This window comes from Stenella coeruleoalba (genome assembly GCF_951394435.1).
Source record: "Stenella coeruleoalba genome assembly, chromosome: 8".
NCBI lineage: Eukaryota > Metazoa > Chordata > Mammalia > Artiodactyla > Delphinidae > Stenella > Stenella coeruleoalba.
Window position 1 is genome coordinate 3,312,291 of NC_137154.1, and position 129,032 is coordinate 3,441,322.

The following is a 129,032-nucleotide window of genomic DNA, read 5'->3' on the forward strand; positions in this document are numbered from 1 at the left end:
GGAAAGGTCTTGCCACATGGGAACTGAAGGAAGTTCAGTGCAGCAGAAGTGTGGTGATGAAGCAGGGTAGTGGGGCAAGATGGGGCCAGGTCATGTAGAGATTGGGAGGGCAGAGCAAGGACCTTAGTCTTTATTCTAGAAGAAACAGGAAGTCCTTGGAGGAGATTAAGCAGAGGGGAGACATCATACAGTTTGAACTGTAATGAAATCCCTCTGGCTGCTGGGTGGAGAGTGGGTGAGAAGATGGCCAGGGAGGATCCTAATATCCTGCTTGCTACCACCAGTTCAGGCAGACTGTTGGTAGCAAGTAAGATGGAGAGAAGTGAGTAGGTACAAGATACATTTAGGAAGCTAAATTGTCAGGTTTGAGGATGGACTGGGGGTACGGGGTGGGGAAGGAGATGTCAGGGGTCAAAGGATAATTTTTTAAAGATAAAATCATGATTTTCATACACATGTAAAATGAACACATGTCAAAGATCTTATTTCACTTAATAATAAATGAAGCAACAATGTGTCACAACTTGCTCAGAGGAGAAGTCAAAGGCATGCTGAAATGAATTTGCAAACACCGGTCTATCCATAGGGCAACGTCAGTTGTATTTCATTGGACACAGGTAATTTGCCTTTCTGTGGGTGCAAATTATTTGCATCTGTTTTCTCCAGGTTAACTTCTACCTCCACAGAGGTACGGAATAATCTAGGCAAAAACAACAAAGGCACACACCCTGTAGAATCGTGTTTATCAGAGGCTCCAGCATTCTGTTAAAAGAATACCTAAGAATCATTTTTGCCCGTTCTAAAGTCTGGAATTTTTCCTTCCAAAAGGATGACTCCTAGTATCTGAGTAGGTGCTCAGACAGGGCAGATGGGCAGGGTGGGGAATGAGGGTTGGGGGAGAAGATACACCAAGATTGCGATGGAAGAGTGAGGATACGTTTGTGGACTTGGTACCTTTGAGGGGCCTGTTGCATGTCAAAACGAGGTCCACGAAGTGATGCTGGAGAGATGGCTTTTGAGCAGGAGCTTTAAGACTAAGCAGGATAAGGACGTAAAAAGGTAGGAAAGGCCATCCCGGGAAGAGGGAGGGATTGCAGCAAAGGCACAGAGGTGGCAAAGAACGGGGTCCGCATAGAAAACCTTGAGGTCAGATGGATAGAATCGAAGTGCTTTCGCTTCCATCATTACCACGGACGGTGCAGTGCTGTGTGCAGTCAGGCATCAAGCTAATTGCTTGGTGGACTAAGGGAAGGCTCCCTTTTGATATAGGATTTTAGGCTCTGGACGCAGAGGATCTGACAATAGATCCCAACTCCAAGGCCTACTAGCTTTGTGACCGTGGGCAGTCACTCTGTCTTTCTGAGCCCCGGTCTCCCCATTTGTGCAGCTAGCTGTTGTCTCCTGGAGATTGTAATATGCAGGTCCCACGTTGCTTGGTTAGCCCAGGGCCCGGCATACAGTTAGTGCCCAGTAAGTGTTGGCCCTGTGGACTGAAAAAGGATGCACAATGTGAGAGTCGTGAGTTAAGTTTTATTTGGGGCAAAGTGAGGACTACAGTCTGAGAGACAGCCTTTCAGATGGCTCTGAGGAACTGCTCCAAAGAGGTGGAGTTGGGGGGGTCAGTAGACATGATTTTAGTGAAGGGAGGGGCACATGCAGTCAAACACACATTTTCACAGAGGCTAGCTGCTAGTCACGAGGTGCAGATGTCCCTGTTAATAATTTTAGTGCTTTTCTAGGTATGAGAAGACGCAAGAAATTGGACTCAGAAAATCTTCTGCTGAAAATATCTAACTATCTGAAGACCTGTTCTGCCAGTTTTTCCCAGAGTACAGAGCACTTCATTCCTGATCTCCACCCTGACCTCCTTTCAGGGTAGGTTGAAAGTCAGTGACTGCAGTGGCTCATGACTGCATCCTTGTAGAGGCAGAGGGAAACATCCCACCTGGAAGTAGGGGAACTAACATTTGGGGACAGCCTGGCTTTGTCAGACACCACTGTGAGATTTTTAAAGTATAAGTGTGATACTGTGATTTATAAGAAATATGGGGACTTCCCTGGCAGTCCAATGGTTAGGATTCCGGGCTTTCACTGCTGTGGCCCGGGTTCAATCCCTGGTTGGGGAACTGAGATTCCCGCGAGCCACGCAGCGCGGCCAAAATAAAAATTTTTTAAAAAGAAGTATGTATTTGGTCGTTCAGATGACCAAATGTATGTTTCTCATATATAGTTGATGTTCATTCACAGTTCCTGTTTTACAGCTCCCCAAACCCTTGGAATTTCCTAACTGTTAAGAGCATTAATGTGTCTCGTTATATGAATGAGCTGACTTTTGGAAAGCACCTAAGGATGGGAGCTGGTTGCCAGGAGAACCAACTAAGTGACTAGAGGGTTGGAAATTTCAGTCCCACCCTTGAGCTCTGGGGAGGGGAGAAGTGAAGAACGGCGGGTTGAATTAATCGCCAAGGGCCAAGAGTTCATCAATCGTGCATGTGTAATGAGTCCTCCATAGAGACCCAAAAGGATGGGCTTCTGAGAGCTCCCGAGTTGGTGAACGTGTGCAGATCTGGGGAGAGCGCTGCCTGGAAAGCATGGAAGCTCTGAATCCTTTCTCACACCTTGCCCTGTGCACCTCTTCCATCTGGCTGTTCCTGAGTTCATAACCTTTTAAAATAAATCTGTGATCTAGCAAGTAACAAGGTTCTCTGAGTTCTGTGAGCCACTCTAGCAAATTCATCGATCCCAAGGCGGGTTGGGAACCTCTGACTTATAGCCAGCGGCTTAGAAGCACAGGTGACAACCTGCACTTGGGGCTGGTGTCTGAAGTCCAAGGAGGAGGTCGTGGGAACCTCCAGGCTGCAGCCGGTGAGTCAGAAGCGCAGGTAGCAACCTAGACTTGCAGTTGACGTCTGACGTGGGCGTGCGGGAGTTGTGCGACTGGATCTGTAACCTTCAGGCTCTGACGCCACCTCGGAGCAGGTAGCATGAGAACTGAGCTGAATTCTCAGGCGCCCTGCGGGTGTCTGAGAATTGTTTGTTGGTGGGGGGTGGGGGGGACTACCCCGACATTAGAAGTGGAGTCTCAGAACACCAATAGGATATTTCCTTTTCCCCTCAAAACAGCTTTATGCGTTGAAATTATTTTTTAAGAGTAGTTTTTATTGAGCTATAATTACATAAAATACAGCACACCCACTTACAGCATACAATTCAGTGGTTTTTAGTATTGTCAGGAGGTGGCACTGTTACCCTCCAGGGCTCTTGGCCCCCTTAATCAATAGAAATGGATCAGAAGCCAGACAAGAAATTCAGGCAGGGCTGTACTGGGGCCCCTGCTGCAGCAGGAGGGTGCGAGAACAAGTAAGAGGTTCCCTCGCTCACTTCCCGAGGGGGGCAGCTGGTTCCCTCTATGGGGGGCGGGGAGGGGTGTGTCCTGGGGTCGGGCTAGAGCGGTGACTTAGGAGGTTTGCCCAGCCCTTTTTTTTTTTTTTTTTTTTGCAGTACGCGGGCCTTTCACTGCTGTGGCTTCTCCCGTTGCGGGGCACAGGCTCACGGGCCCAGCCGCTCCGCGGCATGTGGGATCTTCCCGGACCGGGGCACGAACCCGTGTCCCATGCATCGGCAGGCGGACTCTCAACCACTGCGCCACCAGGGAAGCCCCGCCCAGCCCTTTGGTCGTGGTGTGTGCAGGGGTCATGCGCAGAACCCTGCTTCTGCTCCCGGCTCTTCAGAAGTGGCAGTTGGGTTTTGGGGCTTTTTGTATCTTGTTGTCCGTAATTGCCCCAACTGTACATGCACGCAGTTATTTTTAGTCCCTTAAAGTTTCTTTGTATTTTGTTGCTCAAGGAGATGTTTGTCCAGATGTAAGCACTGCAGCAAAGGGTCCCAGGTCCCAGGTCCCAGCCTGTCTCAGTGCAACCGTCACCACAACCGACCTTTAGAACATTTTCATCCCCCCCAGAGGAGACCCTGCTTGTTAGTGATCAATTTCTATCCACCCCACCCCACCCCAAGCAACCACTCATCCGCTTTCTCTCGATGAGCTGGAATTATTTTTTTAATATTTATTATATTACATAATTATATAATACATATGCCACATTCAATGAGCTGGAATTACTGCTTCCATTGTCCAGATTAGAATAACCAAAGCTCACAGGAGACTGATCAGCAGGAAGGTGGCGTGAGCTTTGTGACACACAAAGACCACTCTGGCTGCTACGGGGAGGACAGACCGCACGGCATGTGGGTTCTTAGTTCCCTGCCCAGGGATCGAACCCGTGCCCGCTGCAGTGGAAGCACGGAGTCTTAATCACTGGACCACCAGGGAAGTCCCATTGTATGCATTCTAAATATAACGTTAAGGATCCTTAACATTACGGTGTTAGCCCTTACGACGCCTTGCTGCTTCTGGTCTTGCAGTCTTGGAACTTGAGACTGCACTGCTGTGAAGAACTCCTGGAGTGTGAGAGACGCCACGTGAAGGAGAACCCAGGCCTCCCAGCCAAAAGCCAGCACCAGCTTCCAGGTACCTGACTGAGACCATCTCGGACTTCCCAGCGCCACAAGAGCTGTCAGGTGACTGCCATCGCGTAAGTGGTTCCAGGAAAGACCAGCGGAAGAACCACCCAGATTGCCAGTCCACCGGATCAAGAGAAACAAGAAATCATTGTTTTTACCACTAAGTTTTGGGGTGGATTTTTACAAAGCAACAGATAAGATAGCAGATGGAGATCTTTCAGGGAATTGTGAAATCGATTTTCTGGGGGAGGAAAACAGTATAAAAAGTATATAAGACGGCAGAATAGAATATATGAGTTCATTTCATACAGAATCGTTGCAATTATCTATTGCTGTGTAATAAGGCACTCCAAAAGTTCATGGTGAAAAAGCCACCACCATTTTACGCTGAAACTTCATATGCTGGACCAGGAGTTTGGCAAGTGCAGGGGATGTGGTTCATCTTTGTTTTCAATGGAGCCTCGGCTGTGATAGATCAAATTTGGGGCTGTGGCTGGATGAACTGATTAGGGCCGTACGTCTGGGGCCTTGACTCTGTCTGCTGGGTGCGTTCCTCGTTTCTTCTCCCCATCATGTCTTCAGGAACAGGAACGTCCAACTTGGCTTCTTCACTTCCAATAGGCTGGCAGGAGCCGCGAGGATCTCACTCTGCACAGCTCTCCATGGGGCCAGCTTGGGCTTCCTTACAGCATGGTGGGCCTGGGTAGCTGGACTTCTTACTCGGTGGCTGGTTTCTGCAAGGCTTCTGCTGACCTCGCTTCACAGGTCCGTGAACATCACACCTGCTACATTCTGTTGGTCAACCAGGTAAGTCGCTGAGGCCAGCCCAGGCTTAAGGAGGTCGGGAGGGGGGATTAAGACCCCACCTCTCAATGAGAGGAGCAGCAAAGAATCTGCAGCCTGGGGGGTATTTTGTCACATACTGTATTTCTAAGATGTCATTGCTTGTAAGACACATCCTGACTTCACGGGTAAAAAGATGTGAAAAAACGGTCATAATAAAATTGATGAAATGTAGTGTATACATGCAGAGCTGTGGTGTAAAATGTTTTCCACTGTGGCTTGCTTAGAAGTTCAAAACTAGGCTAAATTACATTCCAAAGTGAGAGCCAAGAAGCAATTTCCAGACATCTAGTCCAGACTAAGACAGTTTGTCACATGGAGGATGTCCCTAAAATAACTATTAAAATTTTTGTTATGCTAAAAAAATTCACACGAATGCAAAAACAGATTAATATAATAAACCTTCATGAAACCGTTACCCATCTTTTTTTTCTTTTTTAACATCTTTATTGGAGTGTAATTGCTTTAAAATGTTGTGTTAGTTTCTGCTGTATATCAAAGTGAATCAGCTACATGTATAGACATCCCCCATATTCCTTCCCTCTTGTGTCTCCCTCCCACCCTCCCTATCCCACCCCTCTAGGTGGTCACAAAGCACCGAGTTGATCTCCCTGTGCTATGCAGCTGCTTCCCACTAGCTATCTATTTTACCTTTGGTAGTGTATATATGTAAATGCTACTCTCTCACTTCGTCCCAGCTTACCCTTCCCCCTCCCCATGTCCTCAAGTCCATTCTCTATGTCTGCATCTTTATTCCTGTCCTGCCCCTAGGTTCATCAGAACCTTTTTTTTTTTTGTAGATTTCATATATATACATGGAATACATATATACGGTAGTTGCTTTTCTCTTTCGGACTTACTACACCCTGTATGACAGACTCTAGGTCCATCCACCTCATTACAAATAACTCAATTTTGTTTCTTTGTATAGCTGTGTAATGTTCCATTGTATGTATGTGCCACACCTTCTTTATCCATTCATCTGTCGATGGACACTTCCATCACCCATCTTTTACAGTTATCTCCCCACAGGGTCAATTTTTCTTGATCCATATCCTGACTTATCCCTGCCCCAGGATTATTTTAAAGCAAATGCCAGACACTGTATTATTTCATCTGTAAATACTGGGGAATACTGTCTTTCCACATGCCTTTTTTGTTGTAATCACAGTAATCCACTTGGCTTGGCAATAGATAATATTTACAGCCTTATTAATGGAAACAGTGGACGTGGATTCAACCAACTTTGATTTAACTGTGTTGGGAGAGGAAAGGGCAGGGCAGAGGAATGCTAAAATTCCCATCTACCATAAAGAGTTGCCAATCTGCAAAGTCTAAAATTGGTGAATCAAGGGCTTCCCTGATGGCGCAGTGGTTAAGAATCCGCCTGCCGGTGCAGGGAACATGGATTCGAGCCCTGGCCCGGGAAGATCCCACATGCAGCGGAGCAACTAGGCCCGTGTGCCACAACTACTGAGCCCGAGAGCCACAACTACTGAAGCCCACACGCCTAGAGCCCGTGCTCCGCAACAAGAGAAGCCACCACAACTAGAAAAAGCCCGCACGCGGCAACAGAGACCCAACGCTGCCAAAAATAAAAACAAATAAATTTATAAATAAATAAATAAAATTGGTGAATCAAGGGGCCACATTAAGCACAAATTACTTAGGAGTAAGGAAGCAACTAGAGGAAACAGTTAACCCAGCTGCACATGGACCACAGAAGGGGAAGTCAGAGAGTGGGGCCGCTGGGGTCTCACTTAAGTGATATACACGTTATTACTTTGATTAAAATAAAACATTAAAAAGAAAGTAAGGTGGGGACTTCCCTGGTGGTTCGGTGGTTAAGACTCCACACTCCCAATGCAGGGGCCCCGGGTTCGATCCCTGGTCCGGGAACTAGATCCCACATGCATGCTACAACTGAGTTTGCATGCCACAGCTAAGGAGCCTGCCTGCTGCAACTAAGGAGCCTGCCTGCCACAACTAAGACCCGATGCAACCAAATAAATAAATATTGAATTTAAAAAATTAAGATGTTGGAGAATTGATGACTAAAATCTCTTCGGCCCTATAGGTAGTGTAATACTACAATTCCTCCGTTACGTTTTCTTTTTTTTTTTTTTATAAATTTATTTATTTCATTTATTTTATTTTTGGCTGCATTGGGTCTTTGTTGCTGCGCGCGGCTTTCTCTAGTCGCAGCGAGCTGGGGCTACTGTTCGTTGCAGTGCATGGGCTTCTCATTGCGGTGGCTTCTCTTTGTTGCGGAGTATGGGCCCTAGGTGCGCAGGCTTCAGTAGTTGTGGCGTGCAAGCTCAGTACTTGTGGCGCACGGGCTTAGCTGCTCCGCGGCACGTGGGACCTTCCCGGACCAGGGCTCAAACCCGTGTCCTCTGCATTGGCAGGCGGATTCTTAACCACTGTGCCACCAGGTAAGTCCCCAAATCACTTTTTAATAGAGCAGAGCCTGTCGGTCTACCTTTGCAGCTAGGGACACTCGAGACACTCCAGTTGGAAGAATACTTCTCCTACCAGTCAAACCTGTTTGCACGCCACGGGTCATTTTGATTATTTTAAAATATTTTCCATGTTCTACCTGGCCAGTCTCTGCCAGCACCTGCCAGGTCACTGTGAGCCGTCTGATGGTCCTTCCCCCCACGTCCCAGCCCAGCCCCCTGCTCTCTGCTCACAGCGCCCTTCATGGGATGTCGAGGGTCCAGTCCCCACTAGAAGGCAGTCCCTGGGCAGGGCCAGTTCTAGCCATCCTGGTATCTCCAGGGCAGCAGGGTCTTCTCCAGAGTGCCTGATGGTGGTGGTCCCACAAAGATACGTCTGTGCACATCTCTGGAACTGGTGAATGTGACTTTATTTGGCAAAGTGATCTTTGTAGATGTAATTAAGGATCTTGAGATGAGATCGCCTTGGATTACCTGGGTGGGCCAATGAGAGGTGTTCTTATAAAGAGACAGAAGATGAGACACTCAGAGAGGCCACGTGAAGACAGAGCAGACTGGAAGGATGCGGCCACGGCCACGGAAGCCAGCAACCACCGAACACTGGAAGAGAGAATGGACCCTCCCCTCGAGCCTCCGCAAGGACCTGGCCCACCTCCTCTCCCACTGCACCTGCACGCTGGGCACAGGGCTGCACACAGTGCTGGTCTCAGACAGCAGTACTTGAAAAGGTGCCCCGCTGAGTCCAGGACATGAAACAGCAAAGGCACCGGCTACCCATTCTCACCAAGGGATTAAGCCAAGGAAATGTAAGAAACAAAAGGATCTGCGATATTTAGAAATGTATTGAGGACTTCCTTGGTGGCACAGCGGTTAAGAATCCGCCTGCCAGTGCAGGGGACACGGGTTCGAGCCCTGGTCCAGGAAGATCCCACATGCCGCGGAGCAACTAAGCCCGTGGGCCACAACTACTGAGCCTGCGCTACAGAGCCTGTGAGCCACGACTACTGAGCCCTCGTGCCACAACTACGGAAGCCCACGCGCCTAGAGCCCGTGCTCCGCAACAAGAGAAGCCACCGCAATGAGAAGCCCGCGCACCGCAACGAAGAGTAGCCCCCACTCGCCGCAACTAGAGAAAGCCTGCACACAGCAACGAAGATCCAATGCAGCCAAAAATAAAAGTAAACAAATTTATAGAAATGTACCGAATGACACGTGGGTAGTTACAACAGCAGCTGTGGTAGCACTTGGATATGCACCTACTCATCTATCTGGCAAGAACACAGGAAAGACGGACTCTTCCGGATACCCCGGAAACCCATCTTGGGTGAGGAGAGGACTTAGCTCGTAAAAGGCAAAGAACAAAAACTAAAACCACAGTGACCTCAAACACGCGTGACAGGAAACTTAGATCCTTAAGGGTAGGATGTGTAGCCTAACAAAGAGTTTCTAATGGTGGGAAGAGTCAAGACCCCCTTTAACGTGACCATACCTGGACTGCAGACTGACTTCCCTCCCATCCCCGTGAGGGGCAAAGCCCTGGGCACTGGCTGTGAAGGGAGCAGACCTGAGAAGCATGGCTAACGAGTGTTCTAAGAGAAGCAAAACTACAGAAACGTCTCCTTACTGCTTTCTTTGGGTATTTCTCCGTCGACACTTGTTTTTAAGGCCTAAGTGGAATCAATGAGACAAGTTGTCATAAAACACCTGCAGCTTATGAATCAGGCATGACTCCGTTTCCAGAATCTTTCAGATACGCAAGGCTCGCTTGGCTTTGTTCAGGCAGAAATGGAGTGTGAGATGAGAAAAGCACTCTGTGGTTTTCAATCTCACGCTTAAGTTAACCCTGAGAACTAGGAAATGCAGAAAATAAGGTCGCTCCTAAGTTAAACTGGAAGACGAGCAAAGCACAGGTTCTAAAGAGGGAAACACACCATGACCTGACAGCTATGTTCACAGAAACAAGCCGGAACGCATTCATCCACATAAACAACACATGTGCCATTCAGAAAGGGAGCCCGTCAGCCCTGGAGGGACAGTCGGGACAGGAATGAAACCGAGGCCATGGTCAGCAGTGCCCACCCAACAGGGCCCAAGTAGGGTGGTGGCAGTCACCAGGCTTGCTGCGTCCTCAGACCTGATGGCAGAAACACCTTCGTGGTGGTGAGGGCGGGAAACGTCACCTAGTGAGCTAAGGCGTCCGTGCTCTCGTCCTAGTGCCGCCTGCAGCGGCCCTTCGGGAGCAGCCACCTGCACCCACCCTGCCACCCACTAGTGCCCGGCTGTCCCCCTGGGGATCCACTTTCAGCCCTCCAGCTTGGGTGTTCCCACCCCTCTGCCACACTGACCCTGGATGTGACTCAGGACTTGGCTTGGGTTATCACAGAGGCCATGAATCTGGAAGGACACAGCCCTGGGACCCTTGTGTGGCCACGTGGGAAGAGCAGGACACCAAGCCCGCACAGAGGCGGCGGAACTGAGGAACGCGCGCGCGCGCCGCCACCAGCACGAGCGCCTCTGCTTCGCCACTGGCTCCGGCTCTGGCCTCACCTCAGCTTGGAACAGATCCCAGCTGCTGCTGCTGCCCCACCAGTGGCTCCTAAGAACGCACCTCCTGCAAGAGCTGCTGTTCCGGCTGCCCTGAGCGCGCCCAGGGCTGTGGCGGCACAGGGGCATCGGACAGGTGTGGCTGCCGTGCCTGATGCGGGGGGAGCCTGATGCGGGGGGAGAGCCTGCTTCCAGATGTACCCAGAGCTGTGATTACGATTCTGCGTTAAACATCTTTTTTCATACTTCCCTAACTCCCTTGCTACATTCCTGTTTCTATGGAATATGTGAATAAAATTTGCTGACTAAAAAAAACATTAAAAAGCACCCACACCCACACACCTGCACGCGAGCACACGCACAGCCCCGGGTGTCCTCCTTCGGGTCCAGGTCTGGGTTGCCCTCGGCCGCCCCATCCCTGGACTCCACAGGTGAGCCCACACAGCGCCACGCTGCTGCCGACAATCGGCCCGGTGCCTGTGACAGCAGAGGCTTCCAGGGCCCGGCTCCCCGTAGGTACTGATGAGAGGGCGCCTCTGGCCTCCAGAACCGAGGGCACGAACACCTGGTCCCCCTCTGGAGGACACCTGACCCTACACTCCCATCGTCCAGCCTTTTCAGTCTGTCCGTCCATTCCTACAACAGAATTTCCATATGACGACACCGGCTCCAATCAGTCGGCCTGGAGCGGGAGACGCAACAGCTGCGGTCAGTTCTCAGCAGGAGCACAGCTTACCCTCGTACTCTGTATTGGCAGTGGAAAATTCTGCTTCAGTACTTTATTGAAAGAAAGCAATAAATAATACTGTGATAAAAATAGTTCAAAAGTAGACTGTACATACTTTGTTACATAATCGGGAAGTTCACAAAAGATGAATAGAAAAACAGAACGGTAACAGCGAACTGTACAAGTAAAGTAAAGGCAGAGCCCGAAGGTAAAAAGCCACGCCATCTCTGTCCGCCGGTACAGCAGCTGCGTAATAGCTAATGCGCCACGATCTGAACACGTCTCCTGCTGGCTTTTTAATATGCCACTAAAAAGTAGAAGTTACATTTGCTACTTATGCAATCCAAAATGGCTATATCGTCAAAATCTAAAAATGTACGGCTACGTCCATTCTTTAAACATGTTTACAGACAAATGTAAAAGGATGATTTACATCAGAAAAATAAGGCCTTGATTAGAGCCGCACTACATCATTCTCAGCATCTCAGTGCCTTCACCTTCCGCGTGCGCCAGTGTCTCCTCAGCGAGTGCAGTGCTTCGTGATTGGTCCTCTAAGAGTCGGCGCCCTTGACCCGGCTTCCCAGGAGGGGGGCGGGGAAGGGGGCGGGGAAGGGGGCGGGCGCGGCGGGCCGCGGGGGCCCAGGCCCCACCCCCCCCACCGGAGTCGCTCTTCCCCCAGCTCGCGGCTTCTGCCAGCCACCCAAGACGAGGTGTCCGGATCCACAGAGGCCAGGCTACGGGAGAGCTCACCACCGGTCCGAAGGGATTTTCAGAGCGTTCTAATGATCCCTTCAGTCCAAATTTGATTAGAAGCTGCTCTTTAACACCCCGTATTTTTAATCTCTTCACGCTACAGAGTAAAGCATTTCTTGCTAGAAAAAGGATAGCTAAGGTCAGTCATTAAAATACAACAACAATTGCTTGAAAGTAAGTTGGCTTCTTTCAAAATGATTGTTGTAGGGCTAGGTTACATTTTGTAAAGGGTAATGCACACTGTGTCATGATTTTACAAACGCGGTAAAATCCTTTGCTCTGTCATGGTTTATCATTAAAAAATTAAACAAGAATAATTACAATAAATGCATAATTTACAAAAGCCCTATATTTGTTCATAGGATTTATACATACAAGCATTACAGTACATTCCTTTGAAAGACTAAAATCAGATATAAGAACATGAATTGATCTGAAAGGATATTTATAGCCTGGATATACATGAAAAAGTAAGTAACTATATAAATGAAGTCATAAGTTTACATAAATATAAGAAACATTAAATTCTAAAATATTTTCTCTATGGTATTCATGAATTTTTCACTAATTAAAAACTCTGTAATAAAATATCTTAGGGTCCATATAACAAGTATTAACAGATTAAAGATTCCGTTGAGCTCAAAATGTAGTCTTCGCTGGATTCAAAATGCTGCACAATCATCTGTAGAAGTAGTGTGGGTAAACTGGAAAATAAAGTAAAAGCAAACGAGTCAGTCTCGAGACAGCTTCAAGTGCCCGAGCTCCTACCCCTCCACGACCGTCCCCAAGCCCTGCGTTCTGTGCTTTGGCTGCTTTTAGAACGTAGGTAAGTATCAAGGACCAAGCGGATCACGGAGAGAATTCCTTGACTGACTTTCTTTTGACACACATCTAAAAGCTACTAATAAGAAAACCAATCATGCATTCCAGCTGAGACGTGACAACAGAACCCTGAGAGCAGCGAGGGGAAGGCTGGGCTCCCGGGCCCACACCCACCCACAGCACCACCTGCACAGCAAGGGTGGCCCCTCAGCGCGGCCGACCCCGAGATGCCAGCGCAGTTTCGTTTTAAAGACGGGCCTCTGGACTGAGAGGCACACGGCGGTGCAGCCTCGTGAACCCTGATGCTTTGGGGCTTGTTCCCTTCGAGAATGTGCACGCAAGACACGGGGCTGCAGCACCGCTGACGCGGGAGCGACACCACCACGCAGGGCAACGCGACGGAGACCCGGGCCGTGCACTGACCACTCCCGGCGGCAGCTAAGCGCCGAGGTCACCTTCCGCTCTCCTGCCGCCCCATCCCCCCGGACGCTCCGGCGCCAGGGCGTGGCCTCCCCGCACCTGCGGGCCGGGGCCAGGGCCGCCCTGTACTCACCGGCGTTGGCTCAGCAGGAGTAAGTCCTGACTGCAGCGGAGTCCAGCCTCTGCGCTCCCGCCACGCTGCCTGGTCCGACAAGCACGGGAGGGAGGAAGCGTGCAAACACCGTGCGGTTAGTGGTGGGACGCCACACGGGGGCACAAGGACGGACACGCACGCACATCCACAGCGGCCGCCTCCTGAGGGCTCTGGGGGAAACCACCAGAGGGGGAGGGGCGGACGAGCCAGAGAAAGGGAGCCTAAGGGCCACCACGTGAGGGTTCCCTTCACCTCCGCCACCCTGGGGGGCACAGGGAGGTCACACTACGGCAGCAGCCGCAGTCAGATGACAGAGAAACGCCTGCACGGTGGGTGACGACTACTCAGCGTGACCACGTGGTCCCTCCTTAAACCCTCTAGATTCAGAGAGCGCCTGGACTTCTCTTTCGCTGTATCCGCGAGGACGGTAGTCGGGCAACAGTGACAGCGGCCACGTGACGGGCCCCGCCAAGGGGACTGAAGCCCAGCACCGATGGCCCGGAGGCCCCGCGCTCTGTTGCCCCAGGGGGACCCGCCTGCTCTCTCTCCCCTGGGAGCCTTCCGCAGCGGCTTCGACAGAGGGCAGAGGGCAGAGGACGGGGATGTAGCTAACAAAGCGGAAGAAGCCCAGTGTCAGCTTCCACCCGAAAGGATGTCACCACTGACGATTTTTTTCTTGTCAAGAAACAGGCTGCGGGGCCCAATAGGTAAGCCCTCACCCCGCTTTAAACTGAGTAAGAAATTTCCATAACCCCTAGCATTAATCCGCTGCTCCCAATTCAACATTTTTCGTTTCCCCACAGGTCCACCCAGAACACATTTGACCAATATTTGGCCGCGGTTCCAGAAAGGGCTTAAGACGGCTGGCGCTGCTGATCGGAGCAGATCTTTTTGTTTTTAAAGCCATTGATTTGGACATTTTATTTTACTTTATTTATTTATATTTGGCCACACCACGTGGCACACAGGCTTAGTTCCCGACCAGGGATCGAACCCGCGCCCCCTGCACTGGAAGCGTGGCGCCTTAACCACTGGGCCACTGGGGAAGTCCCGCACAGCATCTTTCTAAATCCTTCTGATCCTAAGAACCCCAGGGACCTGCTGCACTTTTTGCCTTCAAAAGCCATGAAAACAACCCATTTTAATAGTTTATGCCTTCCTTATCACACAAGGGTAAAAAGTCATCTCCCATATAATATACTGCCTACGCCTCTTTCTAGGAGTATTTTTAATTTATCAAAACTCTAATGTTAACATCACTGTGAGCATTTAACAGCGAAATGCGATTTATAACGAGAATGGAAATGAAGCAGTGAGGAAAATAAGAAAGCACTCACTTAGACTATCCAATAAATTGAAGGCCAAGCTACGGTTAAAATCTGTAAAAATGGGGCCTCGCTGGTGGCGCAGTGGTTGAGGGTCCGCCTGCCGATGCAGGGGGACGCGGGTTCGTGCCCCGGTCCAGGAAGATCCCACATGCCGCGCAGCGGCTGGGCCCGTGAGCCGTGGCCGCTGAGCCTGCGTGTCCGGAGCCTGTGCTCCGCAACGGGAGAGGCCGCAGCAGTGAGAGGCCCGTGTATCGCAAAAAAACAAAAAAAAAACCCAAAAAAAACCCAAATCTGTAAACCGCCCTCACTAAAGGGTCCAGCTTAGTTAGCAAAGGCTTCCCTAAATGTACTTTGCTCTGATTTTCATACAGGCAAGTGAGAGCAAAACTTACAAACCTACGCATGGGAAGGGCTGATAACAGGAGAAAACTGCAAACCCCGTCAGCACACTTCGAAAACCCCTCGCTCTCCTGCAGCCCGGCCACGGCAGGCGTGGGGACGGCCTGAGTAACAGCAGCGCCGCAGCGGCCCTAAGGGCTCCGCCCTCACGGGACTGAGGACGTGCCAGGCGCTTTCCTGAGCCGCGACCCGCTCTGTGAATCACTTGTGTAACCGGCACGGGCAGCCGGGGAGGAGGGTGCCCCAAGACGACCCTTTCCCAGATGGGAAACTGAGGAGCGGTGCTCAAGGCGCCTCCTAGGCCGCAGGGCCAGACTCAGACCCAGGCCGTCCGTCTTGATTTTGCTGCCGAGTGGGGACATAGCAGCGCTGAGGGCCCACCCTTAACTAGCGGTGCTCTCTGGCAGAGCGGTTGTCAAAGGGAAGAGCAGAGCTGGGTGTGAAATGACTATGGGCCCAGCCATGCTCGGGTGATGACTTCTCTCAACCTCACCTTCTTCCTTCTCCCCGGCCTTCTACAGCGTGCAAGGGACAAATAACAGTGAGGACGGAGGGAGGACAGGAAGGTGGAGGTTATTTCAAATGGACTCAGTCACCGTTCTAGCGTGAAGAGAAGTCGCGGGGGAGCTGGTGGGGTCTGAAAACGACTATGTGCTATTTTATGAAGCAGCTCCTGAGCGCTGCCTGCCGCACGCACATCCTGACGAGCGTGGGTGTCGATCTAGCGCTCTGAGAACACACACGATTCTTAGTCTTATTAGTTAGAAGAGCATGCTAATATTCAACCAGACAAGAACTTAAGAAGTAAGACTCTATTACTGTTAAACTTCTATAAACAGATGTTAGGATGAATTTTCAACATTTACACCTGGGCATGCAACAGTACTCAAGTGCCTTGTCACATACTAAGTAGGCCATTCTAGATCATTATTAACGTTCCAGTCCCGGAGCTGCTCAAGCTGCCTACCAACGGCTGGGGCAGCACTGCATCACCTACCGTCCAGCTGCATCTTCTTTGGCTGCACAGAGGGCGAGGACAGAGAGGACGGGACCCGGAAATTTGCGGGGAGAGTCTCTGCTGACCCAGCAGCTAAGCCACGAACATCCTTTGGTCTAAATTTTTTTCTCCAAGAAGGTGCTCTCCTAAAGCTTTTATCATCATCCTGGTGAATTAAAGGACAGAAAACAAGACAGATTTAAAAATAAAGGACAAAAACATAAAGTTACCAGCCCTTTAAAATGACTGAGCTTGTTACCGCATCTTTATCTCACCCCGTTCGTGACAACCATATGATTAGCTGGGAACTGTGGAGAGTGGCCGGGGGCCCGGTACCACTGATGCTGGGACCCTAACCGAGCATCAACCAGGACTGCCTGGGCCGCCCGGGTGTACGTTCCTCCTGACAATTACCAGGCTTCACTTCTTATCTTGAAGGAATCACCTTCTTGCTATATAATATAACATGTCTTTATTTGTCTTTAAAAACAGTTTTCGAGCTGTAAACAATTCTGTCTCCTGCTGGGACAGAGCCAGCAAATGCTGCTTTAGGTGCCCTTCTACTCTCTTTGTCAAACTCAAGTTTCCTTAATGTCCGATGAAGAGAATAACGATAAGTGTGGGAATAAATGAGTCATGGTTTTGTGTAAGGGGAAATTAATATTTTGTGCTTTCCAATATACTTATGAAACAGTCCCCCAAAGCACAGGGGCTCTGGATTAGGGTAAGACATCCAGCTGGTCCCCAAAACACAACTTAGACCCCATTCCTAAGCTGAAACCAGTGTTTCACGATATAAAAAAATACCTTTGAGGGGTAGCAAAAGTTAAATAGCGAAAATTAAAAAAAAATACAAACCCCTATCTTACTGAAGCCATTCATTTTTTAAAAATTAATTTTATTTATTTATTTTTGGCTATGCTGGGTCTTTGCTGCTGCCCACGGGCTTTCCCTAGTTGCGGTGCGCAGGGGCTACTCTTCGTTGTGGTGCGCGGGCTTCTCACCGAGGGGGCTTCTTTTGTCGTGGAGCACGGGTTCTAGGCGCACAGGCTTCAGTAGTTGTGGCTCGCGGGCTCTAGAGCGCAGGCTCAGTAGTTGTGGCGCACGGGCTTAGCTGCTCCGCGGCATGTGGGACCTTCCCGGACCAGGGCTCGAACCCGTGTCCCCTGCATTGGCAGGCGGATTCTTAACCACTGTGCCACCAGGGAAGTCCAAAGATATTAATTTTTTAATAGCTCATTTGTTAATAAATTTTTAAGAGCAAAGCTTAACTTGTAAAGTAAAATTGTCTCCACATTTAGAAGAAATACCCTGACTACATGGTTCATACAAGTATGATAAGATAATGACTTTTAAAGTTGCATTAATGTAAATTAAGCTGAAAACTTACTTCATCGAACCTTCTGTCAGTCCCCATGACCAAAAGGTTGTTAAACTCTCTTTCCAAGACAGCACGAGCCTGAAATCATAAAACAACACCACCCTACAGCTTTCAACAATCTCATTTGAATATCAGCATTTCTGGACTGCTTTTTAAACCAAGACTTTAAAAACAAAACAAAACAAAGAAACTCAAACTCTGACAGTATTTTACATCAGGGGTTTAACATGGAGTCCGTGGATGGCCTTTTGGGGAGAGGGATCCATGACCTCTTGGAAATTATATACAAAAGTGTGCTCTGTGGGTTGGTGCTGGTGGGAAGATCGGGGTACTGGCAAAAGATATACAATCTTCCGTAGAAGAATAAAAAAATGTCCTCATTCTCAAATGAGCCCACGAGTCAACAAGAATTGCAATTACACATAGAAACAAAATTAATAAAACCTTCATCTGACACACAAAGTATTTCTCTTTCCATGGAAGAACTAAATCTCGATACACGTCACTCTTACCAGAGTACTGACTTGAATGAAAGTTCCCCTTATTGTGTTTACTGTAAGACTCTCATGCTTCCAACGGAAAATGAAAAGTCAATAGGCAAAAATACTGCGGAATGAAGCATTACAGATTTTGAACTATTATATGACGGATTTGGTATGGAATGAGATTACTAGTGGTCTGAGATGTTGTTAAGTTTGGTCTCCATTCAGATAGGCAGCAACATGTCTGCATGGGGAGAACGGACCACACACTGCGCCCCAGTGAAGGCCCGGCATCTGGGCTGTACCTGTGTGTTCTGCGTGGGGATCTGTAACAAGAGGGCCAGCGCGTTGAAGTCAAAGGTTTCGTCTAAGGCCAGGAGGGCGCCGTGCACACCGCTCTCTACGAGGTTGTTTGCGTATTCCTTGAGACCGATGGAGAGGATCCAGCGAATCACTCGATCGTTGCTCCAAACAAGCACATCTGCAGATGAATAAAAACACTTTTTAAAGTGGCCTCAGAAAGCTGTGTTCATCACGTACACCCTGCAGGCACGGCGGAAAGATCCCTGCCGCGAAACTGACCCTTCAGCTCCTGACAGAAGCTGGGAGACGCCGTTAGGCGGGCAGCCAGCCCCTCCTGCACTGAGACGCTGGTGGCTTGGCCCTTCCCCACTCCAATGGAGACTGTCCCATTAGAACTCATTCTTCAAGTGAACCCAAGAGGAATGAAGTTATTACGTACACTTAGTTTCTAGAGAACAGAAAACGAGGATCCAGGGATCAGAAATAAAAGGACACACAAGGATGTGAACGCCCACCAGGTACGAACACGTTTCAGATACAGACTCGAGAGTCTTCTGATACACTTTCTTCCCGTCCCAAGGAGGAGCTGGCGCCGTATCTGGACACCCTGCTCAATTCAGCATCAACCTCTCGCTTATAATTGTGAAGCCTTTTTTCTTGAAGCCATTTTTGTTGTCTCTCTTTTGTTAAAAAGAGAGAAACTTAAAGATCTTCTCCAGCATATTAGAGATTTGGGGGGAAGATTTCATGTTAAGCCAAGTCATAAATGATTAAGTCTGTGCTAGTAGAGAGCGACACAGAGCCGCAGGTGACGGAGGGCGACACAGAGCCGCAGGTGACGGAGGGCTACACAGAGCCGCAGGTGACGGAGAGCGACACAGAGCCGCAGGCGACGGAGGGCGACACAGAGCCGCAGGCGACAGAGGGCGACACAGAGCCGCAGGCGACGGAGGGCTACACAGAGCCGCAGGCGACGGAGGGCGACACAGAGCCGCAGGTGACGGAGGGCGACACAGAGCCGCAGGTGACGGAGGGCTACACAGAGCCGCAGGTGACGGAGGGCGACACAGAGCCGCAGGTGACGGAGGGCGACACAGAGCCGCAGGTGACGGAGGGCTACACAGAGCCGCAGGTGACGGAGGGCGACACAGAGCCGCAGGTGATCACCGATTACTTTCAAAGGCAGCTCCCATCCACCGTAAGGAGATTTAAACCATTTAAACCATAGAGAAAACAAGTGAAACAGATTCACAGATTTCATTTCCAACGCCCTTTTCTGGATAAAGGTATAGAATATATAGATGTTGGCTTCTGCCTTTTCTCATGATTCACATCAACTCAATCACGACTCAACCATCCTTCACACGGGCCGCGTCTCCCCAACCGTATTTACCTTTAGTTTCCTTCTTAGTAAAAGCTGGGGATGGAAACAGCACTGACGCTCACAGTGCTGTGGCGAGGATTAAATAAAGTGACCTTTGAAAGTGCCTGGACTCGTTCCCTAAGTCTTACTATTACTATTACTCTTAATATTATTAGATTTATTTCTGAAAATGCTGGGAGGTTTTGCATCGAGCTTAATCACTACCTGATCACTGAGAGGCGCACAGAGTGAGACGCTCCCCCTCGGAGACAAGCATCTGACATCTCCCAGTGGGACAGCCCATGTCCTCCCAGGCCTCCGCACCCGCCTTCTAGCTGAAATGCCTCTGCCCTCCTCCCTGGCTAAGCGGCTCCCACTGCACCTTCAAGGCCCGCTCGCCCCAGCCTGGGAGGAGAGCCACGCGCTGCTCTCCTCTGCACTCCTCAAGTCCTTTGACAGACGGCCAGAGCAGCGTTTTTCACACTTAAATCAAATGAGTGAACAGCAGGTCTTGTTCTTTTCGGCTCTGGAATGATCTACAGTGTGTAGCAGCATTTCTGAGTGAAACAGGACACGTGTCATAGTAACAGGAAATCTCTAGAGTCATGGGAAAAATGTTTACCTTGAGACACTTAACCTATAGACTGAGCACAGGACACAGGCACAAGTGCTCTGGCCACAGAGGAGGATCTTAAAAACACTCCCTCCTCTGTAACGATGCCAGACACGTTTTCTCCACTTAAAGCATTTCCTGATTTTTTTCTTTAGAACAGGAAATCACTGAGGCTGCTAGTACACTGGGAAGCAAGAAACACGACTGTACTAACCTTTCAGTTCATTCTGGCTTTCTTCTCTTTTTCTTTCCAGTTCTTTCCGGTCATAATTTAACCTTCGCAGGCACATAATTCCACACTGGAAACTGTTTCTATTTCCAAGAGAAAAAGAAAAAAAAAGAAAAAATTTACACCGGGCAACAGTCAAACGTCTCCCAGCCAATTAGCAAGAACTACTTACGGCGACTAACCTGTGAAAACTATCGACCATTTTCAGCTGCCCGCGAAGGTCTTTCTTGGTCAAGTGGTCGAGCATCCGCGCGTCCACGAGGCACTCCATGAAGTAGCTGCGGTACTGCGGGAGGCCCAGGCTGGGCAGCCACTCGTTGCCGATCCACTCGTGGTTCATGTCCCCGTACGCCAGTGTCTGCTTTCAATAATCAGGGACGATCAGCTCAGGAAAAAGCCCATGAAAGCAGCCACAAGGACCGTTTATAGCATCTTTAAACTGGATTTTTAATCTGTTACATATTCTCAAAGGCTGATAAGCTAACGACAACGTGATTGCTTATAATTTCAAAATAACTTGATCTCTTATTTACTACCTTATAAATTTGCTGGCAAAATTTTATACAAAAGGAATTATGCCATTAAAACTCTATGACTCTCTTGTGTGTATAAATTTAACGTATTTAACAACCACAATAAAATCATAACTGACTACACATTACTTTTCTGAAATAGCTTTTATACATAATAATCACGACTCATGAACAAGTTTGAAGGATCCATCTAACTCTACTCATTAACAATATCTCTGGCTGTCTTTAATTGTATTTTTAACACTTTGTTTTCCAAATCTCCTTAACAAAACATCTGTTAATTTCCAAGTCAGTCCACTGAATTAAAAAATAGTTTTAAAAGAACCGATAAGCAAAGCAGTAACTGACAGGCTGAAAGGAGAAAGAGACAAACGCACAATTAGTCAGAGACCTCAACCCTCCTCTCTCAATTATTCAGTAACTGATTGAAGGAGGAAGCCAAAACAGACAACCAACCAACCCCAGTAAGGATAGAGAAGCCTTAAATAACGCTATCAACCAACCTAACCTAACTGACATTTTATGTAACACTCCATCCAACAGCACGATACGTTCTTTTCAAGGGGATATGGAACACTCTTCAAGGCAGACGAGTCTCAGCATACTCAAAGTGACTGAAATCATACAAAGTATGTTCTCTGACCTCAACAGAATTAAATTAGGAATCAATGAAGCAGAAAGAAGAAAACAAAGGAGCAGAAATCAATGAAATGGAAACCAAAAAAACAGAAAATAAAACAATGAAACTAAAATCAATTTCTTCATAGATATCAATAAAATTGACTAACCAGAGTGATCAAGAAAAAAGAGAAGACATAAACCACCAATGTCAAGAATGAAAGAGGGGACATCAGTACAGATCCTATAGACATTGAAAGGATAGCAACAAGGGTAAACTGTGAACAACTTTAAGCAACTTACATAAAGTAGTCTAATTTCTAGAAAGACACAATTTATGAAAGCCACTCAGTAAGAAACAGATAACCCGAATCTATTAAAACTCAAATTTATAGTTACAAACCTTCCTACCCACCCATACATGCACACACATAAAATCTCTACCCTAAATGGCTTCACTAGTGAATCCGATCAAGCATTTATGAAAAAAATACCAATTCTACACAAACTATTCCAAAATAGTGAAGGAAAAAAACCGCCTAACTCATTCTACGAGGCCGGAATCATCTTGATACCTAAACCAGAGAAACATATAATAAGAAAACTGCAAACCAATATCCCTCAGAGACACAGATGCAGAATTCCTTAACGAAGTATCAGGAGATCAATAATCAATTAAACGAACAGGATATCGTGACAAGTAGGGCTTATCCCAAGAATGTAAGGTTGGGTCAATGTTTGAAAAACCAATGAAATTCACTGTATCGATGAACTGAAAAGAAAAACCATAATATCATCTCGAAAGACAAAGAAAAGGCAGCTGACGATATTCATCATGTATATACGGAAACCTCAGCAATCTAGGAATGGAAGGAAACTGCCTCAACCTCACATACAGAGCATTTACAAAAAACGGAGAGCTGACAACACGCAATGCATTCTCCCTAAGGTCAGGAACAAAGCAAGGATGTCTGCTCTCGCAACTTTTATTCAACACTGTATCGGAACTCCTAGTCACTGTAATAAGACAAGAAAAATGAAACCAAAATCATATGAACTGGAAAAGCAATAAAACGGTATTTGCAGATGACCTGGTTATTAATGTGGAAAATGAATCCGCAAAACAGTTACAAGAATAAAAATGAGTTTATTAGCAAAGTTGCAGGATACAAGGTCAACATATAAAAATGCACAATACTTGTAAATACTAGAAATAAACTGGAAATTGAAATTTTTAAAAATACCACTTATTATAACATCATCAAAACCCATGAAATCCTCAGGGATAAATCTAACAGAATATGTGCAAGGTCTGCACAATGAAAAATAAACACATCATATGTACATACACACACACCAAAGACAGGTACTTGATGTTCTGCAGTCCAAGAAGACTAAGGTATATTCAGAGGAATTCTGTACATTATGCAATCCTTGGAAATAGTATCTCTCGACTACCACCATGGTCTGTCTCAAAAATATGGCCTCTAATCTATTTTCTTTCTTTTTTTTTTTTTTTTTTGCGGTACGCGGGCCTCTCACTGTTGTGGCCTCTCACGTCGCGGAGCACAGGCTCCGGACGCGCAGGCTCAGCGGCCATGGCTCACGGGCCCAGCCGCTCCGCGGCATGTGGGATCTTCCCGGACCGGGGCACGAATCCGTGTCCCCTGCATCGGCAGGCGGACTCTCTACCACTGCGCCACCAGGGAAGCCCTCTAATCTATTATTAATACCAACAAAGCTGGAAGGAATGATTCAGACTCCAGCAAGAACACTCAAATTCTAATAGGAAAAAAAAATGTTTCTAATAGAAAAAAAAAATTCTATAAATAGTCATGAGTGGAGATAAACATCAAACACTTTTGGGACATCATCACAATATCACGTTTCTTCACTCTTTCAAACCCAACTCTCATCTCAAGCCTGACACTTACAGCATGAATATCTCTCATAGCCTGACACTTGCAGCGTGAATCTCTCTCATAGCCTGACACTTACAGCATGAATATCTCTCATAGCCTGACACCTACAGCGTGAATATCTCTCATAGCCTGACACCTACAGCATGAATATCTCTGATAGCCTGACACCTACAGCGTGAATATCTCTCATAGCCTGACACCTACAGCATGAATATCTCTCATAGCCTGATACTTACAGCATGAATATCTCTCATAGCCTGACACCTACAGCGTGAATATCTCTCATAGCCTGACACCTACAGCATGAATATCTCTCATAGCCTGACACTTGCAGCATGAATATCTCTCATAGCCTGACACTTACAGCGTGAATACCTGGTATTATTTCCTTGCTTGCGGATTATGTGTTCTTAAAGAGAAACAAGATGCAAAGACATTTCTAAACAGAGAATTCCACGGAAGCAGAAGCTTCTGTATCTTTGTTTACTCCTTAGGTACTCTAGTCACACCTAAATGGTCGATCATATAGGTTTCTGGGAAAATCAGGCTCAATCCAAGGGAGACCCACACCTCCTAGGCTGTCATCACAGCCTCTGAAAGAAAGCACACAATGGGGCTCTCTCATGGTCAGAGAACATCTGGGATACAAGAGACTCTACAGGGTCTATCTTTCCATCACTGAAATGACCACAAATACAAATCAGTTTTCTGAACTCTGTACAAGGTGAGAGTGATGGCACGGATGCGGCTGTCCTGCTCGATCCTGTACCACCAGTGGGCAGTGTAGTCTCGCGCGGACAGCTGGGTGATGCTACTTGCTAAAGGAAGGCATCCAAGGCTTTGACAACACCTTGATGTCTTCTTCCGCTGAGTGCCCAAGGGAATCTCAAACTTCCCCTTGGGTTAGGAGCTGGTCACTGTGCTAATACCACAGGGAATACGCACTGTACGCCATCTGCCCCTGGCAGCTTCACGGACACCAGGAAGCCTCTTTGCTTTCCTCTCCTCTAGGAGAGGGGTGGAGTGAAAATGGTCCTTGCTTACGCTGAGGACTCAACGTTGGCAATTCTGGTGTCATCGGCAGGGCTCATCCTTGTTTCTACTTCCGTTGTGAAAAGCAAACGTCCAGCTTATTTAATTTACACTTCGTGCCCCATGACGCAGGGAATTTTATATTCAAGTGCTCACCAAGTTCTGCTTCTTAGTGTAAAATATACTGATGTTTAAGTAATTATGAAATGCACTCTTTCAAGTTCACTGATGCTCATTAGTGACCAGGTTAAAAAATTAATGAGGATGTTCACCTGGAGTAGTGGCACAGAGTACCTACACGGTGGGGGGGCTCACAGCATCATATTAGAGCGTTTCCTCTTCTGTTAAAAAGTGATAGAATTGGCTTTATTTCAGGAGTACAAACAGAGGGAAGCAGGTGTTTCAACCAACAACCTGTGATCAGGAAAATTCTGATTTCAAATTCCTTTGACTTTTCGGTTAAACAGTTATCCTCTCAAGGTCCGTGAACAGGTGCCACTAGTGAGCGCCTCAGGGAAACTCCAGCCGCAGCCGGCAGGCTTCGACTTGTCGTGAGTCACAGGGCAATGTCGTGGGATCACACGTGGGGAAATCACTGTTTTTAATCAACAGGTCTCAAAGTAAAGCTGCAAAACAGCTGTGACAGGGCTTTTCTCGAGCTGAACTGGGGACCTAACAATTCCACACGCACGGTAAGCGAGAATGGGCTCAATTTCTGAGAATCCCACCAGTAAGAAAGCCTTTGGAACAACACTGTATTAGGACACAATGTAGCAAATGCCGACAGAGGTAGAGGCTCTACGGCAACCCTTGTGTTGGAAATTTATTAGAACAGGATTTCCTCCTCAGTAGGTCTTGTAACTAACGCTACCCCCACCAGGGACTGAAATACATCATCTCAGGAGCTGCCAAAGCCAACAGGGCTTTGTAGGAAGGACCACGTGTCTAACAAAGTAATTTACGTGAGTGAGAACTAACTACCAGGGCACCACGCGAGACATGTTCAAAGTTGTCCATGAGACGCACTCGTTAATCCCGTGCTTTCTTTGGCTAATGCTTTCAAACCATTAACAATATTCTATGTCAAGAAGTTAAAAACGTCAAGAAAAGTAAATTACAAGTTTTCATACTCCAATTCTTTTTGTTGCTGTACATATAGTGAAGAATACGTTATAGAAAGTCTCCAACCTGAGCCCAGCTTCCCTCCTCATCTTCCTGATGTTACGTGGTCAGGGATGCAAAAGAACATAACTATTAGTATTGGCGAGCTTAGCAATGCAAGCAAATTAACTTTGCAGGGGAGGTGCAGCTTAACGGGGTGAAAAGGGTCAGAGAATCAAAGCATCATGCAAAACTCATGCAAAACCAACAATTCCCACGTCTCATGCGAGGAGCGGACTTCCCACGGCAAGCACACCCGGAAGAGGAGAAAACTAGGGCCAGAGGGCTGAACTGAGGGCTCCCCTAAAGAAGACAGCAATTAAGTCTATTCTACGTGGAGCGAGTCTACCAACTCTAAGTTCCTGAAAAGAATATAAAATAGGATGAAACATGGATCGTGTTTCACACGTTTAACTATTACCTAAAGGAAATCCTTGTCCAGAACAATCGAACGTAAGACGACATTTCTGTTTTCCACAGAAAGGCCAAGAACGGCGCCAACCTGAGGTGGGGCTGCCCGGGGAGGGGTGGGGGTGGGGGGTGAGCACGGGGCGGGACTGACCGTCTGGGGCGTGGCCGTGAGCGTCTCCATCTCCTCGTGTGTTAACCAGACATTTCCTGTGGTCTAGGGGCACCCCGTGACCGGCCACATCCAGGGCAAGGGCAGCGGTGACAGAGGGGAAAGGCGGCAGACACGTCAGCCAGGTCAGCCAGGGCACGGGAGGGGAGCGGGTGGGGCAGAGGCCGTCCCCACCCACCTCCCCGTCTGAGATGCCCACAGCGAGACACGGGCGGGCGCTCGGCCCTTCTCCTGGCAGGACCCCGCCTTCTTAAGGAGGACAGCCTAGAGCTTCTTCCTGTGCCACGCTGACACCTGAGCTACGTGGGATCTAAAGAGCTGTTAAGCCATTGTACTTAAGACGGTCTCACCAGTCAAAGTACAACGAAGAACAGGACAGAAGTCCGGCTTTGGGCTCTGGGGAGACGCTTCCGAGCAGGCGCCCGCCGGGGACCGGGGCCTCTGTCAGAGGTGGGGCGCGGGGCCGCCAGCGTCCCAGTGACGGCACCGCCGGGCGTCCCCGCAGCCCCAGACGGCCGAGCCCCCGTGGGCGGTGCCCCCGCCTAATGGTGGGCAGGTTCCTCACGGGAGGCCTGTTCGTCTTCACCGTCCATTAAACTCAACTCATAAGACGCTCCCTTTACCGAGATACTTGATAAAAACTGCGGGAAAACCCCCAGCACCTTCATTTCTGAAAAGGCGACTCTGGTGAAACACCTGGGCACAGAGCAGATCAGATACACTGAGACCACGCACACCTGTGCAAGAGGTGAGGACACGGGCTACTGTCATCACCACGACGTTCCCACTGAGAAACAATGGAAGACAAGCAAACAGAAAAGCTTTCACGCTTTTTGTGTAAAGTAACCGTGAGCCCTGAATCAGGCGTCGACCTGCTACTCAGAGGAAGTACGTCTGTGAGGCTTAGCTTCCGCACTGGTTTTTCTCTCCGGAGTAGACAGACTGAAAGCAGAGTGGGAACTGAGCCGGTGTACAGAGTCTGCCCTTGAGAAATGAAGGGCTGGCCCGTCCTGATCTCCCAATTATCATTCACGTTTTCATTACGTTAGTTTTTCACTTTTTCAACTAGGAGGGCCCTCTTAAAGGACTCCCAAGGTCTTCCCACGTGGAGCAAAACTGGATGAGCAGAAACACTACTTGGAGTACACTTGCAGATTTATGGACTCTTAAAATCCCAGGGTCTACAGCTCCCGAAACGGAGAGCGCCAACAGGCCGAACAAGTCAAACGAGGGGACCACTGCTTACAATGCAGCCTGGGGTCTAAGCTTTTTCTCCTTCACTTTCTTTAAATTCATATTTAAATTTGTGATGGTTACTTTCTTACGTTTTCAAAGACTCCCATTTCTATATCACAATGCCACTGTAGCCAAGCTGTTGTAAAAGTATTTAATGACGTATCTTTTAACAGCCCAATTGCCGCAAATTAAAAGTTGTCATGTCTTTGAATGCTAAACCTTTAAACTGGAACACTAGATGTGTTTCTAAAGAACTGCGGAAGCAACACGCATAGGGGATGAACTCTTTTTACGGAAACGTACCGTTCTTGACGTAGGAGGGGCTGACGGACTTGTCAGGGACATGATCTCCTGAATCGCCAGCCTCAGCTTCAGCCGGTGCAGAGGGTTGCTGATGCCGATCTCGCGCTGGATCTCCGTGTCCGACAGGGCGGACATGATGGCCCCGCTCTTCACGTTGGCTCGGCAAGCAGCCACGTACCAGGCCGGCATCCCGACCCAGAGCTGGAGACGGGAGACACGGGGGCCAGAAGGTTATGCGTGGCGTACGGACGGGCTCGCACACTCGGCCAGGATTCGGAGAGGGGCATACGCACCTCCAGCCAGACGACAACAGTTGGCCCGTCCCACTGTGCAAAGGGTAAGCCTTGTCTCCGGGCTTCTTCGAGCAATTCGTGCCTACAGGTGACAGATGTTCAGACCTTCAGGAGCCACACTACACACAGGCAAAGCGTCCTCTATAAACCCCCAGAGTGTGGTGCCACACATCTCATCGTTGTCCTTCAACCTTCTAAACCGTCCACTGAAGGGTAGTTTGGAACACATCACACTGAACGCCTGAGTAATGAGATGCTGAAAGACCCTCGAGGATTCTCTACAGAAGCATCTCCTTCCAGGATTAAAGAATTACTACCAACTTTAAAAGACCCAGCAGAGTCTTCACATCCAAGGTAGGATATTCAACACCAAACATAATCACTCATCCCTTTCTAAACAAGGAGGACAAATCCGTAGGAAGAGGAAACCACACCTAGGTCTGAACAGAGGAGTCTGCCTCAGAGAGCTTCAGAAATGCTCAACATTTCACAACAAAAAACACAGAGAACAACGCAGACCTTTAACACTAACGACGCTCTAATACAGCGAGCAAGGAAAGGGCTGGATTTTGGCTGTTTCTATTCTGCACTGCTATTTAGCTAAGTAGGTATTTGCTAAATTAAGATATTGGGTCATCTTTTTTGGGGGGGGTTATTTATTTTTTTGGCTGTGCTGCGCGGTTTGTGGGATCCCAGTTCTCCGATCAAGGATCAAACCTGGGCCCCCTGCAGTGGAAGGGCAGAGTCCTAACCACTGGACCACCACCAGGGAATTCCCGGGTCATCTCTGGTTTAACCCACAAGCTTCACATCCAGAAAATTTAAATGCCAACAACCTCTACCAGTGCACACAAGGCAGGCCGTGAGCCTACGATACTGACGGCGATGCCAACTAGCCCAGGGCAGGAGGCAGCGAGGAGTCCTGGGATCCTTATGGCAGGGCTCCCCAAGCCCCGGGATGTGGACCGGTGGCGGTCCGTGGCCTGTGAGGAACCGGCCGCGCGGCAGGAGGTGAGCGGCGGGGGAGCAGGCAAAGCTGCACCTGCTGCCCTCCGTCGCTCGCACTGCTGCCTGAACCGTCCCCCTGCCTGGCCCCCCCACTCTGCGGAAAAACTGTCTTCCACGAAACCGGTCCCTGGTGCCAATAAGGTTGGGGACCGCTGCTTTATGGGATCAGAGATGTTCTGTGTGCCTGACTTTAAAATGCCCAAACCATAATGTTAACATCTTTTAAAATGATTTTGTCTACGGATAACATACTTATGTAAGAGGTAACACAAGAAGCTTTATGAACCTTATTGTACTTCTCTGCGTTACGTACTTACAAAACTTTCTGAAAGTCACTAATTAGCTTAAAAATGAAAAGTCTAGGAGAGAAGGTGGGACTGGAGTGGAAAGGACAGGTCCATTTACCTGACTGGACATCCCTGAGTCACTGCGAAATTCCTAGGTCGTTCTTAGTTATTTTTCTGTAATAATTTCTGCAGATCACCCCACGGAATCTTTTATTTCTAAAGATACTTAGTGTCTTTTCTTTCTTTTTCTTTTTTTGGCCACGCTGCACGTCTTGGGGGATCTTAGTCCCCCGACCAGGGACTGAACCCGGCCACCGCAGTGACAGCGCGGAGTCCTAAGCACTGCGCCGCCAGGGAACTAACTCCCTAAAGAAACAGAGCGGCTTTTCATTCTATTCAAGCAGCATTAGACTTAAGACTGTGACGTCTATGTACAATTAAAGCCCAAAGTGTTTCACATAAAATTTCAAGTAAGTGTTCCTTGAAGTCAACCTTAGGTTTCCTGGGAATAGTAAATACTGTATTATCCAGGAATGATTATACCAGAGAACACAACATGTATCTTAACAGCTCAAGCAGAGTAAAAAACCCAGTAAACTTTTCAAATTAAAACAAACAAAGCTATTCGTAAATTAAAAACAAAAGCTGAGTCCACATGAGACTGTGACCACCCTGACACAGGACCCCAGCGCTGGAAGGAGTCGTGGAGGCAAGAAGGGCCCTGTCGGGCAGAGCAGCCATCAGCGCTGAACTGAGTGCTACTTCCTGTTCCCTGAAGACGACTCCTCCTCAAAGACAGCAGCTACACCTTATGTAAACATTCACGGGGGCCATACAAGCCTCTGAGCGCCGCAGACAAGGCCTGCACAGGCCAGCCAGGGACAGCCTGAGTGTGGTCCCCGGACCGCCAGGCTGGCCAGGAGGCGGCGCCGCAGCACCTGCCAGGCCGGGGGCTTTCAGAACCCCGCGCTCTGAAGGGAGCCAAACAGGCACTGAATCCTTGGCACGTTGCCAGAGGCTTCATTTTTTTAAAATATGCAACAGATATTCACCGTAGACGAGAAATTCAGGGTTAAAAAGAGCCCACTGATCCCATTACCTGGAGATTGGTGCACACTGTTCTGACTCTTTTCCAGGCAAGAGTCGCTCGCTTTCATAAAAGGCCTTTCCTACCATGGATGTATTTCTGGGATTTTAGAGCTCCGGTCCAGCACCCTGATGACACTGGGATACGGTGACGGTGACAGGACAACGCGGCTGAGAGACGCGGGAAGCCAGCGAGAGGGCGAGGAGGCCCGCGGCCTGGGAGCACAAGCCCCCTCCTCCCCGAGGTGCCCGTCCCGCGCTGGGGGAAGCACACCCGCAGGCGGGCATCAGCGGCAGGGCCCCCACTCCTGCCCCTCCCGCCAGTGGGGCACAGGAGCAAATCACTGCCGCTCTCCCACTTCATCTAGGAACCCACTTCTGCCTGCTGCCGACACAACCCGCGACTGCTCCGAATGGAATGCCGCGTGCCCTGGGATTCTCTGTTTCTACTCTCTCCTGTTTCCAGTTCTTCTCAACTGGAAACGCTCACGCTCCCCCCGGCGGAGGCCCACCTGCTCCCGCGGCTGCTTTTCTTCGGCGCGCTCGTCCGCACCACAGGGCTCCTGGCTGCCTTACGACCAACTGCTGACATTTTATCTGTTCGAGATCTGGGGACTGCCACGGCACACAGTTTTGTCTCCCTCACTGAACCCCATCATAGACAGCCTGAGAAACCAGGGGATGAAAGCAGCTACCTGGAGACTATTTGGGAAGCTATCGCTAAGTCCTCTGCCAGAAGCAGAACACCTGGTCTCCGCTAATGGAATATCGGTAACGAAAGGCCAAGAGAGAAAGACTTGATGACAAAAAATGGTATTTAAGAAACTCTTGAGTGGCAGAATAAAATCTGTTCAGTCCCTCACTTAGGAACAAATGTGTTTCTTTAAAAAAAAAAAGTACTGATATCAAGAGCAAAGAAATAAATAAATGTGAAGTACAGCCTACCAACTCGCCCGTTCACTCACACGACCACTTTCTAATAATCAACAGAACCGTCTTTTCTTCCTTCTTTACTACAGCTACCAAGATAAACATGACAGGCATTTAGTCCTCAGCTAAGTTAACTGCAAGGGAAGGAGGTATTCCTTCACAGGTCAATCTTCTAGAAAACAAGAAATCTTCCAGTCATTAGCTCCCAAGCCTAAAACACGAGCACTAAGGTGACAGGACTCCAAATGCCTTAAATCTCCCCAAAGCATCCAGCTCTGTTCCGAAGAAGCTGAGCTACGAGCCAGTATCCTGCGGGATGAGGCGTATGCCATCTGCCGGGATCCCGCGGCCCCGAGCCACGGTCCAGAAGCAAACAGAGGACTCGCTCCGTTTCTGCTGGGATTGATTTCCTTCCTCTGCAACGCTCTCTGCTGTCACTGTCTCACTCTCATCTTTGACCTCAGTTTACAGAGCGGACTGGGGAAACGAGCTCAAGGGGGCTGCCTCCCCTGCGGGCCAGCTGGGACGAGGTCAGCACTGTGCCCACCCGGCTCGGGCCACGCGTGCGGGGCTACTCGGCTGGGACTTGATCTGCCCCGTCAAGGATCAAATTCTAGACCCCAAGCGGGATTTCTTAAATACCTGCTCTAGTAGTCGACTCCTGTGGCACACTTACTAACCTCAGAATCAGAGGCACAGGAGAAAGACATTCAGAAATACGCTGAATTCTATGGGGAACAGACACGCCTATGAGAGAAAGGTCATGTCATATGTGAATGACAACATGCGTTTTAAATTGGGACAGAAGCACCACGGTCAAGCCGTCTTTCCTAACGAGACGGTTGTGTGAGGTGCTGATCAAATACCATACGAGTGGCATCATCCAGACAACAGACAGGGCCTCATTTCTCTGACACTGACACTCTGCACACCCGGCACCTCCTACAAAGGCTCACCGGGCTCCACTTCACCGACGCAGCCACGCAGGCCGGTGCAGGGCCGGAGAGAGGCCCGGGCAGGAGGACTGCGGTGCCACTTCCCGTCAAAAGCAGTGCAGCTCCGAGCCTGTAGCTGGCGACGGGCAACGCGGAAGGTTTCAGGACCCACAGCACAGCAAACCCCACGACTCAGCTTCCCCCGTGAGCGCACGACAGCGTCAACCAAGGGGAGGTGGAAAGACAGCATTTACAGCACCAGGTCCTTATTAACGGGGCCCAGTTCAAACGCCGCTGAGCAAGTGCCCGCACGCGGGGAGCCCGTCTAGAGCCCAGGCCACCGCGACGATGGTCAGGGACGCCGGCTCCCACGACAGCTGCAGCCTCCACGCCCCACCGAGCACACGGGGAGCCCGTCTAGAGCCCAGGCCACCGCGACGATGGTCAGGGACGCCGGCTCCCACGACAGCTGCAGCCTCCACGCCCCACCGAGCACGTCCAGCACCAAGCGTGCCCGCCGCGCTCTCTCATGTAGCTTTCATGAAACCTGAAAGTCTCATCTTCACCAAATTTTGAAAATTCTCTAAAAAAGTGGACGCACTGGCTGTGTAAATTCAGCAGTTAAAAGAGCACCTCTGAGATAAATTGGGGCTTGATAAAAAGAAAATATTTCTGACAAGCGTATTTTGATTCTCCCATCGATAATGCCATAAACGTTAAACTATATTCAAACAGTACTTTTTCTGGAAAGCTAAAATATTTTTTTCACATTTATAAGTAAAGCATTCTCCCTGAAGCCAATCGTATCTCTGGTTAACTGACAGAACTAAAATCACCCACTGTAGTCAGAAAACCTTCGGACTCTGCGTTGTTCTCCAGGTCGTCAGTACATGTTAGAACTTGCCGCGCGTGACGGTGGAGCAGAGAACACCCTGCTCGCGCACTCTCGGCCGTGGTAACACAGAGTCAGAAGTTCAGCCCGAGCACCCGAGCTCCAGAGGAACCTGCCTAGCAGACGCACACACACCAGCGCACGGAACTTCAGCACACGCCGGGCAAGTCACCCAGCGACGTCTGCCACGTGCAGCCCACCACTCGAGCTTCCTCCTGAGAATTACAAGGCAAATGGAGAAAACACAGTGGAAAACTACGTTTGACGCTACGTGAAACACCAACGCTCAGGAGCAGAGGGTGGGAGGGCTGGCGGCACAGCCATAACCCCTCCTGGTCTCTAGCAGCTGAGCGGGAAGATGTCAAGTGAAACGCCCCAGCAGAATCTAGGGCACAGAAGTGTCCTGGCATGACTCCAGAAGGGCAAAAGGCTCTGACGTTAAGTCCCCATAAGCGAACGGCAGTCACCTGAGTTCGGGTACGACACTCTCTACAGTTCAAAGACAGCAACACTCAAATCAGCTTTTGCTGTTGAGTTTCTACAGTTTTCCACTTCCAGGGAACCAAAGACCGAGTATTCCTACGGTGCCGTGAGCAATGACCGAATGGACAGCATTTCCCCCGGAACGCAATCAACACTATGCCACGCAAGATAACTGTGATTTCTAAGAAGAGAGCTAAAATGAGGCAGGTTTCACAGAAGAAAAATCAACAGGCAACTTGAGGGGCTAAAGGCAAACTGGCCTCTAGTGGAGAGGGTCCCCGTGGGCTCAAGGGTGGTCCTGGGGTCAGTGCCTGCAGGCCCCGGATTCCAGACCAGCGTTGGTTTCTCAAGGTGCCTGACAGTGGCCAGATGACCTTCCCCATCGTCAGATTTATCACAGAGCCCACCCAGCTTCCCCCGTCTCAAGGGCCAGTATTACCACCTTATCACCACCTTCCCCAGTCTCAGGTTCGTGCTCACCCGAGACTACAAAACGTTCTATCTTATTTCCCACTTGTCAGTTCACTGGGACAGCCTCCGCCTATCCAGGTCATCTACTTAGCGCTCGTTTGGGATGTGGTCACCCGACACACAAATCGTCCTGGGTCAGAAAACGTCTCTGGACCCAGAGACACATGCACACGCTATGTGCCTCTGTGCCTCATCCTGGGGCATCACAACGCCCGAGCTCCTTTGCAGAAAACCATCCCTACTGTTATCGCTTATTTTCAGAAATCAGGACAACTCAGAATTAAAATTTAATAAGATTGCAAAACTGAGAGTCTGTTTAAGGTAAAAATACAAAATGTACCAGAGGAGGGAAAAAAAGGGCAACGTGGTAAGTGACAACTTCCTGACTGATGGCTAGCGTGAGCCGCAAATGCCAAGTCCCCGTAGTGGCTGCAGTCACACGCGCGTCTGCCCCAGCGCCGGCACTGCTTAAGGAGCCTCGTGGACGTATACGTAGACGTACCTGTACAGCTAATGCTCGTAAAGGCCCCATGGGGTATGTACTACTATGACTCGCATCTCACAGATGAGAAAACTGAAGCACAGGAAAGCCAAGCTTCCCAACGCCCCAAAGCTGACTCGTGCAGGAGCCGCATTCAGATACGAAGGCTCCGTGGCTGCGCACGACTCGGCCACGACACGTCCTCGCCAGAGAACTCTCTAGAGTGGACTAGGAGCCCACGTGTGAGGCCTCCCCGAATTCACAGGTGTTCTAAGTCCTCCGGGAAGCACAGTTTAATAAAGGCTTTGGGCTAAGCTTTCAGAAGATAGTATATCTACAGAGCTGGATATCACATTTAATCAATAAACATTAGTTAAGCATCAGGAACAACTGAAAACTGTTCAGTGAGATCGACAAAAAACAAAAACCTTACTTTTTTTGAAGTTTACGATTTTTTTCAGCCTGTCCTCCCAACTTGCTGAGTCCCAAGGCATCTTGAGATGAGTTTTCCGTCTCTGAAATAACAGCTACGAGGAAGCAGAGTGGTCGAAATATTGAGAGAAAACCAACACGGCCGAGTTAGGTGTTTCTGTGAACAGGCGGAGGAGTTTTTGTAGGGAGAGCGAGGAAAATTCTAAAGGTGAACTTTCCGACCAGACGGCCCACGCGCACACACGCACACACGCACACGAAAACGCTCAAGAGGCAGGAAGGCTGACGCCTGGGAGACGCTGAGCTGCTCAAGGCAGGCAGACGTTACCCGTGCTCTCTGGGCCGTGTGTGGACCCACTGGGGAAACAGACCCGGGAGAACACCCAGCTCGTGTGAGAGGAAGCACGCGGTGGCGACAGGGCGGCGGAGGGGCGCGCAGAGGTGTGCGTGCAGCCCCCTGCTCACTCCGAACACTGAAGGGTCGGCTGGAAACCACCCACCTTGTCCCAGCGACTCCTTGCCCAGGGCCCCAGGCCGGCCCTTCTCTTTCTTGCCGAACAAGCGGCCGATAGAGGACTTGATGCCCTTCTTCTTGGGGGCTTTGTGCAGCGAGTCCTGGCTGCTACTGCTACTGCTGGGGTTGCTCGCGGGGCCGTCCTGCGAGCCTGTCGAGCTTTGGGGACAGAAAGTGACCTTTAACGGGTGGCCTCGCGCAACCACACCCCCTACAACGCTCGCTCCCCACACCATGCGGCAGACGGGGCTCCTCGCGGACCGCGGCGCGCACAAGAGGTGCAGGCTCCCCACCACGGACAGCTGCTCCCGAGAGGCCGGGACTCTCTGACGTGAGCTCTCCTCCGAAGGGGGAGGGGCCCGACTCTAGACCACCCAGTGCAGAGGGTGCTCCGAGCCCCTCAAGGTAATGGCCCGGCAGGTGCAGACGCCCCCGGGGCCGGGGCAGGAGAGCGATGGTCACCGAGCAGGGGCGCTGGAGAGATGACCACACGTGCCCTGCATCGAGTGCTGCCTGGCTCCGGACAGGAGCTCAGCAGGTGGTGGTCTGAACAAGGCCAGCGTCACAGAACTGCAACTGACAGTCTCCTGAGAGGAGGCACTCGGGGAGCATGGAAAGATGGGGTGGGACACCTCACAGCTCGGAAAGGACAAGAACGCATCCGAGAGCCACGCAGTGTCCTACAGAGGAGTAACGCTCAGAAACAGCCCGCGCCGGGCGGAGGCTCCAGCCAGAATAGGAAGAAAGTTCCCAAAGGAGTTAATCTGTAGAATCTGCAGAAACGAGGTGTTTCTAAAATTGCTGATATCTCTTAACTCTTTCCTTGCCAAGCTGACTCTGTCCAAACAGAAGGCACCTCCTGCCGGATTTCACTACAGCGCCCAGAGCAGGGGTCGGCACCCTAAGTCTATCACTTCAACAAACACGCTGAACTGAGTGGTATTTCTTTAAAATCATCATTCTGACTTGTTTTTCAAGAGAAGACGAACAGATTTCCTGAAAGTGGAAGGAGGAGAGCAGGGCCCTTACTTGCGTGCGTCCCTGATGTCCTCGTGGCTGGCTGTGTGCAGCGCCCCTGTGTGCAGCCGGTCCAGCCGAAGGGATCGTGGGGACGAGGGGGGTGAGGTTTCACATTTGATGGTCGTCTTGTCGTCTCGTACCTCGTCTCGGGAAGCCGGCAGCTGAGGGATTGAGATAAGTGTAAAATTAGGTGACAACAGACTGTGACGGATAAAGGAAGTCACGGAGGCTCTACGTTATAACCAGAAACTTATCTGAAAACCTATTAGCTATGCTTTCTGCCAGTACAAAAAGGCTTGATCTAGCCTAATGCCATCTTAAAGGGCTGTCTTGTTCATGAGAAGCAAGGCTGTCAGCAGAGGGAGCCGGCCTGCACCCGCACGAGCGCGGAGACCTGGACAGCGGCCTCCCGTGGCCTGCCGTTCCTAGAACCCAGGCCACCCGGACAGGCCCGCAGGGGCAGCAGAGAGCTGCGCCCCGCCTGAAGCCACCACCATAAACCACGCATGGCGTTAACCACCGCGATGAAGAGGACCCCGAGGAAGAGGACGGCTGTGTTTATCTCCTGATGCCATTCAACAGGAACACTAGCACGGGGAAGAAACCTCTCAGGCAAACCTGTCCAGACCTTTCTGTTTGAGAGGAAAAAAGAAATAGCTTGTTCTAGGTCTTCATCAAAAGACGATCTCTTCCAGACTCCCAGCTTTTTGCCTTATAATGGGATGTGAGTATGGGAAGCAGGGTGGTGGTTACGGTATGGGGAACAGGTTAACCCCTTCAGGGTCCAGGCAGATCTCCCTTATAAATTTGGGTTTAGTGGTTAAGCCAGGTTAGATTCTACGAAACATGCACGGCAAGCATTTGTAGAAACAATGCGACTTGAGCAACCGACCTGTGCCTTTTTAATGGGATTCTGTAAAGAATAATACTGATCCACTGCAGCCCCACAGTGGCTTGGGGACAACAAAGTGACCCGGGGTAAAACACAGCTGAACTCATTTAAGCGACAGCTGGATAAACTGTGTCCTCTCCTGATTTCTAATTACAATCATCAGATAGCAAAAGGCTAGAAAGGCTAGAAATCATCAATGTGAAACTTAACAGGGATCGATCTCAAGTTCAAGTTCAAACAATCCTTTACAAAAATCAAACGGGTCAGGGAAGTGACACAGGCCTGAGTTGACTAGGGACTCCGTGGAGACAAACAGCTGCTTTGAAGCCCAGTAAACACGACAAGGCCCTTCCCAAGGGCCTCTTCCTAAGGAAGTCCTCCGGGCCCACCCAGCCTGGCACCTCCCCCGGGATGAGAGCCCGCCCCACTGTGCCCACGTGACTAGGACGGGCAGCTGCACGCAAGCTGGGCAGGCGTCTCGGCATCCACGTGCGGCGTGGAGGAGGCGGCAGGTCCGCCGGTGCCTGGTTCTTGGCGCACACACGCCAAACCTAGAACAAGGCCCTCTCAGTAGCCAGCCAGCGAGCTCAAGCTACCACATGCAACAGACCAGGCCCCCCGGCCGGGACGTAATCAACAGGCCACTACCTTTAATGAGAAAGTCTTGCCACCAAGAAAACTACGAACGTATGCAGCAGAACTGTGTCTCACTGCCGACCTGTGGACTGTGCAGGGACGGCACAGCGTGGCCACCCTGAGGGGCACGGGTCTACCGCTGTCCTCACTTAACAGCAGGGCAAAGCCGGGCCCAGAGCGGGCGAGCGGCTCACCCAGGTCACAACCAATCGGTGACAGAGCCGGGACTTTAAACTGCCGCACTGCTGTGGCCTGGCAGAGGGGCGCTGGCGCGCTGGGCGGCTGGGCCGCAGCACGGCTGCGCAGTGAGTGCACGCCCAGGGGGTTGTGAGCCTGAGAGGGAGGGAGACATCGTGGTCAACAGATCTGGCCCTCAGCGCACCGTATTCCCTCCAAGAACAGGGGCTCAGTCCAGGGTTATCTGAGAGGAAGGAGCCCCGAGCGCTCTCCGTCAGGAATGCTGTGAAGGAGACAAGAGCTCCTGGTGGAAAAGCGGGCCAGACGGCGCCAGGGCTGAGGGTCCAGGTTCTGAAATCAGACAAATCCACACTGCGCTGCTGACTGACTGTGCGAGCCTGGGCACAGCACCTGGCCTCTCTAAGCCTCGGCGTCCACGTCTGTTGAATGGGGATAACAACAGCACCTGGACCTCACGTGGGTGTTTGTGGGATTAGGGAACAGACTCGTAAAGCATTCAGCACGACGCCTGGCACAAAGTGACAGCCTACCGAATGCTACTACCTGTGACTATTAAAATTGCTTTCCCCCAAATCTAGCATCTATGGCTCCGCTTCCATCATTTCTTTTTTTTTTTCTTTCTGTGGTACGCAGGCCTCTCACCATTGTGGCCTCTCCCGTTGCGGAGCACAGGCTCCGGACGCGCAGGCTCAGCGGCCCTGGCTCATGCGCCCAGCCGCTCCGTGGCATGTGGGATCTTCCCGGACCGGGGCACGAACCTGTGTCCCCTGCATCGGCAGGTGGACTCTCAACCACTGCGCCATCAGGGAAGCCTCCCATCATTTCTTTTTAAAAAACACTATGGGGAATTCCCTGGCGGTAGGGTGGTTAAGGACTCAGTGCTCTCACTGCCTGGGGCCCGAGTTCGATCCCTGGTTGGGGAACTAAGATCCCGCAAGCCTCGCAGCACAGCCAAAAATAAATAAGTAAATAAACAAATAAATAAAATTTAAAAATAACAAAAAATAAAAACCACTATGTCTATTGTAAATAAGCGTGCAACACTTAGAAGGCAAACAAGCGCGAGAAAGGCAAACTCTTACATTTGTCCCAGTGAACGACCTATTTCCAGCGGAACCATCAGCATATGTTAAGTGGAGGGTGAGTTTCAACACTTCCATTAAAACGTCAATTATTCACCAGTACTCAACCACATAGTGTTCATTCACGTAAAACGACAGGGACTCTTCAATACTTCACAAAGAAACAAAGGCATGCTGAATTACTAAATATTTTACCTTTCTACGATGCTTCCTTAAATCACTAGGCTGACAGATGCATGCAAAGAAATGAAGAGAAACCAGATTTACTGCACACTTTGAAGTTAAAAATTCAAGGATCAGTACAGGCAAATATATTAAAAAGAAAATGACAGAACACATGTAAGTGAGATAAGATTTAGAGAAAATGTAACTGGAAATAGAACATTTTTTTGACCACAAAAGTTAAATATAATAAGCTATTCAAGATTTCCTAGTGAAACAGTATAAATTTTCCTCAGGAAGATACAATTCTATTACAACATACTCCATTTCTTATAATATGGCATTCTGTATAACAAAGGGCCTTAACAGTTGTCTATTCTAAGCCAAACTTCTCTATAACTTAGTTTTTCTTAATAAGAAACATGTTATACTTTAAAATAGCAATCTAACTGATGAGGAAGTAATTGCAATACCTATTTTAACACTGAACAAATCTAACCACCTATTGGACATTAACGTAAAATCCTTACCTAGAATTTGATTTAAAACTTCTCAAAATAAATTTATTGATTAAAGCAGGTACCCTGTGAAAATATGTAAGAATAAAAGCTAGCATAATAGCAGACAGTCTTTACATTTTATGATTCATAGAAGATAATTTAATTAAAAATAGTCTAGTAAAGACACTAACTGTGCATGTTTAATAGGCTGATGAGATTTACCGTCTTAAGTAATACAAGCACTGAAACCAGAAAGTACGTTGTGTCAGAGTCCATGAATTCTACACTTAGCGGGTCATTTCTTTATATAAGCAGCATCTCACTTATGAATTACACGTATGCTATACAGTGTGAGCAAAAACACTCTGGTCCATCTACATCATGCCTGTAGCCATACCTATTATGCAGTGATACACTACATAAAACTTACCGCTATGGGGGAAAAACACTGTTTAATGAGAAACGAAGAAACCCCACTAATGAGCCACAAGCATAGACACACGCTGTGGAGCACAGCACTGCTGTGGAAGGGACTGATAACCGAGTGGGGAGGACGGGGAGCGGAGCTGGATGGTAAACTACAGACCCGGCGGTGGGGAGGCTGGGGTCTGGATTAACTGATAAAACAAAGGATGGTACAGGGAATCAACACCGATGACAGAAGCAGACACACCGTCAGCCAGGACAGAGAACCACATAACAACAAAGAAAAAAATACACAGAACTGTTTTTACAAATTCTCTGAAAGATACTAAGCATGAAACCACAAATGAAATCGTCAAAGAGTTTTAATTATCAGCTAATTAGCTAATGATGTAAATTACAGAAGCAGTATATGCCCAAATACCACGACATGGACTAGTCACCACTTCACGTGTCACTGAAATGATTCACAGTTGATTTACTTATACGCTAACAATGCAGCTAAAATGAAAATGGGTGGTAACAGAAAAAAGTTATAACACAAGTGCAGTTAAAAAGCAGAATATTGTAAATCCGACTTCACGTGGTGAACAGCAATGCACTCAGAAGACCTAAATCCACAGAAAGCTATAACGTGTGCTCCAGAGCTGCACGCTGTCACCACGTGCTCATCGCGTTTCCAGATGAGGAAGAGTGAGGACGCCCGTTTGCTTCCCTGGGAGCCGCGGGGCACCAGCTTTTTTTTCTTTTTTTTGCGGTACGCGGGCCTCTCACTGCTTTGGCCTCTCCTGTTGTGGAGCACAGGCTCCGGACGCGCAGGCTCAGCGGCCATGGCTCATGGGCCCAGCCGCTCCGCGGCATGTGGGATCTTCCCGGACCGGGGCCCGAACCTGTGTCCCCTGCATCGGCAGGCAGACTCTCAACCACTGCGCCACCAGGGAAGCCCAGGGGCACCGGCTTTTAACCTGGTTTCACATGCAGAGCCGGCGTGAGTGCGTGGCCAGCTGCCTCAGCAAGAGGACCACTTTAGCTTTTTCGGTTTTGTTTTGACCGCATGCCCTACCCCCTCCAGTGAGACATCCCTAGTGTAAAGGAAGACAGCATCGACTCTCTGTACAGTGTTCGAGATGCCATTAGGGCTGCCTATGTTTACTCTTGCTAAGCTGTCTATTCCTGAAAAACAAAAACTTTTCTGTAGCTGCTGCGCCTTGCAGAGGCCATGCCCAATGTTACACAAAGGAGAACTTTGGATGAGTTCATGATGACATGCTAAGCTGGTGGTCCAAACATCAAAATTAATTTGTCATTAATTGGGGGGACTGATTAAATACTAGCTTTAAAAATCTTGAACTTCTGAACATAGCAAATGCACCTGACTTTCTTCTAGGTTAACAAAGAAAGCAAGCAAGCAAACCAGGTGTGCTGGGGGAGGGTGCAGCAGGGAGAAGGCAGACACTTACCAGAGTCATGACGCCTAGTCTGTCCACTTCCCTTGCCGGGCTGTGCGGGGCCCTTCGAGGGGTGGGCCGCCCGCTGCTGGGAGGGGAAGAGCTGGCCCGAGAGGAAGCAGGGTACGGGGGGATGGAGCTCACTGATCGAAAACGACCAAGGCTGTCTAAGCTCCCACTGCCCACCCTGCTCTCAATCTCCTCCGCCCGCTGCTCCGTGTTCTCCTTTTCTTCTTGTATCAACCTGAAACAGAATAAAACCGTCACCTGCCTTTGTCAGAAAACAGAGGAACGTGTCTGGATAACAAATCTGGGTCTGTGTTCTGTGTTACGATTGACGACTTAGCACTGAGTTGCTTCCGATCATTCACGTTTGATTTTCCTTATTTACACTAAATTCTGATGGGGGCTGGGTGGCAATGCTCACTGCATAATGAGACATTTAAAATTTACAGCTTTTTTACAATATTTAAAATTTACAACCTTCCCTGTTGTTACAGCAAAGCAGCACACCTGTCTATCAATTTTTTCAACTGGAAATAGGGAACTCTGATATAATCAAAAAAGCAATTCACAAAGCAATGTGGAGTTTCTAAACACAAGTCCCTAGACCTGATGAAAATGCTGAGTTGATTTTAAGGTTGAATTTGAACAAAAGTATTATTTCATAAAGTTCTCTACCAGCCTCATGTGAGTTTCTTTTTTTGTTTGTTTTTTTGGGGTTTTTTTTGTTGTTCCCCAACCAGGGATGGAACCCATGCCCCCTACAGTGAAAGGGCAGAGTCTTAACCACTGTACCACCAGGGAAGTCTCTCATGTGAGTTTCTGGATTCACGTCGACCACAGCTGCATTACTCTGGAATTCAAGGTTAATGTTCCTCCCCCCGAATGTGTACTGGATGGTTAAATAGCAGTCTAAATATCTGACTATGCAAATACAATTATTTTGATATTAAAATACCGGATCCTTGTCGTAACCTTTCCAATTTAAGTTCTGTTTATATATACTGAAAGTATTTCCTCATTTTTGATAAAAAGTCGATGGGCAGAATTTACCAGTTACATCAGGTCAACCTGTTGCATAAGGAAAAAATCATTTTTACCTGGCTACAAAAATAAAAGTATATTATCGTTTCACAGTTCCCGCAGGGATGGGGAAAGACAGTCTTTCAGAGCTCGTCTGGGTTCAGACATGGCTCACGAAGCAGTCAGCCTGTGAAGTCCAAAGTGCAGGCAGCACCACCTACTTTTGCCGTTTATTCTGCGGCCTCTCCTCTCTGGCCCCCGTTCTCTGCAGGTGGGAACGGGCACCTCTGCCTGTGTTAATGCGACAAGAGCAAGCTGAGCAGCAACTCTGACCGGGTCCGCCACAGGGTCACCGGCCTGGGGCTGCTCTGCGTGTGGACTTGGGACAGGAGGTGTGGCCATGGCAGGTCCGACACCGGCAGGCCTCAGGGTACCCGACCACACTGCCGCCCCCAGACCTAAGGCCTCCTGATCACTACAAGGCGTCCTCTGGATTCTATTCCCTGTTTTGCAAAGTAACTATTACAATTGCTACGACAGTTTCTAAAGAAAACATCTTAAATGTACTGATGAGACTAGAAAATACTCAAGCACACATCCTCTGACCCCTGTCTTACAAGAACCGATTTTCACATTATGTTAATTTAAAAGCAAATCGCAAGTCCCAGTGGGAGCCTGCCAACCCGAAAACCCCAGCTTTTCTGTTCCCGGTGGCTTTGGGACACACCACAGAATACGCGAGGCTCCAAGGGACCCACAAGAGGGCGACCTCTCCGTGCCGGAGGACGCACGGGCTGCAGGGGGGCATCAGCTCAGAGCTGGGGGGGACACAGCCGGCTGGCAGAGGCCGAATAAGGGTGTGCCCTCACTTTCTGCGGCACGCCCACCAGCCCTGCCCCGGGAAAGGAATCCGGGGAGCCGACTCCGCCCCGACTCCCTGGCGCCATGTCTCCGCCCTGCACCCCGGACGGGCATGGCCTCGGCTCTCTGCACCCCGCCATCTCTCTCCAGGTGTGTCGGCAGCTTCCGGGGGCAGGGGCTGAACGCCTCACGCCTCTCCTCCCCCTTCCACGACATCTCACACAGTATGCTGACCCCACAACTGTGGAGACAACGCCCTGCTTAACTGAGCTTTATAAGCAAGGGCAATCTCAGGACTTAAAATTCTTAAAACAGAACCGACGTACGTTTCCTTATTTATGGAACACTTAGGCTTTTCTAAGTAGCGACCACCCCTCGGAGACACCGTGTTTCCGGGAAGCCAGGCACGGGCACACGCACCGGATCTCTTTGTTGATGGCGTCCAGCTGCTCCTGAAGCATCATGGCCAGGGTCTGGGCATCGGCCTGCCCGCTGGGCGACAGCAGAGTGGCCGAGCTGAAAAGCGTGTCCCCGTCGCCGGCGCCGTCAGGCACGTCCGCGCCGCTCTCGAACGCCTGCGCCACGTGAGCCAGCACGCTGGCCTGCCGCGCGCGCTCCCAGTCCTGCTCGTCCAGGGTCTGCACCTGCGCAAGAAAGGCCGCGGTTCAGCAGCGACCGTCAGGGCAACTGCAGGCTACCAGCAACTTGAAACAACTTTACACAGAGACCCAGAAGATCTTGGAAAAATGGGTCACGCTTAGAAGCCACTGACATCTGTGAAGTGAGCAGTACTTAGGAAATGGGCAGGAGGAGAATCTATTTCTCAGAGAGCCTGGCCACGTTCACTTCCTCGCCTGGACGGGAGGCAATTCTACGACGTTATGCGCAAGGCTGAGGCAACCGCGTCAGAAACAAAAACCGAAAATTAAAAAAGTTAATTCCGTGCCACCATCAGCCAGGCTGAAGGCAAGTAAACAAAAATCCCTCAGATCCAAAGCTGCCGGGGTCACCTCGGCTGCCATAGCTTTTACCAGCGCCACCACGTGACAGGGCTCTCAGAGGTCCCTTAGTCTCGTCTCCCAACACGCGCAGACAAGAGCAGCAGCAGAAGGGAGATGGGAGAGCCTGCCCCCGACAGCCCTCGGGGCGAGGGAGCTGCAGAGCAGCGGGGCTTTGCTAGGGAACTGCAACTCGCGTTGCAAGGACACCTCCGTGCTGAGCCCGGACGCCCTCTGCGCTGTCATCAGAACATGCACAGAAGAAGCGTGCTCGCTGGGGCCCTGCGCTGCCTCTCCTCTGGGGCCATCCCACACCCCTTCCCTCCCCAAACCTCCTCCCACTCCCCATCCCCACCTCCACGCTCAGCCCAGGGTCCTGCCTTCCGTTTGCCAGACACGACCTCAGAGTAACCACGGGGCAGCCTCTAGACGCAGGCTCCCCAGCCCCCTGCCCCTGGGGCCTGTGCCCACGCAATCCGTCTTCCGACCCTCCCCAGGGCCGGGCCACCCCCTTCAGCTGGTCCAGGATCACCTGCCATCACTCCTCCTTCCCTGTGGCTAATCCACGTCCTAGGGGCTCATTCCCAACAGTCTCAGGATGTCCACTCCCTCCTCTCTCCTTAAAAGCACACAGCAGGAACCACAGAACTCTCCCTCCAGGGCTCCTTCCAGCAACCACTGCGTTTCCCTGAAAGCGCCCAAGGGCAGCCTCTACGCCGCCCCTTCCCTCCTCCGTCTGTCTCCCACTCTCTGCAAGCAGGTGTGGCTCCAGGGGGCTCCGTGGAGCCCGCACGCCTAGGTCCCCTCCCCCACACTGCCCAGCAGAGCGCTGGAGTCTCTGACTCAGCAGCCCCACCCTCCCGGGCTACTCCTCACCCCCCGCCGCCCTTTCTCAGCCTCCCGACCTCTGAATCCGGGGTGCCCCACGGCTCCATCCGTGGACCTCATCTCTCTCTCCACAGGCACCCACCGGGTGACCCTATCTGGCTCATGCCTTTAAATACCACCTGTATGCCCATGACCCCAAGTCTACCTCGAGTTGAGAGCTCTCCCGGGTCCTGGAACACCCAGCTGCCGACCTGTCCACCTGAACGGGACCGAGGCCCAGATCCCAGCCTCCCCCGACCCGGCTATCTCCCTCACAGCAGGAAACAGACCCCAGCCTTGAGCTGCTCCCGGACCGCGACCGCCCCCGCGCCCGTAGCCTACGTCCAGTGCACCGGCCCATCTGGCTGGCACGACCATTACCTCCGAATGGCTACTTCCCCTCCCTTCCTCAGGTCTTTGCTCGAACGCCACCCTCCTGGAGACCCTCGCTGGCCACCCTGTTTAAAAATTATTATTCCCCTCCTTGTTTGGCAACTCGGGTACCCTTGGTTTCCTTTCCTTGCTTATTACCATCTGGCTGTGGTGACTGAAAAATACGTCCATGAATTCTTTAATCCTCCTCCCTTCAAGAGGCAGAGGGCAATTCCTCCCTGACCCCCGTGAGTGAGGGCAGGACTTCGCAGCTCACTCTAACGATCAGAACGCAGTGGAAGCAAAGGTGTGCAGCTTCCGGGACTGCGGCATGAAAGGGCTCTCCCCCGCTCTCTCTCGGAGGGAGTTCTGAGGAAAGCCAGCCCCATGAAGAGGTCCACACGGCAAGGACCGGGGCCCTCTCGCCAACAGCCAGGTGAGGGAGTCTGAAAGCGTGCCACCCAGCCCCGGGGGAGCCTTCTGGTGGCAGTGACCTCAGGAGGCCCTGAGCAGGGCCCAGCCCACTAAGATGCTCCCACGTGCACACGAACTGTGGACTATTAAATGTTCACTGTGAAGCCACTGAGCTTTGCAGTGATTGGCTATGCAGCAGTAGATAAAGAATACACACAGCATGTTTTATTTTACTTTCCATTCACTGCTGCCTCTCTCTTCTCACTAGGGAGTGCGTGTTGGAGTGTGCGTGCGTGCAGGTATTTTGTCTGGTTTTTTTTTTTTTTTTTTTGCGGTATGCGGGCCTCTCACTGTTGTGGCCTCTCCCGTTGCAGAGCACAGGCTCCGGACCCGCAGGCTCAGCGGCCATGGCTCACGGGCCCAGCCGCTCCGCGGCATGTGGGATCTTCCCGGACCGGGGCACAAACCCATGTCCCCTGCATCGGCAGGCGGACTCTCAACCACTGCGCCACCAGGGAAGCCCATTTTGTCTGTTTTTAATTCTCTGCTGGAGCCCTAGGTCTGAGGATGCCTGGCCCAAACTAGCTGCTCACTGAATATGGGAGCTCAAAATACAGAGACATATATAAAAATATATGCCGTGAAATGCACAAAAATATGAAGGCAGTTGGACTTCCAAATGAGAATTCTCACTACAAGATGATGAATGTGCGTATTCATTTACTCTTAAGGACGACCTCAAACCTGTGCTAATCAGCACTGTGCTGTGCCTTACAGTAGGTCACATGTTACCAAAATTTGTTCTTAAAAAAAAAAAAAGCTTGCCTTAAAAGTAAACTCTTAGTCAGAAAAAGGAGAACGGGGGTAGGGGAAGAGAGGAAGCGACCCATCAAGCTTTGTTTCAAGACAGTCTCCGAACCGCAGGGTGAGGAGGCCAGTATCTCACAGAGCGCTGGTCCCCGGGACAGGGGGCGGGGCTGGGCGGGGCGGGGCGGGGGGGGGGGGGGGCTTGCCTTGGAAGGCTCGTCGCGCAGCGCTGCCAGCCGGCCTTTCTGCGGGCGTCGCAACACCGCGCTGCTGCTGAAGGAGTCCGAGGGCCCGTCTGCCACGGGGAACCTGAAATCTGGGACGCTGCCCAAGTGGGGTCGGCTGAAACACGGGGGAAGAAAAAGGTCATTATTAGGAGGAAAGTGACCTCACTTTGTTGGCCAAGCCGGAACCTGTCAACTTGGAAACTGAGTGATGTCACAGGAGAAGGTCGCCCAGGAGGGCACCGCTCGCCCGCTCCAACAGCACCCCGCCGCCTGCCCCACCACATCCGGGAAAGCCAGCGCGGACACGAGGACATGCCAGTGACAGGGACGGCACCCAGCTGTCTGCGGCGCCCAGGGGTCTGTGGTCCACCTGGGAACCCGCCCTCAGGTCAGGGCGCTGGGCCCGGCACCTGCCCTGCTTTTTCCTTGACATCCACACCTCCCCTCTGGCCTTCAGCTGTTCTCTCCTTTCCTGTTTGGGCCAAGATGCCCAGTGTGAAGCCCATCAATCATAAACATTCCTCTACCTGGAACACCGTCTACACCGCTCACAGCGCCTCAGACAAACCCGCAGCAGAAACCCCTCTGAACCACGGCTTAGAGCTTAGATGGACTGGTGTTTCCGAATCAAAAGCAGAGTCCTGGGTGTAATTACATTAACGATCAAGACGCTAGGCTGAAGAAGTCCCAGAACAGGTGGCTGGGGCCCTGAGCATGACGACAGAAACTGGGCGTGGGTGTCAGGAGACACCCCGGTCAGCGGAGGCGCGGCCCAGCCTTGACCATGGGCCCACCTGCACTGCGGGCCCAGCCCAGGAGCTGCTCGGCCCTTGTCTCTGGGAAGAAGGGTGGCGCCTTCATTCGCAGGAGCCCTGAAATCCGGGAAACAGACCCCACTCCCCTGAGGAGAGTAAAGCTCTCCTCACACCCTCTGCAGAGCGGGCCAGGACCACGTGCTGGCTCAGCCTCCTCTGGTTCACCCACTGCTCGACGTTTTTAAAAGAAACGTCTTCCCAACAAACACATGAAAGGATGCTCAACATCACTAATCATTAGAGAAATGCAAGTCAGAACTACAAGGAGATATCATCTCACACCAGTCAGAATGGCCATCATCAAAAAATCTAGAAACAATAAATGCTGGAGAGGGTGTGGAGAAAAGGGAACCCTCTTGCACTGCTGGTGGGAATGTGAATTGGTACAGCCACTATGGAGCACAGTATGGAGGTTCCTTAAAAAACTACAAATAGAACTACCATACGACCCAGCAATCCCACTACTGGGCATATACCCTAAGAAAACCATAATTCAAAAAGAGTCATGTACCAAAATGTTCATTGCAGCTCTATTTACAATAGCCGGGTCATGGAAGGAACCTAAGTGTCCACCATCGGATGAATGGATAAAGAAGATGTGGCACATATATACAATGGAACATTACTCAGCCATAAAAAGAAATGAAATTGAGCTATTTGTAATGAGGTGGATAGACCTAGAGTCTGTCATACAGAGTGAAGTCAGAAAGAGAAAGACAAATACCATATGCTAACACATATATATGGAATTTAAGAAAAAAAAATGTCATGAAGAACCTAGGGGTAAGACAGGAATAAAGACACAGACCTACTGGAGAACGGACTTGAGGATGTGGGGAGGGGGAAGGGTGAGCTGTGACAAAGCGAGAGAGCGGCATGGACATATATACACTACCAAACGTAAGGTAGATAGCTAGTGGGAAGCAGCCGCTTAGCACAGGGAGATCAGCTCGGTGCTTTCTGACCACCTAGAGGGGTGGGATAGGGAGGGTGGGAGGGAGGGAGACGCAAGAGAGAAGAGATATGGGGACATATGTATATGTATAACTGATTCACTTTGTTATAAAGCAGAAACTAACACACCATTGTAAAGCAATTATACTCCAATAAAGATGTAAAAAAAAAAAAAAAAAAAGAAATGTTTTCAAGTGTTGCATAGGATTTGTCCCTTGTTTGCAGGAGATCAAAGTCTGGAATCTCCCTTGAACCGCAACCGCCTCCCCTTCCCCTCCGGCCTCCTGCCTAAGGAAACCGCTCCTCCTTTCTCAGCATGACCTCTACCCCACTGCTCGGGGGCCACAGCACGCTTCCACATCGGGTGAAAGCTACGACACAAAATCCCGCACGTGCTTTTGGTGGCTGGCGGATCCTCTGAAGTCCACAAACGCCCCCGGGTTCTGTCGCCCCGCAGCAGTCATTTCCCAGTCTCCTTACGGAGCCCAGCCACCATCTTTGTCCCCCACTTGTCAACAGAGGCTGGCTTTCCTCCCAGAAGATCTCAGAGACAAGGTGACTGATTTCACTGTGAAGTCCTGCCAAACAAGCCGAGCCTGCCCTGCCCACGAGCCATCTTTTCAGTCCCCCCTCCGCACCCCGAGGCCCCCCTCCCCACCTGCTGTGATCCGTCTTTTCCCATTTCTACAGCTCCCAACCACCTCTCTGCTAAGCCACTTGACATTACACCTCGAGAACTGCCTCCTTGAAACGTCCCCCCCCGCAGTACCCAGCCCCTCCAGCCCACTGTCTTCAGAGCACAGACTTCGCCTACAGTCCCCACCGTGCCATCAGAACACGGAGGCCCCCCTCCGCCCCCCTGCGCCATCAGAGCAGAGCCCCCCCGCCCCCCTGAGCCATCAGAGGACAGAGCCCCCTCCCGCCGCCCCCCTGCGCCATCAGAGCACAGAGCCCCCCTCCCGCCCCCCTGCACCATCAGAGCACAGAGCCCCCCCACTCCACCCCCCTGCGCCATCAGAGCACAGAGCCCCCCTCCCGCCCCCTGCGCCATCAGAGCACAGAGCCCCCTCCCGCCGCCCCCCTGCGCCATCAGAGCACAGAGCCCCCCTCCCGCCCCCCTGCACCATCAGAGCACAGAGCCCCCCCACTCCACCCCCCTGCGCCATCAGAGCACAGAGTCCCCCTCCCGGCCCCCTGCGCCGTCAGAGCACAGAGCCCCCCCCATTCCAGCCCCCTGCGCCATCAGAGCAGAGCCCCCCTCCCGCCCCCCTGCGCCATCAGAGCACCGAGCCTCTCCCCCCACCGCCCCCCTGCGCCGTCAGAGCACAGAGCCCCCTCCCGCCGCCCCCCTGCGTCATCAGAGCACGGAGCCCCCCTCCCGCCCCCCTGCGCCATCAGAGCAAGAGCTGCTTCCTCGTCCTTGACTTTCACTGTCACACATGGCTCTGGTGACCGTGCCCAAGGCTTTTCCACTGAAAACCCCCGCAACTGTGCCAGCCCTTCGCTTCTGGCACCCGCGCCCCCTTCATCACTCAAACTCCCAAAAGAGTAACAGGCTGTGTCCACCTCCTCCTCCAGGTACCCGCACCGTCCTCACACGCACCTCATCTACCCTGTGAGCAGGGCTCTGCCTCCACCTCTGACCTCACCCTAGAGGACCTTAGCCAGCAAGTCCAGCGATGCCGCTGTCCCGATCTCCCTCCACCCCCCCACCCCCCACCGTCCGTAAGCTCACACACTCTCCTTGAAATTCTACCCCCCGGTGGTTCTGGAGACAGGGAAAGTTTCTGGCTCTGTCTCTATCTTCCTTGATTTCTCTTTTTTTCTAGGAGGTTCTGCAAGGACCCTAGACCCTGACGGTCCCCTACGTTTGCAAATGCTGCAGTATCTGTATAGGCTCCGAACTGTCTCCTAAATCACGATTCAAGCAGGAGTCTCTTTCCTACAGATGGATGAATGTCACCAGTTAAGCTCTTCAATAACTTTTGCTAAAGTTTAACTCTCACTTGATGATCATTTTCCACAAAGAAAGCAAAGAAAAATTTAAATAGCTTAAAAAGAATTATCGCCCCTATAATGACAAGTAAGAAAAAAATCAGGATGCTGAGTCATTTGCTCAACTCACTCACAAGCCAGGTGGTTCCTCCCACGGCAGCCAACGCCAAGTCATGTCTCAATACATTTTAAAATGACTGCAAGTCACTAACCTTCTGCGATTCTTAAGAAACATCAGTGTCACAGTCTGCCAGGTCCCTCAGATGAATACACCCAAATACTAACGAGCCGCCACCCTCCTTCCAAACCGCCTCCTGTGGTTCTGAGTCTTGTCAGCAATGTGACTGCCGCTCTCCTGGGTACCGAGTTCTAACCTCAGGAATCATATTCTACTCTTCCTTCCCTCTAGCCTGCCACTAGGCTACAGGCTCCTGGAGGCGCGACCACGAGCTATACCCACCCAGTCATACTGTCCACGCAGCCATGACACGCCCTTGTATACACACGACAGTGCTGAGCAGAGCTGTGGCCTGGGGAACGTCCTACCTGTGGTGTAGGGGAGCCCCTCTCAGCCCCGTCTGGTCCAGTTCAGCTCTCAAGGCTTCCAGGGTTAGTACGAGCTGATCCTACAAAACAGCAAACGGCATAACACGTGTTGCTTCCAGGATATAAAATGACTCGCATCAAAACGTGCTCAAATGCTGAACAAAACCGTAACAGGTTACATTAGCAGTTGTAAAATCCAAACATTTTAATTCTGAGAAAATGTTCTCCAAGAGTCCTATAGCAAACATAAACGCTCAGACCAGTATTAACTTTATAAGCTGTAGTGAACAAGAAGTTACATCTTGGTTGTAGAAAAGCTCTCAGAAGAGAAACGCCAAGCCATTAACAACAATGAATTCTGAGACAAGCTGTACTTGGGGCAGGGCTGGGGGACACACACGCAGGATTCACTCTCCATCGCACTCGCTCCTCTGCATTGCTTCTAGCTGTCTACACCAAGCACACATCCACTCATGTGCCACCCCTACTCCCAACGCCACTTCCTCACAGGGCAAAGCGACAAGGCAGACTGCCAGAGTTTCTGAGTCAACGGACAGCCTTCCTGCTCTGCGCTGTGGGCCACAGCTGCCACTCACCTCATGTGGCTACTGAGCGCCTGGGACGGGCCACCCCAAAGCGCCAAGTGCTGTGACCAGAAACCACAGCGCAGGTTTCAAAGACTCAGGTGGAGAGAAGAACGTAAGGCAGCTCATTCGTTTTTAGAGCAATTATACGCTAAGATAACATTCTGATTACATAGGGTAGGACACAATACAATTAACTTCACCTGTTTCTTTCTACGGTTTTAAATGTGGCTACTAGGAAATGTTAGATTACACATGTGGCTCTTATTATCTTTCTGATGGACGGCACTGTTCCAGATGAAAGGCTCCTGCTTTGTTTCAGCTTTCAGATGAACCCAGAAAGGACTCAGAATTCTGAAGCACACACACCTGCTGGACTCTAAATCCATGTAAAACGCAAACGCCTTCAACACACGAATCCCGGAGTGCTATATATGTTATAGCAGTGGACTAGCCATAAAGAAAATGTAACTCAACTTCTGCTAAACAGCCGTAATAATTATAATAACAATGAACCCAGCTCAATTCAGCTCTTAACAGATTTCTAAACAATCTAGAGATTGAAGCACCTTATCATGTTGCATTTCTTCTAATTGCTTTTTTGCATTTTCAACTTCTCGTAGGAGGGAATTCTGAAAAAGATATAAATAGCCTTTTAGTGTTAATTCTTAAAAATGTTCCACGTACTATAGGACGGCTACAGTTCTGTCTGAAACAGTGAAGCACCGCGGGAAGGAATGGGCCACGTGAACATACTAATGGGCAGATCACACTCCCAGGGTGAACTGCGAGCCACGAGGCCAGATGACACCTTTTAATCATAACCTGTACATATAAAATTTCCTTCTTCACCGACTGATTTTCTAGATGTAAGGAGGTCAAGTTCATGGGGTAAGTTAAACTGGTTTATACCGGCTTTCAGCTTTTGCAGTTCAGTGGTCACTCGGGAAACCGGCACAAGTTTCACATGCAAAATTCAAATCTGAGACAAAAATAGTCCTACCTTAAGGCCGGCCCGCAGATCAGGGAGGAAGTGAGGTAACTGCCCTATGTGGTCTCTAGTAATGCATTTCATCGTGGGTTTTGTGTAAAATGAAACGTGCCACATAATTAGTGGTAACCACTGGTCTCTCCCAAACAAGCATCAGCCCAGGTGCCAATCTCAGGGAAGATTCTTGGGCCTCATGTCTAGGGCACTGGTGCAGTCGGGACAGGTTTTTTATCAAACCCGAACCAAAGTGTCGCCCATCAGAGCTTCTCTGACATAGATTCTCGGCTACTCCTTTACTCTGGTTACAGCTACAGTAGTTCCATGATGAGCAGCAAGAGTCCAGGCTTAGACATTTTCCAAACCAAATGAAAAGAGAGAAGGCTGGAGTTGGAATATGAGAACGCTTGTTTTTAGATGGTTAAATCTTTTATATTACATCACACACAAGAGACAGAAATACACCTCTAATGCAAGAGCAATGAAGGGGTGAGGGTGGACCTAGAAAATTCTGGCGCAGGGGCTGATAAACTCGGCCCGCCAGTGGCACACAACCACGTCCATTCCTTTACGGATTGCCTGTGGCTGCTTTCATGCTACTTAACTGATCAGCATGAACTTCCTCTACTCAATTACTCACGACTGGTAAACGCCTAAGATATTTACTACGTGGCTGGCCCGCTATGGAAACAGTTCTCTAACTCTTGTTCTGGAGAGTAAGAATGACAGGCAATTTCCCACACGCACAGCCTGGGCGAGGACGTAGCCCCTGGTGCCCCTTTTGCAAAGGGGCCTTCGGGGACGGTGTGCGAGCGCACCTTGTCTTCCAGAGCTGCCATTCTCTCTTTAAGATGAAGCTGAAGCCGCTCGTTGGATTCTGAAAGCAGCTTGTCAACAGTGTCTGATAAACGTTTATTGTGTTCTTCGTTCATTTTTTCTCTCTGCCTTGCCTAAAATAGGAAAAACAAAAACTTACAAACTTCAAGAACAAGTATGGTCATTATTTTAAAAGCGCCAAGGAGCGATGACGTGACTGGCCTATGCCCTGGCTCCCCAGGCTGCCCCTCCCACTGCCATCTCCGGTGGACTCTGCACCGTCACCAGAACCGACTGGATCACCAGAGCTGACTGCAGGTGCAGAGAAAGGTCCCTCCCACTGCTTCTGTTCCACAAAGCACCCAGGGGGCCTCATTAGTGTCACCAACCATTAACTGTCTGATGGACTCAAGGAGCAGATTTACACGCAGAAAACAAGCACATTTTAAAGGGGATCAGCTTACACACACACTGGAGGGGGAACTTCCCAGCATGTAAACAGAAGCTTGAATCTGGATTAAGGGGGTAAAATGAATTCAACTTATAAAGCAAAAGGTAAAAAATTTCATTTTGGGAAAAAAAACAGTGGAGACAGACTTTCACATGTTTTTCTTTATACTCTTAACATCACCTGAATTCTTTGTAATGATAATTTATACTAAAAAACTAGAAATAATTACCGCAAGTAATTTTTAAATGTAATAAAATTGGTAAGTCTGTGTTCTATAAAACTAGCATCAACTTCATGGTTTCAAAAGCTTATTTTCACCCCACACCCTGAATGAACACAGAAGAAAAGTGGAGGGGACAGAAAGTGCTGACAGGCAGCACACATCAGGGCAGGTCCCCTCGGCGGGTCTCCCTGTTCTCCTAGGTTGTTGGAAGCACAAAATACAAAGCGCTCAGAATCACGCCCAAAACACAGCGACCACCACCATCTAGAAGAGGCCCAGCTCACCGTACGATAAGGCTGTCAGCATCCAAATTAAAAAAAAAAAAAATGTATTTATTTATTTTTGGCTGTGTTGGGTCTGTTGCTGCGCGCGGGCTTTCTCTAGTCGCGGTGAGCGGGGGCTACTCTCGGTTGCGGTGCGCGGGCTTCTCGCTGCGGTGGCTCCTCTTGTTGCGGAGCGCGGGCTTCAGTAGTTGTGGCACGTGGGCTCAGTAGTTGTGGCTCGCGGGCTCTAGAGCGCAGGCTCAGTAGTTGTAGCGCAAGGGCTTAGCTGCTCTGCGGCATGTGGGATCTTCCCGGACCAGGGCTCGAACCCACGTCCCCTGCACTAGCAGGTGGGTTCTTAACCACTGTGCCACCAGGGAAGTCCCTCAAATATTTCTAAAGCAAAACCACTTAAAAGTTTGCTTTGAATTGCCTTAGTCATAAACTGCATCCCTGTTGCAACGAGTTCTGGAAGTAATGAAGTGCACCCCTCAAGCGGTCAGAGTCCAATTCTCCGCCTAAGAGGGGAGGGCGCATGCCTGTGTCGGGGGCAGGGGCGCCTGGCATGCAGATCTCTTGATGGGAGGCAGACGCTTTCCTTCCTGGAAGCTCACATTTGATGCTCTGCAGTCCAGGCCCAGGAACGCCGCTTTCTGGTGGTGACAATACTGATGTCGCACGCCTGGACCTGGGGCCACCACTCGCTCTATTTCCTGGAGGTTCCATCTCGCCGTGTGACCAGATCTTCCAGGAAAGCTCCCTCAGGACTCAGCTGATGTGAGCCTCCACCACCACGCTTTCCCGATGCTCCTTTTTACCCCATCTCCGAGCACAGGAGTTTTCCTCCTGCTCAGGAACGGCCATCCCTACGTCTACCTTTGTGTCTGGAACAATACTTTGGGGTTCAGGACAGCGATCAGGCCTGTGACCGGAATCTGGGACTCCAGTGCCACACCCCAGGCAAGTAGACCCAACGCCTAGGACGCTGTGCCTTAAGTGGCATGGGCACCCCGGGCTGGCACCTCAGGCTTGTTTGAGGGAGGCCCGTAAGGTCCCACCTGTACCTGGAGCAGCTCCCGCAATAGGCTGGTCAGAGCGGCAGGCGGCCTCCTCCCCCCTACACACCGCCTGCGGGCAAGCACGTGGTGGGTGCGCCAATCAGCAGACAGCGCGCAGATGAGGCCGCACACTGAGTGCACACGGCGGTGGGCGGGGGGAGCAGCCCCAGGCCCGGCCCGGCGCTCGGCCTCTCTGCCCGGACACGTACCCGCTGCAGCTCCTGGTGCTTCTCCTCCAACTGGGCCTCCATCTGGCGCAGCCTCTCCTCGATGTTGCCGTGTCTCTCCTCGGCCTGCCAGCAAAGGATGGTGTCAGTTCAGCTCACAGTTGCCCTTTCCTGACAACACGCGGGGTACGACTGCAGCAGCAACAAGCAGGACGTGCTGTGCGTGGACTACGCACCCCGTGCTCAGTGGAAGGCACGCGCTGACGCCTGCTCGCACGTCCTGCGTGGCCCCATGCGTGACCCCGGGAGGCAATTCACCCTCTCGGGCAGGTGACTGAGGCGTGACGGGCGCTGGCGATCGACTTGTGAGAGAAGCTGTGCTCCCCCACCCCAGGTCCCACACCCGGGGGCTGTGTTTCGCCCCAGCCTCAGACTGCTCTGGGTGAGTCAGCACAGGAAGCAGGAAGCGGCAAGCACAGTCAAGAGCGATGTACACGTTCTACCTTCCTAATCTGGGAGGTAAGTTCGAACAGTTTAGCTTCCTTAGTGGCCGAGTTTCCAGCAGACAAAAGGTCAGACTACAAGGCCAACCAGGGACAGGAGAGATGACAGGGGAGAAAAGAAACCGAGACTTTAAATGCAGATCATGAAGGAAAAGGAGCGCTTCTGTTACAGCTGTTAGCAATGAACTTGCTCTAAGGAAGGTCTGCGAGCACCTGACGCCATCTGCCCACCCCGGGTCTGTCCGGCCCCCTCAGCAGCTCACTAAGCTCCAGGCAGGCAACACAGAACTCCTGACGGATGCACCAGGGCCTCTGGGCCTGGCCAGCGCCTACTGGCAGTGCAGGACCATATGCCTGAAAGACTGGGCCGGTGGCCGGTTGTGCGCTTCCTCCCCGCCGTGTGGACGAGCCGCCCCCAGCGCCGCTGCGTCACCGGGACACCCCCTCTCACCTGCCGGCTCTCCAGGGACGGTGAGGCTGTGAGGGCAGGGACCGGGCCTGGCACATGCCCCACCATGATGTGTTGAACCAGTGAATGAATAAAGACTCAAAAACTTGTTTACTACGAAGTTACTTTGGCGGTCTTCGACAGAGAATGGGATTTTCCTACTTCTGAGAAAAACTACCCTGCTCTTCCCCAAAGCTTCTGCCCTAACCTTGGAGCTGCTGACTTGAGTAGCTCCAAGCAGCGGTGACTCTGAGCTGAAGCACCCTGGGGACACACAGAACACATCTGACAAAACTGGAGGGAAAAGAATGTGGGGATGACACGAAAGCAGGGATAATGTCTGACATTCAAACTTGCTCCAGTCTCAGACAGTACAGCACTGAAAACAAGTCTGAGCTGCTTGGTGGATTTAGGGGCGCTGACAAGACCACAACGATAAGGCACGTGAACAAATCACCCTCAACACCCAACTCCGGCGTCTGCCCCACAAGGAGACCCAGGGCAGCACCTTGGAGAGCGCGGCCACCCGCTGGGCCAGCTCCGCCTCCACCTCGGGGAGGGTCTCCGCTCTCCGCAGGGTCTGCTGCAGCTTCTGCTCCGCCAGCTCCAGGCGCTCTTGCAACTGGCGGTTTTTATCCTCAGTCTACAAAATGAGAGCAAAGCGTCAACACGGGCGAATGGTTCAGCCATTTCCGTTTTCAATCGTCTAATAAGTCCGTTCCGAGGGGGGCACAGCTGTTTTGCCAGCTGCCTCACAGTGAAGTTTTTCTTTCTGTGAAGAGCGCACACCCACTTTCTTGGGCTTGACTTCAACGTGCAAAACACCTCTTGCCAAAAGTATCTGCTCTTCCTAAATACCTCCAAAGTCTTAAAACACACACACACACACACACACACACACACACACACACACACACACACACACACACACACACAAGTTCCTATACATGAAAGCAAACCCGTTTTCGGTAGGAGCTTATTTATTCTTATTGACAAGTTAAGGAAAGAAGGGTTCAGTACTAACCCTTCTTAAAACATCATCAGAATCATCATTTGAAGGGAACCTTACTGACAACAGGCTGCCACGGGCATGTAAGCCAAAATACAGCGTTCATCTCCTTTGAAATCCAGACCTGCTAAGAGTGGGCCTAAGGGAATACTGGTCAAGTTTTAGCTTTGTAAACGTAGGGTCATTCTTTTAGAAAATCCTCTTACTCTGAAAAATTTTCAATGTAGAAAATTTAGACAGATTTTTCTTTCTTTAGAAAAGGGAACATGTTAAATCATCTGTAAGCTCAGCTCCTGAGAGGCTAACGCTTGTTTCTGTGCAGCTCTCTTGTTTTCTGTGTGCACATATCTCTACGCACATATACAAACAACAGGTTATGCTTCAAAACCCTCAGAAAATAACAGCGCACGGTGCGTAGTATTTTCTGATCTGCCTGTTAAAGTCATTATTTTGAACATTTTAATGCTCTTAATTAGCATCCACACCGTAAGTTTTAATGGCTTTCTAGTATTTTATTTTTATTCTGGGGCCAATGATACACTTCATAACACACCAGACAAACTCACTTTGTTTTCCAGAAGCCAGGTTTGGTTCCCCTAGTTAACTCTTGGTTATCTGAGACCACACGGAAACAGGAGCAAGTGAGGCGAACCGAACCACAGGAGGCACAGACCTTACTACTCAGACTGCGTCTCTCAATCTGCCATTTACCACACTGACCCCAGTTACCAACAGGCAGCCAGCTGCCTTGAAGTTCTTTGCCACTCTCTGCTCTTTTGGTAAAAATGCTAACAGGCAACAAGAGTCAGGAGTGCAGCTCCACAAAATGGCTGAACCAAATCCTAAAAAATGAAAACCTGTAAATTGCAGTCACCCACAATTTTTTTTAAAATTTATTTTATTCTAGTACAGTTGATCTACGATGTACACCACACTTCTGAACATAATACTCTAAGATCATAAAAACTTTACCCTGGGACTTGATTTCCAACATGGAAGTCACAGGAAAAGGTCTTCCCCCGTTCATTAGTAAGTAATTAATAAAACCCAGACAAAATTCGATAAAAACCACTACCTGTCGATGCATAGACTCCTTATTTGCAATTTCATTTTCCAGTTTATCGTTGAGGTCGTGCACAGAGGTGGCTTCACGCTGTGCTGCGAGGTAGCGTTTCTCGAGAGTAGTGACTCTCTCTTCCATGTCTTCCTTCTGGGCCATGGCCTATGTCGGGCATTTCAGAGGGAGAGAAGGGAAGTAACCAATACGTAACAGACGGGTGTACTCAGAGAGAGAACAAACTGGGCTCAATCCTAAGTTTCAAATCAAATATAAAATTACTGTCCTCAAAATTAAATTGACAGACATGCCAGTTTTCTCCGATGTGAATGAAAACGCACCTACCTCAAAGATCATAAATATTCCCCAAGTAATTCACACTCATCTGTCTTTTTATCTATTTTTTAAATATTTATTTATTTTGACTGCACTGGGTTTAAGTTGCGAAACGCAGGATCTTTGTTGCGGCATGTGAATTCTTAGTTGTGGCGTGCGGGAACTACTTCCCCGACCAGGGATCGAACCCTGGACCCCTGCGTTGGGAGCAGGGAGTCTTACCCACTGGCCCACCAGGGAAATCCCAGCACTCATCTGTCTTAATGCTATGTCTGGCCACTCAGTTTACCAAGTTTATCCTTTTCTACATAATATTACCAAAAAAAGAGAAAAAGTATAATAAAATATCCTGTTATTGCAGGAATTCCAGGAGGGGGAAGGTATCTGCCATGAAGACAGGACCTCTGTTTGCCTCACGATACAGGTGGAGATACAACAGTGACATATGTGTCTCATTTTCTTGGGTAAAAGTTGGATGAAATCTCATCCAATTACCACAGAATTAAAGTAATAATATTAACAAATGGAAACAGAACTCAAAGTTTAATACAACTGGGGACTTCCCTGGTGGCCTGGTGGTTAGGAATATGCCTGCCAGTGCAGGGGACGTGGGTTTGATCCCTGGTCCGGGAAGATCCCACGTGCCGTGGAGCAACTAAACCCATGCGCCACAACTACCGAGCCTGCGCTCTACAGCCTGCGAGCCACAACTACTGAGCCCGTGCTCCACAGCTACGGAGCCTGCGCTCTAGAGCCTGTGAGCCACAGTGCCACAACTACTGAGCCCGCGCTCCACAACTATGGAGCCTGCGCTCTAGAGCCTGCGAACCACAACTACTGAGCCCGTGCGCCACAACTACTGAAGCCCGCGCGCCTAGAGCCGTGCTCCGCAACAAGAGAAGCCACTGCAATGAGAAGCCCACGCATCGCAACAGGAGTAGCCCCCGCTTGCCGCAACTAGAGAAAGCTCACGTGCAGCAACGAAGGCCCAACGCAGCCAAAAATAAATAAAATTGAAAACAAACAAAAGAAGTTTCATACAACTGGAAGCAGCCTTCTAAAGCCTAATTCTTCTAAAGCAAAATTATATTACACAGTATCAAACGCTGAAACTAGGACCTGAAATTTCTGCTACTGCAATTCCCGTCCCCAGCTAAAAATCCGCTTCAGGTCCCTCCCTGTTCACTAAGTAACCAATATTAGCAAAGTCTTAATATTAAAAGTGGCAAGTCTTAAAATTTTCGTTTTCAAAATTCTCTGCATGTTAAACTCTGCCACCTCACCTCCTCCTGTTGCCAAAGAATAATGTAGACAGGTTATACAGATACATGCAAAGATCTGTTTTGAATTCTTACATAAAATTACGCACACCAAGCTACTAAACAGAATGTACACCTGTTCTACATACACGTGAAAGGGGTTCTCTCTGCGGTGGTCTCACAAGGTGTGGGGGAGGGGGTAGGAGCTGTCTGTTTACAAAGGAGAGGTTACGCTAACGGGAGGAGGTGCCAGGGAAGGCACCCAGCGCTCATTTGTTTTTAGTGACAGCAGGCTAGTTCCTCATAAATCATGCCACACGCAGAAACGTCTGCCAGAGATGCACACATTTCTCCGTATTTTTACAGCATGAGCCTGATGACCCAAGTGTGAACAAATGCCACTCTGTCTGACCACCACCATCAATATCGTACATTCCCCTCAAGGCGCGGAACATCAGAAAACTAGAAACACAGCCGACAGTGCCGCCCTGGCAGAGCCCACAGCCCATGCTCGCGTCTCTCCGAGAGAACTACCGCCGCAGAGGCCACCACGCTCGCTCGAAGTGTATCAAAAGGAAATCTGAGCATGATCAGGAATACATTCGACAGCCTAGGACTCATAGGAACGAGGAGTCCACACCCAGGGCAGTACAGCCACGCAGCACAGCAGGAAGGGCCGGCTTCGTGTCCGTGCCGCTGCCAACGGACCAGCTGGACCAGGCCTCCCCTACCTTTAGAGACCTTGACACAGAAACGGGGAAGCCGCCAGTCAAAGTCTCAGGGCTCTGTTCTGTTTTGCTCTTACTCATACAGTCACCCCAAGGTTGAAGTAACTGGGAGAATAAGTGACAATCAAACCAAAACAGTCCACACGTTCAACCCCATGACAACACTGACATGGCGACTGTCACTCACTTCACGGACATCCCGTTGCAACTTTGTGTTCACTTCCTCAGATTTGATGAGGTCTTTCCTGGCCGTGTCCAGATCTTCCTCCAGCTCTGTCACGTGACTGGACAGGGCGGCCAGGCGCTCCTTCATCTGGCTCTGCTCCCTTGACTGCTTGTCTATGACTTCCTGGAGCTCAATCACTTTAGCCAGGTCTTCCTCGTGGCTTAGAGAACCATCAGAAGATCTCTAATGGGGGGAAAGAACCCTTAAACAGCCTTGTTTGCTGAGGGAGGAAATAAAGCACTTCTGGGAAGTCGGTAAGGTCAAAGCTGCCTTCTGCACGCTGTGGGTTCACACAACTTTCACGGCCGCTCGGGCCGAAGTGGTGCGTTGGCGACAGGTTCCCAACACGCGTGCACAGACTGGACGGGTGGGACGAGAACCACACAGAGGGGACCAGGGACTTGCCTTTCCGTTCGCGCTTGGCGTGTTCTCTTGCTCGTGGTTTATGTCAAGCACCCCGTCCGTTAGTGTCTTTTTCTGGTTATTCTGTTCTTTAAGAATCATTAGCTAAAAGCAAACAATTGAATGAGAGTAAAGAAATAAGTAAAGACAGCAAAACTCCATTGGGAAAAACACAACTGAAAAGAAAACACATGGTGATGTTATCCATCCTGAATACAACCAGGTCATTAAAGTCAGAATTTACCTTCTACTGGAGACATGGGTACTTAAGAGATTCTGCAACTCCGAAATAAAAGTCTAGTTTACTAATCATTAAAATGACCCAGATGGGCTGGTCCTCAATCCGAAAGATAAGTAACATCTGATACCGACTACTACAGTCTTCGTACTTTTTTACAATGAAGGGATTGAGAATTAGGAGCCCTCAGCTGGACTGCGGCGAGTCGCCGAGCTCACCTCCTTGTGTGCGGCGCCTAATTCTTCTTCTAACAAACTACACCTTTCAAGTGCTACTCGTAACCGCTCTCTCACCTGAAAACAAAAGGGATTCAGTTAGTGTGTGTGTGTATGTGTAGATATGTTAATTCAATTCTTATTGCATAGCTATCCTAGTAGACTATTAGTGTAATATAACATAATAGAATACCTTTAACGTCTTTCGTCGATCTTAACGTCAAGAAAACCGGCTTGCTAACAGCTTTAAAATTTCACCCTAAATAAATTCTATTACCCAATTCCTAATAGCCACTTGATACACAGGATATAATAAATCTTGAGACATTTATGCCAACTAATACTTTTTAACCATGTAGAACTCTGGCTTCTTATAGAAAAACCGTGTTTACAAGAATTCAAGAAGCTCAAAAGTCAACTAAAGTTGCACAAACACCTGCGTTGTCCGCCAAATGACGCAGCACGTGTACAAACCCGGAACTGCCGTGTGGCGGCGGTACCTTCTCATCCAGGGCTTTGTGATGCTCGAATAACGACTTCAGCGCTTTAAGCACTTCCACCTCGCTGGACACGCCTGCCGGGGACTGCGCCTGCCGCTTCACCACCGTCATCCTGAGGGACCGCTCGTGCCGCGAGACCAGGCACTCCAGATGTTCCAGCAGCAGCTGCAGGGCAAGGCCAAGGTGAGCACGGTTTACAGAGCACTTTCAATCTCATATTTGAATCTGGGGCAATAACTCCTTTCAATCTCACACTAAAGCCAAAACCGTGTGAAGACAGGCCTGAATCCCTCTGGTTCTGTCTAAAGTCAGAGAGAACTTCCCTGGCGGTCCAGGCGTTAGGACTGCGTGCTTCCACTGCAGGGAGCGTGGGTTCGATCCCTGTTCAGGGAACTAAGACCCGCCCCCCGCTTGCCGTGCGGCGTGGCCAAAAAATAATAAATAAATAAAGTTAGAGAAATTCCCCCTCGAATGTATTAAAATTGCATTAACTCTCATCATAAATTTCAAGCAAGGTATGAGAACCCTGAACTGATCAACCCCAGTCCACTCAGTGGGAAAATGTCGAAAATGTGTTTAAAAACAGACAGAGTGGATCATCTTCTGAGTTTAAAGACAGCAACACGGAGCCCAGTCGTGACCCCAAGGCAAATGTCAACACAGAGAATCCCCTACTAACCCTGGTGTTGTTCCTTTCCGCCTTCAGTTCAGCAATTTCTTCTTCTCTTTCGAGGAGCTGTTCCCTGCATACATTTAGTTCTTTAGTAAGTGCTGCAAACTCCTAGAAAACAGTTAAATAAGTAAATAGATATAAATATAAATACAAAAGAGAGCGAGAGAGTGTCTCTAAAGGCCAATTCCCGTCAAGCCTCCCCAGGCTTCACACAGAGACAACTCCCGCCCTGGGATAAGCGGGGCCTCTCTGACCCTCCAGAGAACGAGGGGTCCACCGAGCAGCCCAAGACCACACAGAACACCACAACTCCGACCAACCTTCACCCCTCCACCCCCGAGCCTGGCACGCACACGGCGGGGAAGGGAATCCAAGCCTGCCTTCTCAAGACCCAGGGAAGTCCGAGATACTTTCCTGAACGTAAATCCTAATGCCAAAGTGGATAAAGATTTTTTTAAATGACTCACAGGCGTGTGACCTAGAACCACTGGGGAGAGTAAAGAAAAAAGGTCTAGAAGGCAACAGGCTTTGGAGTGTCCCCCGGGAAAAAGGCTAATGGTACCCCAAGGCCAGTCTGTTAGCCTGGCCCCACTGAAGTCATCCAGACAGTCAATAAACTGGTTAAAATGGTACATTTATGTTGTATATATGTCACCACAATTTACACAGGTGCGCGCGCGCACGTACACACGGTGCTGTTTGGAGACAAGGCTGCTCCAGAGAGCATCAATCAGCTACAGAACGTGAACAACTCTTCACTTCAGTACTTCAGCGCAGACCTGCAAACACGAAGACATCCCAGGAGCGCTGGACAGAAATAATCCAACGTGTCTTCAAACCTGACCAAGATTCTGAAGATACATCTTCAGAGACCTGGCCGGCAGCATCGGCACTGGGCTCTGTGGCTGGGAAGCAGGAAGGGCGGGGCAGCCACGTGGACAACGTCTCCTCTCCCTGTCCTGGCAGCAAGCTCTTTCCCTTCCTGAGTTTCTGAGATTTCTTTCAGATGTGCCCATGTTAATTACACTGACTAGCTGATTCCTCTGGTAAATAACTAGCTGACTGTCAGATCATCTAATGTCTAACATCAGGGAGAGGTTTCCATCTAATTACGAAGATCCTGTATGAGAAACACTCTTCCCGCTACAGGTGAGAGAAAGCCTGACTCAGACGAGCCTAGGCTCAGAGGCAGTTACTACTCGTGAGGGTCAAAGGCAGGGCTGGCTCTACGGTCGTCTGAATTCAGGGCCCTGGATTTTTCTTTGATCACACGGTCCCCCTCTGCACTGCAGTCTGAGTCAGTTTCATGAAGAAAATGCCTGTCACTAAATGTCTTTGATTATGTCCAGCCCAAAGTTCATCGTCCTAACGTGTTTCTCACTGACTGGACTTCAAGTTGTTTCTTGGCCAGGCCCGCCCGCTCTTGTTTCACTTTTGTCTCTTCTTGTCCTGTGATTTCCAGTTGCTCTTCGTGGATGTTAGCTCAGGTCTGAAGCGCCTGCAGCGCACTTCTCTGACGGTTTGCCAGGCCCCATCCGCGACTCTCACATGGAGTCAAGGCACGGCTGCATTAGGCGCGGGCTCTGGGGGGTCTCTCAGCGCGAGATCTTCGTGTTGTGGGACCTGGGTTCCAGCTCCCCTCGAGTAGGAGGTGACGCTGTTGGTGCCGACCTCCCCCCCACCCAGCCTAGGTCCTGTGGTTGCCCCTCTGAGCCTCCCAAGGCCTCAGGCCAGAACTACGTTTCCATGGTGGCCGAGGGCCCCTGCTGCCTGCTTCCATTACAGACAGTGCAGATCCTCTTAGAGAACCAACCACCAGACAGAGCCACGCCTTCCAGGTATTGCTTTCTATCCTCCCCGGGCCCACAACTTCCTATAAAGCCCCAATGTATAGAGGGCAGTTGGCCTCTATACACCGAGGCCAACCCCAGCTTCAGAAAGTGAGTCTGAATCTAGTTCTAATTCGCCTCAACACTTTGGATCCCATCACCGTAACCCACGGGAGCCACGTCTCCTGTGCCACGACCGGCTCAGGGCCTGGAGCACCGCCGGCCGGGGCATCAAGCCAGCTCAAGCTCCCCACACCGGGTACCCCGCTTCTATCCTTAAGGGTATTTTCCTCTTTTGGGGGCCTGGCCATATCTTCTGGTTTAGTTTCTCTGCTTAAATTTATCTTTCCACTGCTGGGTCTGGAGAAGACATATGTCAAAGCATCAGTTTACGCTGCCATCCCAGCTGGAAGTCACAATGCGTCCGAGAGACGGCTGAACGCCAGGAGGTGAGCCTGGCCGCTCCCCGGGCGCTCCGACAGCACAGACAGGCAAGCGAGCTACGACCCCCGTGCTCTGCATGGGAGTCACCCAGGCCACCGTGGGAGCAGAGCGGAAGCCATCTCTGATGGGAGGTTTGCTGCCGGGATGGCCCCTGCACTGAATGGCAAGCAGGACCCAGCTGTCCAGCTGGCAAGAGCCTCGTCACGAAAGTACAGCGCTGAAGTTGGAGAAGGGCACCCGCAGGCAGGAGTAAGGTGAGGCTGGAGGTGGGCAGAGGCTAGACTAAGGTCCCGCGGACCCCGTAAGGAGTCTGTGCTTCATCCTGAAGGCTCTGGGAGCTGTCTTATTTACAGACTTTGGGGGCCCTGAACAGGGAAGGGGCCAAACTGTTCAAAGTTCCAGGCAGTGCCTGACACAAAGGATGTGCTGCTCAAAATGGGTTTGCTGGGTAAACAAAAGTCCCTGGGAGCAGGGCCGAAGCTGGGCTGGAGGAGGTTAAGAGTGAGAAGCCAGCTGAGGCCACAGCAAGAACCCTGGGGAGAAGTGAGGGTCTGACCCGAGACCAAGACTAGAGAGACGCAGAACACAGAAGAATTCTCAGGGCGAAATGCAAGGATCCCATGTGCCCCTGCTGTGGCCGTCATCAGCCTTCAAAGGGTCCTCTGGATGCTGTGCTCAGAAGAGCCTGTACGAGGGTGAGGCCAGATGTGGGGAGGCAGCCTGGCATCGGGAAAGTGCAGGAGAGGCCAGGCGAGTGAGCACACCGCGGGGGGTGGTGGGGCAGGCCGTGCTGGAGAGTAGAGCCAGCAGGATTTGCCGACAGATCCAACAAATCTGAGAGAAATAAGGGTCCAGGACGATTCCAAGGATTCTGGCAGGAGCGAGGGAAGGATGGAGGCCCCATTCTCTAAGAAGGGAATGTCTACGGGAAGAGCAGGCTTTGAAACGAGGTCTAAAAGTCCAGTTTCGGACAAGCTTAATTGGAGAGGTTCTAAGGCATTCAAGTGGAGCTGCACCTCCCGGTCTGGACTTCTCGGGGATGCTGGCCGAGGTGGAAGAGTGATCTCATGGCACTGAGCGTGGGCGATAAAAGATGAGGCTTGAGCCCTGTGAGAAGCCAACGCTGGACGGCTTGGAAATGAGAGGCGTCAGCAAGGGCGGCCACGGGGGGTCAGGAGGGAAGGGGAACACCTCGGAGTCCAGTGCTCCAGAAGCAATGGTCACCAGGGTCAACAGCTGCTGGGAGTCATCTGACTGGCCCCTGGTGGGCGGGTCTGCTGAAATGGAGGCCAGCGGTGACCATGACCATAGCAGGTCGGGAGCCCTGGCAGGGCCGAAAGCCTGGGTGGACAGAGGGCAACAGAGGATGGGAGGAGGACGGCAGTGGGCACACTCTCATTCTTTTGAGGGACTTTGAGTTAAGAGGAGAAGAGAAATAGGGCAGTGGTTAAAGGAGACACAGGGTCAAGAGAGCCCTGCTGCAGGAGGGGACAGGGGCTCGCACGCTGACGGCCAGAGTCCAGGGGAGAGGTGGGAGCCAATGGCCACTACCCGAGCAGCCGAGAGCAGGTCAGTCAGCTGGGGCCGTGCAGAGGGTGCCTTTCCCGGGGGCGCCCAGTTCACCCACAGTCAAGGGAAAGGCACTCAAATACGTAGGCACAGATCCAGACACACAGGGAGATGTGTGGTGGGAATTTCTGGAAGTCCTCTTCTAATTTCTTCCAATCTCTCTGAGAAAACAGATGCCTTTGCACTGAGTGGAAGGGTGCACGCGGTACACTGGGGAGGGGAGGAGGGGCGGGCACCAAGTAGCCACTGAGCAGAGAGGGGGTCGGACACCAGTGCCACGACCGCGGGCATTCGGGTCCACTGCAGGCTGCCAGCGACACCCACGGACAGGGAACGGACTTAACGGAGCGGGTTTCCGAGTACGGTGAGGTAGGGTGTGGTGAGTGTGTGTGTGTGTGTGTGTGTGTGTGTGTGTGTGTGTGTGTGTGTGTGTGTGTGTGTGTGTGTGTGTTCAGGTAGGGTGTGTGTGTGTGTGTGCTGAGGTAGGGTGTGGGTGTTCAGGTAGGGTGTGTGTGTGTGTGTGCTGAGGTAGGGTGTGTGTGTGTGTGTGTGTGTGTGTGTGTGTGTGTGAGATGATAATGGACCACGGAATTTCCGTGGGTAAAGAAGACAAGGGAGACATGGGAAGGGCGAAGGACCACAACAAGGTGGTAGGGTCGCAGCCTGTAGGCCCCAGGAGGGCTGAATTTCGGGGTTTTATTTTCCAAAGTCCTACCATCTATCATGAATACATTTCACTGCCTTTAAGTGAAATATGGAGTCAGAGCATAACAAGTGCACACTGCAAGTTTGTGGGCTGGCGGGGGCGGGAGGAGCTTGAAGACGCCTGTACACGCCGGCTGCGCCAACTAGCGATTCACACATTCACCCCCCTTGGAGCTAGAAGGGACCGCCATCTAGCCCCACTTCCACACGCAAGCCTTTTTCCATAGTCACTTTTCCTTTAACTCTTTCATCACCAGAAGCAAGCCTATGTCTTTTACATACAAAGTTTCCTCAAGTTTTTCCTAATAGCTCCAAACTGTCTTCATTCACCTATTAAGAGAATATTTAATTCCCAACATTTTGGCTAAATATAAGTGTTTCTTACAATAAATTCAACAGCTAAAACCATTCTACGATATACTGCTTCGAATATGGTAGAAAAAAAATTTACAGAACTTCACAATTATTTTTACTCCTTAAAGAAAAACCTTTCTCTTTGCTCAAAAGAATTCAACCGAAAAAGTATCAAAGCAAATTTAAACTTAGGAGTTTAGATAAACATTAGACAGGAAATTCCAAAGTTTAAGATTCCGAAAGTATGTTCATGTGTGCACTGTGTTTGTGTTATCATTGCAGAAAAAAACTGTAGAGCCTGAATAAATCCCAAATACGTGCAATAAACGACCTACTCTATCACCATGACAGGAACCTAACTGTCAGCATCTAAATTTTTTTCTCTTTAGAAAAAAATGTCTGTTTAAAAAGTACTGTAAGCCAGTTAAAAGTGACATTCTATTTACTGTAATTAAAGTTTGAAGTATTCTTTGAAACGGAACAGATACAACAATCACTGGAGTATTTTCAGTTTAAAATATAAGTCTGCACAATACAGATTTGTATTTCCATTTGACATTTTCTAGGACTGAGACGAGGGAAAATAACATTCAACCACTAAAATCAATTTAAGAACTTGATTTCACATAATGCGTGAAAATGCCGATAATTATCATTTCTGGATCTAGATAATAGGATCAGATTACATGAACCAGACATGACTGATCAACGTCCATGATCAAGAGACTTTCCCAGTGGCGCAGTGGTTAAGAATCCGCCTGCCAATGGACATGGGTTCAAGCCCTGCTCCAGGAAGATCCCACATGCCGCAGAGTAACTAAGCCCACGTGCCACCTACTAAGTCTGTGCTCTAGAGCCCTCGAGCCATAACTACTGAGCCCGTGCGCCACAACTACTGAGCCTGCATTCTAGAGCCCGCAAGCCACACCTACTGAGCCCACGTGCCTAAAGCCAGTGCTCCACAACAAGAGAAGCCACCACAATGAGAAGCCCGCGCACTGCAATGAAGAGTAGCCCCCACTCGCCGCAACTAGAGAAAGCCCGCGTGCAGCACCAAGACTCAACAATAAGTAAATAAAAATAAATCAATTTATTAAAAAAAAAAAGTAAGTCCTATGGATCAGATGCAACATTTGGTCCTAGAAGCGATGACCATTCTCTCTTCCCAGACACCAAGGGAAGTGGGAAGCAGCAGGGTCTGGCCACTTCCTACCCTCACGTGGTCCCGACACCCTTCCCGTGTTCTTTACCTGACCATCCGTGTTACGGTTCTACATCTTCTATTCTCTATAATCTCCACCAATAGCTCTGTTTTATTTTTAAATTACGTTTCACTATTTTTGCTAACTTGCTGAAACAAGACTAAAGCTTCGCTGGAGGCAAAAAGTATATGTCCTCTTACTGTAGGGACACGGAGTATAATAAAGAATGGAAATGGGGTCTAATTTTTAGCAAACTAAAATGAACACCTGAAAAACTGACTTGCAGAACTGACTTAGTTTATCTTCTGACGGAAGCTATTGATATTGGCCACAGTCCTAGGTTTAAAAGCATGTCAAATTTTGAACTGAAAGAAAATTAGAAGTTTATACATTAAAATGAATCAGCAAATCATATTTGAAACTCTAATGTGTTGATTAAAATATGCTTGGAAAGGTTATGTATAACTATCTACTTATTCTGTGACCTAATGATGGGAGAAGAAGGACAGAGGGACACTTGGAAAAAAGACAAACTTTACACCTGTGCAAAATCTGAGTCATGAGCTCACTAGACATATTTAAAGCCGTGAATGCAATAGCACTGGATTTTCAATTACTGATTATTGCAAGCAACAGAGCAAAATGCATAAGCAGTTCAAAAGTCCCAATATATCTGATTTATTTTTTCTCGTTTCTAAGAATAGATACTGACAAAATTTATGCTCATACTTAGCATTTGGCAATTACGCAATTGAGACTGTATACTCTGAACCTAACAAACATGGTGCAGAGCAGTACTGCAATGCGATCTCAATTGGGTTAAAAGCAAACACAAACTTGTATTTCTTTCCTTTTTTTTTTTTTTTTGCGGTATGCGAGCCTCTCGCTGTTGTGGCCTCTCCCGTTGCGGAGCACAGGCTCCGGACGCGCAGGCTCAGTGGCCATGGCTCACGGGCCCAGCCGCTCCACGGCATGTGGGATCTTCCCCGACCGGAGCACGAACCCGTGTCCCCTGCATCGGCAGGCGGACTCTCAACCAGTGCGCCACCAGGGAAGCCCCAACTTGTATTTCTTATTTAAAATATAGATGGACACCCACCAAACTGCTAATGCAGATTATCCACTATGGATGCGAAAGTGGGCCGGAAATGAGTCTGTCTTTTTAACTTATATTCCTGTTTAATTTCAATTAAGTACGTACTCGCTTTGTTTTTTTTTTTTTAAAAAAAATACCAGGGACTTCCCTGACAGTCCAGTGGTTAGGACTCAGTGCTTTCACTGCCGGGACCCGGGTTCAATCCCTGGTCAGGGAACTAAGATCCCACAAGCCGTGCGGTGCAGCCAAAAAAATAATAATAATAAATTAAAAAATTAAAACAAAAAGAATGAAATCATTAGCCCAACTTATTAAAAAAAAAAGGCCAATCTTCACTTCCTTCTTCCTTTCTAAACAAGGTTAAAACTACAGGGCACGAGCAAATACAGGCCGCCTACGTGGACGTCAGCTGTCCAGATACTTTCCCCCGAAGCCGCCGTATCTCAATCTCTAGTTCTTTCTCCTGCTCTCCCACGCATCACTGCAAGGTGGCCTCAGCCTCCAGCCTCACTGAATGAGCTCTGGCTGACACACCAGCACCACCCCTGTCTCCACTGAACCCAGTCCAGCTTCAGTGCTCACCTACCCCGCCCTATGGGGGAGCTTCTGAACCCTCCCCTTCCCACTTTCTTCCCCCTTGTCCTGGTCCCTAGTTCTGTGCTCATCTCATAACGGCTGGTGCTCCGGGGGCTCTGTCTGAGGTCCCCTGTTCACCCTACACACCATGCCTGTCTGACCTGTGTCAGGCTTCACCCCCCCCCGTGCCGGGTCACTGTCCAACTGCCCACCATGCGCCTCCACTCGGCTGTCTTCCAGGACCTCATCATCTTCCTCCTGGCCCCCAGGGTAGAGGAGACCACATGGCCTCCCTCCTTTTCCTCCATGTTTGCCAACTGCTGGGCCTGCTAATTCGATCTCACACTTGCATCTCCTAGACTGGCCGCTGCCGCCGCCTCCTCCGCCTGGGCTGCCGGCCTCTCTGCCCCAAAGAAACCCGGACGCGTTAGGAGTCACTCCGAGCTGCCCCTTTCCTCCAACCTCCGGCAGCCGCCAGTCTGCTTGCTGTCTCTAGGCACGTGCCTATTCTGGACATTCCACACATATGGACTCGGACAATACCTGTCCTCTCGTGTCTGGATTCTGTCACTCAGTGTAACGTTTCCAAGGTTCATCCACGTTGGAGTGTGTGTCGTGCCTCATTCATTTTTGTGCCTCAATAATAATTCCGTTATGCGGATGCAGCACGGTTTGTCTATCCATTCACTGGTTAGTGGGTATTTGGGTTGCTTGTGCTTTCTAACGATCATGAATCATGCTACTATGAACATTCCTGCACAAGTTTTTATGTGGATCTATACTTTGGTTTTTGGGCATACAGAGCAGTAGACATACTTCTCCACAATGTAAATGAGTGAACTGTTCCATTTCTGTTTCTAAATTCCAATTTAAATATCCAGCTATCTCAGCCATCACTCCTTTCTTCTTTGGAATGTATTTTCTTTTAGGCAAAAATTGGGATTTCCTCATGGACAGTAATTATAAGTTTTGCTTCACATATTTTTATCTTTCTGCTAAAGAGCAAACCAAAATGTTTTTGGTTGTTATTAGCATTTCAGTATTTAAACACACATAGTTTCTTACAATTAGTCAAGATAATCTGAAAAATAAATGCACATGTGTATTTCAAAACCACCTGAATATAAGTATGAATGCATATTTCATATGTTTTAGAAACAAGTGTATAATGTCAGTGAAATATCACAGGCGAAAACATTCTAATTAAATTTAAAAAACTGAGCCTGGGGGTTGAGGGAGAATCAAACCAATGAAGTAAAAAAATCAAGGGCAGAAATCCTTCATTCAAATAGGAATGAGTACCTTCTGAGTTCTAAAACACTGGGAAATAACAAAATGAGAACACAATATGAAGTATGTTAACATCCAGTTTGTATTTATATAATGTTTCAAATTTCCCAATAAAGCCAGTTATGTGGTTTTTAGCACTACTCATGCTTACTAGAGTATAAAGCAGTTTTCATCTTCAAATATTTCATTTCATAGATCTATGCGTGTCCCAAGACATTACTGAATCATAAAGAAACTGTCTTCAGAGTATGAGGCCAGAAACTGCCTGTCTGACCTTGACTGTCTAAACCACCATTAGCAACAGCGTAAAGTCCATATTTCCACAGAGATGTTTCTTTTCAGCTGTAACAAACTTTTAAAAAACAGTAACAGCAGCAGCAATGGAAGGGGGCTTAGGACAGAGCTTTTTTAACACAAACCTTCAAAAAATATATATATTTTTGAAACAGTAATAAAGGTATACATAAGAAAAGTCTCCCTTGCAGCCCAGTTTGCTCTTCCACACAATAGGTAATTGAAGTCATGGGTTTCTTGCTTATCTAGAATTGTATATATATATATGCCAATAAATACATCCATTTCCCTTTGCTTTTCTTCGCTTAAGGATATAACCTGAAGATGTTTCCATATCAGTTCATGATGTCCTCTTCCTTTTTTATAGCTGCAATGATTGCACATACCAATGAATTCAAAAGCCCTAATTTATTTTTTATTCACTTGCTGATGGACACCTGTTTGTGTTTCCAATCTTCTGCTATTACAAATAACATGGTAACGAATAATCCTGCGCATATACCATTTTGCATGTGTGCCAAATATATCTGTGGGATAATCTGAGAATTTCTGAGTCAAAGGATGTTGATCATTTTAAAATATACTGTTAAATTATTCCTCACTGGCCAGCAATGTGTGAAAACATGTTTCCTTATAGTCCCACCATCCTGGGTGTTATTAAACCTCGGTGTCAATTTTTCTTTTTTGGATCCATCCTCCTTCCCTCCTGCCTATCACATCAAAGTCTCCAAAACCTTTTCCTATGCTAGACACCGAATGCAAGCCCGGCACCCGGTGTGAGCAAGAGGTAACACGTTCTCTGGAGCATCCTTCGCTCCCCTGACCCTCTCACAGCCGGGGAATTATGCTGACATTTCTCTTACAAAGAAGGCTCAGCTCGTTCGTGAGGTTATTACACGTCCTCATTTTCTCACCTGACAATCTGTAACACAAACGGCACATTTTCCTTATTTCGGTTACTGTTTTTTATTTTTCTTGGATCAAATACAAGTGAGACTGGTCTGTTTTTTACTTATCCTGATGCATCCTGACATCCCTGTCCTTTCCTATAGAATGGCCTCTGATCATCATCTCTTACACCGAAACATCCGTTAGCAGGAACACAAACACCTGACTTGTGTCCTCTAGTGCAGTCATGCCCAAACACGTACATAACAAAATACTTCACTGCAAACTGATTTTTAAACTTCACTTTATATTACAATTGGGGTACCGTGTGTTCAGGTACATTTTAAAATGGATATAATTTTATGATGGCACAGGTTATAATTTAAAATATTGTAAAAAGGAGCTATTGTATTGCTCTAAGGTACACACCTAGAAACAGACCTGCTGGGTCAAAGGGTTACGTAATTTAATTCTCAATGTTTCTAATGTGATAAACTACAGTGTACTAAAGAAATATTAGTTTCACTGCTTTTGGCATCTCTTTGTATATTTTATAATTTACAGGGTTTTGATGTCCTGACAAAAAGAAGATCACAACAACTATAACTAAGTCCACTGATGAGGAAGACTGCTTGCACAGGTTCAGCCTGCATGGTCACCTTCAGAGTCCTGGGCAAGGTGAGGACTGCACTACTACTTTTTAAACATAAAACATTATTTGCAAAAAAAAAATTTTTTAAGCATTTATTTTGTTCAAATATCACCACAATTTCTCCACTTATAATCTTTGCCTTTTCTTTTTTTTTTTTTTTGCGGTACACGGGTCTCTCACCGTTATGGCCTCTCCCGTTGCGGAGCACAGGCTCCGGACACGCAGGCTCAGTGGCCATGGCTCACGGGCCCAGCCGCTCCGCGGCATGTGGGATCCTCCCGGACTGGGGCACGAACCCGTGTCCCCTGCATCGGCAGGCGGACTCTCAACCACTGCGCCACCAGGGAAGCCCAGAATCTTTGCCTTTCCTAACCTCCCCATGGCAATAAAGGGCAAATTAAAATATTATGCTATTATATAACAGTAAAAATAATTGCAAACCTATGATTATATACCTGAATATCCAAATTATTTATTTAAATATTACATATATAGCATGCATGCCCAAATATAAGGCAATTTCAAGTAAAATTCAATCCCCCTGGTTTCCCATTAAGACAACTGCCAGAAGTTTTCCGGCCACTTTAACAGACGCTTTCAGGAATGCAGATTAAACAGCCGGCTGACTCAGGCTCAGTCCTACACAATTAGGAAAATAAACAGACAGAACTACTTATTCCAGCTGCATGCTAAGTTACTACACCTAATATGCTTGTTCTATCTGCAGTCACATCACATGGACCCAGAACACTTCTGAGAGGTCCTTTAACCATGTTTTCTTCTCTTTGCTGGGACAACAGTGGTTCACCTGCTGGTGAGCCATTTGGGAATCATCGACGCCAACCACCATGTGGGCATCCCCGAGCACCTACGTTAAGAAAACAACATGGCGCGCTCCAGCGGCAGGACACCAGGTGGATCACTGCCCCGTCACTCCCACGGCCGAGCTCCAGATCCCGCTGCAGCCTCCTGGCAACGGTGGCGCCATCAGAACATGGCACAGAGAAATGTCTGGGAGTGGTGGGAGGCTGCCATCAGGCTTTGAGGCGCGCTGAACTTGAGAAGGAAGCCAATGCCATCCTGGGGGAAGGACAGCACACCTGAGGAGCATCCCCACTCCTCTGGTGAGACGACATCATGCTGCTCTCCCCGGCTCCGCTCGGGAACTGCCGTACAGTTTACAGCTTAGCAAGTCTCCTGAAAAACCTTATGGTGGTGTGCTCCTGGTTTTTCTGATTTAGTCACAATTTTAGAATATTTCAGGCTTGTCATTAGCTCCTAGTAGCACCTCTATTTTGCAAAAAAAAAAAACCAAAAACCCAAAAAGCCACAATCAACTCTTTTACATGTGATTAAGCACTCTGTGAAATTACTTCATGACCTTTATTAACTTAGAACACCCTAGATGTGTTAAATTAGGTGTAGGAGCTTTCGGACCCCACCTTCCAGGGCCCTCATAGTATCAGCAAACACAACTGCACAGAAGGGGTTATAAGACAGAACCTCCTCTGTTGCCCTGTGAGACTGCACTGTCGACAGGAAGAGAATTTTCCACCAAATTCCCAGCAGGTACTATTGAAGAGCAGCTCTCTGACACGCAACAGGGTCAGCTAACACTGCACCTGACTCTGCTCTAAAGCTACAATGTGACTCTGAAAGAACTCAAAAAACAGTTATGGGGAATCATGGCCGCCTTTTAACAGACACGGGGGACCGCGACTGAAAGCTCAAGGCTCAGCGCACAGAAGACCAAGGACAACCGAGCGGGCTGCTTTCCTGATACACCAGACGGAAGACAGGTATCTCGGAGTCAATCAAAGGTCTCGGTATAAAACCATAACTGAAAGTACTTTATTAGGGGTTTCCTCTTGCGGCTCCACTCTGCCTAGTCAATAGAAATACAAGTTTAAGAATGAGTAGTCTCAGAGTATCTACGGCTACGTTTATAGCATTTCCTGAAATTCTGCTGACGAGCCAAAGAAACACAAATGCTGCAGTGTTTCAGGCCACAGAGCAAAGGCTGAAAGTAATAAGTACAAATGAACTTGAAAAAGGCTTCTGATTCTCTGTCATGCAGCTTTCATAACAAGAATGACATTGCCTACTAGAAGACCACAAAGCTGATTGGTGGAAATGATACAGATAAAGGGTTGATTGTCGACAAAATGTCTCGGCTGCCTGCAGATCCGCCCCTCCGCCTGTCCAGAGTCTGCCCGTCCATCACCATCCTCCCCCAGAAGCTGTCAGACAACCAGCTCTGCTCCTGGTCACCACTTCCCCGGGGCCACACTCTCAAGGCCTTTGTCAACCGTTCTCTTCCCACCCCCGTGCGAAGGACCATCCCCACACTGTGTCAGGGCCGCACCCCCATCACCTCCCTCCTTCCCCACCTGCTGACCTGCCGGCCCAGCCCCACACCCTCCCGCAGGCTGAACACAGGGTCGCGCGGGCTGGGCTTGACCATCCATCTCCCGCTTAGGCTCCCCCAGGCCTCCGCCACCGCTTCACTGCGCGGACCCCAGTCTACTCGGGGGAAAGACGTGCCCCCTCACTACTGAAACCCCAGCCCCCCAAAGGGTCTAGCAACACACCAGTGATCAGGCAATAGCTTTGTACGGAAACAAATCAGTAACATACTACCTCTGACAGCAAATATTACTACTCTGTAACCTTCTTAACCTTTTGTGGGTCTGTGTATTCATGTCTTGCAAACCAGTCTGACAAGAGCCCCCTGTTACAACAGTTTTACCCTCTAATTTAACAAGAAGACACCTGAGAATGAAACAAAGGCCAGCTACAAAACCATAACTGAAGGTACTTTATTAGGGTTCCTCTGTGGCTCCAGTAAGCTTAGTAGGGTAGGAACACAGGCCTAAGGATGAGTAGCCCTGGAAAACACCAGCTGGACAACACCAGCCATTTCTGAGGTGCTATTCTAAGCACACGCAGATGTAAATATTGATGGCAATAGCGCTATTTTTGTTTGCTGCTTTATGGTTTTCAAAGTATTTTCACATATGTTATCACATTTTATTCTCAACCACCCAGTAAGGTGCTCATAATGACCTCATTTTACAAATTATAATACAGGCCCAGGCAGGTTAGTGAAGTGCAAAGGTCACTCAGTTAATAAGTGGCTTGGGACTGAGAACTCAATACAGACAATATGTTATCTTCAGGGGAAGATAACACAGTAAGTATCAACACCAAGGCCACATGTTAGTAAGCAGAGGATTGAAGACTTGAAACAGGTGGGGAGGGGGGTGGAGAGAAGGAAAGACTGGGTGGACAAGAAAAATATCACTCAGCAGTTAGTGAAAAGGAAGGGACTGTTACAGTCAACCAATAACTTCACCACCATCACCACGTGGAAAGAAAGAGGGCAGCTACATATCCCCCAGGCTATCTTTCTGTGATTTCTTTTGCCCCCCTCAAGGATGGCCTTGATATATACCCAAGCCTACTACTTCATCTGTGTTTTTCTTCAAGCTGATGACATTTTTAAAAGCTGAAGAAAAGTAAAAGGAATAAAAAGTAACACCGGCCCCAGGCATCAGACTCCATCTTCTCCTAGAGATGGGACAGACGCTGAATCCCAGTAGGAACTAGAGGTGTGAGAACAGACCTCACAGGGTTGACCTCGGCCTTGAGACACAGGTGGGGTTTTGAAAAAAGGGAGCGGGAAAGGGACTCCACAAGCAGGGAATTGTGTAGGCCAGGGTGTGAGGGAAGGGGAGCAAAAAGACTGGTGTGGCTAGAACGAAGGGGTATTTACAGAGGGAAACGGTGTGGGAAGGTTGAAGAAAGCCAGATCGTGGAGTTGCGAGTGCCAAACAAAGAGCTTGGGCTTTGCCTCTGCTACCAGGGACGGGCGCTGCAGAGACCTGCACACAGCAGAGGTTCAGGTTAGCCTGGGGGCTGTAAGAAGCGTGCTGGCGGGACTGGAAAGGGGAGAGGGTGCATCACAGAGGCTCGAGGCATGGAGGGGCCAAGCAGCGATACCAGAATACAGGAGAAAATAAAAACAACATTAGGAAAGAAAAACCGAAGCAGCGCTGAGTGGTCCTGGAGGGTGAGAAGGGAAGGAAAGGCGAGGCACGGAAAGCTGGGAGGGGAGGTGGGAGGGGAGGCTGAGCAAGGAGGACGCGTGGCACAACCCGGGATATGAGACGCAGCAGGAGAGCCCGGGTCACATCTAAAGGATGTGACAAAGCTTGGGGCTGGGGCGTGAAAGGTGCATCACACACTTGGGGATGAAGACACAGCCGTGGCAGTCACCTTCAAAAGGGGGATGCCGAGCCCACAGAAGTGAACGAATCTGCACGACTACAGAAAAGGGGCAGAAGAAGGCTAGGATTTTAATGTATTTCCTAGTCACGAGCACATGACTAGGATAAAATGAAAATAATTATCCAACTATCTTTGGGTAGCAAGTGCTTCCTTTCCCTCAATTCTTTCCACAGAGGTTTTCCAAACATGGAAAGAAAAGAACCTAACACCTGCCAGTGAGCACAGGAAATACACAAAGACGAGAACACGAGCTCCCTCTACATTACTGACAATTTTTAAAGTTACTTTAAACTAGGATTATGTGTGTCAGATTGTTTTTCTGTAGTATTACTATAAAACTTCCAGTGAGAGAATCTTAAGATGAAGTTAACTGAAGCAACACCAGTAGCGTTTCAGAGCACATGAAACACGCATTCCAAGTCAACACCAAAGACCTTCATTTCTTCGTTGAGTGCAGTGAAAGCGTCTGAGCAGCAGGGTGGGTGCCAGCCTGGAGGTCACTTACTAAACGGGCTATAGCCTGAGCACCTGCAGGCACACCAGAGAACATCTCACTTCCTGGCAGCACCGGCCCTTTTAATAACAGTCATTAATAGTGAAAACACTATTTCAGCGGGGAAACAAAGAGGAAAGCACCGGACACTCAAGGGTTTGTACAAAGCGCGCAGAACCTATCAGCAGGAATGTGCTTTCGAGCAATCTCTTAATTCATCGTTAAACTTTTTTGGGACCAAGTATTTCTCTGGTTTGCATAAGAAAACAACCTTGGAATGTACATTCTTTCCAACTTAAACCCTTTGTTCTAACCACCCACCACTCGCCCCCCATGGACCTTTCTACGCTCAGGTCATGTTCAGGCACCCTGCTACGCAAGCCAAAAGGGCAGCGCTTCTAGCCTGTGGAACTTTCTCCTTGAAATGGAGCACAGATAACCAGGGGCAGGAATAAAACAGCAAAAGTCTCTGTGATGCCACAGGAGGCCGCCGGGAGGGGCACCCGACTCCAATCCCTATTTACTGTGTTCTTTTCTCTCTCCAGCAGGTCAGGGCGGAGGAGAGATGGACGTGGCGACTGGCCCTGAAAATCCCGGCCGGGCAGTCTTCGCTGTGCGCCACCTAAGCAAACGCCACGCTGCTTTCTGACACTGTCAACGCGCATGGTCATACTGTCGCCACGTGGCATCTATTTTAGCCACGCAGCCTCGGAGCCCCCTTCCCACGGCTGGGAAGTGGTCTGTCCTTGAGGAACGGCTTGTGACCCAGAGGAGGAGGCAGAAGCACCAGCCCCCTGCTCTCCTGGCCTCTCCCACATCCGGGGACAGTGCAGAACAGCCCCAGGCCCACCAATCACAGGCCTGGAGCCCAGACTCCGAACGGGAAGCAACAAGCGGTGCCCAGAGGTGGTCATGCATCCGCGGCTCCGGGCGATGGTGTGGGCAGTGCAGGTGCAGTTTCCGGACAAGCAGCTTCACCAGAGCCTCGCACAGCAGGACAGGGCTCGTGGCCTCCGGGCCCGGCGCCCCCACCTTCCCCGAGACGCTGGGAGCTGCTCAGAGTGTGCACAGCCATTTATTTTTCTGCATGGATCACCCAGTCTGCAACTAAGCCCCCCAACTTAGCATGCTTGTTTTCCTCGGCGCGCAACTTCACGCATTTTCCTCAGTGAGAAGCATGAATGAGCGTGAGAAACGCCACTGCCTTTCTGACGTCACCCCACCCCGCGGGCACGCTGGATGGGGGCAGAGACTGTTACTCTGTGCATCTTACAGCTGACATTGTTTGAACTTCTTTTTTTTCACTTGCCTCCTTTTTTCCCCTAGTAACTTTGGGAACCCAGAAGGAAGGGGCCCCTCATCATCGCCGCACTCCCTGACGCTGCTCTGCAGAACACGGGCTAACGCCCCCCACTCTGCTCGGAGCCCAGGCACTCTTGGGAGGGCTTCTTGGACACGCTCAGGGTGGCGTCACCGCAGCCTGTGAAGCAGGTCTCAGCGCAGGCGGCAAAGTGAGGGCCCAGCCCCAGAGCCCATGCGGAGGACTTTAAAGATTCTGGGCATTAGGTGTCAGGAAACCATCGTATTCGCCCCACGAGGCTCCGCAGGGCGGCAGGTGCCGTGGGGACCACTGGAGGGCTCCTGTTCTGGGCGCTGCCCGCCGCCCACAGGCAGAGCCGACGGGGACAGAGACCCTTTGCTGAAGAAGCAAACCCTGGCACTCACAGGACCACCCCCACGGGCATTGGGGGCATCCTGCCGGCCCCATCTCCTCCTGCAGGGAGCAGCCCTGGAGTCAGACTGCCTGGGTGCAAACACTGACCACCACCTGTGATCTATGGGGCTCTGGGGAGCTCCCCAACCTCAATTTCTTCATCTATAAAATGGGGTACATAATAGCATCCTGCTTTCTAGTACTGTTTAAAGTATACTCTATAGGCGACTTCCCTGGTGGCGCAGTGGTTAAGAATCCGCCTGCCAATGCAGGGGACACAGGTTCGAGCCCTGGTCCGGGAAGATCCCACATGCCGCAGAGCAACTAAGCCCATGCGCCACAACTACTGAGCCTGCGCTCTAGAGCCTGCGAGCCACAACTAGGGAGCCCACGTGCCGCAACTACTGAAGCCTGTGCGCCTAGAGCCCGTGCTCTGCAACAAGAAAAGCCACCGCAGTGAGAAGCCCGTGCACTGCGATGAAGAGTAGCCCCTGCTCGCCGCAACTAGAGAAAGTCCACGTGCAGCAACGAAGACCCAACACAGCCAAACATAAATAAAGTATACTCTATAGTATCATTAAAGTATATTCTATAGTATCATTAAAGTATACTCTATAGTATCATTAAAGTATACTCTAGTATCATTAAAGTATACTCTACAGTATCATTATGAGGCCTCAGTGAGACAATCACATAAAGAGGCTTAGAGGCTCTCATACATCACTTACATGTGGAATCTAAAAAAAAATGATACAGGAATCTCTTGGCGGTCCAGTGGTGAGGACTCCGTGCTTCCACTGCAGGGGGCATAGGTTCGATCCCTGGTCGGGGATCTAAGATCCCACAGGCTGCTCGGCGCAGCCCAAAAAAGAAACAAATGAACTTATATGCAAAACAGAAATAGACCCACAGACATAGAAAACAAACTTATGGTTACCAAAGGGCAAGATGGGAGAGGGATAAATTAGGAGTTTGGGATTAACATATACACACTAGTATATATAAAATAGATAACCAACAAGGACCTACAGTATAGCACAGGAAACTATACTCAATATTTTGTAATAATCTACATGGGAAAAGAATCTGAAAAAGAATACATATATATATATACATATATATATGTAAAACTGAATCATTTTGCTGTACATCTGCAACTAACACAACATTGTAAACCAACTATACTTCACTTAAAAAAAAAAAAAAAGGCTTAGAGGCAAAACATGTTGGCTATTACCTCATTTAATCCCCCTAAACATCCATCCACACAGCCCCTGGCCAGTGCCTAACACATGGCCAACACTAAGTATAATACTTGCTAAATAAAAACAAACAGTTACTGTTCCTCACTGACTGATGACAACGCTGAAGGCTCACCTCTGAGGAAACTGACAAAAGTAACCAGGGAAGGAAGGCTGGCCCGGAAGTCCGCCGACTCTGCCTGAACAGGCTGCTTTCCTCGAAAATGCACCCACCTTGACCTGGGGTCCGTGGTGGGGCAGGCGTGGGATGGAATCTACCCAGAGAGACAGGCCCGCGAGTGAGAGATGCGGGGCACACCCGCAGGCCTGCTTTAAGCTCTTCGTTTAAGTCACTGTCGGCTTGAGGAGGGAGCTGCGCTACTGTTTTATAAAATGCCTTCAGACAGCGCAGGGGTGAAACGCCAGCGTGCTGACAGTCCCCCGTCAGCATGTGTCTGCGGTGGAGGGAAAGGAGCTGAGCCACAAAGCAGCAAAGTGCTATACAGAACTTCTTTAACCCTTGGCCTCAACTGGATTTCACACTTGGTCACAAATAAAGTCCTTTAGATTTTAATTGGCATGAAAACAAATACCGCATCAGACTATTCAAATTAATACTCAGACTATTTGAAATACTCTTCCCCTGCCACATCTGTTTCTGTTTTGGGGCACAGAGGATGCCTGACCTTACCTGGCATTCACGTTCTCCCATGAAAGACTGTCAAGGTGGGGAGAAGAGCGGGCCCTAGCTTCTAGCAGCACCTTCCGATTTCAAGAGAGATCAATGGCTCAGAAATATCGACCAGTCTCAAGTAGAGCTGAAACTTTTATACCGACGCGAAATCAATGATTATGTTACTGCTGACAAGGGTTTAAAATTACACAGGCAGAAGGGATAACTAGCCCATTTGCAAAGCAGAAAAACTTGGAAATGCAGGATACGCTTTAAGCTCCCAAATTTATTTTCAGAGCAAAATGAAATTTCCCCCTCAGAATAACATTGAGACTCTGCAAGCCAAGCGTAAGGACTCTCTGGGTGGACCTTCCCTGCCAAGGACCTGCTATCCAAGCCTGCAGAACTGGGCCAAGAGCTCACTTCCAGCTACAGGGAAAACCTACGAAGTGGAAACATTTTGTCACTTCTCTAATTAGCATTAGCAAGCAACAAACCTTCAGCTGGGCTTCATTTCTGAGAGTGAAAGGGAACACTTGCTAACTGCTCAGGATAACAGGCAAAACCCAGGACCATCTCAGGCAAACTAGGAGACATGGTCACCCACCTGTGAGGGTTGGGTGGGACAGAGACAGGAGAAGCAAGATTTCTGAGAATGCCTTTTCCTATAGTTCCGATTTTTGAACCATGTAAATGCTTTATGTATTCGAAAAAAATTAACTCCAAAAGAAGAATGCAAACCCTAAAATTAAGAATAAAAAGAGGGCTTCCCTGGTGGCGCAGTGGTTAAGAATCCGCTTGCCAATGCAGGGGATGCGGGTTCAAGCCCTAGTCCGGGAAGATCCCACATGCCGCAGAGCAACTAAGCCCGTTGCGCCACAACTACTAAGTCCACATGCCACAACTACTGGAGCCCGCGTGCCTAGATCCCGTGCTCCGCAACAAGAGAAGCCACCGCAATGAGAAGCCCGCGCACCACAACGAAGAGTAGCCCCCGCTCCCACAACTAGAGAAAGCCCACACGCAGCAACGAAGACCCAATGCAGCCAAAAATAAATAAATAAAATAAATTTATTAAAAAAAAATAAACAGAAACAAATGAACTGTATATCAAATTTTATTTGTGCAGCTATGTTACTTCACATTGCTTTAAAACCCATTATTCTAACTATATATTATTTAGATACATTTATTTATTCTAAGACCCCAAAGAATTGCAAAGAAATGATAAAACTTCATACAGTAGGATGATTATAGTAATATGGTATTAAAATGTTGAAAATATTTCATGTATATCATAGGATAAAGAAAATAATGCTAACATCATTAGAAAGCAAAACAGTGTAAGACAAGAATTATAAATAGAAAATAAACTAAGGGGAAAGACTTCATTTTAATTTGTTAAGGAAATACCAATATGAAATCCACGGTTTTTAAAAAATGAATATTTTTGTCTAGCTCTGTTCCCTAGGAGGACCTAAAAGATGCTAACCCCTGTGACATGAGCACACCTGGCCTCCAGATACTGATTTCTAAATACTTCCCCACGAAAAGGAACCAGGGCTCCTCAGAGGAATGATTTCAGATCTGAGGCAGGAAAAACACAAAGTGGGCCTGGGACAAATTTTTGTTCCAGAAAACAAGGAAACATTCAAAGCCTAACAGGGCCTTGGCAAAGGCCACAGGAGCCAATCCAAGGGGGACAATATAAGCATCTAAGGAATAATGATAACTGACTATAATACACCGAATAAATACCAATCCAGTGTCCACAGTGACTGAGAGAGAAAGAGAATAAAAAGAGATGCTCTTGAAAGAGGAGCATCAATTAATAAACAAAGGAGGACCGAGAGTCGGAGAAGTCATCACTCAACTTCCAATGAAAGAAGTGATTTGGCAGGAACGCCAAATGGATGCTAAGGTCCTAGGAAGTCCCCTAGTGACCAGGAAGGTCCCTGGGGAGCATGAGGAAGTGCAGAGAGAGAGACGAAGAGGGGTCAGAAACCACCGCCTCAGCCCAGTGAGCCCACCTCCCACCACAAGAACGGGACCACCAGAAATCGTTCCCTCTCAAAGTGAGGGCAAAAATGGGGGAAATGAGGTAAGGCTGGGAGGTAAAGTGGGAGACGTTAAACCCCTGTGGAACGCGAACTACACATCATTTATACTTTAAAATGGTTTCTAACTGGTGTATTGCTCTTATAATTTTCTAACCAGTAAAAAATGTAAATCCTATTTAAAGCTGTTATGGTGAATATCATTATGCGTAAGTTTCCTCCAGATAAGAACCATTTCCTTGGGCTTCCCTGGTGGTGCAGTGGATAAGAGTCTGCCTGCCAATGCAGGGGACACAGGTTTGATCCCTGGCCAGGAAGATCCCACATGCCGCGGAGCAACTAAGGCCGTGCGCCACAACTACTGAGCCTGCGCTCTAGAGCCTGCGAGCCACAACTACCGAAGCCCACTAACCTAGAGCCCGTGCTCCACAACAAGAGAAGCCACTGCAATGAGAAGCCCGTGCACCGCAACAAAGAGTAGCCCCAGCTCGCCGCAGCTAGAGAAAGCTCACGCACAGCAATGAAGACCCAATGCAGACAAAAAATAAATTAATTTAATTTAATTTAAAAGAGAAAAGAGCTAAGCCACTGGCCTAACAGCAGGCAGTTACTTTGTAGACAGAAGTAAAATGCAGACCTGTCTAGCTGCAAAATCCATGCTAAAAAATAAATAAATAAATGGAAGAGTAATCTGGAAAAGAAAGAAGAACAGGAGTTTTTTGAGGCTCTTTCTACACAGGGCCAAACTGGCTCTCCAAGAGAGTTAGCTACCAAAGTACTCAGCAGGAGCTAGCGCCAAGAGCTAGCAAGCAGAAGACAGGGTAAGAAGGGCCTTCCTCTCTGACAGAACAGCATATTTACAAAGAAACTGCAGGAAAACAGAACATCTCCTGTGAGGAATGACCTACAACCCAGTATGGCTGGCGCGGGACAGAGAGGTCGCTGGGGCCAACCCCTCCTTGAATCAACCTGGTGGAAGAAGAGGGTCCAGACCTCGCCAGCGGACCTCAGAGGTGGCGTCCGAGAGACAGGAAAGGTGCCTCCTACAGGGCCTGGAGACTGGGAGGGTGAGACGAGTGGTCTCTTGCTTTCTGACCACTTGACTCGGCAGAAAACTGTACCATCTCAGGAGGAGGGACAGACGTGGGGAAGAGCTGGTTTGGGCCCATGCGGAATTCAAGAGGCCCAAAGTCCACCCAAATGGAGGTGTGCCAGGCGAGGACGTGTGTGTGAGCTCAAGCAGTAGAGCGGGGGGGACAGAGGGTCGTGGAAACGCGAGGAAAGCCGCCGGGCCGAGTCCTCCTGTGCAGACACCCAGCACCGGCCGCTGCTTCTGCTGCGGTTCTGTCCACGCGTCAAACTTGGTCAAACTGAACTACACAGAGTCTTTCATTCTATTTCTCTTTGCACAAATAAAGAGATCTTGGGCCACATGACCCTTCCTACATACTGAGTATTCAGCACCTAGAACAGTGCCTGACACAGAGCAGGCGCTCAGTGAATATCAGTGTATACATCATACACATAAGCAGTACGTACACTTCATTAAAATATTACATATATTGTTCTGTGCTTTGTAAGATGGGTGATGTCAAGGGGTTTAAAACTTTTGCCTAAAGTACTGACTCTACAGCTCAACCCATGTACCCCAATGACTCTCCGCCAGTGCTTTCTTCCCCATCCCTTCTAGCCCCGCCCCACCCATCCTCCACACAGCACCAGCATGGCCTCTTACAACCTTCAACCAGATGGTGTCAATCCTTCCCCACTGAGGCCCAAACTATCACCACTATCACCACTATGACCACTATCCCACTATGACCACTACGAGCACTATCACCCCTGTCCCACGCTCACCACTGTGACCACTCTCAGCGCTATCTGGAGACGAAAGGGCTGCATACAGCTCTGCCTCTGCCACTGTCCCCCAGGAGCCCAGAACCCGGAACCAACTCGGTCACAAGGGGCTCCACGGAGACCGGAGGGCTCTGCTCAACGGTGCAGTGAGTGTGTGCCGAAGAGGGAAGGCGCCCGTGCTCAAGGATACTGTTTCAAAGTAGTACTGAACAGTATTAACTGTTTCAGAAACCAGAAACACTAGAAATACCCATGGTCTTCGGAGAGGGGTTTTGCCACCTGCACCTGCTGAAGAAGCTCACTGGAAGGGCCCCACCTAAAGTCAAGGGCATCCCTAGACTCCAGCCTGGAAGAGGAGTCACTGAGCTACTTAGACCTCACTCTGATTCTGAGGTCAGTCCTCCCTGCCTGACTCACTCACTTCAGCTCAGCAGCACTGATCCAACCTTGGTAGGCGCACTGACCGTGAACCGCCAGTGGAGTGCTGGACCCCGCTGCGAACTCAGCGGTGCTCGAGACAGGCTGGGGATTCTTCCCACCAGAGCCTCTCAACCTCGGCCCTCGGCTGCCAGGTAACTGGTGCCGTGGAGGGGGCATCGCAGACGTTCAGGGGCATCCCTGCCCGAGCCTTGACGGCCGCAGCCCCTCAGACCCCACCAGGTGTCACCCCTTCCTCCGTCCCGCATCGTCTCCCGTCCCCTCTCACCCTCCTGGCCAGGCTGCGCTTCCACCCTCCTTGCGCTCCGATCCCCCAGCACAGGCTACACTGCTCCCCGCTCAGCCCAAACCTCTGCTGTGACAACCAACACTCCTGACACAGGCAGACTAAGTTGTGATTTTAGGACCTTAGTCCTTAGGGTGCTGGGAGTCCTATATCCACCAGTCTCAGGAATTAGCAGACTCTGGGAGAGATGACAGCACAGTTTGGGGTTCTGCCCACAATTCAACCTGAACACATTCTCTTTTCTCGGTTCTATGTATTGGAGTTCTCTGAGACGTCTTTTTAAAATCTCAACTGTTGCTTTCAAAAAGACTGTAAAATCACTACACTCAACTTTAAGAATAAAATCTTCATTTTCAACTTTAAAATGAAATTGAAAGGAAGACTAAAAGCAGTAATTTTTTTAAACACTGAAAAAGAAAACCCACATGTGATCAACTCACAGAACAAAGGTCACATAACCCCTCCCACCTCCTTATCCTCCTCCTCTGCCACCACCAGCCCGTCATCACCGCCAGGCTGGCACAGGGCAAGGGGAAGAGGGGAGACCAGTGCGGGGCTGGGACAATGGCCGCGAGAGGAGCCAGAGTGCAGGTCCTCTGTCTCCAGGGCGAGTGGGCCGCTTGCTCCATCCTCTTTCCAAGTTCAAGTGGCCGACCATGGGCAAACTGGGGATTCTGACTAGAAACGGAATAGTGGGGGCTAAGCAAGGACCAGTGGTCCTTGTTCTCCTGCATCAAATAGAGATGATCAAATATATTTACTATTACGTGTTGCTTCAGATGGAGAGAACACACCAGTTATTCCCCCACTTCCAGTTATGTACGTGAGCAGTTTGTAGGTCAGCCCGCCAAGAACTAGAAAAGCTAAATAAAATACATGTTTAAAGTCTGTCTGAAGGCATCAAAGAGGTACTGAGGCAGCCAAAACTGGAGGGTACAAGACTCCAAAGAAAAGGGAAACCCAGTGAGGGAGCGGGAGACTGAGAGGGGCGCTCCCTCCCTCGGGGCATCTGCCCATGCTGACTCTGGGAAGAAAACGCAGTGAAAAGGCAAGCAGAGGGTACTAGCTGACAGAGCTCTGGACAGTTCCATAAGGCTGGGAAGACAAACATTCTAGTACAGGCCTGACAAGTCAGCCAGGACTTTAGGGACTAAGCTCCCCGAGAAAAGGGGGACACAGAAAATGAGCCCAACACTCCGCACAAACTGGCTGAGCAGCGGAGCTGCAGTAGAACCTCACGGTGCTCAGGACCTGCCAAGGAGGGGCCCTGAGAAGCTTCCAGATGGAGACCCTGCAGGGCTCCACCCTCGGGGGGGCGGGAAGGTGGGTGAAGGCAGCTGAGCCTGAGGCTGACAAGGACTCCCAGCCTCCAGCCACTGAGCCCCCGACTGAGCCAAGAGCTGTGACCCTACCCTGGGTCTGCGTCACAGGAGACTCTGAAGGAGGACAGCATCACCCAGAACCGCTACAGTTTTTCACACATAATGTCCAACACTCAACTAAAAAGACAAAAACGGGCGTAACAACAAATAGGACCAGGAGAAAAAAAGAACAGAAATAGAAACAGATCCGGAGGGGACCCATACACTAGAGCTATCAGACGCAAACTTCAACTGTTCAAAAATATACTTGACACAAGGAAAATTTTCCAAAATTCAAAATGGATTCTAGAACTTGAAAGTAACAGTGATTGAATTTAAGAACTCAATCTATGGGCTTAACATCAAATCGGACACAGCTGAAGAGAGGATCAATGAACTGAAGGATGGATTAGTTTTAAAAAGAAAATAGAAGTTAGAGGAAAAAAAGTCTATCCAAGGAGCCCAAAAGACACCGCAGGACACTGTTAAAAAGATCTAGTGTACATATAAATGGGGCTCCTCACAGTGGAGGAGAGACAGGAAGGGGAATGAGAAACACCTATAAAGATAATGGTCAACGTTGGTTAAAGAATCAAGCCATTGACTCAACAAAGAAAACCACACATTGGTTTTCAGCAGTTCTTCTGGTGTCTGAGGCAAAAAGAAAATGTTCGAGTGCCCAGAGGAAAAACGGCACTGCCTTTAATGGTGCAACAACACTGAGAGCTGACTTTTCCAGAAAAAGGAAGTCAGAAGATAAGGGATTGGCATCTATAAAATGCTGAAAAACAAATAACCACCAACCTGGAATTCTATACCCAACAAAAACATGCTTCAAAAGTGAAGGCAAGGGCTTCCCTGGTGGTGCAGCGGTTGAGAGTCCGCCGGCCGATGCAGGGGCGCGGGTTCGTGCCCCGGTCCGGGAAGATCCCACATGCCGCGGAGCGGCTGGGCCCGTGAGCCATGGCCGCTGAGCCTGCGCGTCCGGAGCCTGTGCTCCGCAACGGGAGAGGCCACAACAGTGAGAGGCCCGCGTACGGCAAAAAAAACAAACAAACAAAAAAAAGTGAAGGCAAAATAGGGGTTTCCCTGGTGGCGCAGTGGTTAAGAATCCGCCTGCCAATGCAGGGGACACGGGTTCGAGCCCTGGTCCGGGAAGATCCCACATGCCGTGGAGCAACTAAGCCCATGCGCCACAACTACTGAGTCTGTGAGCCACAACTACTGAAGCCCTCACGCCTAGGGCCCGTGCTCCACAACAGGAGAAGCCACCGCAATGAGGAGCCTGTGCACCACGGGGAAGAGTAGCCCCCGCTCGCTGCAACTAGAGAAAGCCTGCGTGCAGCAACAAAGACCCAATACAACCAAAAATAAAAATAAATAAATTATTTTTTAAAAGTGAAGGCAAAATAAAGCCGTTTCAGGCAAATGAAAATGAGACAACTCATCACCCACAGACATGAACTAAAAAAATATTGAAGTAGTTCTTCGAGAAAAAGAAGTCTCTGACAGAAATATGAAAAAACAAGTGAAAAGCAACCTATGAGAATAAATCACAATATTAACTGTACAAAACAATGATGATAATGCCAAAAATATATCTAAAATTTTAAAGTATCATAGCAGTGACACAGGAGGTGGGAGGGCGTTCAGGGCAGTTTGAGTATCAAAGCAAACAGCAGTGTCGGGGGGCAGTAAAGGCAGGCGCGAACCCAGGCTGAACTGTAAAACACGCCCTGTGTCTGCGACTGTATATCCGACAACCGACACAGGAACACAGAGTTAAAAACACTTCATACTTCTCAAAGAAGGTAAGAGAGAAAGGACACAGAATAGGTGGGACAAACAGAACACAAATAGTAACACTGTACCTATAAACTGAAAGACTGCAATTACATTTAAATAGAGCAAATACTCTAATTAAAAGATAAGAACTAAAAAAAAAAAAAGATAAGAACTATCAAACTGATTAAAATAAAAACTACACACTATTCACAGAGGTACATGTTAAGATATAAAATCACAATCAGGCGAAAGGAAAAGATACCCAGGCAAACACGGACAGGAAACTGATGTGCAGATATCACTGTCAAATAGTGTCTGAAGTAAGAAGCGTTACTAGAGATAAAAAGGAAAATTTCATAATGATACAAGTTCAATCTAGCGAGGAGAATTCTAAATTCGAATGTACCTAATAACATAATCTCAAAATATCAACACGTAAAAACGGAGAGAAGTAGAAAAGGAGAAACAGCCAAATTCATCACCACAGTGGGAGCCTTTAATGCATCTCTCAGTGGAAGGGGGCTGTCCAGTACGCAGTCACGTGCAGCTATGAGGCAGTGACGCTGGAAGCGTGGCCGCTCCACACTGAGATGTGCTGCAAGCGGGACACGCACAGCGGATTTTAAAGACTTAGTACGAAAAAAAGAGCGTAAAATATTTCATTCGTTTTCTTATGTTGACTACACACTGAAATGATAATATTTTGGATATCTGTGCTAAATAAAATATATTAAAAGTAATTTCACCTATTTCTACTTTATTTAACGTGGCTACCAGAATCTGAATTACATGATTAACAAACCTGATCTAACCGATACACACAGAATACTGCGTTCCCGCGGATACGCATTGCTTTCAAGTGCCCAAGGAACACTTAACAAAATGAATGTGTATTGGGCCATTAGGAAAGCTCAACTCATTTCAAAGGATTGAAATAATGCAGGGTATCTTTAGGGATTGCAGTAGATAGACAGTTTATGCCCCCTCAAAATTCATCCCCCCCAAGGCGATGGTATTAGGAGGCACGGACTCTGCGAGGGATTAGGTCCTAAGTGCAATGAGCTCCCTTGCCCCCGTCCGCCCGGGGAGGACAGTGAGAAGAAGCTGGACATCTAGGGACCAGGAAACAGGACTCACCAAACATGGAATCTGCCGGCACCTTGATCTTGGGACTTCCCAGCCTCCAGTACTATGAGAAATAAATTTCTATTGTTTATAAGTCAGCTACTCTATGGTATTTTATAACAACAGCCCGAAAAGACTAAGATAGGGATCTTCATGGAATTAAGCTAGAAATCAACAAAAAGATAAGGAGAAAAGCCTCCCCAAACACTGGGAAGTTAAACGACACACTTCTTCAAAATTTTTTTAAATAATAATTTTTAAAAACACAATGAAAATTAGAAAATACTTTTACATAAAAGATAAATGAAAGTTTGGCTTATTCAAATTTGTGGGATGCAGCTAATGGTGTTTAGAGGGTAACTTACAGCCTTAAACACATGTACTGGAAAAGAAAGAAGGCTAAAAATCAATTAAGCATCTATCCCAAGAAACCAGAGAAAAGAATAGCAAACGAAACACAAAGCAAATGGAAGAAAAAGGAGCACAAAATAAGGAAATAGAGAACAAATATGAAATTAAAAAAAAAAATCAATAAAGCCAAAAGTTGGTTCTTTGAAAGGACTGATAAAATTGATAAACCCCTAGAGAGACTGATTAAGAAAAAGAGACAAAGCACAAATTACCAGTATCAAGTATTTTTTAAAGGGGATATTATGAACCCCTTTACACTTACTAATTGGAAAGTTTGGGTGGCCTGAATAAATTCCTAGCAGGGGAAAATGCTTTACCTAAACAGACACAAGACATATAAAATCAGAAAAATTCTATTTCCATGAAAATAATTAAATCTGAAATTAAAAGCCATCCCTTAATGAAAATCCTACACCAGCTGGTTTTGCCAATCAATTCTTCCAAAAATCTAAGAAAGAAAACACCAATCTCACAGGAACTCTTCTGGGGGTAAAAAAGGAACACTTTCCACCTTGTTTTATGAGACGAGCATAACCTTGATACCAAAACCCAACAAGGACAAGAAGTATAAGAAAGTAAAATTACAGACCTTGAATACAGATGCAATAATCCTAAACAAAATTAACAAATAAAATCTAACCAAAGGAGAATACATCAAGATCAGGTTGGGATTATTCTAGAATCACAAAATTTTTTAAAAAGTTAAATCACCACATAAAAGAAAAATCACTTGGTTGTTTTAAAATTTGCAGAAAATATACTTAAGAAAATTTAATGTAATAATTTTAATTCATGATTTTAAAAAACTCTTAGCAAAGAGGAAATTTTTCATATTTTCATAAAAATATCTACAAAAAAGCCACAGTAGGGCTTCCCTGGTGGCGCAGTGGTTAAGAATCCACCTGCCAATGCAGGGGACATGGGTTCGAGCCCTGGTCTGGGAAGATCCCACGTGCCGCGGAGCAACTAAGCCCATGAACCACAACTACTGAGCCTGTGCTCTAGAGCCCGCAGCCACAACTACTGAGCCCACGTGCCACAACTAATGAAGCCCGTGTGCCTGGAGCCTGTGCTCCACAACAAGAGAAGCCACTGCAGTGAGGAGCCCGCAGTGAAGAGTAGACCCTGCTCACCACAGCTAGAGAAAGCCCACACGCAACAACGAAGACCCAAAGTAGCCAAAGAAATAAGTAAAATAAATAAATTGTTTTTAAAAATTAAAGAAAAGTTACAGTAAATATCATATGTAATGGTGAAATAGTGAAAGCTTTTCCTCTGATACTGGGAATGAGACAAGGATATTTATTCTCATTACTTCTGTTCACCACTGTATTGGAGATCCTAGCCAGTACAATAAGGCAAGAAAAAGAAAAAGGGTTACAGCAACTGGAAAGAAAAAAAAAGAAACTTATCTGCAGACATAACAGTGTATACATAGAAAATACAAGAATTATTACTAGAAATAAATGGATTTAGCAAGTGAATACAGAAAAATTAATTCTATCTCTACATACTAGTAATTTATAATGGCATCAAAAATATGAGATATCTAATTAAACATGCATAAGACATACAGAAAACTGTAAAATTTTAAGACAAATTAAAGAAGATCTAAATAAATGGAGGACTATATATACTGTGTTCATGGATTCTAAGAACAATATTAAAAAGACGTCATTTCTCCCCGCACTGGTCTACAAATTAAATTCAACCTCAATTAAAATCCCGGCACATTTTCTGGGGAAAGACAGCCTAGTGGATTCTAAAATTTATCTGAAAACGCAAAGGGTCAAGGTTAGCCAAGGCAATACTGAATCATGACTCAGGTGTAGGATTTAAATTACCAGATATGAAGACTGACTAAATCTACAGTAATTTAGATAGCGTTGCATTTGTGCAAAAGAGACAAAAAGATCAATGGAGCAGAGGGGAGTCCAGAAACAGACCCATACACTTACGGTCACTTGATTTACAACAGAGATGACACTGCAGCACACTGGGGAAAGGATGCTTTTTTTAATAAATTACAACCGGATAGCCATACACTTAAAGGAAAAAAAAAAAAAAAAATGAAGCCTGGCCCCTATCTCACACAATAAACAAAAATCAGTTTCAGATGGATTACAGATCTAAATGTAAAAGATAAAACAATAAAGCTTTTACAGGATAACATCTTCATGCAACTTCGTGATGATATCTTTCAATGAACACAAAGCTCATTAAATATTACTGAAAAGACTGATCACCTGGGGTACATTAAAATAAAAAATTATGCTTTTTAAAAGACACCACTGAGAAAGTGAAAAGGCAAACACCCCCCCAAAAAAACCTGCCATACATATATGTACTCAGAATATATAAAAAGAACTCCTTCAAATCAGTAAGAAACAAAACAGACAACCCAATCAAAAAATGGGCAAAAGACAATTATTTCACCAAAGAACGTAAGCAAATGGCCAACGAACGCCAGGGATGTTTACTGGCCATCAGGGAGCAAGTCCCCACCCCACTGAGTTCCTACCACTCAACACCACCAGACAGCTACAACCAAAGAACTGCCGATACCGAGGGTCAGAACAACCAACGGCTCACACACTGCGGGAGGTAGGACAACGGTCACGACCACCACCTTGGATAGAGCCTCCTAAGGCTGAACATACTCCATCACCTGGCAGTGCTACTCCTTTGAACACACCCAACAGAAACACATACATATCTGTACCAAAAAGCAAGAACATTCAGGGCAGCATTTGTAAAAACTAGAAACAACCCAGATACCCATGAACAACAGAAAGAATAAATTATGGTACATTCCTACACTGGGTTATTAAATAGCAGATGAGAACGAACAAAGCTACACGGATAGAGCTCGCAAAGATAATGCTGAATGAAAGAATCAAGAAATAAAATATACACGTTACTTTATTCCATTTACACAAAGTCAAGAACATGCCAAGTTAATCAACGGCAGAAAGTCGAGACCACAGTTAGCTCTGGGAGACAATTACTGGGAGTGGGTGGGAGGGGGCTTCTGGGAAGCCTGGTAATGTTCTATTTCTTGGTCTGGGCAGTGGTTACAAGAGTGTGTTTGCTTAATGAAAAATTCACTGCGATGTACACTTATGCTTTGTGAATTTTTCTGACGTATGTTCTGTTACAGTTAAGTTTTTCTTAAGTACACTATTACTTGCCTACATAACCTGGCAGGAGTTTATTCACACGCCTACCTGGTCACACAATTAGCCACCAAACAGAAGACAAATGCCAAGAAAGGGAAGGATCCAAAAAATGTTTACTTAATGGTTCCTGTGTTTCTAAAACGCTGGACTCAGGTGCTCAGGTGGTGAGGTGAGCTGGTGACGTCATCACATTCTCCACTCAACAAGGCATTTCCAGGCTACAACACGGAGCAGCAGCTAGCAACAAATCACTGAGCGACTGTCCCATTGGCTGGTGTGACAACCTCCACTGCATGAGACTGGACTTTACAAAACTCCTGTCCCTTACTTGTCACAAATCCCTTGTGCTCATCCTTTCAAAAAACTACACTTCAGTGTATGTACCTCAAATTATAAGAAGACAAATACAGCTACGAAAGAAACAAAACAAAACAAAAAACCCCAAAGTACTGAAAAGATTTACAAATACTACAATAAAATCCCAGTAAAACATAATTTGGCCAACCCTTCTAAGCTTGTGGTAATAAAATCTGACCCAAACAAACCTGGTAATTTACAAGATTCAAATGAGAAAAAACTTAATGATTCTCAAATTGACAAAGACAGAACATCACAGCACTGACATCAGATTATTGTTGCTAAAAAGGAAATCCAAATGTTGAGCTTACCCATCTTTCAGGAGAGTTGACTAAAGCCCAGAAATGCATTAAGGCTAGCAATTATTCATTTACTAATTTACCACTGCAGACCCATCCTGAGAGAATAAATGCATGCTTATTCATGTCCACCTGAAAGCACCATAAAGGCACCTATATGAATAGGTAAAATGGCACCTACACCTCGTAAACACCCAAGGAACACACACATCTCCCACTGTGCTCTGTGCCACCCAGTGCACACTCTTCTAGCTGACACCCTCTCCCTGCTCCTGTCATTAGATCCTCACTCGGCTCCACAAGAAAAGGCCTTGAAACACTGCTCCAAACACAATATCCTTAGATGAAAAACTTCAGTGTGGCTGTAAGCTTTATAATTCTCATCTGCCACAGAGAGAGAGCTCCAAAGGAATCCATCTTCCGTCTTCTATCCCCTCAAACAAACCTGATTTACAAAACACCGGTGTTCTGAGAAAGGTGGCTGTAAAAATATTTCTCCTGTGAAATCAATCCTATTTGTCCAGTAAATTTCATTAGGAAATTGGAAATACATAACACAACCCATGGAAATACACATTTAGGCAAGGAATAGCTTAAGACAGCGAAACGGAAGGCACCACAGAGCTTGGCTGCTTCATAGCCCTTTTTCAAAAACCCTGGAGCGCTCTTCCAAATCTAGGCAGTTCCTTCTGCCGCTCTAAAGGGGAACAAGGGCAATAAGGTGTTTTTACAGAACTTTATGGTACACTGGAGTTTGTTCTCACTAAGAAGTTTAATCCTCAGGAATTTTATCCATATGGGACTTACAAATAACAGAACCACCATTTCACGAGTGATTACGCAAAATACACATCGAAAAATTTCAACATCGTAAAAAAGCGTTTAGAAAAAACTCAGGTGAAAATCACCCATACCTGTGGAAGCGCGGTATTGAGCTGCCTCTGCAAGGAATCTCTTTCGTGACCAACCTCGTGTAACTTCCCCTGGGTTAAGGCCAGCGTTTCTTGGGTCTCTCTCAGAGTGTCAAGGAGACGGTCCCTCTCTTCCAGCATGGAGACCATCAACTGTTCAAAGTGTGAATCTGCATCTGGCTGTGAAGGGGAGCTGGACCCATGGCTCCCACTTCCTCCTGGGGGGCCTTCTGCTTCACTGATGGTCGGCATCACCTCGCACATCATCTTGAAATGAAAGACCCAGACCACAGTCATCAAGTGCAAAATAAAGGCTTCCCCAAAGCTGCAACTTTATAGCTATCTGTAGCTGATAAGTGAAAGGCTGACAGCCTCATTATTCCCAGATCTGACTGCTCTGCTCTGTACAGAAAAAAACTGGGAAAACGTACACATGCATATACAAAGTGCCCAGAACACACAAGATGAAGACATTTAATACTGACAGTAATCCAGTGAAGGGGTAAAGACCAAAGAAGACAACCCTCACATAAAGAACAAACCCTGTGGCATTCTCTCTGCAAAGCTGTACTTTCTAGTTGTTGAAAACAAGTGTGCTTCTGTAACCTTTTTTTTTTTCCTTTCTATTTCCCGGTGGGGGAGAGAAAGTCAAAACACGTGCCATCCAATCATTTTTCAGGAAAAGCACAGAAGGAGCATACAGCCAGTAAAACTGACAAGTACAAAATCCATCAGGCATCTTAGAGGAATGTGTGCAGTCAGCTCCTAGGAAGGACTGACGGCTCCCTGAATTCTTGGGCTGGATTTGGTGAGCGATAAACGGAACTGGACTCGTTAAGGGCGCGAGAGGTGTTTTTCAACGGCTACAATGGTTGGTCAGTCAACCTAACTTACGTAAATTAACAGACCCCCCGCCCCCCAAAAATTCCACAATGGAAATATAGCAGGTCGAGACAGACGTGCACGGCTAGGAAGGAAGGAAAAGTGAAAGGTGAGATTACGAGAGGCTACTAAGTGTCTCAAATATAATGACGGGGCGAGGGGCAGGGGGCCGGTTCCCGAGGCTGCCGCCGGTGCTCCGGGCTCGGCGGACCCCCGGGACGGAGATGCCCAGGACCGCATACCACGCACCTGACAGTGACAACGACTCTACCCCGCTCGCACCCGCACCCGGTGCTGCAGCAGCCCGGACGCCAGGGTGGCGAGAACGATTCACCACGGGAACCCAGCCTGGCTCGGGACTTCCCGCGGCTACAGGTCCTCGCCCCCGCGCCCAGCGCTGGGGTCCCCGGGGGCGCGGGTCACCTGGCGCTGGGGTCGGGGAGGGGGGGCGCACGGCCCCGAGAGCCCGTTCGCCGGGGGTCCCGCGGGCAGCGCCCCCTGCCCCAGCGACCCCGGGCCCCGCTGCACACCCTTCCCCCGGGGCTGACACTCACCAGCCGCGCGGCCCCCGCGGGGAGGGCGCCGGCGCCCGGGGCCCCGCTCCGCCCCAACCCTGTTTCAGTCCCCCTATCCCTTACCTTGCTCGCCGGCGGGAGCGGGCGAGGAGGCTCCGCGGCGGCTCGCGGGCGGCTGCTCGCTCCAGGCGAGCTCGGGGCCCGACGAAGGCAGCCCGCGCCCGCCGCCCGCCCCGCGCCCGCCGCCCCGGGCCCGCCGCCCCCAGTCACTAAGGCCGGCCTGCGGCCGGACACTGGCAGAGCACAGGAGGAGCGGGCCCGGCTGCGCGTCGCCGGCGTCAACGTGCCCGACGTCGGGCGCGTCGGCGCAGCGTCAGCGCCGAGCGCCGCCGGCACGCCCCGCCCCGTCCCCCGGGGGAGGAACTCAGGGGGCGGCCGAGTGTGCAAGCACCGCCTCCTCAGGGGGGCGGGCTCGCCTCTCGGACGCCGATTGGCTGGATACAGTAGAAGCCCCGCCCTCGGCCCCGCCCAGGTGGGTGAGCCTCGGTCGAGTCGCCGCTCCTGATTTCCGGCACCGGGCTCCGGGTTTTGGTTCTCTTTCCGAGCAGCGTCTTCCAACTCGGGGGCTGCCCCCAACTCTCCGCTTACAGCCGCGGAGGACACCGAAGGCCGTTATCGAGCGTCTGCTGGGTGCCAGGTTCTGAGCCCGACACTTCCCGAAGGTCACGGCTACACACCTTACGCCGGAGCGCACCCCAGTGCAAGTCACCTGTTCGCAGCCGGTCGGAGCCTGCGGTGTGGCCTCCGGAGCCTCCTAGGAACCGGTCCTTGCACGATTCGGAAGGACGCGGTTTCGACGCAAGACCCATTACCGAGCTTTACGTGCAGTACCTGGGGAGGCAGAGATGGGCAGCGTTTGATGTTGAGGCTCCTGGGCGCTGTGTCGAGAAGGCAGGCTTTGGAGCTAGGCACACCTTGTTCACCTTCCAGCAGATACTTCTCCCTGCGGTGTGGGCCTGGGCACCGCGGGGGAACCCACTTGTAAGATGGGAGAGTGAGTGATACAGACCTACCCCAGGGCTGTTATAAGAAACAGAATGTGTAGGGAGCACCTAGTCAAGGACCTGGCTGGGGAGGTACTCAGCGAATGGTGGTCATTTTTATCTTTCTCAACATTGTTATCCTTATTCATATCCATATTTCATCCTTGCGCAAGCTTTCAAAAATCCCTGCTGTGTGCCAAGTCCTGTGCTATATATTGCAGATGCAGAGATTAATAAATACACCTTTAATAAATTAAAGCAGATGCTCCCCACTCAAGGTCTGACTCCTGGATCACAAACTCTTGGCAAAACAAAATGTCCAGGCATTGTTGCCAAGTGACACTGGCTGCTGTCTCGCTAAGTCTAAGTACAGGTTGCATGGTGGGGGAGGGGGGTGAAGCCTTCCTAGGTAGATTCCTTGATTCCCAGTTGTGAACTCACCAAGAACAGGTGCTATGTCTGATTGGCTTTCTTACCTCCCAAGTCCAGGACCACACCTTTCATCCATGTATTTGTTCATTCAATAAATATTTGAATGACTCCACATAAATATGAATTTGCATCCCTGATCCAGGGTCTGTAACAGAGGAAAACATCCAGCTCTCCTCAAGTGTACCAGCTTAATTCATCCAGCCCATATTGGCATCATGCTCAGCAAGTACCTGCCTCCTAAAAAATCAGCACAATACTAAAATTGTGTTCAACAGAGTAGAATGTTCGTTCACTTCATGAACATTTATAGAACACCGTGAGCCAGGCATGGCCTAGGTTTGGGGAACACAGGACTGCGAAAGACATCAGTTCACAGCCTGGAGGGGAGAAGAGAAACAGACTATTACAATGTCTGTCCTATAAACTGCGTGTGACTTGGTGCCTTGGGACGGCAGAGGAAGGAGGAACCAACTCTCCCTTTGGCATCACAGGGGCTTCACAGAGGGATAACGTCTGAGCTGGGTCTCAGGATGAGCAGTTTTCCAAGCAGAGAAGGGAGAAGCCCATTTGGTATAACGGCAGGAAAATGAGAATCCCAGATTTCACTCATTTTCATGCATTCATTTCACTCCCTCAGATTGCAAAATCAGTTAAGAGGAAAATTGTAAGCAACCTCAAATGGCCAACAAAAAAAGACTGGTTAAATCATTGCACTGCAAATGACAGAAAGCTTGATGACATTCAGAGGTATATTTTAGATGACTGGCAAAATTCTTTATCCTGACTGTGGTGGTAGGTACATGACTGCATGCGTTTGTCAAATCTAACAGAACTGTACATTAATTGTAAATTGTGTCCTAACTTTAAAAAATTGAAGTATAGTTGATTTACGATGTTGTGTTAGTTTCAGGTGTATAGCAAAGTGATTCGGTTATGCATACATATATATCTATTTTTTTTCAGATTCTTTTCCCTTATAGGTTATTACAAAATGATTAAGTATAGTTCCCTGTGCTATACAGTAGGTCCTTGTTGGTTATCTATTTTATCAACATATACCTAATTTTTTTAATGGGGAAAAAAACTTCAAAAAATACCAAGTTACACACAAGTATATAGAGTGTGAGCCCTAATTCAAAAAAGAAAAGTTTGTGTTTAGTTGAAGTCTGTATTATCGAAAATTTATTAGCTTGTATCTGAAAAATTCTAAATATTATTGATATTAATCAAAGTGATACAATTTTCATAAAATGAGTCTTACATGAAATATTTTTGAAAAGTGAAATTCAATTTTAACTCTCAAATTTGTAAAACAAAAACATGTATGTCTATATGTGAAAACATTGTTACTGAGTTCAGTTAGTTTCTTACATTTCTCTATATATGTATGTACAGAGATACTCCTAGAAAGAGTTAATGTCAGCCTGTTGGCAGGGGTTGTCTTTGAGGGGGACAATGGGTTGTTTTCACTTTCTTCTTTGTGCTAGTTTGTGCTTTCCAGATACTTTATCATGAATGTGCATTCTTTTTATCATTAGAGGAAAAAACCCCACCAGCGTTACTTTCATAAAACCTAGGCAAGAACAAGCCATGGCACACTGCTTTCAGGAAGCTAAGATGACATTTTGGTGTAGTTATCTATATCACTCAACTAAACTCTTTCCCAGAAGTATTCACCTGAAAAATATTTCAGAGGCTTAGTCAGGAAAACAATGAACATGAGAAATGTTTTCCCTCCAATTCTTCTATTAAAGGCTAGATAAAATATGGGAGTACAGGTGGGGGCTAGAGTGTTTTTTACTGTGCTCAGAGTTGTGTTTTCACAAATGTGCCCGCCAGCGTGGACTCTCCAGATGATGTAGCTGTCAACCTTGAGCGTGGCCTGGGCCACCTCCCCTTTCTAGAGAGGTAAGGGGCCCGGGAGGAGAGGTGAGATCAGAATGTGGCCTGGCCTCTACCACAGAGATCCAGGTCTACTGGAATATGTAAAGCAACCTAATGAATGGTGGTGGGACAATACTATTCGGGGTTGGGGTGGGGTGGAGAGGTCTGAGCTGGCCGTGGGTGATGGAGGACGTGGCTCTCCGTTTAAGAGGAGGAAACTGAAGCTCAGAGATGCAAACAGCCTTTGCCCAGCAGCACCCAGCTAATTTGGGAAGAGCTGGGACTGTAGCCTTGAATGAATGGGGGCGGTCCTAATGGCTGATCTCATCACTATGCTTGTGAGCAAGGATGGTCTCTTAAAGGGACCCCCAAAGAGGAAGCACTTTATCAGTGGGTCTCAGCGCTGGCCCAGTAATCCAGTCCCCTGCAGAGGAGGTGAGGCCCTGGGCTTCATTAGCTTGATGACTTTAGCCATTAGAACCAACCCTGTCTGGGTTTCCCATGTATCCCTGCCGAGGTGAGGAGGGGTGGACAGACACGGAGAAAGGGAAAGAAAGAAGACTATTCATCTCCTTTCGTTCTTAAGATAATTCCCCACACGGCTGTTCCTGTATCCTTCCCACTATGCACATGAGGAAACTGAGGTCCCAGTGGCCACCAAGCAAGGAAGAACATCAGCCTGCCTGGTCCAGTTTCCACGGCAGTTCTGTTGCCCACAGTTGACCAGTGAGCTGACGTTTTGGCCCATGACCGAGCCTGTCCGGAGCTTGGTTGGTGTGTGTCCATCCCCAGGAGAAGGAAGGAGAAAAAGCATTTACGGAGAACCCCTAACTCGTGTAGCCTCACTCAAGCCTCACAAGTGTATCTTCCGTCCTTTCATGGATGCGAACGCTGAGACGTGGAGAGATCAGATCACCTGTCCAAGGCCCACAGTTTATGATTTGGTAGAACCTGGGGGTCTTGAACCCAAGACTGCCTCCAAAGCCAGTTTTTGTGCTGCTACAACAGAACGAGTCCCCAGGCCGCCAAAGCTGGGGACAAATCCCCTAGACCAGGGCATCAAGGCACTAAACCTGATGCCCATTGAGGGTCTACGTGCCTCTCCACCTCCTGGTCTGAAACACGCCCCACTGTCCCAACACAGTGCTGGGCACAGGGAGTTACCAGCTCCTCGAGGACCTCAGAGCCTCCCACATGGACATGAAGACATCCACCCCTTTCATCTGTGTAAGTTTATTTATTTATGGCTGCGTTGGGTCTTCGTTGCTGCGCGCACGCTTTCTCTAGTTGCGGTGAGCGGGGGCTATTCTTTGTTGTGGTGCGCGGGCTTCTCATTGCGGTGCCTTCTTGTTGCAGAGCATGGGCTCTAGGTGCGTGGGCTTCAGTAGCTGTGGCACGCAGTCTCAGTAGTTGTGGCCCGTGGGCTCTAGAGCACAGGCTCGGTAGTTGTGGCACACGGGCTTCGTTGCTCCACGGCATGTGGGATCCTCCCGGACCAGGGCTCGAACCTGTGTCCCCTGCATTGGCAGGCGGATTCTTAACCACTGTGCCACCAGGGAAGTCCCCATGTACTTATATTTAAAAGCAAGTCATAAGCTCCTTGCAACTTGCTTCTCTTGACAACTTCATTATGCTCTTCAGATAGAGCCAATCTAATAAAAACGCCCAGCAATTGGAGGAAGAAGGGCCTGGGCAGGTAGTTCAGACTCTCCAAGGGCTCAGCTGGGGCCCCAGCCCTGACCTTTACCTTGACCTCGAGTGGAGTCCATAGCCATACGAAGCCTTGATCTCTTCATCTGTAGACAGGGATAATAACACCCACACTAACTATCACGCTGGGATGTTGTGAGACTCGTGGCTGGACGTGAGAAGTGACCACCCTGGCAGCACTGCTGGTTCCCTGCTGAGTCTGGTCATCAGGCCCCTCTTTGAAAGGCGCTTTTGCCTAGTTCAAGTCTTGGTCCTGCTTCTTTTGGACATGGCTGTGTATTCTTAGGCAAATCCCCTCTGGGCCTCAGTTTCCTCATTCCTGAAGTGCGGATGATAGAACCGCCTCATGGGGATGGCTCTGAGGGTTTTGCTAGTTGGGAAGGGCGATATAGAAGATCTCTATTATCACCTGAGGGGGTCCGTTTCATCCAGGCCATGCCCATCCACCCTGGAGAGAATCGGGATTGAGCTGAGTCCTCTGGTATCTCATTGTCCTTTGCCCCCGAAAGGCTATGAGAGGGGCTGGACCCTGATCTTGTCAATTCCACATAAGGGACAGTGCAGGGGCTTGTGGGGTTTTCCTCTCTGTCAGAAGAGAGAACAGCATGGGAGAAAGCCTTGTGGTTCTTCTTCCTATTTGCCCCCTGACCTTCAGGACATGCAGCCAGGAGCTGTGGCAGTGCCACAAGGGGAGACACTGCCCATTGGGTTTCGAGGCAGGAATTCTTTCCCACCATTTCTCATGAAAGTTATGTTTTTCCTAATCCCAAATAGAGATATCCGTCAAGACATCGAGACAAAGGGAAAAGCATTAAAATTCTCTTTGGAGAATGAAATAGTCAACATGAAGAGGTTACTGGTTGGAAAGAATCCATTGGTCAGGTCAAAAGCGAAGTCAGGAAGCGCTCTCACGTGGAGTTGAAGGATAAGGTTGAGATTTGGGGAACCAGGACAGAAGCACAGGGGCAAGAACCAGCCACTACGGAACCAGTCTGGCTTGTGGCTGCAGCACATTGTAACTGCCTGCTCCCGGCCCTGCCTGTGCCAGGGGTGAGTCATTCATGTGAATAAAATAAACATGAATGAGCTTATACACACAGGATACTTCACACAAATCCTATGAGTGGCGTTCTGAGGAATAAACAAAGCCCTTAAATTGGCGAGTTTGTGATTCTGTGTAGCGCTATTAAACTCGCTCAGGGATCTCAGCGTCCCATGACTTGAATCCCACTCGGCAATACTTGCTGGTACTTCTCAGTGTTTGAATATTCACCGTAGTCTATGGTTTTGTGGAGCAGATGAAATAGTTTCACCACGAAAAAAGTGACCTCGTGGGGCTGGAGAACGGTATTCCATGCAAATAGAAATCAAAAGAAAGCTGGAGTAGCAATACTCGTATCAGAAAAATAGGCTTTAAAATTAAGACTGTTACAAGAGACAAAGAAGGACACTGCGTAACAATCGAGCGATCCATCCAAGAAGAAGATGTAACAATTGTAAATCTATATGCACCCAACACAGGAGCACCTAAACATATAAGGCAAATGTTAACAGATATAGAAGGAGACATTGACAGTAACACAATAATAGTCACCCCATTTAACACCCCATTTACGTCAATGGATAGACCTTCCAGAAAGAAAATCAATAAGGACACACAGGCCTTAAGTGACGCATTAGATCAGACGGACTTAATTGATATCCCTAGAGTGTTCCATCCAAAAACAGCAAAATACACATTCTTTTCAAGCGCACATGGAATATTCTCCAGGATAGATCACATGCTGGGCCACAAAGCAAGCCTCTGTAAATTTAAGAAAATTGAAATCATATCAAGCATCTTTTCCGACCACAATGCTATGAGATTAGAAATCAACCACAAGAAAAAACGGCAAAAAAAGTGACCTTGTGGACGAACCTTGAGGACGTGATGCTAAGTGAAACATGCCTGCCACGAAAGGACAGATTCCACATACAGGAGGCCCCTAGAGGAGTCAAGTCCATAAAGACACGAAGTAGGACATGGGGGCCAGGGGGAGGGGGAGGAGGATGAGGAGTGAGAGTTTAATGGGGATAGAATTTCAGTCTAGGAAGACGAAAAAGTTCTGGAGATGGGGAGTGGGGATGGTTGTACAACAACGAGAATGTACTTAATGCCACTGAGCTATACACTTACAACTGGTTAAGATGGTAACTTTTATATTCTATATAAATAGAATATAAAATAGAATATAAATTTATATTCTATATATATATATTTTTTTTTTTACCATAATAAAAAAAAAAGCAACCTGTACTCTCCTATTGCCCAACTCGAAGAATGCTTTGGACTCCTAAAAATCTGACCAACATCATTGTCAAGTGAAAGAAGTTTTTCTACAACTGGCATATTTGTCATGAAACAAAGGCTCTAGACTATCCAGGGCAATTAATCTTTCTAATATCATATATTTGTGGAATTATCTTTACATTTTTAATAATTTATTTTTTTATCAAAGAATAGTTGATTTACAATGTTATATTAGTTTCTGGTGTATAGCAAAGTAATTCAGATATATACAGAGAGACAGATAGATAGATACAGATATAGATATAGATTCTTTTTCAGATTCTTTTCCATTATAGGTTATTACAAGATATTGAGTATAGTTCTCTGTGCTATAGAGTAGGTCCTTGTTGTTTATTTATTTTATACAGAGTAGTGTGTATATGTTAATCCCAAACTCCTAATTTATTCCTCCCCTCCTTTCCCCTTTGGTAACCATAAATTTGTTTTCTAAGTCTGTGAGTCTCTTCCTGTTTTGTAAATAAGTTCATTTGTATCAATTTTTTTTTTAGATCCACATATAAGTGATATCATACGATATTTGTCTTTCTCTGTCTGACTTACTTCACTTAGCATAATCTCTAGGTCCATCCATGTTAAAATGATTTTTTTTTTTTTTTTTTTTTTTTTTTTGCGGTACGCGGGCCTCTCACTGTTGTGGCCTCTCCCGTTGCGGAGCACAGGCTCCGGATGCACAGGCTCAGCGGCCATGGCTCACAGGCCCAGCCGCTCCGCGGCATGTGGGATCTTCCCGGACCGGGGCATGAACCCGCGTCCCCTGCATCGGCAGGCGGACTCTCAACCACTGCGCCACCAGGGACGCCCCTAAAATGATTTTTAATTGGCATTTGTCTTTTGGTAATAGTCCCTTCTTTTTACGTTTTCTGTTATCCAATATCTACATCAGATAGAGATCCTTCCCACATGTTATTAAAATATGTAATATTGTCAGAATATATTAGTTTATAATAATAAGAAGCCACGAGTGTATGATTTTTTTTTTTTTTACAGAAAACCTCTGAACCTGCTTACTAGGGTCCATCATTATTGAAATCATATAAATACAGTGTTTTGAAACATAATTAGGGTTTGGGGAATTCTGATACCTCATTCCCAAGTCTCAAAGATGACTGTTGGGAATTTGGAAACCACGATTGCTGACTTACTGAGGAAGGAGGGTCACACCGAGAGGCTGTGCCACCCAGCACCCGTGCCCAGGGCCCTGGGAGTCAGAACAAGAAACGAGCGTGTTGTTTGAGCTCTTTCCTTGAATGAATGAATGATCTCACTGCAGCCGGCAAAGCCTTTTCTTTCTTCCTGACACTTCCTTAAAATCACTTTAACTTTGATAGATGACATGACAACCGTGGGGCGTGGCCATTTTTATCCATTTCATTCATTTATTCAACAGACGTGATCATGTCGAGCCACTTGAAATCAGACAGTAAATCAGGACGGCAGAGCTGTGTCCAGCGTCGAAACAGACAAGCAAACAAAAACTGCATCTGGTTTGAAAGTCATACGTGTTGCAGCCATGAATGGCTCTGGAGACGGGCTCGCAGCAGTTGGATCCCCTACATCGAGAAGTAGCGTTGAGGTTGCCCCGTGGCTGAGAGCTCCTCTCTGCCCTTCTGCTCCCCACCGTTACCGTTACATGGGACGGGAAATGAGTTTCCCCAGGGAGAAGCCAGAGAGAGGTGGACAGACATGAACTCAGAGTCGATTAACGGATGAGTCCGTGTGTCAAGCTCAGAGCTCTTAGGTGCATTTTGGATCTTTGCCTTGGAGGGTCTGGTTGTCCATCTTCACTGCTAACACCAAGTTAATTTGGAATCAAAGGCTTAGCATTTCATGCAAAAAACCCCCAAAAAACAAAAAAAAAAGCTGAAAAACTTTTTCTTTGAGATTGGCATGTGTTTTAGTTTGCTAGAGCTGCTGTAACAAAGTTCCACAGCCTGGGGGGCTTAAACAGCAGACATTTATTGTCTCCAGTCCTGGAGGCTGGCATCCCAGATCCAGGTGTGGGCAGGGCTGGGTCCTCCTGAGGCCTCTCTCCTCGGCCTGTAGACGGCCATCTTCTCCCTGTGTCCTCACGGGGTCGTCCCTCTGTGTGTGTCTGTGTCCTTTTCTCCTCTTCTCATAAGGACATCAGTCCTATGGGATTGGGACGCGCCCTAGTGACCTCATTTTTCTTTAATCACTTCTTGAAAGACCCCAACTCCAAATACAGTCACATTCTGAAATGCTGGGGGTCAGGACTCCGACACATGAATTTGGGGAACACAGATCTGCCCACGACAGCCTGCCTCAGCAGCGTCCTTGGTTATGAGGTAGATACACCAGTAATCTCCCCCCACCTTCAGTGTTAACTTCCTGCCTATCACATTTCCATTTACAAGGTCTGACCATTGACTAGTCCAAGCTGGAACGGCCAGGGTGGACTCAAGGACTGCAGCATACATTTTACCCCATTGAGAAACTTGTTTTAAAAAGGAATCTGGTAATACCCGAGCTGGGGGCGGGTTCTCAAATCCCCATTTTTTAATGATATTTTTTACTACTATGCCTGAAGAACACCTACAGTCGTTTCTTTACCCCACATTGGTGAGTCTGTAAACGGTTAATGACAATTTGCCTTTACGTGTAGCTTCTGGAAGGTTTCTTCAACCTGGCTTCTGACGTTGTCTAATTGTGTGTGTGTGGTTTTTGTTGTTGTTTTGGGGTTTTTTTTGGCTGCGCTGCGTTGCTTCTGGGATCTTAGTTCCCCGACCAGGGGTCGAACCCGAGGTCCCAGCAGTGGAAGCACCGAGTCCTAACCGCTGGACCACCAGGGAATTCCCATCATCCTGTGTGTTTATACCATGTTTAGGGAGGCACCTGTGATTTTCTTGTGCTGTATAGATTTTCACACATCTGATGTTCATTACAGGCCGCTTCTCTAGATAGCATGTAAGTTTAGGTCAAAATAGCAGGTTTTAGCAGGTGAGTCAGATCCAGGGTTAAAGGAAAAGCAGCCCCACACATGAGGCGAACTTACTTCCCACAAATGGAGCCTTGACCGCCTGCTCCAACCCCACGGTGCTCCTGCCCCACCCCACCCTCCTCACCCGACCCTGCCTCAGCTCCTCCGCTGCCCGCTGCCCAGGCAACCCCCTGGCCGTACCTTCTCCTGGCCCGGATGAGAAGGTGCTGTTGGCAGGGGTGGCTCCCGGCTTGGCAGGGACTGACGGGGCGCACGGTCACCGTCTTCTCCGGCCCAGCGTCCTCAGGACCTGCTGGCTGCGGTTCAGGACGAAGAAAGGGAAACGAGGCCCATTTCTTGGGCAGTGGGTGTGGGGATTTTTTTTTTTGGATCAAAATATTTAGACCTGAGTAATGCCTTCCTTGACCCAGGCAGCAGCAGAGTGTGTGAACACCCATGAAGGCTCCAGGCAGGGTGTGAGGGGCAGGGCTGTGAAAAGGAGTTTGCCAATTCCCGGAAGAAGCTGGACAACTGGAACACAAATCCGCCCACGCTGTGCTGGGAGGTGCTGCCCCCAGGGATTTCTAAGAGCTGAGCGCCAAAGAAAAGCCGGGCAGGCTCACAGCCGGAGTTCTGGGAAGTGCCCATCCCAGGGCCTGTCCGTCCGCGGTAATTCACAGCGCTGGCTGGTCTGGGCTTTCACACAGGGCAGGATGGGAACACGTGGGCTCTCTTTACCGGGCTTCCCAGCGTGGGAGTTGTAGGCAGAGGCTTTGCACAGGGAGGATGGAGGCGGCATGGGGGAGGGCCCAGGGCAGGGTCTGCTCTCGGTCGGGAGGCGGGGCCTGGCAGCACTCTGCCCCTCTGCCTGGCTCTCTACCTTGATCTCCAGCACCGAGCAGGTGGGCAGTCATCACCTGTGGAACAGCTGCTGTCCCCGGAAGGGTCCCAGGGAGCCCATGTGGAGCAGTTCCTTCCCCCTGGACGGGTCGGGTGCCTCACTGCGACGCCGCCCACCCTGCAGGCTCCCTCGGACCAGGGCGGGAAGGGTTCGGATCACCCACACCTGACCTCATTCATTCAGGGCACAGTGATCTCTCGAGGGCCTACGGGGGAGGAAGGAACCGGACAGGCAGGATCCTGGGGAGGAGATAAGCCTTAAAGAAGTAATTACCCCAGCATTTCTTCAATCACATGGTGAGACATGCCCCGCTGGAAAGGATGGGAGCAAGGAGGGCTGACAGCAGTGGCAGCGCTGCTCTAACCTAGTCTGATGGGGGAGGGTGGTGGGCAAGATGGCGGTGCTGTGGCCGCCAGGTGCGGGCGGGAAGACCTGGCTGCGCCTCTGTGCTTGGCCCATCCTAATAAGCCTGAGAGGGCTCCGGAGTGAGCCTCCAGCAGCCCCGACCAGACCCCATCTCCTCCATCCCATTGAGCAGCTGGGGGACCTCAAGGCGTAAGATGTGGTCCCGCCCTGAAAGGAGAGGCCATGCCAGAAACACTCCCACTCTACGGGGTACCCTAGGCTTTTGCATCAACACCTCCATCGCTAAGTAAATATCAAGCACCTTCCTCTATGTAATGGTGGGCGGGTAGATGTGTCCTGGTCCCTGTGAATGCAATCTTACTTAGAATAAGGGTCTTTGCAGATGTAATCAAATTAAGGATGTCAAGATGAGACCATCCTGCATTTAGGGTGGGCCCCACATAGAATGACTGTGTCCTTATAGAAAGAGGAGAGGACGCAGACACACAGGGGAGAAGGCGTGTGAAGACGGGGGCAGAGATTGGAGGGATGCGGCTGTAGGCCCTGGAGGGCCAAGGGGTTTTGGCCACCCCAGGGAGCTAGAGGAGCGGCACGGGGCAGATTCTCCCTCTGAGCCTCGAGAAGGAGCCAACCCTGCCCACACCTTCATTTCGGATTTCTGGCCTCATTTCTGGTCTTCGTTTTGGATTTCTGGTGTTGGAGGTGCTTGATCAAAAAGTCTAGGGCTGGGACTTCCCTGGTGGCGCAGTGGTTGAGAGTCCGCCTGTCGATGCAGGGGACATGGGTTCGTGCCCTGGTCTGGGAAGATCCCACATGCCACGGAGCAGCTAAGCCCATGCGCCACAACTACTGAGCCTGCGCTCTAGAGCCCGCGTGCCACGACTACTGAGCCTGCGCTCTAGAGCCCGCATGCCACAACTACTGAAGCCTGCGCGCCTAGAGCCCATGCTCCGCAACAAGAGAAGCCACCGCAAGGAGAAGCCCGCATACAGCAACGAAGAGTGGCCCCCGCTCGCCACAACTAGAGAAAGCCCGCGCGCAGCAACAAAGGCCCAACGCAGCCAAAAATAAAAAAAGAAATTAAAAAAAAAAAGAAGTCTAGGGCCCCCAGGATGGGAGAGAATACATTTCTGTTGTCATAAGCAGTCCAGTTTACTACAGGAAACAAATACATTAAACATTCCCTACCAACGTCCTACGTGCGCTCTAAGACCACAGAGCAGCTGGCACGAGGCAGGAGGAACCCAGGAAGAGGGGAAGATAAAAGTGAAATCCAGGGTCTTGGTTACCTGTGGGGTGGGGTGCTGGGGAGCCGGGCATGAGGTGCACTAGAAGGCGTGATTGGTCCTGGCTTGTTTTATTTCTTAAGTGGTCGGTGGTACGTGGGCGTCCATGTTATCTCGTTATTTTCACCTCTGTTCTTCTGTATAAATGAACTATTTCATAATAGACGTTTTTTCAGAGGGCGAAGGATTCGGAGTCAGGTGCTGAGTTCATTTTCTGCACATTCCAGCCTGCGGTTCAGGATGCTCACTTGGGGGTAAGTGGTGGTGGGGAGACCGGAGTGCTTGGCTCAGGTGGGCACACCTTATTGGACGCCCCAGGGGCCAGGGTGGGACCCCAGCTCCAGTCACACAGCTGGTCCCTATGGCAGTGCAGGGTCTTTCCAATAAGAGAGGAAAAGACGGGTCCTTTTTGTCAAATAATTTAACACCTGTTTACATTTAACTTAGACCTTTGTGCAAATATCTTAAACCCAGATGGGGTTTAAGACAAAAGACATGCTGTCCTTGTTTAAAGGCTTGTGTGCCTGGGAATTCCCTGGCGGTCCAGTGGTTAAGACTCCGTGCTTCCACTGCAGGGGGCACGGGTTCCATCCCTGGTCGGAGAACTGAGATCCCACTCAGTGCTCTTTGCGCCCCAGTCTCCATCCCTGTGGGTGGCAGAAAAACAGGTTCTCTCGCCCCTGACCTATTTCTCACTGTGTAAGATTAATATTTCCTCTGGGAGCCGGAAGCTGAGCTGTGCTTCTGCTCCCCACGTGGATGCTTTCCTCCTTGCAGTGCCTTCCAGGAATACCTCCAAGTACTGGCCAGCGTCTGCAGGATGGGGGCAGGAGTGGGGACCACTGTGAATCCCCCTCGAGCCCTGTCCCTCAGCCTCAACCCAACAGGCCACCCTGGCTCAGGAAAGCCCGCCCGCAGCAGCCCAGGCTGAGTCAGATCGTGTTCCTCCCTGGTTTCTGACACACTTGGAATGAAATCCACAACTCACCCAGCAGCAGTCACACTGGCTGCCTTAGTGGCTCTCAAACCTGCCAGGCTGGTTCCTGCCCCAGGGCATTTGCACTGGCTGTTCCTCTTTTCCCAGAACTCTCTGACCTGACCTCTCACACAGCTGACGTCTCCCAGTCTCTGAGTTGTCGTGCCATAGAGTCACCTCTTCCAGGAGGTCACCCCGCCAAGGAGCCCCTCTCACCCTGCTTGCCTCTCCTGCCCCGTCCCTCACACAGCTCTTCGTGCAGCTCCTGGCTGTGGTCCCAGTGGGGAAGGGGGAAGCCGGGAGCCTCAGTCAGTGAGGCGATGAGCTTGGTCCTGGGAGAGGAGGGAGAGAGAGGTCACCAGGCCAACTCCCGTCCCAGCTACAGCAAGTCTATGAGGTTCCGTGGGCCCAGGTGCCGAGGACACAGGGAGGGCAAGAGGACATGGCCTCGGCCCTCGAGGAACCTAAATCCCCTGTGGGTGTAGACAGAGTGCAGGGGAAAGGAGGTGGTGGGGTCTGGGAGCCTGGGGGAAGGCACCACCTCTGGCCCAGGAAAAGCAGGGCAGTCTTCCTGGAAGAAGCAACATCAAAGGCAGGACAGAAAGGACAAGTAAGAGTTAGTCATGTGAGGAGAGTGGGGGAAGAAGGTCCATGCAGAGGCACCAGCAGCGCAAAGGCTGGGAGGAGGGTGTTCGCTGAGGCTGGGGCGTCTACTGGACACTTCACCCCCTCTTCCCAAAGATGGGGGGTACTCAGATTTGCTCTGCCTGAGGGAAGGGAAATTCCGCAAAAGGGAGAGGTGGGGGACTTGCCTGGTAGTCCGGTGGTTAAGATTCCGTGCTCCCAATTCAGGGGGCACGGGTTCCGTCCCCGGTTGGGGAACTAAGATCCCGCATTCCGCACAGTGCGGCCAAAAAAATTAAAAATAGATAGATAAATAAATAAATAAAATTGAATTCCCAGATGACAGCCCCAAAGATGCACTTATATATGGAAAAAAAAGAGGGAGAGGGGGCTTCCTCCCTCCCAGCCCCTTTCCTGGGGCCCCCTGGGACAGTGAGGCGGGCCCCCAGCCGGCCGCCAGGAGGAGCGGGGGCAGGGTGGGGTGGCTCTGCCCCTTTCCCACGCCTGCAGGCTCCTCTCGCTGCAGCTGTGCCAGCTGGGGCTCCAGAGGGGTGTGGGAGCAGAGCCGCAGGTTCCCACCCACTGGCCAAGCGGCAACCTGCCTGGGGATGACAAGTTACAGTCTCTTGTGAGAAAGAGATTAAGGACTCCGAGTAAAAACTGAAGAGACCAAACCCATCCAGAGCAGCAAACCTCACTGGTGCGGCGTGGCGAGCCAGGCCGAGCCAGGAGTGGCTCCTCTGGGCTTTGGGCTGAGCTAAGGCCGTCTGGGGCAGGCGGTGGAGAAGGAAGGGCAGGCTGACCGGCGGGGCCAATGCACCGGGCCTGGGGGACGCTTGCTGGGCAGACACAAGGACCGTGGCAGCCACACGGAGGTCTGGATTCCCAGCCCGCCCGTGCAGGTCCACTGTGATTATTATTATTACGATGTAGTCTCCCTCATTCCTTCCACACTCAGGGAGTCGGGGGTAGGGGAAGGGACGGGTTTCCCTCTCAGTGGCTCCACGTGTTGCCTCATCCTGCGTGGGGAGCGTGAAGGTGGTGAGTATTGGGGTGAACAGCATCAGGGGTGCCCCTTCTCCGACACTGGGGACCTCGGCCAGATCAAAGGCCCAGCAGTAGCCAGGAGGCTGGCCCCAGTCACCGGCTCACTTCACAGGTACTCCGAATGCCTGTTACATGCTGGCACTGCCCTGGGGGCTCTGAGTGTCACGGTGAACAAGAGCAGGTGTGGGTCCCTAATTTGGAGGGGCTTCCGGTCCTACAGGAAGCACTGACAGCATCAGAGAAGCAATACATCAGAAGAGCCATGACTACTCCACTGGCCTCAAAGATTGCTCCAAGGCCAGTGTGCGAAAGTTAAAACCAAAATCCTGTGCGGTCTGGGTTTTCCCCAAGCAGTCCCCGGAAACTGCTCTCTTCCTGGAATCCAGAGCCCCGGCTCAGCGCATCTCTTACTTGGTACCCACGGCACTCTGCCCTGTTCACCCCACACCCTCCTCCCCCTCCCAGCTGTGGCCAAACCCCCTGGTCGCTTTTTAGGGCTCCTCACCCTACGGCGACCCCCTTAAACATGGGGATCCCATAAGGCTCCATCCCGAGCCCTCCTCTCCATCTGTACTCCCCGGGGAATCACATCCTTTCCTGAGGTTTCAATGACCATCTAGACAGTTCTATGGTCCCTGTAGTGGGTTGAATCGTGTCCCCCCTAAAATTCACGTTTACCTGGAACTTCAGCATGTGAGCTTATTTGGAAATAGGGTCTTTGCAGATGCAGTTAGTTAAGATGGGGTCACACTAGAATAGGGTGGACCCTAAATCCAGTGACTGACATCCTTGCAAGAGGACCGTGTGAAGACACAAAGGGGAGAAGGTCAAGTACCAGAAGGGGGCAGAGGTCGGAGGGATGCAGCTGTAACTCAAGGTACACCAAGGATCGCCGGAAACCACCAGAGGCTGGAAGACGCAAGGAAGGATCCTTCCCTGAGTCTATGGAGGGAGCACGGCCATGCTGATACCGTGATTTCAGATATCTGGCCTCCTGAACCACGAGCGAATAAATTTCTGTTGTTTTAAAGCACCCAGTTTGTGGTCACTTGTTATGGCAGCTCCAATCTGTCTCCCACCATGACCCTGAATGTCACCCCTGCATTTCCACCTGCCTACCAGACGCTCCTCTCTCGACATCTGTTCCTATTCCGGAACTCCTCGTCTGGGGAACCGCAGAGCCCCAGCCGTCCCCCGGACTCGTCCCTGCCCTCTACCCCGACATACAATGACTCACCAAGCCCTGCACGTTCCACCTCCCTAATCTTCCTTAAAAGCCAAAGAGATGCAATCCTGGAAACTTGACGGGTCCCTGGATTTCAAAACAAACAAAACCCAACTCGGAAAGACATTCTTGGAATACCTGGGGAAATCTGAACTCGGACTGGACACCAGATGCCATCCTGTCGAACTTCCAGTGTGATACTGGTCTTGTGGTTAAGGAGGAAAATGACCTTACGCGGGGAGATGCAGCTGAAGGGCCCTGGGACAAAGCACCGTCATGACTGCAATTTCAAGTGGTTCAGAAAAAGGAAATCTACCTGTCTCGCTATCTATCTACTGAGCGAAGGCAAAAGAGGAACACGGTAATAACTGTTGAATCCAAGTGGAGACCGTGGTCGCCAACTGTTCTTCCAACTTTCCTGCAGGATGAAGAGCTTCATGATAAAGAGTTGGGGGCAATCTTCTGATCTCATCCTGTTCTCTCGACCCCGCTGCCCGTGCCCTGCTCAGCCCCCATCACCTTCTCCTGCCCCAGGCGTCTCTGCTTCAGCTTTCCAGCGGGCTCCCTTGCACCACTTCTGCTCACCCCTGCCTCCCATCCCTCCAGCCCACTGTCCACAGTGCCGCCAGACTCAGGGCTCCCGACCCAACCCTTATCATGCCCTTCCTTGCTTGACACCCTCCAAGCCTGCTCTTGGGACAAAGTTCAAATTCCTCATGTGACTACGAGGTCCCTTGTCACCTCTCCAGGCCTGTGTTTCTCTCAACTTCAAGCTCAACGCTCCATCGTGTTCTCCGCACTGACCTTACCTCCCACCCTTCGCAGGGAACACGCCTCCTGTCTTTACCTGCCCGTGCCACCTTCAGGTCTCGACTTAGATGCTGCCTTTCTGCAAGTCATGCGCCACCTCTGTGTGCTCCATGGCGCGCACTTACTCTGTACATAATCTAGCAAAGCTCGAATGCTGTATAGTAAATATTTTCTGGTGGTGCCTCTCCCCCGCCTGACAGCTGTCCCCATGAGGGGAAGGACTGGGACTGTTTTGTCATTATCTCCTGCCCTCCTGGCAGAGGCCCTGGCACATTGTAAGTATGCAATAAATAATTGATGAGTGGATAGCTGTATTGGGGCTGGATGGGTGGATGGATGGATGGATGGATGGATGGATGAAATAGGACAAGCAAAGGTGTCATGAGACCCTGGAGGAGGTGGGGATCAGGTTTAACTGAAGAAGTCTTATTAGAGGAGCTGAGAGGGCAGCATTTTGATGAAGCTGTGATTTGGTGAGCACTTCTTTGCTGGACACTAGACCGGGTACTTCACATGTAAAATTTCCCTTCATCCTCGTGGCAGCCTTTGGAGCGAGATATCTTTCCCTTTTCTAAGTCTTATTTCATTAGGAATTATTATTTTAATAAAAATTTTATTGGGAGTCACATAGACACACTATATAAAATAGATAAACAATAATATATAAAGTAGATATACTGTACAGCACAGGGAACTCTACTCAATATTTTGTAATAACCTATAGGGGAAAAGAACTTGAAAAAGAATATACATATATTCCTATACACACACACACACACACACACACACACGTGTATGTATATATAACGGAATCACTCGCGGTACACCTGAAACTAACACACATTGTAACACACATTGTGTTAGTGTAAACTAACACACTATACTTCAATTAAGAAAAACTATAAAAAATTATCAAAAAATCTTTAAAAAATTAAAAAAAATGAATTAACGAACACTTGCATGTAACACAGCATTGAAAAGGTACAAAAGGATAGACAGTGAAAAAGAAGATTTCCAAGCTGCTGAGTTCCCAGACTGCTGTGGACACAGCAGGATTTCAATCAATATGCATTGAGTTGAATGACATTTTACACACGAAGAAACTGAAGCTCACAGAGGTACGGGAATTTGCCCGATGTCTCACAGCTTGATACGAAGGCAAAGTCAGGATTATAATCAGGTTCCTCTACCTCCAAACCTGCCCTCTCAGCCTAGGAGGAGAAATGGAGGGAGGAGGGCGGACATGGGGGGAGTCACAGACAAAGGCTCAGAGGCAGGAAAGCTGGGGCACGTTTTGGGGACGGGAGGAATTTGGCCAGAGGAGAGGGCTTGTGTCAGGAAACGGGATGAAGCTGGAGTTGGCACGAGGCCTTGAATGCCAGGCTCGGGAGCAGGCACAGCGCTGGAAGCAGTGGCAGAACCAGGCGGGGGACAAGGGCAAAGGTGGTGTTTTGGGAGTAGGGGCGGCAGGAGGCTGGGCAAGGCAGGAAAGCTGATTTTCCGGAGCGAAGTGAAAACAGCTGCAGAGAAACCAGCCAGACAGAGAAACTCGCCTCAGCTGGGATGCCTGCGCCTGGTCCTACCTGCTCATCCTCCCTGCGAGGTCATTAATCACCTCCTGGCCCAGGGAAGACACATGCCACCCTGCCCATGGGGCCACGGCAGTGCCTGGCAGAGACCGGGTGGCACCAGGGCGGCTGCTCCCTCTGAGCGCTGACTCACAGGGTCAGGGTGCACAGCCTGGTTTTGGAGGCTCACAGGGATCCCGCGGCCACCGTGGGAGAGGCGAGGGGTGTCTGAGCCCCTCTGTCCTTCCTCACGGAGGTGGGAGGGTGTATTGACTTAGAATTAGGAGTCCTAGCTCCTGGTTCTGGCTTTGCCACCAAACAGCTTTGGTGACGTGACCCAGAACAAAGTTCCTTGCCTCTCTGAGCCTCGGTCTTCCCTTCTGTGAAATGGGATGATGTCTCTCTCAGGGATGCCGAGAGCAGCAAGGACACACTGCACGTGGCACCTGGGAGGCACGCAGTGAGCGTTAGTCCCAGTCTCTCCTCCTCCCTGGGCCTCAATCTCCACCTCTTTGAAATGAGGGTGACGGCTGAGGATGGTGGTATAGCTGTGGGGCGCTGCCAGCTGAGCCTGCGCAGAGGCGGAGTGCGCACCGGTTCCGCCCTCCGCAGCCTTTTGCCTGTGTGATTTGCTTACGGGGATGAAATCTGCAAGGAGGAAACTTCATAGGGGTGTCAGGGGCTCGAGACTTGGGGAGGGGATGAGGAACAAGGAGCCCTGGGCTCCCCAGGGGCCGGCGTCATCTGAGACAGCAGTGTTCAGGGTGGTTGTGGGGGGACCGTCCCTAGGGAGTGTCTGGGAAATGCAGGGTGGCGGGTTGCTTGTTATGGTGATTGTGGGTTCTACTGGGCATTTAGTGGGGACAGGGGCAAGGTGCTAGATTGTTCTAGACACTGCATTTCCGGAGAGTGAAAAGGGCTTTACGGGTTGCTTGTTATAAAAAGCTGGCACTGGAATTCTGACACAGGCTACCATATGGATGAACCAGGAGGACATGGTACTGAGAGAAACAAGCCAGGCATAAAAGGACAAATCCTGCAGGATTCCACTCATATGAGGTTCCTGGAGCCATCAGATCCACAGAGACAGACAGGAGGGTGGTGGGGCCCGGGGCTGGGGGAGGGGAGGGGGAGCGAGTGTTTCATGGGGACAGAGCTTCAGTCTGGGAAGATGGAAAGTTCTGGAGACGGATGGTGGAGATGGTTCGCAGCAATGTGAATCTACTTAATGCCACTGAACTGTGCGTGTAACGTGGCTGAGATGGGAAATTCTATGTTACGTGTATTTTATCACAATTAAAACGTGTGGGCATGAGGTGCGGAACCGCTGATTCCGATGCTAAAGGTCGAGCCGGCAGGGGACCATGGGAGGATTTTACAGTTCGGGGTGACAGGACTGTAGTTAGTGTCCGGGGGAGTCAAGGCCCACCCTGTCCTGATGGCCGGGGGTGCGGTGGGGTGGGTGGGAGAGAGAGAGGGGCCCAGAGGTCTTGCCCACCTCTCCCTCCACCACCCACTCAAGGAGAGAGGCTTCCTCCTGATCCTTTCTCCCTGATGTGACACAGAGCAAATGCACCTGGGACCTGCGCAGATTACAAAGTGGGGGGAGAAGTCACACCTGTGAAATACCTGGTCTTAAATGAGCGTTTAATTTTTTTAAATTAAATTATTTTAAACATTTATTTTATTGTGGTAGAGTTGATTTACAATGTTGTGTTAATTTCTGCTGTACAGCAAAGTGGTCCAGTTATACATATATATATACATTCTTTTTCATATTCTTTTCCATTATGGTTTATCACAGGATATAGAATACAGTTCCCCATGCTATACAGTAGGACCTTGTTTTTCATCCGTTTTATATAAAACAGTTTGCATCTGCTAGTCCCAAACTCCCAATCCTTCCTTCCCCCACCCCTCCTCCCCCTTGGCAACCACAAGTCTGTTCTCTATGTCTGTAAGTCTGTTTCTGTTTTGTAGATAAAGTTCATTTGTGCCATATTATAGATTCCACGTATAAGTGATATCATATGGTATTTTGTCTCAGTCTGACTTACTTCACTTACTATGATCATCTCTAGGTCCACCCATGTTGCTGCAAATGGCATCATTTCAAGCCTTTTTATGGCTGAGTAATAGTCCATTGTCTATATGTACCACATCTTCTTTAGCCATTCCTCTGTGTGGCATGTGGGATCTTAGTTCCCCAACCAGGGATCAAACCCATGCCCCCTGCATTGGGAGCACGGAATCTTAACCACTGGACCTCCAGGGAAGTCTTACATGCACCTTTTTTTTTTTTTTTTTTTTTTTGCAGTACGCGGGCCTCTCACTGTTGCGGCTTCTCCCGTTGCAGAGCACAGGCTCCGGACGCGCAGGCTCAGCGGCCATGGCTCACGGGCCCAGCCACTCCGTGGCATGTGGGATCTTCCCGGACCGGGGCACGAACCCGTGTCCCCTGCATCGGCAGGCAGACTCTCAACCACTGTGCCACCAGGGAAGCCCCTACATGCACTTTTTAAAGAGTAAAATCTTTTCTTTTTTCTGCCATGGTTGGTAAGTCAGAGAGAGGAGCTGAATGGGCCGCCTGAACAAGGGGGGTGTGGGCAGAACTAGGGGGGATGCTAGGGTGGGTGTAGCTAGGAGTGGTGGTGGTGTGTATGTGTGTGACCTGCAGCTGCTGTAACAAATGACCCCACAAACTGAGTGTCTTAAAGCAACAGAAACATATTCTCACACAATCTGGAGGTGAGAAGTCCTAAAATTAAAGTGCTGGCAGGGCTGGTTCCTTCTGGAGGTTCTGGGGGAGAATCTGTCCCACGCCCCTCTCTAGCTTCTAGAGGTTGTGGAAAATCCCTGGCATTCCTGGGCTTGTAGCTGCATCCCTCCAACCTCTGCCTCTGTCCTCACACAGTGTTCTCCCCATGTGTCTCTCTGTCCAAATTTCCTCTTCTTAGAAGGATACAAGTCATTGGACTTGGGGTCCACCCTACTGCAATATGACCTTGTCCTAACCTAGCTACATCTGCAAAGACCCTATTTCCAAATAAGGTCCCATTTGGAGGTCGCAGGTGGATGTGAATTTTTTCGGAACACTATTCAACCCAGTAGAGGGTGGATCATGGAAGATACCCCAGGCCAGGGTCCACTGCCTCTGTGGCCTTTCAGGCTCTCTGTGATCAGGGGTCAGGCTGTCACTGAGCAGGAGGGCCCTATGGGGTCTCCCCGGAACAGACAGCACCCCTGTCCTCCACCTGCCTCTCGTCTGTAGAAAAACTTTAGCCTCTGAGGCATTTTCTGAGTTCCAAAGAATAAATTTAATTTAATCAGGGAAATGAGAATATGCAGAAACAAAGGAAAATAGTCAAGCAAGACAAAATAATAATAGTTTAGCCATTAGACAGAGTCAAGGACCTTTACTTCCTCCTCAAGGGCTAGAGATCATATTCTGAGCCACATCCTTTGAGCTGTTTTGCAGAGACTGAAACCCCAGCAGGTGGAAGAAGTTACCTGCGTGCTGACCACCAGCGTGGAGACCCTGACTGGCTGGAACCAGAAGGCTGATGACACTGACTCTTGGTTAGCTCACCACCAGCCAATCAGAAGAGCGTGCACGAGCTGATACACACCCCACAACCCCTTCCCAGCACGTAGCCCCTTCCTCTTTTCCCTATAAAATCTCTGAGCAAAACCTGGGGAGGGAGGAGCTGGTTCTTTGGGACATGAGTCCACCTTCTCCCCAGGATTGCCAGCTTCCTCAGTAAAGCTGTCTTTCCTTCTACCCAGCACTTGTCTCTCAGTGTTGGATTAGCCGAACCTGAGTCTGGCAACAAAGAGGGCTGCCAAGATGGATCCGGGAAGGCCGTCCAATAAGGACATACTCTGGCCCCTACCGTTGACAGTTTCCCTTCAGCAGAAATTCTTAATTCAGTGCTGCTGTGTCAGAGGGGAGATGAAATCAAGCCACAAGGCTCTCCAGGACCTGGAAGGGACGGTTTACGGAGAGGCTGTCACACCGATGGTGGAGGCTGAGCCCTCCAGGTGGGGCAGTGTGGCCACCACGTGCTCACCCGGTGTAACGGAAATGCCCCTTGTGAATGCCCAGCTCCCATGTGGTGTCGCTGAAGCTCACCTGGCCTGGGCTAAGTGCCCTGGAACTCCTTCCGCCGGGCGTAGGGCCACTCCAAGTGAACTAACAGATCCTTACTTCTTCCAGCTGTCTCATGGGAGTTGACGCCTGTGGATTTTGAACAGGATGTAAGCTGACCAAGGAAGGGTAGGAAGGGAGCCAATCAATCATCGCTGTAATCACCACAGAGGTTACTTTTTAGGCACCTATGCTGTTTCAGGTGTTTTCCACCTAGAAACCCTCCTGGGCCCCCCTGAGGCCAGCATGAGTGTTATCATCTGTGGCAACTGTATTTTCCAAAAGAGGGTTGCAACAACATCTCCTGTCCCACAGGCTCTTCTAGAACCTTCCCACTGTCCCACCAAGGAGTGGGGTCTAATTCCCCTGCCCTTGAACCTGCATGGGCTGCGGATTCACACTGGCCATGAGCCCCGAGACACTCGTAGGTGATTCAGCCACCCTCATGCCGCCATATTGGGAGGAAGCCCAAACTGGAGGCCTGGAACCAGAACCAGTCCACTGAGCCCTCCTGAGTGTCTGACCCACAGGAACCCTGGCAGACAGGACATAACTGGTAGTTTAAGCTGCTAAGTGTTGGGGTCGTTTGTTACACAGGAATAGATCACGGCATCAAAGCCAGTTTCTCAGTGAGGAAGATGAGGCTCAGAGAGCTCGGGCAAACTTGCCCAGGGCCACACAGCAAATGCACAGGAGAGTTTGAATTCAAACCTAGTTTGATGACTTCAAGGCCTGAGCTCTACACAGCTAACATTTTCTCCACCTGCACATATGCACACATGTGTCAGTGAGGTCACCTGTACCAGGAAGAAAGCCACTCAAAGCCTTTTGCTGCGGCTGCAGAAGGAACGGTGCTGGGCTGGGGGTGGAGACCTGGGCTGGAAGGAGCACCTGGGCCACCTTGCCCTCAGCCTCGCTGTCTTTGCCCATCTTGTACCTCACACACTCATTCCTCTGTTGATGCCGTTTCCTGAAACACCTGCTGTGTGTAGGCTCCCGCTAGGCTAGGTGCTCAGAAGTCAAATGTCAGTTGAGTTCCGTATTGTCACGGGCCCCCGTCTAGTGAGGAAGACAGGCCCCTAACGGTCCATCACCATCCAACCCCCATCACAGCGGGACGTGCTCAACGCAGAGGGTGTCATGCTGCTGGCAGGGCTGAAGCTGTGTCTTCCGAGCCTCTAGAAGGTTACCCTGCCTCCCCAGGAGAGCAGAATCCTCACCTGCCTGGCTCGCCGCTGTAGCCCCCTCGCTTGACATGTAACAACAGCAGCTAATTTGTGGGGGGTGGGCAGGCTTCATGGGTTCTGGGCTCTTTTCCAAGCACATGATATGTACTGATGGATGTAACCCTTTATGCCCATTTCACAGATGAGCAGGACTGAGGTGGGGAGAAGCTACATAACTTGCCCAGGTCACCCACCCAGCAGGGAGCAAGGCGTGGTTGTCTGGCTCTGGACCGGTCGCTCAGAACCACAAACGGTGGGTGCTTGAGAAACACCTACTAAAGGAAGACCCAGGGGAACGTTTGGGCGGAGGCTGGAAGCTGGGCTGCTGCTTACGGCGGCGGAGCCCTGGGGGAGGGCATGGCAGGGTGGTTCCAGGCTAGGAGCAGGGGTGTCAATAGGCGGCCGTGCAGGCTTCATCCTATTGTGCTGTGCTTTCAGCCTGTGGGGTGTGATCAGCTGGATGATTTTAGGGAGCAGTGAGGTAAGGGACCTGGCACTAAATAGCACCGAGTCACATGGTGAGAAAGACATTCCATTTTCAATTACCCATCAGTCCTGAACAAACAGATTCAGTCTCAGTCTAATGATGACTAATGTCTTTTTTTTTTTTTAAACAGAAAGAGCAGCTCTTGGGTTCAGAGCCACAGTTTTAGAATATTATTTTTCACTGCATTCATTGTCACCTTCTGCTTACTCCAAGTGACATGGTGTTTCAACCAGTGTTGGGTTTATGGCAAACGTCTGAAATCCCCAAATCACAGTGGCCTCCGTAAGAGAAGTTTATTTCTCTCATACAAATGCAGTCCTGAGGTAAACCTTCCAAGGTCAGTAGGGAGGTTCCATGACCATCAGGAAAGCAGCCTCCTTCTATCTTGTTGCTAGACTCCCTCATGGTCTAATGTAGCTGCCCATGCTCCAGCTATCATGTTTGCATTCCAGCTAGAAGGACGGAAGAAGGGGATGCTGAAGTGCACATCCTCCTCCTTTTAAAAATACTTCTAGGAAGTTCCAACCACCGCTTCTGCTCATGTGCAGAACTTCGGTTGAATGGCCATAACTTGCTACAAGTGGGGTTGGGAAATATAGCCTGGATCTGGGCAGCTAAAAGTCAGGGCTCTAATGTAAAGTGAGAAGGTGTGAACAGACAGTGGGGACACCAGCCACGTCTGCCACAGATTGTTTTCCTTTTGTGATGAAGACATCCTATTCCCTTTTCATTTAAAATTCAGTGAGGAAAGAGAGTCACTTCGAAGGAAAAGGTAAGTAAATAAAAGAACAGGTGGCACATGGCTAAGGCAAAAATTTCCAAGCTGGCCCTGGGATCACTGAGATTTGGGAAACACACTGTGAAGACAGGAACACGAAGTGAGTGTGTAAGCTGAGAATCAGGCTGGCTCTCAGGCCCGGGTGTGGACAGGGGCCTGCGGCTGGAGAGATCCCAGGAGAATCGGAGAGGAAGCAAGTGCTTGTTCCAGAAGAGAGGCTGAGAGGGTCTGAGCCAGGCCGCGGAGCTGGAGGCCAGAAGTGTGGGGTGAGGGCAGCCACCTGCCTGCTGAGAAGCGCCAGGAAGGCTTGCAGGCTCCCGCCGGCCTGTTTGCTTTGGAGGTAGGCGCTGAGGTCAGGGGCCCCTGATGGGGTTTCAGAAGAAAGGGAAAGGTTTGGAGCCAAGGTGGTGAAGTTAAAGGGGGACAGGTCAGAAGTCAGTAGCTCAGAGGCTGCTGGGAGGAACCCACGAGGTCAGCTAGGCTAAGCCCACAGGGGGTCCTGAATAAGTGAACGAACAATGCACTGACACGGGCGGGACTCATGACCTTGTCTGCATCTTCTCACTGCGTCCCCACAGCACGATGAACCCGCCCTGATCTGCTCCCCGCCCCAGGCTTCCTGCACCTTGGTCGGCTGTGCTCCCTGCTGTGCCCTGATGCCAGGAGCAGGGCCTGGCACAGCAAGGCCACCGCGGGGACGTGCTGGTGAACGGTGAGTGGGTGACCGACCTCTCCTGCGTCTGTGCCCAGACTCCCTCCAGCAAGCGTTGCATGGATCGAGGCAGCTCTGGTGGCGGTGGCGAGGGCTTGATCTCCCCAAATAAACGGGGTGGGGACGGAAGTGTGGCTTTCGTGCTCCACCCTGATTCCCCAGGCGGGAAGCCAGCAGACGGGCCCATTTCCAGGACCGCAGTGCTTTCAGCAGAGTATTTTTGGAGCACATGAGCCTTATTTTAGCTTTTGGGGTTGCTCCCACCCTGGTGCTGCCTGTGGTGAGACGGGACAGCCTTCCCCGGGGGTCCTGCCTTCGCCCCCACCCCCATCCCAAGCTGGGCCACTTTTGGGGCCTGTCTGGGGACTAGAGAGTTCTGCAGGGCAGGCTGGCTCTCTTAGTCTGACAGAGTGACTGGAGACCTCACTCCTCCCCTTCCTGCTGTGAGACCCCCGTGCTAATCACTGAAGTCCTCCGCATCCCCATTTCCTTACCTGTCAAAAGGGGAAAACACCTCCCTTAGTACAATTCAAGGTTTCCGTGAGACTAAAACAAGAGGCAAAGCCCCAAAGCCCTTTAAAAAACCCCAAAGCTGCTATACAGCTTTAACCAGCGCCACCTTCTTCCTCAGGGACGATATGTGTGTGCCACCACATTTTTTTCCGTGTAACTCTCCTGAACCTGCCTGGAACCAGCCCCACTAATCTACTTGCTGCCTCCTGAACAAACCCTCCAATTTCATGCCTCTTGGCCTTTGCACTTGCTGTTTCCTGTGCCTAAACTGCTCGCCATCTGGCAAACTCCTATTTATCCTATGAAACCCAGCTCAGAAGGCCCCTTCTCTGAAACACAGTTAGATGTCCTAGATATTGCATGGGCCTTGGAGTCAGGAGGCCTGGGTTCTAGTCCTATCTCTGCCTGTGACTTGACAAATCACTGCAACTCTCAGGACTTCAGTTTCTCCACTTATAATTGTTTCTGTTTGTCTCCACGTCAGCACCATGCTTTATTTGTCCCAAGTCCTTTTCTTCCTCCCCAACGCCTAAGGCAGTTACTATCCCAGGATAATAACAAATCAGCACCAAGTTCACTGGGCTCTGCATTGGCCTCGTCCCCTGGAAGCCCCAGGGGAAGGCAGAGTACCCCCAAATTGACTCACGGGAAATGCAGGTTGTGAGTTCTACACCGGTGGGCAGTAAGTGCCTGGAGGCAAAGCAGCGATCCCTTCCTCAGCGGGGCCTCATCCCCCACATGGGTCCTGACACTGGATGCTAAGTCATGAGGACCCAGAGCCCAGCTATGGGGACCCAGTGGGTGTCACAGGAAGCCCAGTGTCGCCCTCCTGAGGAGGCTGCGAGCACCGGGCCTCTCCCACTGGATTGGAAGCTCCGTGAAGGTAGCTCCCGGACGCAGCTCCCGTCCTGGCGATGTCTACCCCGTACGCAGTAGGTGCTCACCGAGCACTAGCTGACAGGTGACTGAGTGGGTGACTTTGGGCAGGCTCTTCACCCTAAACTTCATTTCCTTCAGCTACAACCATTTCACGAGGGGTCATGTCTTTAAACTGGTTTATAATATTTTCTGACAGGTAGACATTTTTAGTTTTTATGTAGTTGAATTGATCAGTCTTTTATTTTATGGCCCTCTCCTTCCTCTCCAAGATGAGAAATTCTCCCAGGGTTGCTTCCTATTGAAAAAAAATCCAAATCTCGTGTGCATCTGGGATTTATTTTGGTAGAAGGAGGAAGGTAAGGATGCAACGATCTTTCCCAGTTGTCCTAACCCCAATTATTGAATTTTTTTCCTCACCGATTTGAAACACCATCTTTATGTTCTAAATTCCCTTTTGACCACTATGATGCCTTTCAGTGCATCAAATATCAGAAAATCCAACCAAAGTGTCTTAAAGAATTGTAAAAAGAAGTGTTAGCAAGTGATGGAGCCCAGAGGCAGAGTGAGTCAATTCAGCAACTCAGTGACACATCTCTTGGCTCTGCTGTCTGCTACACAAATGTCATCATGGTTCCGACACAGCACCCGGAACAGAGGCTGCAGGCGTCCTTGTACCCACCCTGTGCTTTAGAAGCAAGTCACAGAATGCCCCCAGCATCCCATTCCTTTGCGGTAGGTCCGATAATAATCCATTCTGTAGGTGGGTTCATTTGCCCAGCGCCACGCAGCCGCTAAACAGAGCCAGGGCCTGAACCCGGGCAGTTGGCTGCAGGGGATGCCGTGCCTCTCACGGCACTGCTCACTGTGTCCCTATTACATCTGCCTTATTAATTCTGTTCTCCTTTGCCTCTACAGGGTCCCCCACTGTGTGAGGAAGAAGAGTTGGCCTCTTAGTCTTGTCTGTCTACTTACGTTCACTTGAACTTCCACAGTCCTTGGTTTATGGTCTGGGCTGCAGACAACATCAGCGGGACCAGATGACAGAGGACTCCCCTTTCTCACAGTAGGATCGGTGGCTGGGCCTGGGTCAGGTGCTCCTCGGTGACAAGGCACTGGGGCAGGTTCCCCAGGTATCATCTGATGCCTCCAGAGACCTCAGGGAATGAACGTATGATCGAAGAGTTTCATACCCAGTCAAGTTGGCGTAAAGGCGAGTCATTTTAAACACGTGCCGTCACTCCGGAAAAATTACAGTAATGACATCGTGGTCTTTACCATGTGAAAGCAACTCCCAGCCACTCACCATCACTCATCTTCTTGGAGCCTGCAGCAACTGGGAGAGGGCTGGTCCTGCCAGGTGAGAAAGGGAGGTGGGGCCCCACTGTGCGGTCACCAGCTAGAGGGAGGCGAAGGGCCCCTCCCCACCGCCCCACCTGAGCCTCTGGCCCTTGGCTGAGAACCTACTGAATGAAGGTGTGGATGCGTGAACGGACCACACGTTTCAGAGCTCCCAGAGCCAAGAGGTGTGTGTTCTTGTGCACGTGGCATCAACCCTGCCCGGGGAGGGGACTCTTGGGGTGGCCGGTGGCGATTCATGGGGTGGGGGAGCCACCCTAGGGTCCGTGGTGGACCTCTTGCTGGGACTAGGCGGCGTGAAGGGCAAATCCTGGGTCTCGGTCACGGCTGGGCACGATGGGCGGAGAGGCAGCCTGGTCTCTGCCCTGGGGCCCCTGGACCTGGTCTCTTATCATGGCAGTTCACTCACCTACTCAGCGGGCACAGTGAGCCTCTGCCCTTAGAGCCGCTGGGCAGCTCTGGAAGCCACGGTGATGAGGAAGCCGCGCCTGGTGGGGCACGACCAGGGCCGGCGGGGGCGTCCTCTTCGGGCGGCGGGGGTTAGGCGAGGCCTCATCACACGGGGTGTCTGAGCCGGTCCTCAGCCCCCCAGGAGGTGGGCATTTGGGGAGCAAGTTGCATAGGGCCCGGCGCCCCTCCTGTTCCTCATGACGCTGAGCCCCAGGACTTGCCCAGAGCGGCCTGGGTACCCTGCACACGGGTGTCTCCAGCTGGAAACCCCGCTGGAAGGAGTAACGGGGACTCAGACTCCCAGGGATGGACAAGGTTTTATCTGTAATAATGTCATTTCAACACACACATCGGCCGGAGACACGCTTATGCTCCTGTAGCCCTCGTAACTTATAAAACGCCAATAAAATTCAAATTAGACAGAGGGAAGCCCACGAAACGAATACAGTTTAGATTAATAATATAATTAAAGGGTTAATTTAATGTGAAGGATGATTCTAAAACTTGTGGTAAAATAATACACAACATAAAATTCACCCTCTTCACTCACAATGTTGTCAACCATCATCCCAACCTTCTCGAGAACTTTGTCGTCTCCCCAGACAGAAGGTCTGTCCCGTGAAACAACA

At 49.5% G+C, this 129,032-nt stretch overlaps 1 protein-coding gene across 3 annotated transcripts; it reads right to left on the reverse strand.

Annotated features, from left to right (window-relative positions):
* Window positions 1–11,059: 11,059 nt before the first annotated feature.
* On the reverse strand, window positions 11,060–99,033 carry PPFIA1 (PTPRF interacting protein alpha 1). 3 transcript variants are annotated; one of them, XM_079928368.1, is made up of 29 exons: window positions 98,819–99,033; window positions 97,302–97,565; window positions 63,929–64,030; window positions 63,250–63,414; window positions 62,753–62,827; window positions 62,300–62,401; window positions 61,856–62,077; window positions 59,364–59,510; window positions 57,788–57,922; window positions 56,832–56,906; window positions 56,371–56,454; window positions 54,169–54,300; window positions 52,932–52,994; window positions 51,779–51,858; window positions 47,448–47,583; window positions 44,204–44,427; window positions 41,909–42,140; window positions 36,565–36,716; window positions 35,522–35,694; window positions 35,023–35,116; window positions 28,017–28,098; window positions 27,724–27,924; window positions 20,521–20,696; window positions 20,324–20,421; window positions 18,136–18,311; window positions 17,358–17,426; window positions 15,968–16,133; window positions 13,223–13,291; window positions 11,060–12,551 (listed from the first exon to the last, which is right to left on the reverse strand). In XM_079928368.1, the coding sequence occupies exons 2-28, from the start codon at window positions 97,563–97,565 to the stop codon at window positions 13,233–13,235; spliced, it is 3,684 nt and encodes a 1,227-aa protein (XP_079784494.1). In that variant the 5' UTR covers window positions 98,819–99,033; the 3' UTR covers window positions 11,060–12,551; window positions 13,223–13,232. The 3 variants fall into 3 exon arrangements, with proteins under 3 accessions (XP_079784494.1, XP_079784496.1, XP_079784495.1); XM_079928370.1 differs by lacking the exon at window positions 56,832–56,906; XM_079928369.1 differs by lacking the exon at window positions 13,223–13,291.
* Between the last annotated feature and the right edge of the window lie 29,999 nt (window positions 99,034–129,032).

Excerpts from the sequence above, each read along its gene's own strand:
- PPFIA1 (XM_079928368.1), bottom strand. The coding sequence starts at position 97,565 with ATGATGTGCGAGGTGATGCCGACCATCAGTGAAGCAGAAGGCCCCCCA. Across the intron at positions 44,428-47,447 it reads TGCGCGACGAGCCTTCCAAG|GTGCAGACCCTGGACGAGCA; the intron begins GCAAGCCCCCCC and ends TTTCTTGCGCAG. Across the intron at positions 27,925-28,016 it reads CTGTTGTCGTCTGGCTGGAG|CTCTGGGTCGGGATGCCGGC; the intron begins GTGCGTATGCCC and ends TCCCGTCTCCAG.